General features: G+C 39.7%; 3 protein-coding genes and 1 long non-coding RNA gene across 4 annotated transcripts; 1 reads left to right on the forward strand and 3 right to left on the reverse strand.

Annotated features, from left to right (window-relative positions):
- The first annotated feature begins 26,039 nt into the window (after nt 1–26,039).
- On the forward strand, nt 26,040–33,075 carry LOC122640116 (shaggy-related protein kinase eta). Its single transcript, XM_043833251.1, has 12 exons — nt 26,040–26,227; nt 27,535–27,627; nt 27,923–27,982; nt 28,068–28,340; nt 28,420–28,494; nt 28,597–28,653; nt 29,280–29,420; nt 29,527–29,577; nt 29,666–29,761; nt 30,506–30,589; nt 31,761–31,862; nt 32,449–33,075. Exons 1-12 carry the CDS (start codon nt 26,141–26,143, stop codon nt 32,542–32,544), a joined length of 1,215 nt encoding a protein of 404 aa, XP_043689186.1. The 5' UTR covers nt 26,040–26,140; the 3' UTR covers nt 32,545–33,075.
- LOC122640117 lies at nt 26,356–48,743 on the reverse strand. The gene is made up of 3 exons (XR_006329629.1): nt 48,731–48,743; nt 41,892–41,896; nt 26,356–26,488 (listed from the first exon to the last, which is right to left on the reverse strand). It is a non-coding gene; the product is annotated as an uncharacterized LOC122640117 (long non-coding RNA).
- Nucleotides 48,744–54,250: 5,507 nt separating this feature from the next.
- LOC122638782 lies at nt 54,251–57,312 on the reverse strand. Its single transcript, XM_043831632.1, has 3 exons — nt 57,199–57,312; nt 56,738–56,817; nt 54,251–54,794 (listed from the first exon to the last, which is right to left on the reverse strand). The coding sequence occupies exons 1-3, from the start codon at nt 57,310–57,312 to the stop codon at nt 54,251–54,253; spliced, it is 738 nt and encodes a 245-aa protein (XP_043687567.1).
- Nucleotides 57,313–77,729: 20,417 nt separating this feature from the next.
- On the reverse strand, nt 77,730–107,024 carry LOC122641082 (probable E3 ubiquitin ligase SUD1). The gene is made up of 2 exons (XM_043834400.1): nt 105,786–107,024; nt 77,730–78,303 (listed from the first exon to the last, which is right to left on the reverse strand). The coding sequence occupies exons 1-2, from the start codon at nt 106,217–106,219 to the stop codon at nt 78,084–78,086; spliced, it is 654 nt and encodes a 217-aa protein (XP_043690335.1). The 5' UTR covers nt 106,220–107,024; the 3' UTR covers nt 77,730–78,083.
- Nucleotides 107,025–144,179: the final 37,155 nt, after the last annotated feature.

Raw genomic sequence — 144,179 nt, forward strand, 5'->3', positions numbered from 1 at the left:
CTTACCTCAGGGGAGTTACATGTAAATTTCCTTTTTTATGAAAAAAAAAAACCTAACATTAAATAATAGATAATAAGTTTTTTTTTTTAACGCTGAAGATATCCTCATCATGGAACCTTCGCATCACAACTATTGTACACAAGATACAAAAGATCTTCGTTCTTGAAAGATGGCTCATGATTATTTTTTGGGCAACATAGATGACTAATGTGTTCATTGTGGTTTTTTTTTTTTTTTTTTTTTTTTTTTTTTTTTTTTTTTTTTTGTGTCAATGGGTGAGAATTTTATTATGGTTTTGTTTGTTTTGACGTAAAATAGTGTTTGTTTTACCGTAAAATTAGATATTCCATCGTTTTGTTTTGTTATTTTGAAAAATTTTCTAGTGGTAAAATTTTACTTGTTTGTAAAATTTTATAGATGACTCGCGACCTTCATTTTCTTTTACGATAAGAAACGGAAAAAAAAAAATGCGCATATGTAGGGAGCTAGCTTGAGCTCCCATGGCGAAAAAGGAATTGAGGCCATCAGAAAGAAATTCATCATCGTTGCAAGATCCTTCACCTGGACCTGCAAAGGAACATCTTCCACCCGGTCACCTTCTTCTGACGATTTTTTTCTCTTCATTTGGGGTCAGATTCTTTCTTGCTACCTTGGAAGCCCTTCAGGTACCGGCAATTACAGCATAACAAGTCTTCTATATCTCCTAATGTTATGGAGTGCAACTTTGCATCTGATGAAGACATCCATATGGCTGATCTTACAACTATCTGTTCAATCTCTCTGATGAGAGCAACTCCTCTGGATCTCCACATCTCGTCCTGCTCAATGAGAACCCCACCACAACCGATATCCTCATGAACATTGGACGCACCGACGACTTGCTTTGTCTTGAAGACCCTCTGTAAGTGCATCATAAGCTCGACTCATTCATGGAAAGAACCCCAATCTCCGTCGAAAGTAGGGAGACTCCATGCCCTTGTCTCTACGCATCTTTAAAGGCAGAACTCCACCTCTCTGGTTCTTCGTGGAGGAAAATGAATCCCTACCCCTCTCCCCACACTACGACTGCCAAAGAAATCTGAAGCCTAACAAGCAAAAGAACGACCACCATTTCGAGGACTAAACGTATGGCTTGAAAACCTCCAGATTTAAATTGGTTACTCTGCAGAGCATATTTCAACCTGAAGGAAAGGCTCAACTGCGAACAGAGATTCTATGACATTATTGATAGCTTATGTGCTCGAGTCTCATGGAGGAGAACCGTGGGTTCCAGCCCTTCTTTTATAACTCGTATCGACTCAATAATACTGTCAAAGATTCGTCTGCTGCTCCACTACCTGTTGCAGAAGGGCCCTAGCCTGAGTTAGGCTCCAATGCACCTCCACCGCCACCTGATGTTGATTCCATTTTCTTTCTTCTGATTCTGACTTTTTTTCCCTCTACTTTGTATGTCTTAAACTTTTCTTCTTGTTGGACCACTTGATGTATGGGTAGCTCTCTCTCTCTCTCTCTCTCTCTCTCTCTCTCTCTCTCTCTCTCTCTCTCTCTCTCTCTCTCTCTCTCTCTGGGTTACTGGATTTGCAGTAGTTGGGATCTTGCTCTTAGCTCAAATGTTGGGATTTCAAAGGAAGGATTGGAGTTTTTGTGAGCTAGCATGGGTTTTGGGGGTAAGAAATGAATAGTGAATGTGAAACGAGAGGAGAAGTGGGAAGACGATAAGCATGAGCTTCTTTAAATTTCTCAAAAATTTGAAATGCTTATGTATTTAGACAATAGATTACGTATGACATTAAATAAATGTTTATTTTACCAAAAAATTAAACAAACATCAGAAAAAATTTGATCATGACAAATTTTACATGTAAAATGTATAAAATTTACTGTTACACCCAGACCCAAACCCTCACTAAGTAGCACTTGTGTGTAGGTTCGAAACTCAATTATATTTGTGAACTTTGGGCCATCACAGTAAAACCAACACACAAAGTCCTTCGTCAGGGAATGGGTCAACCAGTGGAGGAAAGGTTCCTTGATAGGATTTGAGGAAGGTTCATCAATAATTACAGACTAGTTGACCTCCCTCCATGCATTTGCCTAGGATGTGAAGAAGGCCGTAGGTTGTACCCAAAACCTCCTTAACCGGAAGTTTGACTAGGTGAGTACCAACCCTAGAAAACCCATAAATTACATGTTAATTAGTATGCCTAGTCAATCAAAACCTTGATGCATTATATGTATGAATTGAAGATGCATGCCATTTATGTCTATTAATATCCCCCACATATATATGGTCATCCTCGAGAAAACCCCACCCCATTTGGACTCCAAAATGTACAAGATTAGCTCCTACCAATCATGCCGGGCAAGCTTGCGGATCATGCAACAACATGAGCTATAGCGTGATCCACAAAGGCTAAATTGGCCCAAATCCGATTGGATTTGTCTTGGACCACTTGGGCTTGAGCCTAGGGCTCCACCCTCGGTTAACCCAAACTATTTAAGACCTAAAGGATCCAACTAAAGCCTGAGATCTAAACCCTAAGTTCTATTTGGGATTCCATGAGCTTAAAAACCCATTTTATGCCCAAAAATACCCCATCCAAACACACCCTAAGCCACCTAGCTAAACTAAGCCAAAACCTTATCGCTCTCCTCATTTCTCTCATTTCTCTCATTTCCAAACCCTAGAGAAGAAAGAAAACATGGAGAGCTGAGCTTGAAGGGAGAAAAAGAGAAAAGAAGGAGAAGGAAGGGAGGATCCCAACCTCCATTTGAGCTACCCTTGAGCTGACAATCACTCCCACAACTAGCTATACACTCACCTTGGACTTAGAGCTTGTGGAAGATGAGGATTGGAGCTCAAATCTTACTTAGTAGCTCACACTCTTGCTATCCTAGGCTGAACCCCATTGTAAGCCATCACTTCTACTTGATTTCTATGCAGATGCTTATAGATTCTAAGTAATAGTTATCTAATTCATGCCCAAACCCTAGGACTTCCTATTCTAAATGATTTATTCATCTAATTGGACTCTAGAAGCATCAATTGGTGACCTGAGATGATCCATTCATAGCCCAATGGCTTAGTTGCCATGAAACCCCATTGTAAAACCTCTAATTATAGGATTTTTGGTGTTTAAACACAAATCCCTTGGCTGAGACCCTAATTGAATTGAATCCACACTTTAAGTAACCTTTTGGGAGGGTGATCCTCTGCAGTCCCTATGGCCTTAGACCAATGTTGGGTTCGATCCAAGCCAAAACACAGCAGAAATGTGTTGTGCGGATCATGGATAAGGACAGTCCGCAGAGACCAATTCTTACTGTTAAATGAGATTTGACTTTGGGGATTAATCCCAGACCTTCTCTCACACGTTATACACCTATTTTGTGACTTTTTAGGGTGACCTACTTGGGTTGCAAGGGCGTACTCGTGGATGGAAACCGAAGACATACGTTACAACGATTGTGAGTAGATTAGACATTTGAACTATTTTATGGAATGTTTTGCATTAGGCATATGACTAGGCTATGCATGATGATGTGATACAATTACTATGCATGCTATGTTACTTTCTGATCCTTGTTTATTGTGGAATAATGTGAAGATGATGAAGTGTAACCATGTTGAATGCTAGATGTTCTAGGACTGAAATTCTATTTTGGAATTGATGCGAATGTTGGTATGTTAAAATAAATATGCGGGTATGTGTTGAGTACAAGTGACGGAATCCAAGTGTCATGAGTGGGCGCCAGGCTTATGATTGCCATGTGAGTGTTATGAGCATGATTATGTGGATAATGATTGATTATGATGAGTATATGATGGATTGAGATCGGGTTGTGACCGACCGACCGGTATTTTGGTATCACATCCACCGTACTACTTTATGCGTGTGTGTAAGCTAGGGGCGAGAGGATAGTCGGGCCACCGTTATTTGGCACTATGGACTCGACCTCTAGGCTACAGATGTGTGTATCCTTACATTTGCAGTAGTTGCTTGCTGGCTAGATTATGACTTACCCAATACAACAATCCTTACTGACAGGAATTTTGTTGGAAAACACATTCCTCCATAAAATGATTTTGATAATAACAAACATTAAGATTAATATTAATGCTCAAATCTTTAAGCAAGCCTCATAGTCAGACGTTGGAAGATATCAAGCACCTAGGAAGGACTTGATCAACGAAGCTCACAATAGAAGAGTTAAAGAAAAGAAGAAATTTGAAGATTGAAGAACATCTCTAAAAGGAAGCCAAGAATTCACACCCTCAAGAGGAAGAAGTTCTAAGAAGATTCAAGTGCACATAGAACACATTCTGTACACGTGCATATCACATTGCACACACATTGCATTCACATGTTAGAGACCCTAGGAGGAACTCATGCTCATGCCTTAGACTCAAGAAACATAGCCTTAAAAGTGTTGGACAAAAACCCATGAAGTCCCAAGCAGGCCAGACCAAAAACCCCTTTGATAGACAGTCAAAAATAGGACAGTTGTCTGTCGGTCGACCTACTGCATATGAAAAACACAAACCTATTTACAGTGGCCTTTCGGTTGCAACCGACAGAATTGCCGGTCAACCGACACCTGTAGGTCGATCCATCGGTCGATCGACAGCCCAAAAATGGGCCTTAATGGCTAGTTTTTGATGGTCGACCGACAGGTTTTATAGGTCGACCGACAGTCTAAAAATATTTATATCCGTTGGAGAACAAACAAACTCCAACTTTTGGCTTTATAAAAGTCATCCAAACAAGAAACAAAATACATCTTTTTTTTATAAAAAAAGTGCAAAGTACATTTGTGAAAGTGAAAAAGTGTAAATTTATCATTGAGTCAAGTTATTCAATTCAAGTTCTTCAAAGAGATCTTACCAAGCTCTCATCTCTCCACTCTCTCCAATTCATGCCATCAAGGAGAATCATTTAAGAGATTCAAGGTGCATCATTCTCATTCATATCATTGTGCACCATCACTTAAAGGGTAAAAGTGTCACTACTCTTTGATAGGTATTTATACCAAACTTTCTATTGTATTTGATTGTTTATACTTTTGAATTGATAAAGTATTGTTGTATTAATCTAGACCGTACTTAGATTAGTACAAGGACCCTCTCATCCTTAAGAGATTGAAGGATACTCTTGTCCTGGAACTAAGATTGTAAGGATCCTCTTATCCTGTTAAAAAGAGTTGTAAATGTGTCATTTTTCCACCTATTGTATTGAAAGGGAAATACTAGTCGAATTCTCTCAAGGTTGAGAGGAGTGGATGTAGGCTAAGTTAGTCGAACCACTATAAATCTTGTGCCTCATTTACTTTCATCTTTTATATTGCTATAATTAATCTAAGTGTGTAACTAATCGAAAAAGAGGTAAAAACCACTAGTGGTAACCCATTCACCCCCCTCTAGGTTACCCACCAATTGGTATTAGAGCGGGAGCTCAAAACTAAGACCATATTTGTCTTTACATTGTGCTAAAAATGATTCATGGCATCATCATCATCTACATACCAAATTGAGGGGCTCAACAATTCTAAGCCACCATACTTCGATGGTGAAGGATTTGCCCATTAGAAGTGTAGGTTTAAAAATTATATATGTGCTCATGATATTGATGTATGGACTGTAATTGAAGAAGGCCCCTTCCAAATCACAAAAGAAGTTGGAGGAAAAACTGTGCCTAAGGAGAAATCCGAATGGACACCGTCGGATAAAACACACATACAACAAAACTACAAAGCTATTGCATTCCTACAATGTGCTCTTAGTGAAAAGGAATTCAATAGAACTAGTATGTGTAGCACAACTAAAGAAATGTTTGATACTCTTGTGGTTACCTATGAAGAAACATCACAAGTTAAACAACTCAAAGTTGACAAGCTTATTCATGAATATGAATTATTTAAAATGCTTGATGATGAAAGTGTTTCTAACATGTTTATTAGATTCACTAACATTGTCAACAAGTTGAAAAACTTGGAAAAGGAATACACCAAAGCGAAGAATGTAAGGAAGATCTTGAGATTACTACCCTCCAAGTGGAGACCAATGGTGACCGCCATCAAATAAGCAAAAGATCTAGACACATGGATGAATTGATGAGTACTTTACAAACCCATGAAGTTGAACTCCTTGAAGATAAAAAAGTTGTGGAAGTCAAATAACCAAAGAGAAAGACCATCGCACTCAAGACCTCTTGTGAATCCGAAGAAGAAGAAAGCGATGAAGAGGATCTAGAGAAAGAAATTCCTCTAATCACAAGGAAATTCCAAAGATTCTTAAGGAAGAGAGGAGGAAGATTCAACAAAGAATAACCATCAAAAGAAAACAAAGGTAAAATATACTCAACGAAAAAACCTTTCAATACTAACAAGGATATTATGTGTTATGAATGTAGAATGCTTGGATACTTCAAAATCGAGTACCCCAAGCTAAAAGGAAACGAAGGAAAAGAAAGTAGAAAGAAAAAGTCTTGCACCATCAAGATATCATGGGATTCAAGTGATAGTGAAGAAGAAAATAATGAATCCGATGAAGAGACTGTCAACTTGGTACTAATGGTTCACAACAATGATGATGACAAGGTAAACTCTTCTTATCATAGCTCCTTATCGGTTTGCAATGATGATTTAGAATATGAAGAACTTCAAAAGGCCTTTGAAGGGCTTTATGATGTAAATCTCCAACAGGAAGCTTCTAAAAAGACTTTAGAAAAAGAAGTAGTCAATCTTCTATATAAAATTGATGAATTGACTTCACATGCACACAACTTAAAAGAAGAAAACAAGAACCTAACATCCACATTACATACCTTCACTAAAGGTTAAAAGACCTTAGATACATTGTTAGGAACCCCACAAAAGGAACCTCAAAATAAAGAAGGTCTAGGCTATGATGGTAAAAGACCACATCAAGCTAAGGGAAAAGGAAAGATGAGAACTTCAAAATGGAGAAAACCAAACCACGATCAAACCTCACATCCTATTGTATGTGAAAAATATCATCTACCCGGGTATGAAACTTGTATCGGTGCCTATGCTGATGGTAAAATAATATATAGAGAACCGGATACTAAAAGAAAGCATCATGTATTCTATTACAATTCTCAAAAGAGGACCAACAAACCTCAAAGAGAATTTGTGCCCCAAAGACCACAAAGGCAATACCCCAAGCCTAAGTCATATCAACCATATAGGCAAAATACTTCATATATGCCATATGCACCCCCAAAGACCTCAAAATCACTACAGGCCAAGAACACAACAAATGCTACAAATGATAAATAGGCAAAACACTTACACTAGGCCCTATGATCACACAAGGCCCTACATCAACAATAGGTTTTACACATCACAAAAATATTATGCTCCATATAGACACTATGAACTCCAAGGGACAAGAAGAACCCAAAGATATATATATATCAAAGATCTACATTTCACACACCTACAACATAAAATCATACTTCTAGAAGAATTTGGATTTCTAAGGGTATAATCGATCCTGTAATACCCTGATTTTGGATTAGGGGTAATTTGATCATTTTACCTAATACAGGATTAGGGCAAGCTAAAGTGTAGGAACTTGGACTAGCTGCAGGTGCACACATGCATGCATGATAAGTAATGTGCCCTAGTGTAACACCCTCATTTTGAGTTTATTCCTTGCTTAAGTGTAGAATTAAGATTTTACTTATAACATATATAATTTGATTTGAAAAATAATTCATAATTAGTATCCTAGAGTAGTGCTTAGACATTTAATTCAATTTATTTGAGGTCTAAGGTTCTATTCTTTAGATGAGCAATTAAATATTTTATTTTTTTTATAATTTTATAGGGCTTAAAATGGACTTCCACGATTCTAACTTGGGAGGTCATAGATTTTAGCTAGGAAAGTATAATGCATGATAGGAAAAGTGAGGTGACAATCTCCAATTGGTTGGAAACTCAAACTTAAAAAAAGAAAGTCTTCATAAAATAAAATTCCAACAAAAAAGAAATTTTAGCTAAAATTAAATTACCTAATCTAAAGTCTTAAATTAAAAATCTTAAATCAAGATTCCTTTTAAAATATTTTCATTGGAAGACAAGTAAATAGATGTAGTTAGAGACAAAATTGGATTCTTCCCACCTTCTTTCTTGTTAGGATTAAATCTCCATAACTAAATTCCAATCCTCATTCCTTTTATCATAAATTGGAGAGAGAGAGAGAGAGAGAGAGAGAGAGAGAGAGAGAGAGAAAGAGGGAGAGAGGAAAATCCGTGGACTATAGAGAGGAAGAGAAGAAGAAGAAGAGAGAAGAAGAAAGAAGGAGAAGAGATTTGGACTGTGCAGAACCATCAACTTGGAGTCCAATTTCAATCCTTTTTGGAGTCGAATTGAAAAACTCTTATTTCACAATAAAACGTAGCCTCATCTCTTATCTTCGCAACTCAACTTGAATCAACCCAAAAGGAGATCAGAGCAGAGAGATATTGCTGATTTACTAAAGGTAGGTCATTCTGTCAAAAATCTATGTTTTTCAAATCCGAGTTTATGCAATATATTGATGTTGATTTCATCATTACCTTAATCATAGGACTCCATTAAAGTGGTTCTGAATTAGGAAGACATATATCAACATTATTGAAGCATTAATTTGATATCACTTATAGAAACCCTAGTCGCTTCACACAATGTGAATAGATCTTCAACCATTATACTTGATATTTTTCTTACATAAAAAATTTATTTTGAAACATTATTTTTAAATCTGGAATTTAGTTTTAGATTGAGATTTATCATGTCAAAAACATATTTTATTCATGCTTTTACTCAATTAAATTGTTCACACATGATTGCTTGCAAGGAATGGTGATTTCCTTATAATTTGATTCACATATGTGTATGTAGAATTTTTAATAATGTCATGTTTTATAGAATAATGAATCCAATGCTTATTTGTTGATAGTATAATGAAGGTCTATGAATGATTCTTCATGATTATAACCTAATGCATGATGTTTTTGAATGATACATAAAAATCTGATTTTGTCTAGGGTTTACTTTTAATTTTCATTGATGTTATTGCTGGATAAGTGTTTGTAAAGATTTTGCCCAATCTTTCCTATTATTGTTCTTCACTTTATGTATTAATATGTTGATGAAAGTTACTGTTTTCACACGTTATTTTATTCTTTTCAATAGCATGTGTTTGGATGAAATTGGGGAGTTGCTAACCCTAAGTTTCGAACTTGGATGTATAACTTTAAATTATAAGCAAACCCTTGATTGTTATTTTGTTGTTTACCTTACTGACATTGGTGAATATGTTGGGGTAAAGATAAGTTGGCTAGTTTTTGAGCTATGAACTTATCCTTATTGGAGCTATATGGACTACTAGATAGAGGGGTGATGATCAAAAACTCTTTAGGAGGGCATTGCTGGTAAACCTTCGGGGGCTTTGACTCGATCTGGGGCAAGTTTGATCACTAGTTTCTCCATTAGTTTCTTGATATTGAGAGGGGATAGTGGTGTTGTAGTTGATCATAGCTGGAGTTCATATGCCGCTATCATGAGGGCCTTGACCAGTGTATGGTAACTGGTTCACACTAGTCCATTAGGGAGTGATGTGTTTGTTATTTTATGTTCTTTCAATATATCTTTCGTTGATTGTTGTCATATATACTTTTCATTACAATAGTAGTGATAAACAAATATGGTTATGATCATTTTGTTTTATTTTTTTTTTTCAGATTTTTATATACATATTATTATATGTCTTTACATTTTGTATTACTTATGCATGTTTTTACATCTGTATAGTTGTTGTGGATTTACTTGCTAAGCTTTTTTCGAAGCTTACCCTCACCACATTTCAAATGAATAATTTTATGAATACGAACCTAGATGTGAGGATATACTAGAGAAGGAGGTCCAAGAGGATGAAGCATTTGGAGTAGAAGATGACAACTACTATTAGAAACTTTACACTTTCTTTCAATTTTAAAAGAACTTATAATTTGTTTGAGTTTAATTAATTTTGGAGATTGTAACCTTTATTTCAAAATTTTAAGTTTAATTTGGAGTTTGCAATAGCTTAACTTAACTATCCTACTTTATTTGAAGTCTTAATCTATACATTTTACACATATATTTGTGTTTTGGTTCTACTCCGATTCATATCTCCTTAATATAAACGATCTTGTGGACCGTCAATGTCCCTAAACCTCTAAAGTGGTTTTGGAAACGTTACAGAGTGGTATCAGAGCACACTAGGTTTAACTTAGGATAGGATATAAACTAGAAACATGAATCTATGAAACTAAACTTGAACACATAAGAACTTAGAAACACTAAAACTTGGGATTCGAATACTAGTAGAAAAATTTTAGAATTCACTATGTAGGAATCTGAAATTGCATAACATTTTAGACACACTTTTAAATTTAAAAATTACACCTGAAATTTTTACTGTAAGTACCTAGACATGCCTAGGAAAACTTCACAAAATCTCAGATAAATTGTAGTTGTTGTTCTTGGTCAAATAAATTTTGTATTTCAGACCGTACAGTTGCTGACAAAACCTAGAAACTGAGAAAGATGGTGATAGCAGAGAGACTTAGAAATGGAATTTTAATTTAAAAATTTTACAGTAGTTTCTTTAATGAGTATACTTTCTACTATAAAAATATTGGAATCTCTTGGATTCAGGGAGAGTACTTTACACATTGTTTATCAAGATTGGTCAGAATTTGTCAGATTTGGAAATTTGATTTTGGAGACACTAGAAACCTAAGTTAGGAAAACATTCTTAAGGGAATTTTTAGATATGTTTTAAAACTCTAAGTTAGGTTTCTTAGAAATTTAGTTTCATCAGGTCTGAAATTTTGGAAGTATTATTTTCTTATTTTCTCATATGAATGGACAGAATTGGAGAAGACAGAAATTTTAATGAGTTGGAATTTTGGGTGTGAATTGTTGATCTTTTGTATTTGGCCATAATGCTTCTGTAAAGAGCAAGATAGAGTGATGAAAATCTTCCACCACGACCTACTGAGGATGAATATTGATTATGAAATCACATGAGAATTATTGGAGATGATTTTTAGTGAATCCTGAACTTAGAAACTGGTGGCATAGGATTTTGAGCATAGATACATTAAACATAGGCTGAAACTCTCTGATAGTTTTACAGTGGACTTGAGCTGTGGAGTGGGAGTGATATATTTTCTTTACCATTTAAGGAGACTTTTGTAGAGGACACTGTATATTTGTCTTGTCAAGTATAGATAGAAGGTGGAGTTATGCCGGCAGACTTGATCTTTTTTTTTAAGTGACTAATTTTGATGTCTTACTTGACATGAATTGATTATCCTCCTACTATGCTAGTGTTTATTATCTTTGAGCGAACAATTTTGTTTGGTACGAAGGACAAGTTAAGACCTAGACTTTTGGGACTCTCCAAGATTGAGGAACATATAATTTCGAGGATGAAATATTTTTAAAGGAGGAGATGATGTGATACGTTGAAAATTTTTAAAAATTTATCAGTGGAACATGCTAAGGTAAAAACAACTTGACTTATATTATGGGGTGTATGTATGCGGGATTAGGTGATTTATGATTCTGGTTGGTTTACACAAAAGAACTTGAATGGTTTGAGCTTGAATGATTTTATATGGATAAATGTCGAATGGTTGAGAACCAAGTCAATTATGGGTCAATTTATTGGTTAGTCCAACTCAAGTGTGAGTGGTTCAGTTATAGCAAAGTTTACTTTGGACCTCTGTTATAGGCTATGATTGAATAAATAAAGATATAGAGATAACATCCAAGAAGCTTAAAGTTTTATTTGGCCGGATTTACATATTACATCAGTGGTTCAAGAATAATAAGATTGATTTTGGTTCAGTTTAGTGATACAACGTTTTAACCAAGAACCAAGTTACCATGTTGGATATTTATTTATATTGGTCAATAGATTTAGTCTGATCAAAGTTGAATTTTTGGAGTCTGATTTAGTAAATTGGTTAAATTTCTAAACATAATGTCTTGACCAATAATTGATGGGCAGTCAGAGAGAGTGACTCAAATTATTTGCTTTGGATCACAAAGGGTAAGTCCTATATAACCATACTATTTCAATTGTGACGATTCTCTGGAGGAATCATGATATTTAAAGGGTTTTGGGAGAAAGAAAATGAAATGCGATGCAAGTATCCATAACTGTTTAGAGATCGAGATATTTAAATTTCAAGGACGAAATTTCTTTAAGGAGGGTGGATTGTAACATCCCGACATAATGGGGAGATCCAAATATGTAAATTTCGAGGACGAAATTTTGTTAAGGGGTGGAGAATCATAATACCCTGATTTTGGACTAGGGGTAATTTAGTCTTTTTACTTAATGCAGGATTAGGGCAAACTGAAGTGTAGGAACTTGGACTAGCTGGAGGTACACACATGCATGCATGGTAAGTAGTGTGCCCTAGTGTAACACCCTCATTTTGATTTTATTCCTTGCCTAAGTGTAGAATTAGGGTTTTACTTATAACATACATAATTTAATTTAGAAAATAATTCATAATTAGTATCCTAGCCTAATGCTTAGACATTTAATTCAATTTATTAGAGGTCTAAGGTTCTATTCTTTAGAGGAGCAATTAAATATTTTATTTTTTTTATAATTTTATAAGACTTAGAATGGACTTCCACGATTCTAACTTGGGAGGTCATAGATTTTAGCTAGGAAAGTATAATGCATAATAGGAAATGTGAAGTGGTAATCTCCAATTGGTTGAAAACTCAAACTTGAAAAAAAAAGTCTTCATAAAATAAAATTCCAACAAAAAAAAGAGTTTAACTAAAATTAAATTACCTAATCTAAAGTCTTAAATTAAAAATCTTAAGTCAAGATTCCTTTTAAAATATTTTCATTGGAGGACAAGCAAATAGATGTAATTAGAGAGAAAATTGGATTCTTTCCACCTTCTTTCTTGTTATGATTAAATCTTCATAACTAAATCCCAATCTTCATTCCTTTTATCATAAATTTGAGAGAGAGACAGAGAGAGGGAGAGGAAAATTCGTGGATTATAGAGAGGAAGAGAAGAAGAAGAGAGAAAGAGGAGGAGATTCGGACTGTGCAAAACTAGCAACTTGGAGTCCAATTTTGATCCTTTTTGGAATTGAATTGAAAAAATCTTATTTCACAATAAAACGTAGCATCATCTCTTATCTTCGCAACCCAACTTGAATCAACCTAAAAAGAGATTAGAGTAGAGAGATATTGTTGATTTACTGAAGGTAGGTCATTCTGTCAAAAATCTATATTTCTCAAATCCGAGTTTATGCAATATATTGATATTGAATTCATCATTACCTTAATCATAGGACTCCATTAAAGTGGTTCTGAATTAGAAAGACATATATCAACATTATTGAAGCATTGATTTGAGGTCACTTATAGAAACCCTAATTGCTTCACACAAGGTGCGTAGATCTTCAACCATTATACTTGATATTTTCCTTTCATAAAAAATTTATTTTGAAACATTGTTTTTAAATCTGAAATTTAATTTTAAATTGAGATTTATCATGTCAAAAATATATTTCATTCATGTTTTTACTCAATTAAATTGTTCACACATGATTGCTTGCAAGGAATGGTGATTTTCTTATGATTTGATTCACATATGTATGTGCCGAATTTTTAATAATGTCATGTTTATAGAATAATGAATCCAATGCTTATTTGTTGATAGTATGATGAAGGTCTATGAATGATTCTTCACGATTATAACCTAATGCATGATGTTTTTGGATGATGCTTAAAAATCTGATTTTGTCTAGGGTTTACTTTTAATTTTCATTGATGCTATTGTTGGACAAGTGATTGCGAAGATTTTGCCCAATCTTCCCTATTATTGTTCTTCACTTTATGTATTGATATGTTGATGAAAGTTACTGTTTTCACATGTTATTTTATTCTTTTCAATAGCATGTGTTAGGGTGGAATTGGGGAGTTGCTAACCCTAAATTCCGAACTTGGATGTATAACTTTAAATTATAAGCAAACCCTTAATTGTTATTTTGTTGTTTACCTTACCGACATTGGTGAATATGTTGGGGTAAGGATAAGTTGGCGAGTTTTTGAGCTACGGGTTTACCCTTATTAGAGCTATATGGACTACTAGATAGACGGGTGATGATAAAAAACTCTCCAGGAGGGCATTGCTGGTAAACCTTCGGGGGCTTTGACTCGATTTGGGGCAAGTTTGGTCACTAGTTTCTCCATTAGTTTTTTAATGTTAAGAGGGGACAGTGGTATTGTAATTGATCATAGCTGGAATTCATACGCCACTATCATGAGGGCCTTGACTAGTGTATGGTAACTAGTTCACACTAGTCTATTAGGGAGTGATGTGTTTGTTATTTTATGTTCTTTCGATATATCTTTCGTTGATTGTTATCATATATACTTTTCATTACAATAATGGTGATAAGCAAATATGGTTATGATCATTTTGTTTTATTTTTTTTTTCGGATTTATATATACATATTATTGTATGTCTTTACATTTTGTATTACTTATGCATGTTTTTACACCTGTATAGTCTTGTGGATTTACTTGCTAAGCTTTTCCCGAAGCTTATCCTCACCACTTTTTGGATGAACAACTTTATGAATACGAACCAGGATGTGAGGATGTACTAGAGGAGGAGGTCTAAGAGGACGAAGCATTTGGAGTAGAAGATGACAACTACTATTAGAAACTTTACACTTTCTTTCAAATTTAGAAGAACTTATAATTTGTTTGAGTTTAATTAATTTTGGAGATTGTAGCCTTTATTTTAAAATTTTAAGTTTAATTTGGAGTTTGTAATAGCTTAGCTTAACTACCCTACTTTATTTGAAGTCTTAATCTATACATTTTAGACATGTGTTTGTGTTTTGGTTCTACTCCGATTCATATCTCCTTGACATAAATGATCTTGTGGACTATCAATGTCCCTAAACTGTTAAGGTAGTTTTGGGGGCGTTACAGATCCTAATCTTAATGGACCCATAAGATTATGGGGACCAATATATAATTGATTCTTTTTATAGGTATACTTAAAGAGTAAGAAAACAATCGAATGGTATATTGATAGTAGATGCTCCAAGTATTTGATGGCTAACCCAAATCTATTTACCAAGCTAAATAGACACAATGGAGGAATGGTGACATTTGGGGACAATAGCAAAGAAAAAATCATTGGCATCGGTGAAATCACCATTAGAGGTACAATCATATCCAATGTATGCCTAGTTGACAATTTCAAGTATAACTTACTTAATGTAAATCAACTATGTAATATAGGAAACATCATGATTTTCAAAACCTCCTATTGCTTAGTGAAAAACTCGAATAATAAGATTATCTTGAAAGAAATTAGAAAAAAATAATATCTATATTTGTTTATTGGATGAAACTAATTCTAGCAATACATGTCTTATGTCAAATAATATTGATCCCTACCTATGGCATAGAAAACTAGGACATGTTAATATAAAAGTAATTAAGACCATTGCATCTAAGAACTTGGTTAGAAACTTATCCAAACTCAAATTTGAAAAATACCGTGTATGTGATGCTTGTCAAAGGGAAAAACAGGCCAAGGTTTCTCATAAGTCTAAAAAGGAAGTGTCTACCACTAGACCCCTAGAACTATTATACTTGGATTTATTTGGACCTATTATCACACCTAGTCTAGGCCGTTCAAGATACATTTTTGTAATAATTGATGATTTTTTTCGTTTCACATGAACTCTATTTTTAAAACATAAAGATGAAACCTTTGATGAATTTGCATCTATATGCAAGAAAATACAAAACCAAAAGAGATATCTCATAACAATCATTAGAAGTTATCATGGAGGAGAATTTGACAATCTTAACCAATTTGGGAGTTATTGCAATGAACAAGGCATAACTCATAACTTCTCCACTCTTAGAACAACTCAATCCAATAGGGTAGTTGAAAGAAAGAATAAATCACTCCAAGAGATCGCTAAAACAATGATAAATGAATATTCTCTTCCAAAATATTTTTGGGCCGAAGCGGTCAATACGGCTTGTTATGTGCTAAATCGTGTCTTAATTAGACCTATATTACACAAAACACCTTATGAATTTTATCATAATAAGTTACCTAAGGTTGATTACTTTAAAGTATTTGAGTGTACATGCTATGTATTGAACACTAAGGATAACTTAGGAAAATTTAATGCTAAAGTCGATGATGGTATTTTTCTTGGATACTCCTCAAATAGTCGAGCCTATAGAGTCTTCAACAAGAAAAGCTTGATTATTGAAGAATCTCTGAATATAAAATTTGATGAATTTCTTCCCAAAGAAAGACACAAGCCATTGGTTGATGATAATGATACCTTTATTGAATTTAGGGAAAGCATAGAAAATTTCTCTCTAAGAGAATCCGATGACCAACCAAAAGATCTACCCAAAGAGGTTAGACCTTGGAAAGAGCATCCTTTAGATCATGTCATCGGAGACTTAGACAAAGGAATCCAAACTAGATTTAAAACTCAAGAAATTTGCAATAATATTGCCTTCATATCTAAAATTGAACCTAAAAACATAAAAAAAGTCTTGGAAGATAGTGATTGGATTATAGCTATACAAAAAGAGCTCCACCAATTTGAAAGAAACAATGTTTGGGAGCTTGTCCCAAGACCCAAAAATCATTCTATTATAGGAGCCAAATGGGTGTTTAGGAACAAACTTGATGAGGATGGTTCAATCATTAGAAACAAAGCTAGATTGGTTGCCAAAGGGTATAATCAACGAGAAAGGATAGATTTTGATGAAACCTATGCACCGGTAGCAAGATTGGAATCCATTAGAATCCTACTTGCTTTTGCATGTCATAAAAATTTCAAACTATACCAAATGGATGTCAAAAATATCTTTTTAAATGGCTTTATCATGGAGGAAGTATATGTTGCACAACCTCCCGGATTTGAAGATACAAAACATCCGGATTATGTCTTCAAACTTAAAAAACCTTTATATGGACTCAAACAAGCTCCTAGAGCTTGGTATGAGAGATTGTGTGAATTTTTTATCTAAAGTGGATTTCAAATTTGTTTGTTAAACATAAAAGAAAAGACTCTATTATTGTGCAAATATATGTTGATGATATTATATTTGGATCTACCAATGAAAATCTTTGTGTTGAATTTAATAAATGCATGGGTGATGAATTTGAAATGAGCTTGATGGGTGAACTACATTTTTTCTTAGAACTTCAAATTAAGCAAACCAAAAATAGAATCTTTATATGCCAAATTAAATACACCAAAGAACTTCTCAAGAAGTTTGATTTTGATGGACAAAAGTCATCTAGTACCCCCATGAGTATCTCTCTATAGCTATCTAAAGATGAGGAAGGCACTCCCATAAATCCTACACGCTATAGAGGCATGATTAGTAGCCTTCTATATCTCACTACTAGTAGGCCAGACATCATGTTTAGCGTATGTGCTTGTGCTAGATTCCAAGCCAACCCAATGCAATCCCACTTTAGTGCCGTTAAAAGGATTTTTAAATATCTTAAAGGTACTACAAATGTAGGATTATGGTACCCAATGAACCAAAATTTTAATTTGATAAGTTTTTCGGATGCCGACATTGTCAGATGCCATCTTGCTCGCAAGAGTACAAGTGGTACATGCCACTTCTTAGGATCTTGCTTGGTTTCTTGATTTAGCAAGAAACAAAATTCTATTGCCCTTTCCACTACTAAAGCCGAGTACATTGTGGCTGGTAGATGTTGTGCCCAAGTCCTTTGGATGAGACAAACTCTCATGGACTATGGGATACATTTTGATTCTTCTCCAATTTATTGCGACAATATAAGTGTAATCAATTTGAGCAAAAATCCCATTCTCCACTCTAGAGCCAAACACATTGATATTAGGCGAACTGGTCGACTGTTCGACGCCTGGGGAAGGCCCTCGAGGGGGCCGTTCCCAATCCGTCCCCCTGCCGACACGTGGCTACCCTCTCTCGCCGCGAAAGCAGCTCGAGCAGTCTGCTGACAGCCGACAGGTTCAGGACTGGGACCCCCGTGCCCAGCCCTCAGAGCTAATCCTTTTCCCGAGGTTACGAATCCATTTTGTCGACTTCCCTTGCCCATCGACCAGAGGTTGTTCACCTTGGAGACCTGATGCGGTTATGAGTACGACCGGGCGTGGTCGGCACTCGGTCCTCTGGATTTTCAAGGGCCACCGGGGGCGCACCGGACACCACGCGACATGCGGTGCTCTTCCAGCTGTTGGACCCTACCTCTGGCTGAGTCGTTTCTAGGGTGGGCAGGCTGTTCAACAGAAAAGATAACTCTTCCCGAGGCCCCCTCCGACGTCTCTGGACTTCCTAACGTTGCCGTTAGCTGCCACATCCCGGTTCAAGAATTTTAACCCGATTCCCTTTCGGAGCACGTGTGCGTACACGCTCTCTGACGGGCTCTCTTAGAGACACAGTTCAAAAAGGAAAAATTGTTTTAAAATATATTGAAACTGATAAACAACTTGTAGACATCTTCACCAAGCCATTAAGTGAAGAAAGATTCTGCTATTTGAGGAGAGAACTTGGGATCTGCAACCCTTTTGAGTAGTTTGAAACACTCCAAAAGCCCAAAATCAGGCTGCTAGCAAATTCTGGGCTAAAATCCCATAAAACCCCTATTTTTGGCCTGTCGATCGACCGACAGACTCGTGTAGGTTGATCGACACGGAAAAATCTGTTTAAAGATCCAAAATTGAGACTCATTTTCTTATTACCCTTCTCTCCTGTCCGGATTCCATTCTCTCCAAAACACTCCCTCCTAGTGTTCTAAGACAAACCATAGCCAAATCTCTTGAGATTTCATCAAAACCAAACCCCAAATCACTCTTCCTACTCATTCTACCCACTTTCAACCTAAAAATCTCTATATTTCTCTAATCTCTAAAAACCTAGGTTCCAAATGGCTCCAAAGCAAAGCAAGGGCAAGCAACCAAAGAAGAAAGCCAAAGTTGGGGAGAGCTCTATTGCATATGATAAGTCTCTCTTCATCTCAGAGGAAGCATCCATTCTCTGGGGAAGGTTTGAGAAGAGAAAGGTGGATAAGGAAAGAACTGTAAAAGTTTCTCAATTCCTTGATTATGAGATTGAAGAATATTTCAAATATTTAGGTTGAAAAAATACCTTAGTCTATGCTGATCCTTGCTATCCTGACCTTGTCAGACACTTTTACTGTAATCTTAGAACCTAAATGGTGAATGATAGGCTTGCCATCACATCCCTAGTGACGGGTGTCCTAATTATGTTTACTTATGAAGACCTAGGAAAAATCATGGGAATTCCCACCTTAGGAGATATGAGATACCTTCCTCCCAAAGGGGATGCCAAGACCTTTATGAATGTAGATGAAGTTTATGGTGCCATCATGAAAGACTATGTTGGGTTTGAACTAACTGTTAAAGCTATTAAACTTCATGAACTACCTAGGATGATAAGCTTCATTGTAAGCTACAACACCTTGCCAAAAGGGGGTCATAGAGACCAAGTCAATCCCTTTCAAGCCTACATTACTTGGTGTCTTGTCACTACCAACCCTATCAATCTCCCATACTTGATCATGAAGACAATGGAGCATTGTACAATACCTCATTACAAGGGCAACCTTCCATATGGCAACTGCCATCCTTAAGTGCCATGAGGTGGATCTCTCTGGAAAATTCATTGACCCAAAGATGCTAGACATTGACTCATCCACCATCAAGGAGATGAAGTTGGGTTTTGTTGAAGCTCCTCCTTCACAACAAGCCTGAAGGAAGCGAGCCACCCAACATTTCACGAGTGATGAAGAAGATTCCCAAGAAGAGGCAGACAGTGAGGATGAAGACAATGTTGGTGAACCTTCAGGAGACTATGTCACCAGAGATGAATTTTTAAGCTTTCAGCAACAACTTGAGACTCGCTTGAAGGGCTTTGAGGATCATTTCACCTCCATCCACCAAGATCAAGAGGAGATTCTTCGCATCCAAAGGGAGAACCAAGTGATCCTGCAGCTTCTCAATCTGCATTTCTTTCCTCCTCCTCCACAGTAGAGATAGTTGCCATTACTGACTTTACATAAGAACTCTTAATATGTACTTTTGTGGCACACTTCTTAGAACCTCTAACTTGTGGCACATTTTTAAAACTTGGAACTTCTATTTTGAAGCATGTGACGCTTTTAGAATTAACATTTTATACTATTTGTTCTCTGTTCTTTTAACAATGCAGGAAGTCATTTCCTTAGGGGGAGCCACCCTAAAATTTTTTTTGCTTGCTAGCACTGCCTCAGGGGGAGCCAATCCTGTTCTACACCTCCTTTTTGTGTTGACAAAAGGGGGAGAAATTATTGTGATTCAAATTTCATATTATGTGGTAATATGATAATGCATATTTATCTTAAATTGTGATTCAAACATTCATATTATGTATGATAATGCATATTCATCTTGAATTACATGCCTACAATGAGTAATGCATATTTATCTTAAATCACATGTTTGTCATCATCAAAAAGGGGGAGATTGTTGAAAAACACATTCCTCCATAAAATGATTTTGATGATAACAAACATTAAGATTAATACTAATGCTCAAATCTTTAAGCAAGCCTCATAGTCAAACGTTGGAAGATATCAAGCACCTAGGAAGGACTTGATCAACGAAGCTCACAATAGAAGAGTTAAGAAAAGAAGAAGTTTAGAGATTAAAGAACATCTCTAAAAGGAAGCCAAGAACTCACACCCTCAAGAGGAAGAAGTTCTAAGAAGATTCAAGTGCACATAGAACACATTCTGTACACGTGCATATCACATTGCACACACATTGCATCACATGTTAGAGACCCTAGGAGGAACTCATTCCTATGCCCTAGACTCAAAAAACATAGCCTTAAAAGTGTTGGACAAAAACCCATGAAGTCCTAAGCAGGTTGGACCAAAAACCCCTTTGACAAGTAGTCAAAAACAGGACATCTGTCTGTCAGTCGACCTACAGATTCTGTCGGTCGACCTACAGCATATGAAAAACACAAACCTATTTACAGTGGTCTGTCGGTTGCAACCGATAGAATTGCCAGTCGACCGACACCTGTCGGTCAATTGTAGATCCATAGGTCGACTGATAGCCCAAAAATTGGCCTTAACGACTAGTTTTTTATGGTCGACCGACAAGTTTTATAGGTCGATCGATAGTCTAAAAATATGACTATTTTATATCCGTTGGAGAACAAACAAACTCCAACTTTTGGCTTTATAAAAGTCATCCAAACAAAAAACAAAATACATCTTTTTTTTATATAAAAAGTGCATAGTACATTTGTGAAAGTGAAAAAGTGCAAATTTGTCATTGAGCCAAGTTATTCAATTTAAACTCTTCAAAGAGATCTTACCAAGCTCTCATCTTTCCACTCTCTCCAATTCATGCCATCAAGGAGAATCATTTAAGAGATTCAAGGTGCATCATTCTCATTCATATCATTGTGCATCATCACTCAAAGGGTAAAAGTGTCATTACTCTTTGATAGGTATTTATACCAAAATTTCTATTGTATTTGATTGTTTATGCTTTTGAATTGATAAAGCATTGTTGTATTAATCTAGACTGTACTTAGATTAGTACAAGGACCCTCTCATCCTTATAAGATTGAAGGATATTCTTGTCCTGGAACTAAGATTGTAAGGATCCTCTTATCCTGTTAAAAAGAATTGTAAATGTGTCATTTCCCCACCTATTGTATTGAAAGGGAAATACTAGTGGAATTCTCTCAAGGTTGAGAGGAGTGGATGTAGGCTAAGTTAGCCGAACCACTATAAATCTTGTGCCTCATTTACTTTCATCTTTTATATTGCTATAATTAATCTAAGTGTGTAACTAATCGAAAAAGAGGCAAAATCCTCTAGTGGTAACCCATTCACCCCCCCTCTAGGTTACCCAACAGTTTTAATTTCGAGGTAGTCCACTATGAAGTCAAGGCACCGACTGTATTTTGGGCTGGATACCAAGACCAGGTTTGTATCGAGGGTTTGTAAACAACTCGGGGAGGAGTCCAATCTCGTAGGCTTCCATCATAGCACGGATTTGACATTGTCAAAATTGTCATCTGGTATATGGCACTAATTGTCGACGATGCTACCTTGTGTTATAGTAGTACTTGACTTGATTTAGAAATTATTGCTAGGGAGAAAATCAACAAAGGCATTCATGCATCATATGTGATGTGCATACTTTATCATGCATTGTTCTTGCTATTATTATTGTATGATTGTGTGTGGTTTAATCACTCACTGGACTAGTGGAAGCACATCCCTTAGGAACCCTCTCTTTTTAGATGTGGACACAGGAATGATGGACTCGGTCTAGGTTGATCCAGCGTGTTAGTATAGTGATGGTTATGAGGCTTGGGGTGTTCAACCCGAAGAGGAGCATGGACCCGACTGTACCTGCGAGGCGTGTGCCTACGGTGGACGATAGTGGGGAGGCCTTGCCTCCTTATACTTTTTTTTTTTATTGTGAATGACATTTGAGGATGACTGTAATTAACTTTAGTTCTAAATTTTGGATTTGATATACTTTTTATGTTTTATGAGTTTATAATCATTGACAGATATTGAAATGATGACATAAGGAGATACTTATACTTATAATATCATCTTCTTAGCTTCCCTTCGTTTCAGTTTACTTAGATAATTGTAGGCTTTCACCGATACTCTGAAATATGATCTTGTATTCGAGGTAGTGAACATGACACAGCAAAGTGTCGTTCCTTGGGATTTGGTGTGGAATACAGGGGTATTCCAGTCACAACACCCTATCTCAGGTTAGGGCTATGAGATTCACGTCGAAACATATGGAGCTAAAGAAAACCCACTTTGTAGAAACTTTGAACATCAGAAGGATAATGTACAAGAGTTGTAGCTTGTGGGAGTGGCAAAGCAGAAAAACAAAATCGGTAAATGAAAGAATGTCATCAATTATACATAGTCCTAGTCACCAAATTCATAGAAGAGTCAAGTCTTTGAAGTGCCAAGGTAACAAGGAGGTAATTAGAGGAAACCACCAATTGGGAGAGACGAAGGCTCCAAGCCAAAAAGACTGCATCCCAAGTAGCAACATCCTCAACCAAAGATACCGAGAAGCCGAAGCTTGTCTTACATTTTGCAATAAGAAAAGAGCCATAATAATCCATAAGGGCACCCCATCACACCTAGTGGTGGTTTGATGGATGGTGTGCCCTTTGAATTTGATTTGATCATATGTGAAATTTAGTAGATCTATTGTGTTGGCGCTCCAGGGTCTAAAGTCGTCTGTGGATTGGGCCTCGAAGGCCATTGTGGATTATGTCTTGTTGCTTTGTAAGTGTTTTTCGTTTATGTCCTTTGCATGCGTTTCTCGAGATTGTATTAGGGAGGCTCACCGTCTCGCTAAGGGAGCCTCTAAGTTCTCTTTGTCTTTGTCTTTGTCTTTGTCTTTGTCTTTGATGTTTTCAATCACCTCCTATCCTTACAAACTATTCTCTTGGCCAGAGTTGCTTTGTTGCCAATTTCGTCTAATAAAATTTGTTTTTGACAAAAGCAAATTGTTCATACATTAACTATATAAGCTACCACAAATTATACTATTTTCATGAATAATATGATCCGGAATTTTTGGTGCCAGTTGAATAGGAACATGGTGTATACAGGAGATAGTGAAAGTGGAGGAATGGTTTCCTTCACTGACAGCAAATACATTCATAAAGGGTGAAAATCAGTGAATATACTGCAGTCTACTAGGTGGGGCCTAGGTAAATGTTGGGCCTAGCTCTAGTATGGTCCTATATGTCTCCCAATAAGACTTCCCTTCGACTTGGGATCCGTCGAATAAGTTTTCCCAACAAAATAACGAACATGGCCTTACCCTATTTTATATTTTCCCTTATGATCTTCAACCTTCAAACTTCAATAATTATTACGTTTCAGTAAATTTTCTAACTTTAGCTAATAATGGATGTCTCCTTAACGTTATTGGCTTTTAAGCTATCATGAGGGTATTTTCGTCAGTTTGTATTAACTGGTCGACAAACTTTCCCACCTGTCGCGAGTTGGTAAAAGAACCGACCCACGTCACCGAACCAAAATCATTGATATGTTAAGCCACTTTCAAAACTACACCTAAAGTCGACTGTAAATCACAGTACTACCATCAATATCAACTGTGAAAGACAAGAAACAGCTACCATGTGATGATGGCTGCTCATTGGACCATGGTTCGTAATCTTAGATCGGTCAAAATCGTCTGGATCGGATCGATATCGGCCTAGATCAATTTCAAATAATGACCGATCTTGCTCGGTATTAGTGGATCAGTCAACTGTGAAAGACAAGAAACAGCTACCATGTGATGATGGCTGCTCATTGGACCATGGTTCGTAATCTAAGATCGGTCAAAATCGTCTGGATTAGATCGGTATCGGCCTAGATCGATTTTGAATAATGACTGATCTTGCCCGGTATTAGTGGATCAGTCAACTTGATTCACTTGAATCTCGGGATTGGATTGGTCTGTGTCGATCATTACGATTCTAAAATGGTTTGTAATTTTAGGATCAGATAGAACGATTCGCTTGAATCAAATCAGTATCACCTATGATTTTTCGATTTATTTTTTAAATTTCATATAACTGATAGTGACTGGAAGAGAATCTGGAAGTGTAACACCGTCCCTCAAAGTCTAGAATTTCTTAGGGAGAGCAAATTCGGATGGGCTGGCTTCAGGTGAAGGTCTACTCAAGAGAAATTGCAACAATGATCCTCAATGCTTTAGGTGCCGTGTAGCAGTTGAATCGATAGATCATTTTATCTTGCATTGTCCCTTTGCCAAAACAGCTTGGTTTGGGTGCCTTTTATCTGTTAGAGTTCCTGATGACCTCACTTTTACAACTTCTGATTGGATTAATTAGTGGGTACATCTATCAAAAAGTAGTAAGGGAGAGGGTGGCAAGCATGAATGTATGGCTAGCTTTGTGGCTTGGTATCTTTGGATTGCTAGAAATGATCAGTTTTTTGGGAAGAAAATCGGGACCCCTATCAATGTGATTGAGTCAGCCGTTCGAGCCAGCAACGATTTCTTAGATGGTCACATCCACAGCAAATCTTCACCGCCAATTGCTCTTTCGAAATCTGTCACAGATTGCAAATGGTTAGCCCCTTCAGCTCCCTTTCTTAAGATAAACATTGATGTGTCCTTGGATCCTAGTAAGGCAAAGCAAGATATTGGATTCATCATTCATAACCACTTAGAGATGCCCTGTGCAGCTAAATCGATCCCAACCATATTTTATGATATGGAATTTGAAGAGGCCTTGGCTATTAGAGAGGGCCTGTTAGAGGGCATCGCTTCGGTGGCTGACAACATTATCATGGAATCAATAACCAAAATGTTATTTCCTATTTGTAGAATCAGAATAAGGTGGTTCCTCTGTCGGTAGAGCCCATCATTGATGACATTCGTCATCTTAGCTCCTATGTTTTGGAACGCAAGTTTTCCTTTGTTTTTTTTAGGAAAGCCAATTGTGTGGCTGATCTCCTAGCCCGAAAGGCCCTGTCAATGCTGTGTATGACAATTTGGCCAAACTTCACTCTGTGGTTGATCGAAAACTCAGTTTCTATCACCATGTGTAACACACGTGTTGATGACTGATACGAAATCAATCAGGCAAAATTACTTATCGGAAAAAAAATATAAATAAATAAAATCATGCAAAATCCGATTTATGATCACTTTTTACCAATGTAGACCGATTTTGATCGATATCGGCCCAGACCGATTCCGGTATTACGAACGATGCATAGGAGGAAATGTATCCTCGAAGGTCATTGTGGTAATTCTAGTCTCTGTCGGGGAGATTTATAGAAGTGAATGATTATCTACTTGTCTAATTTATTACTGCATGCCGAAAGGGAAGGAGGAGAGAGAAAGAGGTCAAAGAAAATCGAGAGAGAGAGAGAGAGAGAGAGAGAGAGAGAGAGAGGACTAAGTAGCGGGTGTAGAGCTGTATTCCACATGGCCTCGTTGCCGCTGGGGCCTCATCCACCAGAGAATGAGGGAGTGAAGATTGCACCTCGTCGGCCGGAGATGGGAGACGATAAGGTATTTTTCCGTCTAGATTTCATGTTTTCCAACAAGATTTGCCGAATCGGACGCGTGAGATCGGTTCTGCATTTCAGAGACGATTCTTCATACGCTGCTTTTCTGTTCTTGTATTCTACCATTTGTTATGGTTACCTTTTTGGATTTTATCATATGTCCTCAAGTTCGTAGTTGGAGATCGAACGGAGATTTTCTTGAAATGGACTCTAGAAAGGTTTTACAGTGAGATTTTAGCAGTGGATGAACATTTTTGAATATTTGCTTGGAAATTTTCTGTTTTTCTACCTTTGATTTTAGGATTTCTTCATGTTTGAGGAATCCAAAGCTGTTTCTTTATCTGCTTTTGTCGTTTGATCTTGTGGTGGTCGGAGAAAGCGAACAGAAAATTTTAACAAATTGGTGTTATGTTTTCTTTTTCTTGTCTACATTGGGCTTCCCTCAGGCGTCTGTTCTCGTTCTTAGGGCTTTTTCATCAGTTCTCTCTGTTTTTTTCTTTATTTAAGCTTTTATTGCATGTAACTACTTGTTTGAGAAGAGTTTCGTTGAGATGTTGTTGAGCTTCGTTGTTGTGTGTTTCCTTGTTATTTTTGAAGTGCTTTACTTTTTTCAGGGTTGTCTACCTTTCGCTTTTCTCTCTCATTACCCGATCTGCGGTTCTTTCTGCCTCTTGACAATTCTATTTGGAGATCTTGTGTTTGATTGAGATTCTACTTGAACTGTTTTCGGTATTATTTGGAATTTTTATTAGATCTTGGATATTTTAAAAGGTTTTTAGTGTGATTTGGGTTTCGCTGGTACTTGGCTTTTGATTGTCCCGGGGTTTTGTGTACTTTGGTATCTTGTGACGAGGCTTGACTTTTTCCTCTTTCCAGTTTGATTTCTGATGGCCTTACTCCTTCCTTTTTCCTTTTCCTTTGGCTTGTCATGCAATCTGTTCTGGTTTGCTTCATACGGCCGTTGGCGTTTGATTCTTCCTTTGACTGTTTTTTTCCCCCCCTTCTTTCGACTGTTTCCTGTTTGATCTGCAAGCTTTCAGGCATTTGATACTTGCTTGAAAGGCATACGCTTCCAATCTGCTTCTATGTAACGGATCTTCCTGAGTTCTTTGTTTTTGGGATTCCTTTGATTTGTCTCTCTTTCTCACTCCGCATTCTCTCGGTGCATGATACCTGTTCACTTCAATTATGCTGGCTGGTTGGGTATGTGATATGATTTAAGACTATGTTGTTGATTACCCCTTTGTAAAACCTAAACCTATATTTTTTAATGGCTTAAATTTGAATCGTTTCATTTCATACGTGTAACAGGAAATGCCAGCTGCTGTTGTGGAGGGGAATGATCCGGTAACTGGTCACATCATTTCCACCACCATTGGAGGCAAAAATGGTGAACCCAAGCGGGTTAGAGCGAGAACTTACTAATAGTCTGTTATTGTGGCTATATTGTTTCTCTGATAATTGACGTGTTGGAATTTCTTTCAGTGTGTTGTAATTATTCTTGCTGAAGATTTTAAATATGTTCAGAATTAATTGATTCTTTCTAGAGAAATAGTAGTCAGCCAACATGGTGTTGTCTTTCTGTGTTTCTGTGACGCAAGAACTTTCTGCTTTAAAGGGTTGATTTTTAAGGAGTCATTTGCTAAACACTATCCTTCCATAGTTTAAATGCTAATACATTTCTTTTTGTACCTCACAGACTATCAGTTACATGGCAGAGCGTGTCGTGGGGACTGGGTCATTTGGAATTGTCTTTCAGGTATGAGAATGTTAATTCTTTATCAACTGTACTTGTCTTCCCATTTTATTTCTGATGTCATGCTCTACTTTTAATTTCTTTCCAGGCAAAATGCTTGGAGACTGGGGAGACAGTTGCCATAAAGAAGGTCTTGCAGGACAGGCGGTATAAGAATCGTGAGCTGCAGCTTATGCGCTCTATGGATCATCCAAATGTGATTTCTCTGAAGCACTGCTTTTTCTCTACAACCAGTAAAAATGAGCTTTTTCTCAACTTGGTCATGGAATATGTCCCCGAGACTCTGTATCGTGTTTTGAAACACTACAGCAATGTGAACCAGAGGATGCCACTTATCTATGTTAAACTCTACACCTACCAAGTATATATCAAGCTTGTCTTGTGGGTTTCACATACATTTATACTTCTCTAGCTGCTGTTAACTGGTGGATGGTTTCCAGATTTTTAGGGGGCTTGCTCATATTCACACTGTTCCTGGAGTTTGCCATAGGGACATAAAGCCTCAAAATCTTCTGGTATGTACTTTCTGACTGTTATTTGCCAGTGGTGCTCCTAATCAACATGATTCTTCAATCATTTCTGTCTTGGTTTTCTGAATCTAGTGGGACATTTTGCAGGTAGATCCCCTTACACATCAAACCAAGATTTGTGATTTTGGAAGTGCAAAGGTTCTGGTATGTTGCATCGAATTGTTTTCATCTTACCTTATAGTCTGCTTTCATTGTAATAACTAGAATGCCTTAAATGATTGAAGAATCACATTCTTTATAAGCACATTTCTGTTTGATATTGCTAGGATCCTTGCGTGTGTGTCTTAAATAGTTAAATGATTGAAGAATCACGTTGGTGTGTCTTAAATGATTGAAGAATCGCGTTGGTGTGTGTGTGTGTGTGTGTGTGTGTGCGTGTTTCCATTACTCAGAAGAAGATAATAGACCTTTGTTAAAGTCTTGACATAGACTTCAGTGAAGTACCTTCTGTCAGTATATGCTTCTTTTAGTTTCTTTTGTCTGCATCCATTCATTAGGTTATCCAATCATCTCTGAGGACAAACAAGGCTAGCATGGCTCCTGCTAACTAATACTTTCTCCTTCCTGGGGTATTTGATCGTGGAGTTGATTATCTTGTCTCCCATGACATGGTCTCCTAGTAATATGAATCTAGATTTGAAAATTTAACGTAGTTTAAGAATAAATACATTTTTAAGGCAATTTTCGTGTTGTCTACGATGGTCAGGGTTTTTTCTTGTATATTTTTTCCTATTCTTTTCTTGTTTCACCAAGTATTATACTGCTTTCAGGTCAAGGGCGAAGCAAACATATCGTACATTTGTTCTCGTTACTACCGAGCTCCAGAGCTCATTTTTGGTGCAACAGAATATACAACATCGATTGATATCTGGTCAGCTGGTTGTGTTCTTGCTGAGCTTCTTCTAGGCCAGGTTTGCAACTGAATTTTAAGCTTGTAACTTTCGAGCTATTATGCCCAGCCAGGTTGCTATGGTCATTTCTTGGTGATTTAATGACATCGAATTTGTAATTTCCTAGCCGTTGTTTCCGGGAGACAGTGCGGTGGATCAACTTGTAGAGATCATCAAGGTTCGGCTCTATAATCTATATGAAGTCAATAATGTAGTTTGTTCAAGTATACCAGTGGCTTGATCATCTATCAAATGCTTTTTTGCAGGTTCTTGGAACCCCAACTCGAGAAGAGATTCGCTGTATGAATCCAAACTATACTGAGTTTAGATTTCCTCAGATAAAGGCTCACCCATGGCACAAGGTATGTATTCCATCTTCTCTCTCTTTTGATAGAAGATAATTCTTTATGGTTTAAGATGACCTGGAGATCTGGCTATTTACGTTCAAGAGATAAAATGCTCTAGAACACCTTATTATGCATGTAAGTTTTGGTTTTTTTATTTTTTTTTGTTGTTTTGTTTTTAAAGAGGTTTATAAACCTAGTGGGGTTTAGTATTCCTGAATGCTGAAGATCATTGTTTTTGCTTCCATTATAGATTTATTGTATACATTTAAAGCAGCACGAATTGTCTGGCCAAATTGAATTTTAACATTGTGGGAATGTGGATGAACCTTTTGTTTTTCCTTTGTTCCATTTTGGGTTTCTGGCTTCCTTGCCTCCCACAGTGAGTTCCTTTAATTTTGTAATCTTGTATTAGATTCTTCTTCCCAAATGCAGTTCCTAAACCATATTTTCAGAAGTTGAAATGTCTAATTTGGGTAAGGGAGAGGGTTTGCTACATGGACAGTGTGCAGTTTCATGCCTTGGAAGAGGGGTATTATGGGAAAAATTAAAAACAGGGGGGCATATGAGACATTTCACAGGGGGTATGCTACAATAATCTGAGTCTTGTGAGGAGTGCCAGCATGCAATTTTAAAATTAAGCTGGCGTTGTCCAAATCTTTTACACTTTGGGTAATTAGTTAACTTCCATTGTGCATCCTAGAGTGGCAAATGGTGTAGTTTTCTACATATCCTTATTTGCCTTCAAATTCTTTTGCTCAGGTTTTTCACAAGAGGATGCCTCCAGAAGCGATTGATCTTGCCTCAAGGCTTCTACAGTATTCGCCTAGTCTTCGCTGCACTGCTGTGAGTAGGATTTTCCTTTTCTTCTATGTAGTGTTTGACCTGAGGGTCCAAAACATATTTGTGGTCCTTAGACATGTTCTGGTTCTGTATTCAATCAGCAACTGCATATGACATTCTTGTGGATGCTTGTTTTGGTATTCAGGTAGTGTGAATGTGTGATCCTTGGGATTTTTTTAAGGTTGTATCCCTTGGTGGATCCATCTAGGTGTAATGTTAACTGTGTTGAAGTTAATGGAGTTGAAGGAAGGGGAGTAGTGTTTATGTTTCATGGTTTAATTGTAGCCAGGATGGTCTTTGGCGGAGCTTCTTAGTTAAGGTGCAGGATTTGGAGATGGGAGACAAAAGGCATGTCTAAACGTGATCTTTGTGCCTCTCTGAATCTCAGCCTATCTATCTGGAAGCGTGAGGAAGTCCCCAAGATGCTATTGTTGTGGAGTCTTTGTTGACCAAATGTAATGCTTATAAGTTGATCAGATGGAACTAATCAGTAGTACTTCATAACTTTTTTTGGGCTTATGTCTTCCTATACGCATTCTGGAATCCTTAAAATGCTGGTATTTTTATTTTGGGTAAAAGATCTCTGTCCCGGAGTGTAGCCTACGCCAGCACTCCCATGAGTCTATCTCTCTCCTCCCTCATATGAAAAGACTCCTCTGCCCCTTTGTTTTATGGAGGGGAGAGATAGACACATGGGAGTGCTGGCGTAAGCCACATTCCCATACAGAAAATTGCTTCCCTTTTATTTTTGATACCATCATTTTTGTATCAAGTATTAGTTGCTGGGTTTGGAAGGAGCATAATTAATGGAACCTTTAATGCTGAATTGGACCATTGGACATCTTAATTTCAGTTAGAGCCCTTCTTTCACATCTAATTAGCATGCGTGGTAATTGTAATTTTTCCCAGTTTGAATCTTTATGCTTAGATTTATTTGGTGATTGAGAAGTTCTGTGCGGAAACCCAACCATATGGATTGTTCTACGTATGTGTATCCTTTTTTTGTTTTACATAGTGAATAAACCTCATCATTCTTCTGAGTATATGGTCATAATTGATGATCCAACTCACATGTAAACAAGATGAAAAGGATCTCAATCAATCTGATAAGCAAGAAAATTTATTTTCTTGAATGGATGAAATGCAGTACTGACATCCATTTTTGTCTTTGCAGCTAGAGGCATGTGCTCATCCATTTTTTGATGAACTTCGGGAGCCCAATGCCCGCCTGCCTAATGGTCGGCCTTTACCTCATCTCTTCAACTTCAAACAGGAAGTATGTCTTTGAAAATTCTGAAAGTTTTACATATGCATTCTTGAAACTTACGAAAATTTTAACCATGTTTTACATATCTGCCTGGAACTATGTTATGTGCTACAGAATTTCTTAACACAATAAAAGATATGTTTTCTGATCTAAATTGCAACTGAAGTTTTAATTTAACAGACGATAAGATGTTTTCTAATCCAAACAAGGAACTGTACGTTAAGCATGTACACGTGTCAGACACTGATATGGACATATTGGACTTGTAAGGATATGCTAAAAGATTTATTCTATACATGTTCTAAAATCATGGTGGTTTGACAAGTGAATACAGAATGAATGTAGCTGGCTTCAGATTTCAAAATCCCTTCATTATCAGATTTTGGAGTAGAAGGCATTTGCAATTGAGAACTTGATTTATTTATTTAATTTTGATTTTTTATGTGGATTTATTTGTTTAATATATGTATGAATCATATGTTGCTATTGCATGGGTTGGAAAAGGGGTTGGTTATGAAATTTACCTTTACTTATCACGAGTGTGCCTCACCTACTGATGGTTAACTCTGTTGCTTCTGTTTCTCTCTGGATACAGTTATCTGGAGCTCCACCAGAGCTCATTAACAGATTGATACCAGAGCATGTGAGACGGCAATCTGGTCTAAATCTCTTGCATCCAGCAGGCACGTAAACATAGGAACCTTGAACCAGATTTTTGGTACTTGATGGATGCGAAGCAAAGGGTACTAAGCTGTGGTTAAATCAGAATACATACAAGCCTGAGAGGCGGAATTTCTTTCTCCGCAATGTTGCGATACAAACGGCTGGATGGCTGGGCCTCTTGTAATTTGGTGCATTTTTCTACTACAGTTTTTGTTTTGCGCTCTTGCCCTCTTAAATGTTTCATGCTTTTGTATATTTGTCTCATGGTAAAGAATCCAAGTCGGACTGATTAAAGTAGCTTCGAGTAGAAGAAAGGTGATGGGAAGCGTTTCCTTATGCAGAGAGGCGCTAATGAATGGCAGGAGCAAGCACAGGTTGAGGGGTTGTTGGGTGGATCGGTGGTTGTCTAAAGTTTACTTGCGTGGTGTTGTTTCTACTTATATTTGTGGCGGCTTGTGGTCGCGGACTCTCGCAATTCAGAAGGCGAGTTCTTTTTACCCTTCTGGCGATGTTTTGAATAATTTTGTTTCTAGTTGTATATTATGGTTCTTAATCTGATTAAAAAATGAAAAGTTTTAAGTCGTCTTCTGTTCACAGTTTTTTAATCAACTCAGAACATGGTAGGCTGACTAAAGTGTTCCAAGGATTTTAAACCTAGCTGTAGCGTTGTCTGATTGAGTGGTAAATTAACTGGTTTATCACTTGGCAGTTAAAAATCAGCTGGGACACTGAGCAATGGCCAAACATTGTATCATACATTTATGTGTGATGTCTTATTGTCCGTGTTGACGAGTAAGATAAAAGAAATGGGAGGGTAAAACTTCGGATCTAAACTCTCCTTGTTAATTTGATGGGCAATGGGAGCCTTCTACTCTTTCTTACGTGGAGTGAAATTCCTTACCCTTAACCCTCACCGTCGAAACTAGAGATGCCTAAATAGGTAATTGTATGTTGCTATATCATCCAATTAGTTTCTTGGGCTTATAGTATTTAAAATTCGTAGTTAAGAAATGGGAAAGAGCAAACTTGAAACTCTAGAAAATGTAAACGAAGAGGGACCACTCAAGGTGTCAATGTGGAGCAATGAGATCACTAATTTTTTTCAAAGGATTATATATTAAAGAGAAGAAAAAATTTCGAAGGTTGGGTCCCACCTTTGGCAATGCTATCAACAGACCAAGTGACCAACCAACAAACCACTTTAATACAAAAATGAAATCTTGGTATTCCCAATTTGTTTCTACTAATTTTTTCTAGAATATGAGGAAGAAAGTCATTAATAATTGCTGAAGAACCTGATTTTGCTGCTTTTTTGGAAAGAAAATCTGCTATAGGGTTTGATTCCCTAAAGGGGTGATTTTCCATCTATTAGAGGAAAAATATGAGAGAAGAACACTCCAACTCTGCCAAGTGAACCAAGGAGAACAATTCGATTGGATCAAGGTAACCAGTGCAACTGAATTGCATTCTATTCAGAGATTAGGAATTTCCAAATCTTTAGCAACTTGAAGACCCTTGATAAGAGCTAAGAATTCAGCTTTAAAATTGGCAAATACCAAGGAATTCCTGGAAAGCCTAAATCATATTGCCATTTGTAATGTCTGAAAACTCCCCTGCCCCTGCTATACCGAGGTTATCAAGAGAATATCTGTCAATATGAGTTTCACCCAGTTCACTGGAGGACAGCACCAGAAGATTTCAGTAGGCTGATGGTAAGATTTTGCAAGGATTTTTAGGCCAATAATAAGAGTATGGACTCCTACTTGGTGAGTTTTTTGGTCTCAAAATTCTGAAGGATTTTGGAGTCTTAATTAAGGGATTGTCTTATTGATACCCTTCATGTTACCTTTTTGCTGTGTTAATATTCTTAAGGTGTTAAAATATTTATAATATGATACATAATTTTTACTTAATGAGAGTAATAGTGTCATTTTACATATATACTCGAAAAATGTGCATGATAGTGACCCTTTTTGATACCAACAATAAAAATGTCATTTTCAAAGTATTTTTAAAAATCCTTTTTATACCACTATCTTAAAGAACTGTTGGGAATGAGACATGGGACAATTAAAAGGTGACATGTTCTAAATACACCTATAGAGGTGTGTCATTCAGACATTCCTAGATAGTATAACACAACTTTTCCAAGGAGGGTAAATACACGTGTACTAAGAAATGTGCATGATAATGACAAACAATGACAAACTTTTGATGATGACATAAAGATAAGTAATTTTCAAATTATTTTTGAAAACTCTTTTATATCCCTAACATAAAGAACTTTTGGGAATAAGACTAGGTCAAAGGTTGTGCAAATAACCTTTAAATTGGTCTAATTTTTAGGATTATGTGATTTTTTCAATATTTTATTTGAAAATAGTTTGGGAAAATGGTTAAACATCCTACTACTAAATCTTCTGTGGATGAGTTTGTGTTGATTTATGTGGTAAATTTAAAGCTTGTTGATATCATTGATCATACGTTATACTGTTTTAGGGAAAATGCTTCCTATTTGAAAACAAGACAACTACCCGTAATTTGTGAATTGAATGATATTTAGGTACTTTAATTGAATTGATATCATTGATCACAAGTTGTACATATTGTCCTGTTTTAAAGGAAATGCTACTCGTTTTGAAAATAGGACAAATACCCGTAATTTGTGGATTGAATGATATATAGGTATTTTTAATTGTGATGATATCATTGACCACAAGTTGTACATATTTTTATTTTTTAGGAAATAATCGCAATAGGCTGTAGGAATAGTCATGGGATTATCTTAGGTTCACAAGTATGGGAAAATCTGGGTCACCCCATGGTTGCTCATGGGAACCCTAGTGTTACCCAATTAGGGTTTGGTATAATTTTTTTTTTCCCAACCCCACTATTTTCTTGTCCCATAAGAATTATGGGATCCACCAGAATAGAGAAAGTAATTTCTTTTCCATCCCATGGAAAAAGGGATCCATCCCATACCCAAATGCGCAACAGAAAACAGATCGATTCGAGTTTCTTTCACATCCCATGATTATCAAATAATTAAAAACACATAATACATATATTAAACATTAAGATCTACTAACTTGTAGAGTCTCAATTGTTGCTCCTCCTCAAGATAATGGTTTTTCCCTTAACAAGCTCTTCAAGAAAGTCCCAACTAGTTTGAATATCTTTGACGCAATAGAAGATCCTCAAGTCAAACTAGAATTTCTTCTCCAAAAACCACTAGATCCAATCCAAAAACCTAGGGTATGTTTCTAAAACCCTAATAGATCTCACAACTCAAGAGAGCAAGAGGGTGAGAGAGACAATCACCAGAGGGAGAGAAAACTCCCAAGCATGTTTGGTCGTCCCCCTTAGTGTGTTTAAATAGGTGAGGCTCTTATGAGCCTCCTCATTCCCAGTGAGAGTTTGACACTCTCTCTCCTGTTTGACTTAAAACTCTGATGGGTTTTCCTGTTGGACTTCTAATTAGTGTTAAAATTATTAAAAGTCTAATCTATAATGGGCCTATAATTAAATATTGCATCAAGTCCATTTAAGATTACATAAATTAATTATTAATTAGCAAATCCCAAAAATACCCCCGCATAACACTTATACACTAACCCTCCACTAAACAACATCATCATCATGGACTCTAGGGCATGTACACTAGTACTGTCAAACCCCATTCCATGGTACATGTCCGTATCTGTGCGTTTGTGTACGTGATCAGAATCCACTAAATATAATTAAACTCTTTAATCAAATACATAATTATAATTTATCATTTTATGTGAAAATATGTTTTGCAAAAACCATTTAACAAAAAATGGTATAGGATCGTGATTCTTATCCGACCATCCACAGACTAACTCCCCTTGATGTTCCTCAGTCGAGTAGTGGAGACCATGTTGAGTGACTCTTTCACTCACATAATATTTACGTATTCCCCGAACATCGACTTTAGTTTTCTTGAACCACAGTCATTGGTGAATCAAAGAATACGTTCACATCATGTAGTGACAAGGTCCTCTTAGGTACAGTGTTTTGATGATGCGTATTTATCCCAAACCTACATCTTGATGATGCATGTTTATCCCAAACCTACAGTGTTCGACAAAATAAGATTCTTCACTAATACACACTCGTGTGTGTACTCGCATTTGTACCCTGATATCAACATGTCTAGGTATAACCAATACGACGACCATATGATAAGGGTTGCCCAACCCAAACCCTAGTCGTGACTACCAATTTAAAGTGTAAACTTATGGACATGCATTGCTCGAAATTTATATCGCATGTGATCATATTAAACAAAAATATATGAAATGTTTAATATATAATAAACCAGGTTGAACCGGACTGAATGGGTTTGATGGACATATATATCCATCATAGGCTGCCTTGGGATCATATCAAGTCATGATGACTACAAAACAAACACTAACACAATGCGTAACAAAAGAAACCCATTCCATTGCTAATAGTAGTTCACAGTTTTTTACAATAAACGCTAAAACAACTACAACAAGAAAAATAAATACAACTTGACCAACACGTTCCCCCTACCCTAATCTAAGATCCACTTTGCTCTAATTTAAGTTTCACACTGCACAACTCTTCCATAAACTATTGGGACTCAGGAGGGATGAGGTTTGGTAGATTTCACATCTCTTCCTTTAAATCCCCCAAATCGGTTGTTCTTGGTTCATTGAAAGGATTACACTAGGAGAAATATTGGGAGTTATTCTTGGGATCCTCTATGGATAGCAATAATAGAGTTTGTTTGGATTCTTCTTAGACTTTGATATCCTTACATTTGGTCAACACCACATTTACAATTCACGTTAACGTACTTCAATCCTTGAAGATTGTTTTCATTCATACTAGATGTAGACATTGGATCTACATACAAGATACATCATTAGTTAGAACAAAACAAAACAAAATCAAAAGTTATACCTTCCCAGTGTGTATAGTATGCTAATGCTTACATATTAATGACACCAAGAGCTATACCATCCTAGTGTGAAGGAGAGGAACAAAACACTTCTATGAAATCCATAATGCTGAAGTAAATTCTTGCTCATCTTCTTCTTTCAGGCATGATGTATCACTAAAAGATAGCTCCACGGATGGATGACATGTGGAGAATCTTGAAGTCAGTTGATGAGGAAGCAAGACTTGATATTGATTCATAGAAGTCTTTGAAAACTGGAGTGGCCAGCCCACTATTCCATAGCATGTAAAGATTGCATCTGATACACACATCAAGACAGTGCAAGGCGTCAATCATTCGGTATTGGGAGACGGGAAACAGACCTCCATCATCCATGTCCCCGTTACATCCCGTCTCAACATATCAAGTCATGCTACAAATCGGCTGCATTTAATGAAGGCATGCTTAAAGAGATAAGCTGCCCACCAAAAGGGTTAACTATCCTCTAACAAGCTTCCTCTCATTTAATGTCTGGTTACATAAGCTGACTAATCTTGGGTCAAATACGGGTTCAAAGCCCCATTATGTCACATCATGGCATCTCCTTCCAATCGCATATAAAAACTAGATGAAGACACTTGGTAAGGTGGGACAAAAACTCAATCCCACATCTTAGAACCAGCTTTGGACACGATTTGACTAGGGTCAAAGAACCCTGGTTTGGTTCTATGTTTCTTCCCAAACCTGTCTCTCCCGTTTGACTAGTTGTGCTAGAAACTGACTTAAGCATCGGAGGATTACACTGTGGCCAGCCCCGGTTCACCTATTGTGATCTTTTTTCTTTTGTGCAGGTTGGTGTATCAGATGGCACACACTACCCTTTCAGTTTTTTACCGCATCAAGGCACATCACACATATGCCCACCACTAAAGTCATTTTTTTCAGCTAAGTTGGAAGCATGCTTTCTCATTGCAATTTAAAAAAAAAAATACAAGAGATTTGATGCAAAGAGAAGCTAAGAATCTGTCAGAAAGCGTGTTTGCCCAAACAATCTAACATTTGAAATGACATAAAAGAGGGTTTCTCAGCAAAATCATATCCACAGAGTTTCCTCAATTAAAAAAGGAGCTGAGAAATAGTCAAAAAACAAGTTTGCCCATACAATCTAACATTTGAAATGACATCGAAGAGAGTTTCTCAGCAAAATCATATTCACAAAGCTTTCAAGAACAAGACAACTAGCAAATTTGACTAGCATCAATGTAATCAACCATAAATCAGAGTTTTCAAGAACAGGGTTGATAGCAGAATGCAATGTAATTAACCCTAAATAATAATTTTTCAAACTTTTTTGAATGGATTTAGCCCTAATTTTACTTTGCGACTGTTAAGGCGAGTGTGAGTACCGCAGCCTCTGGATGCGGGGCATCCATTTTAGGGTTTTCGTGGTCCCCTTGGCGACAGGGAGTCTTCGGTTGATCATGGCATATCATTTTGATATATCAACATCGGGGGTTGGGATCATGGTTCATTAAAAAAAGAGTTGCCACCTAGGGTTAGGGCCTAGGACCCAATGAGTGTGATTCCATTTGAGTTAACGAACAGATTCATGTGATTCCATCTGATTTGGTCAGAGAATGGGTAAGGGGTCAGGTTACAAGTATGGAAAGGTATTAGCACCCCACCATGCCCGGTTAAGCCGGTCTTTCTATTGTAGATGCTAAGTGGCGAATGTTCTCTCCTTATGGCACGTTATAATGTTCATACATGACAACTAATTATATAGCATGCATCTCATTAATACATAAACAACAAAAAGAAAATATTTTAACTAGGGTAATGTTCCGCATCACGAAGAGGAGTGAAGTAGTTCACTTCACTATTGTAACGATCCGTACTTCCCGTGGGCGCTTGGAGGCGCACGGAGGGGGTTTTTAATATTGCTCTTCTATTTTGGAGGGAGAGAAGGAATGCATCTTCTCAACGGTATGGTTCAATTTATTCGGGGATGGGGGTCATACAATAAAATGAAATGGAGTCACCACCTAGGGTTAGGGCCTAGGACCCATTGGTGTAGCTCTAGAAGGGCTACGGGACTTCGGTTGGTTTGGTTAAAGATTCGGGATAGATGGTCAGGTTACAAGAGTGGGAAGATGTTAGGCACCCACCTCGCCCAGATAAACCGCTCTTTCTACTAGATGCTTGTTTTTAAATATTCTCCCTTAATGAATATCCTATTCCCACATGATTGGCTAAATAATGATGCATAAACCATTTAATTAAATTAAACTATGTTACACTAACTACTGTACACTACATGCGAGTACTTGAAAGGACTACATTGTATTGAAATTAAAAGTTAACGAAAGAAATGTATACCTGTACGCTTTAAATAAATGCAATTATAAAAAATGGACGACGTCCCCCTAGTGTAGGTGGAGGCAAAAGACTGACTTTGTCCCTTTGTCGGACAGAGTAATAGTTTGCGGGTGTCGAATCTTACGATCTCGGACAGAATAACGACATTCCAAGGCTTTGGAAACTAGGGGCTCAAAGGCTGAACAAAGTGGTGCCACGGGAGGTTTGCCAGATTTGGGTGAGAAAGGGTTGAGAAAGCCAGACTCGGATAATTTGGACTTTGGACAGAGGGACGATGCTCGTAGGCTCGAAATCGGATTGGGGAAGAGCTCGAAATGAAAAAACAAGGAAAAATTGGAGCTCTGGGGGTTCCCCCTCTTCCACAAACTTTGATTTGTTCAAATGAGGGGGGTGACCCCCTTTTTATAAGAAAATTTTGGGTTCAGTGGTGCCGTGGAAAACATGTAAGGCCACATGACGGGGCCACGACAGAGCAAAATGGAAAAAACTTGGATTTTAAGCCCCCGCAGGACCGCATGGCAGGACCGCAGCGTGTGCGCATGACACTACATGGCGCAATCGCGTAAGCTGCGGTGCCGTATTGCAAGGCCGTGCAGTGCAGGGCGCTGCCTTATGGGGCTACGACCATGACGCTACCTCGTGGGGGTTGCACAGGCTGTCTGGGGCTGTCTGGGCGTCGTGCACATGATTGTATGCTATATGAGATGAGTGGAGATGTTTTCTAATACAATGTCGGTTTAGGGGACATTGCCAGTCATCTGTGTTTGATCATTGTCATCGCTGGGGGGTGACAAAATCTAGCGTCTATAGTTTGCCCCTCTTTGGTCGAGGCCTGTGCCAACAGCTGAAGGGCGAAGACAAAAGATCGCTTGATTTTGTCACCAGGAGCATGCATCACTGCCACTTTGCTCAAAGGTGACGGAGTTGAATGATAAAACCACATTTTGGCAAAACCATTTGGTGAGCGAAAACTGTCGTCACTTTGCTCATGAGTGACGGATTTGTAAACAACACTTTGGCAATTCATTTGGTAAATCACTTTTTAAGGTTTCAAATGGCATTATCTGAGTGTGTACTTACCTGATGGGGCAACATTGTTCGGCTAGATCTCTCCCTTGCATTCGAACATTTGCTTGTAGGGATTCTGATCTTTGAAATTGCTCGGCTGGATTCCTCCTGGCATTCCAATATTGCTTGGTGGGAACCTGATCTTCGGGTGTTGCTCGATCGGATTTCCTCCTGGCATTCGAACATTGCTTGGCAGGAACCTAATCTTTGGGCTTTGCTCGGCCGAATTTCCTCCTGGCGTTCAAACATTGCTTGGCGGGAACCTGATCTTTGGGTGTTGCTCGGCCGGATTTCCTCCTAGCATTCGAACATTGCTTGGTGGGAACCTGATCTTTGGGCATTGCTCGGCCGGATTTCCTCCTGGCGTTCGAACATTGCTCGGTAGGAATCTGATCTTTGGGCATTGCTTGGCCGGATTTCCTCCTAGCATTTGAACATTGCCTTACCTGTACTCTTGGTGATGTGATAGTATTGTAACGATGAGATGGCATTGCGACCAAAAATTTTTGAAGTGTAACGATGAGACGGCATCACAATTGAATTTTTAAAAAGTGCAACAATGAGATGGCATCGCGATTGAGTGATGATCATGTACGATCAGGCGACATTGCGATCAAATTTTAAAAAATGTAACGATGAAACGGCATCGCGATCAAAAATTTTAAGGTGTAAAGATGAGATGACATCACAATCGAATTTTGAAATTGTAACAATGAGACGGCATCGTGACCAAAAATTTGAAACAATAACGATGAGACGGCATCATGACCGGATTTTTGAAAAGTGTAACGATGAGACGGCATCACGATTGAAAATTTGAAATTGTAATGATGAGATGACATCGCGACCAAAGTTTTGAAAGAGTAACGATGAGATGGCATCATGACTGGATTTTTGAAAGGTGTAACAATGAGACGTCATTGTGACCGAAAATTTTGAAAGTGTAACGATAAGATGGCATCGCGACCGAAGTTTTGAAGGTGTAACGATGAGACGACATCTCGACCAAATTTTTGAAGGTGTAACATGAGATGACATCGCGATCAAATTTTTGAAGGTGTAACAATGAGATAGCATCACGACCGAATTTTAAAATTGTAATGATGAGACGACATCGCGATAAAAAATTTTGAAATTGTAACGATGAGACGGCATCACGACTGACTTTTTGAAAGTGTAACGATAAGACGACATCGCGATTGAAAATTTTGAAATTATAATGATGAGACGACATTGCGATCAAATTTTTTTTGAAATTGAGGGTGTTCTCAAAAGAAAAGTCTAGGGAATGGTGACAAGGCCCAAGGGATCATTGCACGGAAGTCCTAAATTTTTTTTTTATGCACCGCCACCATTTAGGGCCATGGGCATGGGATGCTGCCGCACGGGGGCGTGGCCAGGCCATGGCACCGCCTGGCACGGCCCTTGGCCTTTGTCTATAAAGGGAGGGGGGTCTCTCCTTTCTCACTTCCCCTCCTCTCTTTTTTTTTGGGTTTTCTGGGTTTCTCTCCTTAGAGCTCTGCCCTCTCTCCTCCTTTTTCTCTTTTTTCTTTTGCATTTCCTTCTCCTTGTGTTTCTCTTACTTTCTTTCTTCATCATGTCTACGAAGAAAGCTTGGTCTGGGAGCCCTTCCTTAGGGATAGTGGGAGACAAGCGCGGAGTGGTACACCAGTTCGACGGTGAGGGGCACTGCCCATCACAAATGCTACATTATTTAGGGTCAAGGTCTCACATATGTAAGTGACTCTTGCCTTCTTTCTCTTTCATAGCATATGCTTGATTCGGTTTTTCATTTTGGCTATTCATTTGGTAGGATCTCTATGCCCCTCGTTATAAGAAGTACTGTCGTACGGACGATGTTCAGCCGTGGTATTGGTAGCTTCATCCCACTGTGAGGGAGAGGGTCGATCACACTGAGCTTGGTCAAGCGGCCCAAGTAGTTGCCCCAAAGGTTGATACCCCAATCGTTCGAGCTTTAGCTAATCATTGGTGGTCATCGACCCATACTTTCCATGTGCCTGTAGGGGAAGTAACCATTACTCCTCTTGATTTCTTTATGATTACTAGCCTTCCCTTCACTCGGAGGCCCATTGAGTTGGCTCCATCTGATCGGATGAGGACTTTGAGAGAGATTAGTGATCTTCTCGTGTTTGAGGTGACTGAGCGCGTGATGCTTATATCCTCCTTGAAAAAGAAATGGGATGAGCAGGAGATAGATGATAATTCTTCTGATGAGCTACTAGATCAGGCTGCTAGGAGCTTTCTCCTATACTTGATCTCCAATGTCCTTTTCTGTGATGGACGCTGTCATGTGGACACTTCCTTTGCTTGTTTCTTCACAGACTTTGATGAAGCCAAGACCTTCGACTGGGGTGGATCTGTTTATGCCCACTTCTTGGGGATGAAGGATAGGCTTCCGTTGGGGTCACCCAGTCTCACAGGTTACACCGATGTCCTTTTGGTACATTTTAGTTCCCTGTCTTCTCCATTTTTTTCTTTCTTTTTTGTCTGCCATTTCCTTATGTCATCCTTTATTAACAGGTGTGGTGCTATGAGGTTTTGGGGATTCATGTTCCCCTTTCTCTTGATGAGACTATCCCCTACATCCCTAGAGCAACACGCTGGGGGGCATCGAGGTGCGCCATCATTGATGAGTTGCAAGTGCGCCTCTAGCTCAATGACCTGACAGTCAACCGGGTAACATAAGAAACTTTCCCCAAATTATTGCTTTGATTATGATGACTGACTTTCTGATCATATCTGTCAGGTCTATTGGCATCCCTATAATGACTAGGAGATCGATGATGAGGGCGATCAGGAAGATTACAATTGCGCCCTTGCGCTCACCCATAGACGGATTATTTTTGAAGGGTCGGCTGGAGCCAAACTTTATCTGGGAGAGAGGGTCACTCTTTAGTGGTGTTTCGCTCAGCTAGTGCCTCATCCTCCTCCTTCCCATATGCATTATGTTCTTCTATCTCCCGACATTGGAGATTTGAGGATCGGAATCCCTGCCTTAGGATTGACTTTTGTTGACCAAAATTATTAAGAATTTATCTTCCGAGAGACAGTATGCGTTCGCCTAACTCGAGAGGGTCTTGTGGTATTCTTCTGATTTTTTCCCTTACTTTATGTCCTTCTCTTTTTTGTTCTGAGAAACTTACTTTATTCTTTTCGCAGTATCCAGGTCACCCCCTGGTTCCTGGTGCATATGGAGTGCTTCCCTCATACAGCTGCAGTGCGGATTTCCACCCTTCTCAGAGCTCTAAGGCTGGTCTTCGTATTGCTGGGATGAGCGACTTTATCTCAGGGTACCGAGGATCGACCACCTTCTCTCTCTCCAATACCAGTCTTCAAACTATTCTTCCTGCTTGTAAAGTTTTTGATCATGATCTGGGACTTCCTCTTCCCTTTGATGGGGGTAAGTCACCTTCTTCTTCTTCTCTCTTTTTTCTTTTTACTGGATTCTTTACCCTTGATGCTGACTCTACTCTTTTGTCATAACAGATTAACGCCGAGGGGTATGCTCATAAGCGCCGGATGCAGGCGAGCATGGACGCGATGCTTTTTCGAGCGGACATGTTAAGTCCAATAACTGGTGGGTGCTTTCTCTCTTTTATCTTTTCTATTCTCTCTTTTTTTTTTTTTTCTTTTGAGACCTTATCTTTTCAAAATGAGACCAACCCAGAGTGGCCAGCTTGGTGTATGAGGGACTTTTGGGATTACCATGAGAACTACAATCATAATCAAGCTGAGGAGAACAGACATCTCAAGAGGCAGTTGGCATTCGCGGGAATCTCCCATGTCCCATTTGTGTCGTATGATGATGAGAGCGGTGATGATGAGGGTTATGCCGATGATGATGAGGATGAGGTGGTGCTGAATGTTGAGACCTTGTCCTCCAGTGATGAGAACTAGTCTCAGCTTCTTCCCCTCTTACATATTACATATATTTTCCTTGAATTTTATGTTTTTTTTAAATGTGGGAATGTTGGTGGAATGATTGGACGCTGTCCTTTTTTTTATTATGCTTCATGGAATGGGAACAGTATTTTAATCTATTTAAGATACTTGCTTTTTTCCTTTGCAATGCACAATTCCAGATATTTTTATTTAATCCCTCATCATTACATGCATGAAAATGATAGAGGGATAAGGAAAAGAAAAAAAAAAAGGGTCGGGAATTGACACATAGACCACAATGTCACCCTGTAATTACATATTTCCACCACAATGTATCTAGTAGATTCACTGTTACACCCGCGCCCAAAATACACCCTAATATTCCGGGCCAAATTGAATTTTTGCTTACGGGTGTCATCATGATGCCAACGGTCAACACCTGTGACCTTGGACCGTAACAGTCAAAGGGAAAGCTCAGACGCAAGGATTGTATTCACACCTAGATGGGCAAGTGGACCACACAATGGGTAAGCTTTGAACCCTAAATGTTTGGTACTCCCTTCGAAGTCCTTGAAGTGTGGACCAAGGCCCGGACACTTTATAGTTGTTGTTTTGCCTTTTCAACAAGGAAGGACTCACGAACGGAACCACTGCTATGAGTCCGTCTGATAATCCTTCTGTGTTGTTTAATGCTTTATAGGTGTTTTTCCTATGTGGGACCCACATGCCCATATTTTGGACATTGTGGCTATGTTCCCGGACATGGTGGACCCCCACCCTTACTCTCTTTTCATTATTGGACCTTGTTTGTGGGCCCACAAGGCCCAATTTTGATTTTAATGAGTTTTAGTGTTAAAGGCCTAAACCAAACAAAACTTAAGACCTTAGCACTTGAGGTTTTAATGAAAAATCAAATGGACCTTAACACTTCGGGTCTTAAAGGAGAAACCAAATTGGCCCTAAGGCCCAACTTGAGTTAAAATGGATTTTGGGGTTTAAGGACCTAGGCAAATAGGCCCTAAGGCCCATTGTAGTTATATATGGGTATGAGCTCTTTAGCTCATTCCCATTTCTCCTAATTTCTGAAATCGTAGAAGAGAGAAAGGAAGTAGGAAGAAGAAGAAGAAGAAGGAGAAAGGGGGGAAAGGGAACTCCCTCACTCACACTCTCTCCCTACCCTCTTGCTGTCCGGACAAGGAAAGAAGGAAGAGAAGGAAGAAGGAGAAGAGGAAAAGGAAAGAAAGAAAGAGAAGAAGAAGGAGAAGTAGAAGGAAAGAGTAAAGAGGGCTCACCTAGCCTTGTCCTTGCTGCCTCCATTGAAGGTAAGTCATCTATCCTTCTCCATTTCTCTAATTTTAGCTTAGGGTGTTGGATCTTGAGTTTGGGTTTAGCTTTGAGTTCCACTTGGGACCCAATGCTCTTGTTGGGGAGGTGATTGTAGTCCCTTGGGATGCCTTTGCACACCCTTGCACCTCTCTTTGAAGTGCCTTTCAACCAACCCTTGCAAACCTAGGCTTTTCACCCAAAAACCCAAGTTTGGGTTGGGTAATTGGGTATGGAGCATAGATACCTTAATGCATTGTGCCATTAGGGTTAATAGGACCCTAATGAACTTTAGAAACCATCCCTACAAGCCTTTGAAGCCATTGAGGGCCTTAGGAATTGATTTGGAGGAGATTCGGAGTTGAAAATTCATTTTTGCTGTGAACGGACTCACTATCATGCCTCTGTCGGCCTCTGTTCATTACATCTGAGAGCGGAGCCACAGACGGATTCACATAAGTGCCTTCGTTTGTGAATTCGTCCACTGTTGACAGCTTGACTACTACTCAGTATTTTAGTAATAATTTTGTTTATTCATATTGTATCAATGTGATTCAAGTTGCATTGTAAAATAGACTCAAAAGGCTATATTTTCTATGAAGGAACCTTGGACTTAATATGAATGAAAGACCCTCAAAAATGGGTCCAAACCTAGCTGATATGTTTTGATAGCAATGTTAGAACATAACTTTAATTCGGTGACCTCGCCCACGTCGAGGCTGCTTGTGTAAGACTTGATAAATTTTAATAGAGGTTAATTACCACCTAAAGTGCCCCCCCTAAATGTACTAATTAAGTGACCTATTGTGGTGCCAAGGTCTACCCTTGATGCCATCAAAACCCCCTTGCTGTCCTAAAGGACTTATGACCTCAACCTAGAAATGAAAAACCCTAAGGTGAGACCAATCCATGGAATCTCTCAAGACCAAAGAATGAAATGAGACATTATGCTCTTAGGAAGGTTTAGGACACCCCCTAGCTCTTGAGGCTGTTGGACCTCAAGGAAGACGGTTGGGAATCAGACTGACTTAAGGATTTCATGTTTAGAATTACTTGTCTATAACACTTAATTGGAGCATCTAGTGAGATCCGTCCACACTTTCTAACTTTATGTTTCACATATCCCTAGGCTACCTAACCAATGTGAGAGAGCGTATATCAAGGCAATCCATACCAAACACATCGAACGATATCCGAATTATTGTGAATGGGTTTTAGGTGATTGTTTGGATTTGCTATTTATTAAATATTCATTATCATTCTATCTATATGATTAATGAGCATTTTTGCATAGTTGCATTATTTATCTAAATTGTGAATTGATTGAAAGTGGATATATGAACTGATTCATTATTGTATTGGGTTACGGTGCTGGGTGTACCGGTATCGGAACCCCAGGAGTGTTTATGAAACTCATTGACTGTCATCCTGCCCTGTATGTGCCGTGCTGTGCTGGTACCTGGGTACTAGATGGAATGGGACGTTGATGCACCTAGAATACCTCTCAGGATGATAGGACTCACATTTAATATATCTGTGGTTAGGATTTATGTTCCCTTATGCTACGACCCTTACCAACAGGGGTTTATGTGTTGGGTAGTCAGAGCATCTGTTGCCTGTGGGGGAGAGAGGCCAGGCCAGGGGTAGTAATAGCTATCGAGGTTTGCCACTGGGTGGTTTTGGTGGCTTCGACCGGCATAGGCTCCCTTATGATAACTGAGGTTTCATTGTGGCGATAAGTTAAATGACCCACAGTGTCTCCCAAGTTATCATAGTAGCATATATCTGACTTAGAATTGCACGCTAGGTGGAAAATGAATCTAACATATGCATGCAACGAACTGTTTGTAATTGTGTGTATGTGCATTCCCTTTTGGTCTCTCACTAGCTTGTGGAGCTAACCCCGTTATGCAACCTCTTTTTAGTTGTTATGCAGGTAATTCTCTTGATGTACTCCTTTGATGCGATTCGAGTGGAGCTAATGGCTTGGGCTTGGATGATGATGTACATTCAAGGACGGTGCCCTTCGGGCATAACCTTATTCCTTACTTTTATGCTTATTTTTTGTCATGTACAAACTCCATGTATACCTTGGAGTAATTACTTGATGGTTATAGGAAAATTATAACTACTGTATATATTATCATCAGCTAATGAACACCTTGTAACTATTTGATTTTAAATTGATTTACGATTCCATTGACTTCGATCTATCTTGAAATGTGTCATTCCATTGGTTTTTGTATTTTGATATTATTATGTTTTTAATATTGGTTATAGACTGTGGATTAGGACACTGTATCTGTGATCTTGGTAGTTTTTGGGATGACACTTGTCATCCTAGTCACCCCTCTTCTTGTATTTTATCCTTTATTGGAATGGGGGCGTGACATTCACAATCTTCGGTGTCAATTTTTCTGGTGGTTGAATAATCATCTTGAGCAGTGACTGGTACTGTGTTGGCACTAGTTGAGGCAAGTAGAAAGTAGTGTGAGTCAAACCCATTAACCTCACAACATTGTAGCCTGAAGTCTCGAGGACTGGGGCTTTCATGTCCCACCAATGGCAGTTCCATTGAACCTGTTTGTCTGTTCTTTCTTCCAAATACTTCTTCTAGTCCTTGATTGCACGAAATTCCCCCATTTCTCTTCGAATTTGGAACTACTTTGGCTGAAATTTGTCATCAGTTAGAGGTTTGACAAACCGCAGTCTCTCCATCAACCATATCTGCAAGATCGTGGGTGATCCTACGCAATAATCCATTCCATATCTTCGGGAAGCACTCATTTCATCTAGATCCCGACCCTTGAAAGTCTCCGCCAGTATGGTGGGGCCGATGTCGCACCCATCTAGAAGCTACCAAATGAGGTCCGCCATCATAGGGGGAACACCCTTTTTTGGAGTTCATAACAAGTATCTTCCAATCATGCAGAAGAGCTATTGTCAAACCCTGCTCCTGACTGGCTGGAGTTTTGATTGAAGGACAGGAACCCTTGACTAGGCAACCAGGAACATTGTGGAGTATCACTCCAGTGACTTGGATTAATGAGGCTCTGTGCATGTCTTCCTACATACCAGTCAGAAGATGGATAGCTGACCCTTGCAGCTGCACAACTCATAGCATTATGTATGGCCTGGACTCCAAGTAATCTCTCTCCTCCCCATAACTATGGGACCCATCTCTGGAAAAATGTGTAAAAAAAATCTCTAAATGGCATAAGGGGACAATGCCCTGACCAAGGGTCAAAACCCTGTGCAAGCCCCACCGAGATTCAGCCTTGCTGGAATCTCTAGGCGATAGCACTGGGCGATGTGTCTGCATCGCCCAGGGACATCGCCTAGTGTGCAAAACAGCTGATTAAATTAATTTTAAATTATGTGGACCACCCATAATGAATATGGGCACCCTCCATAGATAGAGGGGAGTCTGAGGGACCACCTCATACCCTTGGTTCACTGTGGACCCCACTAGTGTGCCCAAAATCACTGAGAAACAGTCCAAAAACACATTTTGAAAAAGGGCCTTAACAGCCAAATAGACCCTAAAGAGGGTTGGGCCTATAAATAGATGAGCTTTAGGCTCATTTTGAGCTTTAGACACTGCTCAAATCGTGGTAGAGAAAAGAAGAGAAAGAAAAGAGAAAGAAGAGAGGAAGAAGATGGAACGAAGGGGGGGAGCTGCTCTCACACCTGGGCCCTGATGTTCGTGGCTCCCAAGCTCTTCTCAGGTATACATCTCCATGCCTATAACTGCTGCCTCCTTCTTATCCCTGTATTTTGAATGGATTTATGCTCTTAGGCAGCCCAGAATGGCTGGAAAATGCTATGGATGGCTCTAGATATGCCATGCAAGCATAGAGCATGGGAGATCTGAGATTTTTAGTAAATTTTATAAGTCTGATATGCTATTCTTGGAGCCAAAATCTGGCTATGCACAGTTGCACTGCCAGATGCTCAGTTGCTTGGCTGTTTGGAACCCTAAATGTAAGCCCTGGCTGCATGGGACCAAGCCCTAGGTGGTAGCAACCTAAGATCATCATTTTACATCTGTTTACAGCCCTGCATGTGGCCTAAATTTAGATCTACTGCAGTGGAAAACCCTGTGATACTATTCATTGGGCTGTCTGAGCAGCCTCTGACAGCCAAGTGGTGGGCCCAATGGAAAATCCACATGGACCATGATGAAGATCACCCCAAGGGTCACCTTATGCCCTAACATGCATGGGGTGATGATTTGATCACTGCCCATGATCTGCAACCTAGGGATCTCAGCCCATTGTCAATTTGAAGACTCTGGGTGATGCACCCAATGCCCAGAGCCATCGCCCAGTGAGTGAAACACTGCTGTTTTGGCATTCTGACTTGGGGAACCTCACCCAATGGCAATGGTACTGTGTGGGAAGGTGGAAAATGACCTAAATGCCTCTCCCCACATCTGTCCTTATGAAGTTTTGGCTTAGGAACCCAAGTGGGTCCCGCAAGTGATGGAAACCCTACCTGTGCTTGGTCCTGCAGCACTGCCAAGCTGAGGACAGCACAGTAAGCCTATTATATCCTAGGGTCAGGTACAATTACTGAGAATGACCATTTTATCCCTAGACCACCATCTCTGGATGATGCACCGGGACATAGGCCTAAGGCCCAGTGCAAGGCCCAGAGGATTCCAAGTGAAAACCAACTGAACACCGGGTCAACCCAGTGAGCTTAGGTTAACCCTAGGACTACCAGAGACAGATTGGAAACTTACTATGAAAATTTTTGATTTACATCTAGGATTTGATCCCGTGCTCGAGCTCTACAATTAGACTGTTGTTGGAACTGAATTTACAACCGAGTTCCTAGAACCAGACCCAGGTGAGTGAAGTATTATCATATATGCATGTGTAACTATATGCTGATAAATAATTGTTAAATCTTAAATGTTATGTTATCTAATTTTGTTCAATTACTCAAATTACTGAACAATGATTGTCTGTTGATCAACACTGTGAATATTATCTGATGATTGTGAATGTTAGACTAGATGTCGTAGTCAGCTTGAAAATGAGGCTTGTGGTAGCCCGTAGTATAGGATGCGGTTGACACCACCTGACTCATACGATACCATATAGACATGGGGTTAGAGTTTCATCACCCGTGCTACGCACCCTTGCCAACAGGGGTTAAGGTGTTGGATGCCTATGAGGGTGACCATATGTGTATATGAGAAAAGAAATGAAATGAAAAGAAAGAAATGTGTTTGCACTGGAATGGTGATTATGGGCTATAAGCCAAAAATGAAAACAAAAGAGAAAAGTGATGGATTGCCCTACAGGTTAATCACAGAGGGCTGGTCGGGTTGATCATGGTGAACGAATACGGGAGCTAACGGGTCCTCTTCGACAACTCAATAGGTGTATCGTGGAAAGGGGTAACCAAGCCCACACCAAGGATATATGTATTGGGGATTGTAGTAGCACTGACCTGACTTAGTTGTATTGCTAGGTGGCTAATAATAAATCTGGACTTGCATATCATGTATGATCATGTGGAATGTGGTTGCATGTGCATGCATGATGATATGTTTTGCTCACGAGCTCAGTGGAGCTCACACTCTGTTATATATGTTTTCTTTAGATGATTTTGCAGATCGATGCCGCTATGGCATGGAGGCTCATTACGAGGAGGAGAGTCCTAGTTATTATGATGATATTGGTGTGGACCCCGACGGAGGTCATACCGATGATGCATGCATTCTCGGTGGTCATTGATGAAGACCGTTGAAGAGTGCACTTGATGCTTTTTGTCTTGGGGACTCCTTTTTGTTTTTGTTAGGAGTTTATCCCCGTCTTGCTTGTGGTTTAGCTGTACTTTTCTTACTTTCTTTTTGGGGTTGAGCCAGCTCACCCTGTATATATATATATGTATGTACTTTCTTTGGCTTTTGTTCTTGTTAGCTTTACTTTTCAGTTTATGGGTAGTTGGGAAATGTATCTGGACAAACATATGTATGTATATATTATCATCATTTCCCGTATCGCTACGCTTCTCTTTGTTATTGTAATTGTAGTTTATTTGTAGCACTCTAATCTTGCTTATGGTAAAGTGAGGAATGTGGATCCGTGAATGTAATAACTGCTTCTAGATCCGTGGTATTTAGCGGATTGTTGTTATGCAATTCGGGTCACCTACCTAATCCTCCCAGGGGGTGGTTTGAGGTGTGACAGATATGCTCTCCTTCTGTTCTTTTGTTGAGTTCCTCTGGTTCCTTTTTGCCTACAGAAAGTCCCTACTACCTTCAAAATATCCACCTTTTCGTAATTCATGATTTCTTTGACTTCCCTCTTGTTCCATCCAAAGAAACCTTGTAAAACTTTTTTGTAGTCGTTGCACAAGGGGGCAAAAGAGTCTCCCTGGTGGTAGTGAGAGCATGCAAGCTTGGAAATTTTCAACTGTGGGTGTTGTCCTTCTCCAAATCTGAAAAATATGTAGTTTTGGATCCCAAAATTGGTGCGCTTGTCAAAGCATGTCGTGATGAATCTCCATACACATAATCCTTCCTAGGACTAGTAATTGGACGTCTTCCAGAAGAGTTGAATTGTCAGAGTTCATATTCAGGGTCCACTTTCGCAAGATTTTGTCAAAGGAGGTTGCCTTCTATGGATGACGCATGTTACCTGCACTCAGTTAAAGAACTTCCTTAATAAACTAGACCAGGTCTCTTTTTTCTTCTTTTCTTTTTTAGACTCAGGCATTAATCAGCTCCTATCAGAGATACATGGGAGAGCACCAAATGGTGGATTTTTTTTTAACAAATAGAAGTGTCGAGTGGCAGAACTGGCAGAAGGGGTTCTTGAATGACAGAAATGTTGGGTGGCAGAATTAGAGGAATGTCCCTGGTTGGGACTAGCTATTGTGACCACACTTGAGCATGCCAAGTTGCCTACGTATCCTTTGGAAAGGAATCAGGTCAAACGTAGTTCATGTAGACCAAATGGCTACACGAAATATTTTTTAAGTTGGTCCATATTGACAAGGACCTTTAGGTCTTCTCCATCCAAGTCATTGAGACGAACTACTTGCCCAACCAAGATTTCCTTTACATAATAAGGTCCATTCCAATTAGGCCTGAATTTGCCCCTTGGGTCATGAACTGGTGCTCTTTGTTCTCGAAGTACCAAATCTCCTTCTTCGATGTTGCGTGGGCGGACTCCTTTATTGAATGCCCTTGCCATCCTGAGTTGGTATTTCTTATGGTGATCCATAGCTTTCATCCTCTTTTAATCAAGGAGGTTAAGCTCATCATGTGTTACTTGCATCCATTCTCCTTCAGGAAAATTATTTTCCATCAATACTCTGAGAGATGGCACCTAGATTTCTACGGCTAATACTACCTCCATCCCATAGACCAAGGAAAAAGGGGTTGCCCCAGTAGAGGTTCGATAGGCCCATAACACGTATGGGAGCTTTTCTGCCCAATCCTTATGGGTATCAACCATTTTCTATAATATGACTTTAACATTCTTATTGGTTGCTTCCACTGCCCCATTAGTTTGTGGCCTATAAGTCGTAGACCGATGCTTTGGATACCAAACTTGGTGTAGAACTTGTCTGCCTTTCCCCAGAAATGTGCCCCTTGATCGGATATGAGGGCATGTGGCACTTTATATTTGCATATGCGGTTCCCTTTGATAAACTTTGCTACCTTTGCAGCTGTCAAAATAGCATAGGACTGCGCCTCCACCCATTTGGTAAAATAGTCTATGGCCACAAGGATGAACTTATGTCCATTGGATGCCTTTGACGTGACTTTCCCAATTATATCAATGCCCCATGTTGAAAATGGCTAGGGAGTGTTTAACGAATGGAGCTCCATTGGAGGAATGTGAATGATATTGGCAAATATCTATCATTGGTGACATCTCCGCATGAATGATGCGCAGTCAACTTTCATGGTTGTCCAATAATATCCCATTCTGAGGATTTTCTTGACGAGCATCCTGGCATTCATGTGTGGCCCGTAGATTCCCTAGTGGATTTCTTCCATGATGACTTAGGCCTGTTCCTCGTCTACGCATAATAGTTGTATAACATCGTAGGACATTTTGTATAGTAGGTTGCCTTGAAGTACAAACTGCGTAGCGTGCTTTCACAACCTCTTCTGTTCATCGACTGTGGAATTCAGAGGATATTTCCTTTCTCTAATGAAGTCAATGATGGGTGCAGACCATGACCTCCCATCAGTTGTCAGAACATTTACTGACTCTTCATATGCTGGTCCATGCCTTCTATCTACCAAGAATGGGCGGACTTGAGTATCTAGAGTGCATTCAACCATTGAAGCCAAAGTAGCTAGGGCATCAGTGAATCTATTATTGTCCCTCGGCAAATATTCGAAGGTGATTTCATCGAAGCTTTTGATCAGGTTCTCCAAATGTTCTTGGTAAGGTTTCAGTTTTTCATCCTTTATCTTCCACTTCCCTAGAGTTTGATAAATCATGATCGACGAATCCGCATAAAGTCTCAGCTTCTTGATCTCTACTGCCATGGCGGCTTTGAGACCAATTGCACATGCTTCATACTCTACAATGTTGTTGGTGCAAGGGAAATCTAGCCAGAATGCAGATGGCAGATAGAGATCATCTGGTGTTATCAACAATATTCCTGCTCTATATCCTCTCCGATTGGCTGCACTATCAAATTACAATTGCCACCAGTCTTCACAGTCTTCTTCCTCCACATATGCCAAATCTTCATCTGAGAATGAGTTTTCTAGCCACTGTGAATCTTCCCCGATCGGGTATGCAACTAGATAGTCTGAGATTGCTCATCCTTTTATGGACTTTTGGTTGACATATGTTATGTCAAATTCTGACAACAACAACAACCATCTAGCAATCCTTCTTGTCAATGCTGGCTTCTCAAAGAGATACTTAATCAGGTCCATCCTTGAGATGAGCTAGATTTGATGTGCGATCATATAATGCCTCAGCCTCTTGGTTGCCCAAACCAAAGTATTGCACGACTTTTCTAATGGGGTATAACTAGTTTCATACTCCAACAGTTTCTTGCTTAAGTAGTAAACCGCGTGTTCTTCCCCACTCTTCTGATCTTGTTGCATCATCATGGACCCCATTGATGTTTCACCGATAGATAAGTACAATAGCAGTGGTTCACCCAATAGTGAAAGAACAAGAACGGGTGGATTCATCAAGTATTCTTTTATCCTTACGAATGCCTCTTTTCACTTATCATTCCATTGCTTGGTTCTTCTTTCTTTAGGAGCTTGAAGATGGGTTCACATACGGTGGTTAACCGGGCTATGAACCAACTTATGTACTGAATCCATCCTAGGAAACCCCGAATTTCTTTTTCTATTTTTGGTGCTAGGATTTCTGTTATGGCCTTTATCTTATCGGGATCTACTTCTATCCCTCTCTCGCAGATGAGAAATCCTAAGAGTTTCCCTACTGTTGGTCTGAATACGCACTTCTGAGGGTTTAACCTTAGCTTATACTCTTTAATTTGTTCGAAGAACTTTTTGAATGCTGTAAAATGCCCCTGTCGAGTGACTGACTTGACAATTATTTCATCCACGTACACCTCTACTTATTTGTGTATCATGTTATGGACAATAGCCATTGCCACCCTTTGATATGTTACCCCAGCATTCTTCAAACCAAAGGGCATTACCTTGTAACAGTAAGTACCCCATGGTGTGGTAAACGTTGTCTTTTCTCTATCCTTTGGACACATACTGATTTGGTTGTATCTGGGGAACCCATCCATGAATGATAACAAGGCGTGTTTTGCCATGTCGTTGACCAATATATCAATACGCGGCAAGGGAAAGTCATCTTTGAGACTGACTTTGTTGAGGTCTTGAAAATCCACACACATTCTCACCTTCCCATCTTTCTTGGGTATAAGGACAATATTGGATAACCACTGAGGATACTGCGTCACTTGTAGAAATCCTGCATTCCATTGCTTTATGACTTCTTCCCTGATCTTCTCACTCCATTCAGGTCACATCCTTCTGGGCTTTTGCTTGACTGGTCATGCATCTGGATAAGTAGGTAGTTTATGTTGCACTATCTTTGGATCGATGCCAGGCATATCTTCATAGGACCAAGCGAACACTTCTTGAAATTCCTTCAACAGGGCCGTCATCTGACCAACTTCCTCTTTGCTGAGCGAGGCACCAATTTTAACCATTCATGGGCAATGTTCAGTTCCCAAATTTATGGGGCATGCATCCTCTTGGACATGTTTGGCTTTTCTTTGTTTTAATTGCTTTATTAAATGATGATGTTCGAGGATATCCTCGTCATCGAAAGAAGAATCAAAAGAGGAATCAGATGGAGAGGAGCTATACTCAGAATGGTTGATTTTATTCATGATAAGAGCAGGAATACAAGTAGATTTGACAGACTGGAAGGTACTACCCTCCTTGATTACAATAGACTCATAAAAAAATAGGACTAACTCGGAGCTGACCACTCCCAAAGACTCTATCTTACTAAACCTTTTAAAGACACTAATTCAGTTCACAATTGGCTCTTGGATAGGGTGAATTAATAGATAAGGTTTTGGCCCTTCTTCCTCCCCCGCAGAGATCATAGCTATTTCAAACAGTCCTCCGATGTTCAGTTCTTCTTCAGTAGCTTCCAGTTTCATCTGTTCTACTTCAAGGTCGATCCAGTCGATGTCCTCCTAAAAGAATATTTCAGAACCTAGCTAGAGACTTCCACTGTCATAATCGAACCAATGCTCAATATTTCTGCAGTAAGGGAAGTTGTCGCCTTCTTTGACAAAATACCCATTCAAAGTCTTAAAGTACAAAGATGGTTTCCTGGCCTTCTGGCATTTTTGGCTCATGTGCTTAGGATAACTTCCTTTCTTTAGTGCTTTGTATCCTAGCCCTCGATGGTTGATGTAGATCTAAAAGTCAGGGAATTATGGAATCCCTTGTTGGTTCCTTCCTAATCCAAGTCCTAGAAAATATCCCATGTTGTTCATCATCCTCAGAATTGTTCTGCTCCATGCGGATGGGTAACTTGATGGAATTATCTCCTTCATTTCTGAGGTCATTACGCTGATTGCCCCAATCTCAAATCCTCCCATCTGGAAATCTGTAGGAGCTTCCGCACCTTCTTCGATGCTTGCTAAGGTGTGGACAATCTCTGGATCACCAAAGATAGTGATCATTTCCCTTCATAGATGAACTTCATTTTTTGATGCAGGCTTGAATCTATTACTCCTATAGAATGCAGCCAAGGCCATCCCAACAACATGTTGAATGATGCTTGGATGTCAATAACTTGACATTCCATAGTGACCAGAATAGTTCCGACTTGGATTTCTGTGGTAAGAAATCCCATCACTTTCATTTTTGTGTTATCATATGCTCGGATTGTCTGAGCAGAGGGCTTCATTTGGGTTAGATCCAACCCTATATAGCTTGCAGCCTTGAGGGGTATGACATTGAGAGCTGACCCATTGTTAATCAGAACTTGAGAGACTCAGTTGCCATTACATTCTATTGTAATGTGCAGAGCTCGTTATGATCCTTACCTCTAAACGAGGGATCACTTTCTATGAAAGAAAGAGACTGCATGGCGTAGGTAGCTCCTACAATATGTGAGAGTTATTTTGGACCCATTTCTATGGGTACTTGAACCTTGTTGAGTGCTTTCAAAACTGCTTCTCGATGCAACGGGGGGGCCATCAATAATCCCCAGATAGGATGTTAGCTTGTACTTTTTTCAGCTGGCTCAACACCTGATTTTTTTGCTTGTACTTGACTTGATTGAGAGCAGGCGCATAGGGATTTTCTACAATAATCCTTTGTCTTTGATGTTCTTTTCGCTTTGGGTTTTGAAACCTTAGGCTCTTTTCCTTTTATGATGAGTTCGACTGGGCACAACTCTTTATCTTCCAAGTCACTTTTAGTTATCACAAGGGTTCCCACCATAGGACTCCTCCTTCTTGGGCTAATTCGCATTCTGCTTTCAAGGCAACAATGGTCTTTTGGGCCTTCTGCAAGATTTTGGACAAGGGTTCTTGCTTTTTATAGAGGTGCTTGATGAGTTGGTCATGATCCGGCCTTCGCAGTCCTACTGGCATCATTTGTTGGATCATTTCAAAGACCTGGCTGCCTGATTTGTGGAATCTCACTGCTTCTGATAAAGATTCAAAATATTCTTCCTCTTTTGATGAGCCTTCTTCATCACTGGATATGACCGGATGAATACTTTCCATGGGATCTTTCATTGGCTCTTCCATATTGATGTTGTAGAGGTAGAACCTATCGTGTGCTCGTGCCCATTTGTGATACTCTTCACTTCCATGGTCTGGAGATTCTGGAGGACTTCCACACAAATTTTTTGTCAAAGAAAATACAAAGGTGATAGCATCTTCCAATTCCTTCATGATTTGAGGCAATGATTATTTTTCATTTACTGGTTGTTGTCGCTAGTTCTTCTTGGTACCTTTTGTTTGAAGGTACTACTTTAAAAAACATTTGATGAATTTTATCGACCATTCTGAGGATCCCTCTTGCTTTGAATGGAAGGGACCAAGCTCTTGGTCCACAAATTTCCTCATACTAGTTGATAGGAGGTTCGACCTCCATTTTAAAAGCTTCACCGGGTAATTGATCACCCATGTCTTCATCCATTACTTCCTCATTTAAATTTTCGCTAAATTCTTGTTCATTACTTGAATTATCCCCTTCTTCCCCTCTGCTGTTAACAGGATGAATTCCTTCTATGGAGTCAAAGTACTGATCTCCGGTATTGATATTACCTATCCAAGTTTTCCATTCTTCTGTCATCTTCAGGGGCCCAGAATATGGCTAGTTGTTTGAGTACAACATGGGATCTTGAGGAGGATTCCCAAAGAAATCTTTTGCCAGAGCAAGATTTAACCAGGTCATGTTCCTTAACTCATGTAATGTTCTCTGGAGAAAGTCTTCTTCCGTTGGCAACTCTATCTTCTCGTATTGCACCGCGAAGTGTTCACACACCATGTTTGGGAATTGGGAAGTAGCCTTATACAGGTTATCATGAGTTGTGGACATTAGCTTAAGGATGTCTTGCACTTGATAGAAGATGCTCATATTCCATTTTTTAAAGTCTTCCCCTTTGACGCACCACACCCTCCTTCGATTTACTGGAGACCCTACTTCTTCATTGCCGCTTCTTCCTTTGTCTTCTTGAGGGATAGGCTGAATGAAGTTTGCTTCATCATCATCAACTCCGATGCAATTTATCCACTGTTGGGTTTCAATGGATAACTCATCTTTAGATTGTAGCTCAAAGTCTTCTTCTTCACTATCGTCAGTCCCTCCTCCCATCTGGATAAGGAAAGTGTCTCCAAATACAGTTTCAGCAATGGCTAGTGTAGATACAACTTGGATTAGACTCGGTGTGACCTCTTCAATTGTTCTCATGTTGTCTTCAGACGACCCCTCCCCAATGGGTTGAATGTGAACTGTGAGATCTTCATTTTCCAAATTCTCCCCATAGGCCATGTGACTGATCTCATAGTCGATGAACCCGAGTGATCTCCGTTGTGCATTGGGTCCGAGGCCATTAAGTCCATTCTCTAGAAACTTGAGCTTAATCATCCAATGGTCCGAGGCTAGGCCTCTCCCTCGGTCACAACGCTGTCCGCCTCCTATGAACTTTCCATTGCAGTTTGTCCTTGCACAGTAAACACATACCTCTTCGCTCTCCTTTTTTAAGCTTGCATGATCCGACCAAGAAATGGCATTAGCTGTCTTTTGATCATCTCTTCTTTGTACATTTCCTTCAGGAAATTACTGATATTGGTCCTTACTTCTGCAGGGAGATCCATCTGCTACATAAGGCGGACTTTATCCCTCCATACTGTTCTCAATTCCCTAAAAGGTGCCTTCACTGGCCAAATTAGAGTGCTTAGGTCCAAACCCGTTGTCCCTTCTTCCAAAGCATTCACAGATCCCATGGACAATCTTGGAGAGTCAAGTTCATCTTCATCAAACGAACCATTCAGGGTGGCAAATGTTTCCAGTATCTCACACTGCTGAGGGTATAGATACTCATGATACACTCCATGTAGATTCTCTAGGATTTTCTATACTTGCTCTTCCTCTGTTGGAAGGGTGTGCATCCCTTCAGCTTCTTTACGGAACCTTTAGACGAAGTTGGAGAATCCTTCATTCGGCTCTTGCCTTAGCGTCTCCAACTCTCTTCTTTTCTTCTGACTCTCCTCAGTTTGGGCTGCTAGGATAGCCCTATAGATTCGAGCATCCATTAGCTTTTGCTCTTGTTTCACAGGTTGAATCAGGACCGTCGGGTCCTTAAAGAGAACATCCTCTTGTAACATGTTCACTCCATGATTTGGTAAAGGGTTGGTAGTCACATTGGGCTATTGACCTATCTTCAATTCAATTTTTCCCGCATCTATCAAGTCTTGGATTGCATACTTGAGGTGTATAAATCTATCTATCTGATGACCCTTCTGATTGTGGTAATAACAATAACACTTTGACTTATATCCTGGAGGTGGATTGGTGGTGTTCATGGGCCACGGTGGTACAACATCCAACATCCCTTCCCTCTTGAGTTTGAAGAAAAGGCGAGTCGGTGTCATACTGTCGAAAGTAAACTGTCTGGGAGGGGTTGACTTTCAGCCTAGATTACCAAAGGAGGAGTAACTGTTGGTGAAATTTGCTTCTCGGTGTATTGAACGGTAGTAACTGCATTCACTTCAGGGCCTTTCCCTCTTCGTCCTCTATTGTTCTTACCAGAATAAGATCTAGAAGCCTCTTTGGTTGAAGTCTGGGCTTGTTTCCCTTTGAAGAGCTTGTCCTCAATGCGCTTCCCAATGGCTATGAGTGCTTCGAAGGTCTTGATGTGTTGATAGTAGAGGCGATCATAGTACTCTCCAAGTAGGTTTTCCAATATGGTTTCAACCTATTCTGATTCATTTGGGCGATTCCACATCTTGGATGTCTTTTCACGGAACCTCATGATAAAGTTAGAAAATCACTCGTTGGCACCTTGCCTCAGGGTTTCTAACTCATGCCAGGTGATGTCCACTTCGGTGTTGTAAGAAACTGTTTGGTGAATGCCTTTACAATTGCCAACCAAGTTTGAGTCTGAGTTTAGTCCAATTGGGTTAGACACCTCAGAGTTGATCCTGCCAACGAGTAAAGGAATGCTTGTCCCATTTGATTTCCTGTGAGATATCACGACTTGGCTACTGTAATAAAAATCTTCAAGTGAGCTCGGGGATCTCCTGTCCCGTCGAATTTGTCAAGCTTCCATTTGAAATCTTTGGGTATTCTTTCTCCAATGAAGTAGACTATGTCTTCTTCTGGTTTCTCAACAGTCTTTCCTTACATTGTCACTTCGAGCTTCTAAACTTTCTCCCTCATCTGCTTCTCCCTTTTCGTTTCTGGTGGGTCCTGGTGAGCCTTGATGGTTGTATCTTCTTCTTCAATTATGATCTTGGGGTGTGCCCTAGACATCGTTGAGGTCACCCTTGGCTCGCCGGGGGTTGGTGCATTATCTGCTCAAGATTAACCTTGCATTGACTGAACCAACTGCGTAACTAGCTGTTTCATCTCTGTCATGTCCCTCCACATGCTAACCATTTCCTTACTTAGTACTTCTTCTGAAGAATTGGCCTCTGGCAGATCCATGGTGCTTGTAAGAGGGGATGACCTTGTTGGACTTTGTGTCGGGGGACTAGAAGTCAAGGGAGGTGAACCAGAATTTTCAACTAGCTTAGAAGGTGAGAACTGGTGGAGAATGGCCTGGTTCAATCGACCGCCACGACAGTTCAACACGGGTAACGAGGATTTTCTTTGTCGTGGAATCGTGCCTTACAAAGGTAAAAGGGGACCAATTTAGGACTCAAGTGATTCATTTTTATATCGTGTTTTAATATTTTATATTTTTTTAGGTCTACAAACAAATATATACATGCATGTATGTATATATATCAAAGTGACAATTCGCTTTCAGTCTCTTAATTCTATTTTACTCGGGTAGTCGATGGTAAGGTTTGCTTCTACGTTCAAGACTGCTTGGGAATAACCCTTGTGATCTTGTGACGTGAAGCAAGCTTGCCATAGATCCTTCATCATTTAATAGTTCTCGGAGATCAAATTTGAATTATCACAAGGAGGTCTAATCAAGGACTTCTCAACGACCTACCTTTTCCTAATACAGAGCACCTCTCATCAGAATTCTATCATTGTCGCATTATTTAGATAGTGTATCATTTTCTGAGGGACAACCGAGGCTACATTTTTTGATACACTAATCTAAATGGATATGCAATGTGCATTGAGGGACATTCGAGGGACATTCAAGGGACATTCGAGGGACAAATAGAATTCTTCCCCTAATCGTTATTCTGCATTAAAAAAGTATGCTGATGGGATTTCCACTTTCGACCTCGAGAAGCTACGTGGTTAGTTTGTGGTGTATCCTAGTCGTATATGGTCTAATTTCCTATAAGATGCATGCTATAGGTAGGCTGATAGGACAGAACAAGGTCACCCTTGATAGGACTGATATACCTATCGCTCGTGATAGCGAATTGCGGGTACATGATTTTTTTTATATGCCTGGGGAATAATCACACGATCTCAGAGTAATCCAACTAGTGCCCTTTTTTAGTAGCAGAGTACCCCACAACACATTACTGAATACCCTCATCGATAATTCTAGACCCGTACAGTAAATATCAAGGGCAATGGCTTCGACAGCGAATTATCCAAGACCACACATGGGGTTCAGCGACTAACCATGGGGCTGTGTGTTCCATGAAGTGTTGTGTGTGCAAGATAGTGGTGCAGGAAGCAAGCATCATCCGATCCCAGAGTACATAGTATGATGTACCCCACCTCCCCGGGGGTAGAGGCACAACATGGAGTATCTTCGTCATTTGATTTCACTTTGAACGCGATGCATGATGCAATTAATATAACAAAAGGGGTTAGCCAAACATGTTTCAATCAATCACTGCAGAAGGGAGAGAATTCTTGCGTTCAACGGTAGCATCTAGTATTGAAAGCTAGACCATCAATCCCCAGCGGAGTCACCACCGTGAGGATCCGTCCTTCCCGTGGGCGCTTGGAGATGCACGGAGGGGTTTTTAATATTGCTCCTCTATTTTGGAGGGAGATAAGGAACGCATCTTCTCAGAGCTATGGTTCAATTTATTCGGGGATGGGGGTCATACAATAAAATAAAACGGAGTCGCCACCTAGGGTTAGGCCTTAGGACCCATTGGTGTACCCCTAGAAGGGCTACGAGACTTCAGTTGGTATGGTCAAAGACTCGGGGTAAGTAGTCAGGTTACGAGAGTGGGAAGGTGTTAGGCACCCACCTCGCCCGGATAAACCGGTCTTTCTACTAGATTTTTGTTTTCGAATATTTTCCCTTAATGAATGTCCTATTCCCACATGAATGGCTAAATAATGAGGCACAAACTATTTAATTAAATTAAACTATGTTACACTAACTACTGTACACTACACGAGAGTACTTGAAAGGACTACATTGTACTGAAATTAAAAGTTAACGAAAGAAATGTATACTTGTACGCTTTAAATAAATGCAATTATGCAAAACGGACGGCATCCCCCAGCTCAGGTGGAGGCAAAAGTCTGATTTTGTCCCTTCGTCGGACAGAGTAACTGTTTGCGGGTGTCGAATCTTACGATCTCGGACAGAATAATGGCATTCCAAGGCTTCAGAAACTAGGGGCTCAAAGGCCGGACAAAGTGACTATGCCATGGGAGGTTTCCCAGATTTGGGCAAGAAAGGATCAAAAAAGCCAGGCTCGGATAGTCCAGACTTCGGACAGAGGAATAAGGCTTGAAGGCTCAAAATCGATTGGGGAAGAGCCCTGAAACGAGAAAACAAGGAAAAATTGGAATATTGGAGCTCTGGGGGTGCCTCCTCTCCCACAAACTTGATTTATTCAAATGAGTGGGGTGACCCCCTTTTTAAGGGCAATTTTTGGGTTCGGTGGCACCGCAAAAAACATGCGGGCCGCACGGTAGGGCCGTGGGCGAGCAGCACTGCATGGTAGGTCCTCACGCATGCGGAAGGGCAGCGTATGCCACGGTACCACACGATAAGGCCGCGCAGTGCTGGGCATTGCCTTACGGGGCTCCGACCATGACGCTGCCTTGTGGGGGTTGCACGGGCAGTCTGGGGCTATCTGGGGGGTCATGCACACGATTATACGCTTTATGGGACAAGTGAAGATGTTTTCCGATACAATGTCAATTTTGGGGACATTGCCAGTCATCTGCGTCCGATCGTCATCATCGCTGGTTCCATCTTGCCTTAATGTTGGGCTAAGCCCTTAGTTATTTTAGACCAATTGTGACCCATGAAGCCTAACTAAACTCTAAGCCCATAAACCTAAGACCTATTTAGTTAATAACATGTCTTAAGCCCATTTTGGACCTTGAAACCAATCCCAACAAAACAATCCCTTAGATCCTTAATTAAATAATATCAATACCCTTTCCTTCTCCTCATTTCTCTCATTCTAACACCTAAGAGAGGAGAGAAATCATGGGAGACTGAAATAGAAGGAAGAAGGAGGAAGAAGAAGAAGAAGAAAAGAAGGAGAAGAAGATGGTGGAGTGACTCCATTACTGTCCCAACTTCATTTCTAAGCCAACCTTGAGCTCTACTCTCATTCCAACACCTTAGGAGCTCACCCCAACCAAGGAGCTCATGGAGGAGAAGAAGATTGAGCCACTTCAAGCTCAAGAACACCTCCTTCAGCCACTTCCATCGATCTCCATTGTAAGCAACCCTTCCTCCCTTTGATTCCATTGATTCTTACTAGATTTCTCTTGGAGATTGCTTAATTAGATCCCAAACCATGGGGCTTCTTGCTCTAAGTGTTTTATCCCTTCTATTTGATGTTAAAGACATCAACTATTAACATAGGATCATACATCCACAGCCCTATGGCTTAATTACCATGGAACCCTCTTGAAGAACCTCCAATTTGAAGATTTTTTATGTTGGAATCTATCCAATCCTTAGCCAAATCATAGGGTTTCTTGTTCTAATGTACTTAAACCTTCTATTTAGTATTATTTATGTTAATTAGTGGCCCCAATTGAGGGATTCTCAACCCCATGGCCAAACCACCATGAAATCCCATTGTAAATAAGCTAAATCATGAGATTTCTAAGGTACTCCTACTTGAATCTGATTGGAATCCCTCCAATCCTTAGCCAAAGTATGGGGCTTCTTACCCTACTATATTTAGACCTCTAATTGGATGTTAGATGCATCAATCATTGGCTTAGACCATCTATTTCCAGCCCATTGCAGACCTCCATTTTGGGGATTTTGGTGTGAGGAATCAAATCCATGCCTTGTGGATCCCAATTGGAACAAATCCTATGAATTGGTAGCTTTCCTAGAGGCTAGGGACACTCCCCCATATACCCTTGAAGGCCCCATGGCCATTGACCAAAGATTAGAATCGAGCCAAGCCATTCCCTGCAATTTTTGGCCTGGGCGGATGATGCCATCATCTACCCTATTCCTTTGTGGCCACTGTCTGCATAGTCCGCCAACTGGTGGATGATGTAGCATGATTCGCCAGTGCATCATCTGCCTAGGCCGTTACTATTTTGGCTCTAGATCTTAAACCCTGACACTTTCTCACCTAATGTGCACTTATATGACGACATGCTAGGCTAGCGTATGTGTACGGGAGGAGCATACACTACACGAAAGCTAAAATTACTCATGCTTTAAATTTATGATTGGATTAGACACTTGACCTTATTTTATGAAATGTTTTTGTGGGGATTGCGTAGGATGCCATTCATGCATGTGAAATGCTAATTATTATTATGCTTATGAATATGCGGGAACATGTGGTTATGAGTTTGGATAAAACGATGAATGAGGTAATTGGATGAAGGTGGAATACATGTATCATGTTGAATGTTAGAGAATTAGGACATGTTATTGATTATGAAATATTACAAATTATGTGATATGGATTATGGTGATGTTGGTTATTGTGAATTAGTGAATGAAATGAATATGCGAATATATGGTGAATGTTACTGATGGGAGCCAAGTGTCATGACTGATGCCGGACTTAGAATCATCATGAGATGGAAATGTTAATGGTAAGTGAGAATGGTGTATTGGGAATGGTATGTGAGAATGTGATTGGTGATATGTGTTGGTGTCGTGGATTTGGATTGGGGTATGATCGATCGACCGTGTTCGGTATCACACCCAATCTACTCGTATGTGTACGTGTAAGCTAGAGGGGTCGAGAGGATAGGTGGGTCGATCGGTAATTTGGCACTATGGACTCGACCTCTAGCCTATATGTATGCATGTATTTTTATACATTTAGATGCATATGGTTAGGATCATACTACCTTGTGCTACACCCCTTACCAATAGGGGGAAAGGTGTTGGGTAATCGATGATAGCTTCTAAAGGACTGGGGTTCCATTCTCAACAGACCACCGATGTCACACCCCGGAACCACCCCCTAGGAGGATCCGATGGCTGACCCGAATACCCGAGGTATTCAGATACCTCCAAGATCTGGATGCAGTAAATACATGTCATAAGCAACCAAAAGATCAAAATATAAACAACTTACATTGTCAGAGTGCGCTCAAGGTTCACTATTTACAGAAAGTTCCAGTACTCTCGACTACTTACTAATCCCTATATTCGATTACATTTTACACACACTTCCCAAAAGGGGGTAAGTAACCTATCTAGTATCTACAATGGATTTTCATCCATCAAAAGAATGTAAGGAAAGAAAAAAGAAACAGAAGAGTCAGTCTACATCTTTAATCCCTACTCTCTCGAAATACCCTGATCATTCGGATAATAGGGGTCACACCCTTCTCTATCCAAATCAGCATGCATATCATCACCATAACTCTCTGGCTCGAAACAATCCTCCCCGTCATCATGATATCCACCTGCAGTATCATCTAAAAGAAAAAGAGAAATTCCACAGGGGTGAGCTCCACTGAGCCCAGCAAGTAAAGGATAGACCACACACACACAAGCATGAAACCTAAATGCATGAGTTCAATTTTAATCTTAATTTTCACCTAACAAGCAATGCCTAAGTCACTAGGTCAATGCCACGCCAACAATTTGGGAAACAACCTCGATTCCTTCCCATTTTCTCGAGACGTACCTCAATTATTGTATGGAGCCCACACAGGTCGTTGGTATTACATACCTCCCCGTGGGTAGACCCCAATAATCATAGCCTGGATCCCACCCCGGCATGTACTCCTCAAGACAAAGGACTATGATCACCCAACACCCAGATCCCTATTGGTAAGGGTTGTAGCATTAAGGAATGATATCCCTAGCCATATGCAATCTAAATGACATAGTACGAGGTGTACAGTGCTCCCGCATCCCATACTGTGGTATACCATACCTCTCGTTTTCAAGTCAACTACGACATCTATTCTAACACAAGCATTCATATAGCATATCATTCCACATCACATCGTTCACGTTCATAAGTCATAAATAATGAAATCAATAAATATCATAAATATGACAGGAATGTAAATATGCAAATGATTCCTAGCAATTATATCTACGAATGAGGTAAACATTCTTAAAAGAAATCAAAGCCTACCCCCACTTACCTTGTTATGTTTGCGTTCGCGAGATTGAAATAGTCCTCAAGACGATTGCCGATAGGTTTCGATGACCAAATGATTATTTCCTATAATTATTAAGTCAAACACAACTATTAAGATATGTTTGAGTGTTGGTGGGATCCTAGGGTAGCCTTAGGGTTAGGTTAGAATAGGTTTAGAATCACATTTAGGTTTAACAGTAATTACAAGAATTTAAAGGAAAAATGGAGGATTTTGTATGAAAATTTTGGATCACACAAGGATAGAATTGGGCAATGGTTTATTCTAGTAAAATGAAGCCCTATAAATCTAGTTTCTAACAAAATTAGAATTATAGTAAATGAAGTTAGGATGGTGGCGTTGTACCATTTTACTAAACAGAGATCAATCTCCCAGAATAGAAGATAGAACATGCTACCTAATTTGAAGTGGAATTTTAGCCCATTTATGTAGAGGCACAATCCTTGGGTCCAACTGGGGTAAAATGCCCCAAAAACCTGAACCGAACTCTTAAGTAGATTCTAGTCTGAGTCCACCTCCAGGTCCACCTGAAAACAGAATAGGTGTGGGTTCTTATTATGGATTTTGGCTTGAATCCACCACTGGGTCCACCTCTCTATTGAATCCAAATTTCTAAGGTTTGAGCTTCCCAACTTGATTTCACTTGGGTTTTAAGCCACAAGGGCTTAGGAAAAAAGGTCACTAAGTCACCTAGGATCATAATACCCTACTCTTATCAAGGGATTTGTTGAGTTCAATGACCAAATCATCCAAAAAGACCCAAATCTAAGGTTTGCCATTAAAATTCCTAGATTCAAGTGAGGGGTTAAATAGAAAGTCAATAGTGGTCTTAGAGGTGAGTATCCAGCTCCCCATAGAGGTGATTTAACTCAATTTCCATAGATTCCTAAAGGAACTATCAAGGATTAATATTGGGTAATAGTTACTATAAATTCTGAATTTGAAAAACAGTTAAATCTTAAGTTTTAGTGAGGCTTTACTTAGTTAGATTTCATTAATGAACTTAGGAATAGGGAGTACTGATTTTAAGCTTGATCCTAAGGAAATTGGGTAAGAGAATAGGTCTGACAAATCAGCCATAGTCTTTATAGAAAAAAAAAATAGAAGAGAGAGTGGAGTCCCTACCTTCAAAATAAAAAAATGGGTTCTCAAGTTCTTCCTCCACTTCTTCTTCTTCTTCTTCTTCTTCTTCTTCTTCTTCTTTTTCTTCTTCTTCTTTTCTTTTCAATAATGCAAAACTGATTTAACCGTTTGAGTCTCTCGATTAATTAGAAAACTATTGCTAAATCTCATTAAAGGACACCTCCACCTTGCAAGGGCAAGGTGGCTTTGTCCACCAAACCACTACTTCCATTCTTAACCACCTCCTACTTCACTATACACCAAGCCACCTCTTTTTTCCCTAGTCACCTCCTACTTCACTATTTATTTAAGTAATACAATATAACCCATGTGCTATTTAAATCATATATATACATATATATATAGATATAAACATAAACACCATATTATTATATTATATATAACTTATATTAAAATAATATTATATTACATCTTAATTTATGATAACATTATTATAATATAATCCATTTAAATACATATAATAATGTATTACACAAAATTCTTAAAATTTCATATCCGACCCCCATCGGATATAAGGCCGGATCCAAGCCTAGTTGTGAATTATTGCGTGAATCTGATGTACCATGTTGTTTAGCCCACACCGGACTCAAGGTCGGACCCAAGACTCTGCTTACATCCTTTCTTGCCTCCGATGCCTTATTCATGACTTTTTGCTCATGAAATCCTAGGGTTCTTCTTTGGGGATCTTCCCCACTTTCTCTAATACACTCTCGCCAAAGATATTTAAGTTTAAAATATCAAACACCGCTTATGCTTATCAGTTAGTGAAACTTACCACGATTTGTACATCTGTCGATGGGTCTTGCAACTTGATGAGGCAGGTATCCGACGTTTTATCGGTAGGTGACGTATTGACACAAGGGTTCTATCTTCTTCGTCCACTCACTCGAAAACCCAACCAATATTCCACAACATACATGATGCTATGACCTCAGGTTTCGGACCTATATATGGATTCGGGTTGGGGTTTGGGTCGAAAATATGCCAAGCTATAACAACCGGTATTTGGGTGAGAGCTAGGGTTATATCAGGAGCTTGCGGACAACCCAGTGAGGGGGTCCGGTATTGTGGGTTTTCAATTGCAACTCGGGTGTCATCGCCGTATAGTATCTCTGTGAACTCTGGAGGTAGGGGATGCCACCTAAGGGATGTTGCAGTAGCACTTTATCCCAAAGATTTAGGCATTCTGTTTGCTAGGTGGATGATAATAAAATGAATTCATTATACATTCCTTGCATATTGATGGATTTTGCATACATGATTATTTATGTTTTCTTGTATGGTTTAATCGCTCACTAGGCTTAGTTGGAAGCTCATCCCTCTAGGGACCGCTCTTTTTAGATGTGGATGCAGGTGCAGTTGAACCAATTGAGGTTGACCAGGAAAACCAAGGCGGCTAGGTGTGTGAAGCCTGGGGAGTTCCAAGCAAGGAGAACCACAGTACAGGTTGTGTATGCGAGGCTTGTGCCTACGGGCCACAGTAGTGCAGGCTTTAGGCCCACTGGACTAAAGTTTTACTTCATGGTTATCTCTGGTTGTTTTTTAGAACAATGTAATTGTGGACGAGGTCTAATTTTGGTACTTATATATATTTATATTTTATGGCTTTGGAAACATTTTTGGATGTTGAGATAATCTGAAACTTATACGTATGTTATCATCCTAGTTTTGATATTTATTACATATGGATTTCATTTATATAATTAATTATCTTCCGCTACAACTCTAAACATTTATTTGATTGTGGGATTAGTGATCATGTTACTGCAAAGTGTAGATCCTTGGGGTTAGTGTGGAATATCGGGGGTATTCTAGTCACACGTCCCTAGGTGTAGGGAGCAGAGTGCGACAATTTTAGGTTAAGATTGGTTCATCTAAACCCTTACATGTCTAATATGTCATGATAAGAACTCGATTCCATGCATGCATGAGAAATCCCAACTCAAATTGATTTTTGTGAAATTCTTCTATTCTGGCATTCTTGTTTTTTTAGAAAATAGACTCATAGGGCTTTCATTTGTATAGAAATAAAATATGTCCAATTTTTTCTCTAAGTGAACTAAAATTTTATTTCAAGTTGCTGTAAAAAATTGAATTCTTCTATTTTGGTAGGCTGACCTTTGTTTAGTTACAATAACATAACTTCATCATCCAAGTTTAAATTTCTTTGATTCTTGGTTTGTTAGAAACTAGACCCATAGATCTTCATTTTGTTAGAAGGAACCATTGTCCAATTCTGCCTCTAAGTGAGCTGAAGTTTCACTTCAAGTTGGGAATTCCCTTTAAATTTTCTGCAACTACTGACTTTGGTTAATCCGGACCAACCAGAGACATCAACCAGAGCTGCTGTCAACCCTATTTTGGGTTTGACTTCTATTTAAACCTAAACCTAAGTGCATCCTAGGACTCGACCCTCACTAAAACCCATTTCAAGCTTTGCATACTTATTTTGATGAGTTTGAAACCCAACCCACATGCATACCCCAATTCCCATCTTCAAATCATTAAACCCCCGCCATTTAGGGTTAATCATACCATAAATTATGCTATTTAGATTAATATATCATCATCCCATAACTTGTGAATGAATCCATGCAAAAGCCCTAATTTCTTCTTTGAAAATGTTAGCAACTATTAAGTCGGGTCGATGTCCCATCAACCACTCCCATCGAAATGAGTAGGATTTCTAGCCCATGACTCATGTGGATCCTTTGGTAACATCCCTAAGGACATTTGGATGTAAATCATGCCACAATCCCCTTGTTTCCCTTAAAAAACAAGCCACTATTGACTCGGGTTGATCACTCAGTTTGATCACCTATCAACCACTCCCATCAACTTGAGTTACTGTCAATCCTATTTTAGGTTTGTAACCTATTCCAACTTAAACCCATGAATACCCTAGGACCCCTCCTTCACTCGAACATAATTTAACACACATAAATGATTTGACCAACATAGGATAGAATCGCTTATACGGCGAAGCTTATCGAGGAGCGTCTCAAAAATCGATTCGATCAAGCAACCAAGTCTTTGCCAAGGTGAGTGGGATAAGCAATGGAATTTTGAAGTGTTTCTTTTATAGCATTTTGTATGCCATTCATGCATGGTTGTTTAATTCATTTTTATAATTATGCCTACTAACTCATTTTCATGTTTTGTTGCTTAGTGAAATATTTTTATATTTAATTGTCTTTCATTTTGGATGTGGAATTATTTTGAATTGCTAATTGAGTTATTGATAAGATTGAGAATGTATGATGATGCTTGATAGAATAGATGTCGTAGCCGGCTTGGAAATGAGGGGTATGGTGGCACGTAGAATGGGATGCGGAGGCATCATATACTTCATATTATGCCATGTTGTATGCGTGTGGCTAGGGATGATATACATGTATGATACGACCCTTACAAACAAGGGTCTACATGTTGGATAGTCCTCTCGAGGAACCAGCGATTCCGATTGAGGAACGAGAACGGCGATTTTGATTGAGGTACCAGAACCGTGGTAGTGGGACAAAAAGTTGGGGGTTTGCTGGGTAAACCAGCAATCCCGACTGAGGATTGGGACGGGCGATTCCGATTGAGGACCGGGACCTGCAGGCTCCCAGCGCAACTTAGGTTTGTCATCGCCAGTGAGGGGGACGCTACCTAGGGTGTTGCGGTAACATAAACCTGGTGACTTAAATATTAATGTTAGGTGGATTAAAAGATAGAACTGAATCTCATGCATATATGATTCATATTTTTTGTGTTTGCTTACATGGTCTATTTCACTCATTGGGCTCAGTGGAGCTCATCCCTCGAGAAAACCCTCTTTTTAGATGATTTTGTAGGTACTGGTTTACCAATGGGTGATAAAGCTGTTGATGAAATTGCAGATCTTCCTTATCTTGCTGTTCTGTAACAATCTTATGTTTATTTTAATTTTCTTTCTTTTAGAAGTGTTATTATAAAGTTATTATCCTTTTTTAGCATAAATGGATATGTATATATTATAACACAGGTATTTGGAAATTTACTATAAATGATGTACTATTCTTTTGGGTAGTTCAAGTCTTCCGTTGCACTCTATTATTCGTTTATTATTTATCTATCCTTTTGTGTGGTTTGTGACGTGTAAGTACTGCTTCTAGAACCTGGAGGATTGTCTGATATCGTAGGATATCCGGGTCACTAACCGGATCTATTACACACATACCCCAATTCATACTAATCTAACAACACCTTGATAAATTATGCATGTGATGTTTGTACACTAATGATACCCATTTATATCCCCCATGTGTGTATGAACCTCCTCAAGAAGACCCCACTACAATTGGAGTCAAATCTGCCCAAAGTGGCTTTCTATGGATCATGCAGGAGAAGCCAGTAGACGAAACACATCATCCGCAGGTACATCATCCACTAAGTGTAAAAATGCTCAGAACCATATGGTTTTACCTTGGACCATCATGGCTTGAGCCTAGGCTCTACCCTGAGTTAACCCAACCCACTTATGACCTAATATAGCTATCTAAACCCTAAGACAAGTACCCTACACCCCATTTGGGATCTCAAGTATCTAAAGCCCCATTTTTACCTTAAATCATTCCCCAACCAAAAACACCTTAGTCCCCTTAGCTAACTTGAGCCAAACCCAGCCTTTTCCTCATTTTCTCTCATTTTCCAACCTTAGAGAAGAGAGAAAACATTAAGAGCTAAGGAAGAGAGGAAGAAGAAGGAAGAAGAAGGAAGAAGAAGGAGAAGAGAAGAAAAAGGGAAGAAAGGGAAGATTCCATCCTCCATTTGAGCTTCCCTTGAGCTCACATCACTCCCCCAGAGGTGATTTGGAGCTCAAACCCAACTTAGGAACTCATTCTCTTGCTTCCCAGGGCTGAGTCCCATTGTAAGCCATCATTTCTACTTGATTTCTATGCAAATCCTTATAGGTTTCATGCAATAGTTGTCCAATCCATGTTTAAACTAAAGGGCTTTTCATTCTTAATGATCTAGCCATCTAATTGGATGCTAGAGGCATCAATTGATACCTTAGGAAGACCTATTCCCCAACCTTATGGCTTAGATGGCATGAAACCCCATTTTGAACCCCATTTGTGTGATTCTTGGTGTTAGGAACCAAACCCCTCATTGGAAATACCAATCGGATTGAATCCCCATGATTAGTAGCTTCCTTGGAGGCTAAAGACACTTCCCATAGAACCCTACAGGCCCCTTGGCTATTGGCCAAAGAATGGTTCGAGCTCAAGCCAAATTGCTACAAATTTGGCCTGAGCGGATGATACAGTAAGCGGACAATGCTTCATCCGCTCAAACACAGAGCATCGTCCGCACTAAAGATTGAAACTCATTGCCTGCACAGTTCGCTGGCCTACAGACGATGCAACATGATCCGTACTATGTATCATCTACTCGGGCTATTTCGATGCTGACTTTAAGTTTTGACTCTGGACTTGGGTAACCTGACCCTCTCTCACCTATTGTATGCTTGTGTATTGATATGTTAGGGTAACGTACACCTACGGCAGAGGGCACACACTACACGGAACCCGTGATTGCTTACGCTTCAACGATTATGAGTGGATTGAATATTTGAACTATTTTATGAAATGTTTTTCATTAGGCATGTGTTTAGGATATGCATAATGATATGGTATAGTTACTATGCATGCTGTGCCTTGTGGAATAATGCGAACATGATGAGATACAATTATGTTGGATGATTTTAGATTGAAACTCTATTTTGGAAATTATGTGAATGATGGTATGAATGGAATGGAACATGGATGTGTGTTAAGAATGAGTGGTGGAATCCAAGTATTGTGAGTGGCACCGGACTTGCGATTGCCATGTGAGTGTTGTGCATAAAGAATGATTGTGATGCATGTAAGATGGATTGGGTTAGGGTGTGACCGTCTGACCGGTGTTTAGGTATCACACCCGCCATATTATTATATTCTTGCATGTGTGTGTGTAAGCTAGAGGGGTCGGGAGGATAGCCGGGCCACCATGTTTGACACTATGGACTCGACCTCTAGGCTACACATGCACGCGTACCTTTGCATTTCAATAGTTGTTTGTTGGCTTTGATATAACTTACCCAGTACTACAACCCTTACCGACAGGGGTTTAGGTGTCGGGCAAGCCCATGGGTCCCGACTGTGTTTTCGGGGTAGCCCACCGTGAAGTTCAAGCGCCGACGGTAGTTCGGGCTGGACACCAGGACGGGGTTTGTATCAAAGGTTTGCGAACAACCCTTTGAGGGGGTCCGGTTTCGCAGGCTTCCATTTTAGCATGGGTTTGATATTGTCAGAATGTCATCCGGATTATGGCACTATTTTTCGATGATGTTACCTGTGTTATAGTAGTACTTGACCCGACTTAGAATCTTGTTGTTAGGGGGAAAATGAACAAACGTATTCATGCATGCATACTTTGCATTATTAATATATATATATTATTGTATGGGTGTGTATGCTTTAATCGCTCACTGGGCTCATGGAAGCTCATCTATCGGGAATCTTTGTTTTTAGATGCTGACATAGGTGATGCCACGGAGACTGTCGAAAAGCCTCGATGGCCGTACTTGGCTGGACTTGATATTTGGGGAGATCCTGGTTGAACACTTATACCCGAAGATGACATTTGTGGGAAACCTACCAAGGAGGGGTACGATGGAGATCGGACCTGTGAGATGGATGCTCAAGGAGCATAGTAGTTCAGGCTAGAGGCCCAGTGGTTATGAACATTAAACAGTCGGTTCCGATTCTGACAAACGGTTTCAGTTCCATTTTGACACCCTTAGAATGAGGTTCTCAATTGGTGGAAGTCTGGATTCTTCTACCAAAAAAACAAAGAAGTGTGGATTCAGATATTATGGCCTTGCATGATAATGAATCCTAATCATATATTTAAATGTCCAACTAATTTTGTAGAGTAAACAAAGAGATCAATTGAAGAATTGTAACGTATCAATTTTTCTATTCATAACCTCATATTCATTCATTTATAACTTCTTCTCTTACAACCAGAAATTTTCTCACTAATATTGAAATCAATTGATAATCAATTCACCTATTCATTTGGTTTAGTTTTTGTTTGGATATCAGTCGATTTGGTGCAGTCTGGTTTTCAGCCGATCCCATCATACCCCAGCCCAAAACCACTCCTATAAGGATCGGTTTGGTTCGGTTCGGTCTAGGGTTTTTCGATCGATTTTATTGGTTCGGGCTAGGTTTTCGACACCCTTAATTTCTAGTGAACTACCCTCCATTATGTGATAACTGAGTAACTACACCAACTTATCATAACTATACAGTACATGCGACATATAACGTCATAGTGCTCCCAACCACATAAGCAGTGCTTCCCTTACACGTACGTAGCACCCTAATAGAATCCCACTGTTGCGATGCCATAGTGACCTCGTATCTGTATACTGTTGTGCAAAGTACCCTTAGCTAAGGGGTGTTAAACAGTTCAGTTCGGTTTGATGCAAGTTTTTTAGGTAAAACCAAAACCGAACCATTTAGTAAACAGTTTCACATGTTGAAACCAAAACCATTTATAAACGGTTTCGGTTTAATAAGGCTTTTAACTTTTTTTTTATTTAAATGGCTGCTTTCCATTTCCTTCTAATTTTTTTATTATTGAAATGGAAGTATAAATCGAAATTCTTGAATGTTTTCTTTAAATAATTATTTATTTGTGCTATTACATAATTACTAATTATTTATTGTTACCAATAATGCTTAATTGCTGCCATTACATACCACTAATATTTGTTTCGGTTTAAATGGTTTTCTAAACGGTTTACCATTAAAACCAAAAACCGAACCATTTATAAATGGTTTCACGGTTTCGGTTAAACGATTTTGATTTGATTTTAACACCCTTACCCTTGGCACTATTTCTAAAGTTCCATTCAAGTGTTGGAACCTATAGGTGAAGAGATTCTCTTTTCACCAAGGTGAAGGAAAAATTGGTCCACCTCTTTCCTCCCCTGGAAAAGTATTGTGGCGTTTTGACGAATGATGCTATTAAGACTCATAGAGGACACCACTCTTGTCGTATGGCTAGATTATTTTCCTCACTTAACCATAGGCTCCGTTTGTTTCGACATAAAGAAAATTTTACATGTTGAAAAATTTTTCAATGTTTATTTCCGTCAAAAAACTTTGAAATACATTTACCACATAAAATTAGGAAAAAGAAAGAGCAAAGAAATCACAAAATTAGTATTATGAACAGAAAGTTAAATTTCCAAGAAATCTTTGTGTTGAAGCCAACAGAACTAAAGGACTAACCACTGGAGCCGAATTTTCTAAATAAGAATATGAATACTAGAGATCTCAACTTTTTTGCATGAATTTCCTCTGCAATGTATCCTCTCGCACTACCTACAATCTATCCTAGAAGTTTAAAGTTTCTACCCATACTCACTGGACTTAGATTCCCCATTTATGATCAAACAGGCAAAACCAAGTTCAGTAGAACTCAGTGAGGTTGAGGACCAAGTCCAGAAGATCCAAGGAGTAAGATAATGATCTGATAATTTCTATCCAATCCAAAGATATAGAATCTGAGACCACACAAAATTTGGCAGTCCTTGAAACCAAAAGAACAGCAAAAAATAATCATTGGTAGAGAGATATATTATATAAAATATAAGGTTGATTTCATATTTACAAAGGGAAATACTCCAACAAACAATGAATGACAAAAGTTGACCAAAAAAAGGGGGGGGTATCATTGTGTATTCAAAAATATATGTTATTACCTTAACAATATATTTAAAACATGACTGGGAAATTCATTGCAGCCTTGCAATAATCATACTGCATGACTTCCTGCTCAATTGCTACATCTGCCTTTTCTGGTGGCACTGATTATGAATCCATACCTTCAACTCTTATGGCTTGGAAAAATGGATGGCCAGAACCAACAAGGATCATTTTCATGCTAGATCATAATAAGAATCACAGCATTAAGATGTTTTGACTGGATGATATCATAACACACTAACATCCAGCAACAAAAGACACCTATTGTCACATGTGGCCATGCACAGAATGATGTCTGATGAACAACTTACGAGTGTATCTCATTCATGTCCCTGTCAAAAAATATTGACACGCAAAAACCATGGGAGCACAAAAGCTATTACTAGGCATGCCATCAGGAAGTTACAAAATGGCTGTCCTCGCCAGAATCCTCCACCCCTGCTTGAGGGGTTGTTACTGCTGGCAGCAAACCCGCTTTCGTTCCATTCCTCCATGAATCTGTTGTCCGCTACACCTGTGATATTTTTTGCAGTCTCTCCACAAATTTCGCAACATCTGCATGAATCAGAAACAAGAAATATTCTTAGGCAAGCTAAATCTAGGCTTTTGTTACCCTTGAAATTGATGCCGAAGAAAAGGCTACAATGAGTCAATGACCAAGCTACAGTGAGAAACCAGTTTGGTTGATAAAACATTTTGAATATGCATGAAGCTTGTGAAGGTGCTCGTAGAAACCATAGTTGTCACGCCGGTTAGGCGACCCAAGGCGTTGGAGAGGGTAAAAAAACAAGACGACACCAAGTAGGCGACCAAGGCGTCCAAGGTGCCCAAGTCGACCAAAGCGCCTGGACGCCTAGGTGACGCCTTGACAACTATACTAGAAATCAGACCCTGGTGCTGTGGACATGTGTAATAATATCTTGATTCATTGATTGATTCAAGTAATGAACAATTCCACTAATTTGACATTTTGTATGACGTAAGTGTTGGTCACCCTGGATTATATGACCATGATTTAAAGAAATAAAGGAAGCTACATTGAACTTATTGGGGGACGATACATGGACAGTTTGTCATCTCCTTATAGTCAACCAACAATAAGTCTTAAAAAAAAAAAATTTGAAAAAAAAAAAAGATGTATAGTACATATTTACGAAAGAACTAGTTTTGACAGATACTTATTGAAGCGACAAATTGTCACTCTTCAAAAAGCTAAACTCCCATGAATATAGTTTAGCATTCTGAAATTATCCTATGCTACAACATAGATTCAGCACTTGGTGGTCAGCTCCTTATTTGGAGGCCAAACTAACTAAATCTGGGTAGGATTTAGTTTGTACATTACAAATAAAAGTATGGCTTGCATAGAAATGTAATATCTATATATATTAACATCACCACCATGATCATCATCAACAACAGTATTTCCTACTCTAATATATCTGGTGTTGGAAACATGAATCCTATTCTACCATTCCAATCTACCTAGTGTTTCCAAACCAAGTACCATGGTTGAACTACAAGTTCTCTCTGAGCTCAAGATATCGCTAAGAGATGCACTCCAATGTGATAAAGAACATCATTGAGGAATGTGTTCTGCAGAAAGTAAACAGTAGCACGTTGAATAAATAAAAGTCAATACTTAAGTATGACAGCAGACAAAAAAACTACTTAAAAGTTTAAGGTAGTTGGTCTGACGTGTGTCTTTACTGAACTCTAGACATTATAATGAATACTTGATCAAAGTGTACAAGAGTGACAAGAATTTCTCATTGCTATCGATGAACTAAAGAAAGGCTGGTACGTCCTCCGAAGGTGGAATACATTGGTATTGGGAATTAAATTTAATATGTTAAACAATCCATTTAACTGGGGTATATGTTTATATTGTTCCCCTGATTAGGTACTTAGACAGGAGAAGTGGGTCAATACTGAAAAGAATACACTAGAGGATAACGGAGTTTGGTCTGAACTTCTAATAAGTTGCAGAACCAGCCCAAGATGACAGGATCACAGCACCCAAACTGAACAGATTTAAGAGAAACTTCAAATATCGAAATCCACCAATCTGATCAGGGCCAAACTCTAATCGTGTTCACCCTCCAGGGCAGTAATTAAAGGACATACCCAGTGCACGAGACTCCCGCCATTGCAGGATCTGGGAGGGTCATAATGTATGCAGCCTTACCCCTGCTTTCGCAGAGAGGCTGTAACTCTAAGGCAGTGATTATTCACCCCAAATCCTACCCCAATCTAATGGCTAGATGGGGTTCTGAAGGACTGTTCAAAAAAATAAAAAAAACTATGATTCCTAGAAACAGGATTAAGGGCTTCTACCAGTTCTAGCAACTCAGTGACTCCCATTCAGTAAGGGATATATCCTCCAGAGTGTTGATTGATTAAAGATTTTATTTTGGTAGATCCCTCCTGCACTACTAGCTGGTTTTCTTGATGTGCATATCTTCTTCTATTTCTGTGCTTGACCAACCCTCTTTATGTGCTTCTTTGATTTAGCTAACACTACTTTGCTCATTTCTGCTCCTTTTCTGTCGTGCTCCGGAGTGGAGTGGGTTACGATTCTCTATTGGGTTTGGAATCAAGTAGTCGACTACTGGTTTTGATTTCTGTAATCTGTTTCCCATCTGTTGATACTTCATATTAATTTATATTTATTCATTTCACAGTATTATTTTATTTTATTGCCGTAAAATTCTCTCCCTCTAAGTATCACTTTTAATAGTATATTCTATTGCTGCAAGATTGATGATTCAAGCAGATTCTCTGTTTGGATAGATATCATTCCATTGGATTACTTATTATTACTTTTGCAGATGATTCTCGTTTGTTGTCGAGTTATTTCATAAAACCCGCTACTATATATCTTTTTTTTTTATATGGTGGTGCGTCAGGTAGGCAGCCGGCACTTTATTTTTTCAGCCAATCACCTTTTTGCATGGATCCTATTGTTTTCTGATTTCTTGTTCTTTTTCTTGTTATCATGTCTTCTCGTCCTTAACTGGCTAGGGCGTTCCCTGTATGCGACGCGCCACATCGATGCCCGGATGTGGTGATAATTAGGCAAGGGCAAGTGAGGAATTGTACCAGCCCAAAAACGTAGGACTAGATTAGCTTCATTGAACATTGGATCCTTAACGGGTAAGAGCCTGGAGTTGATAGATGTTATTTAATATAGCTTGTATCCAAGAGACTAGATGGAAGGGTAACAAAGCTAAAGTGTTGGACGGCTTCAAACTTTGGTATTTAGAAGACCAAAGTAATAAAAACGGCGTGGGGATAATAGTGGATAAAGATCTAAAGAAACATGTACTGGATGTCAAAAGACTGGGTGAAAGGATTATATCCATCAAACTAGCGTTGGCGAAAGAGGCTGTCAATATTGTTTGAGCTTATGCACCCCAGATAAGATTGAATGAAAGTAGTAAGTGCAACGTTGGGACCACTTGGATGATTTAGTAATTAGTACAGGGTTTTGGCCAAGATGAATAGATTATTATTTGAGATGACCTGAACGGGCATGTTGGGAGCATAGTACAAAAACTCGTTAAAACTCGATCGAGATTTCGAGAATTTCAAGTATCTCGGTGATACCGAAACGAAACACACCTTCGAATTGAAAAATTACAATAACTCAACTGCAATTTCGGTACTTTGTAACATCTCACCAAAATATCGGCAAGATGTTACAAACCCAAGTTATAAAATGTCAAAATCTCGTGAGTCTCGATCGAAATTTCGACCGAGAGCTCACAAGGCTTACTTTTTTCATTTTCTTCCACTCATTTCTTCCTCCATTTCTCTTTGGTATTTTTGAACCGGCCTTCGAATCTTCACCGCACTTATGCCGGAAATACTTGGAGAACACAAGATTGAACCTTCTTAGCACATCTGTGAAGCTTTTCCACTATTTCACGTAAAACCATTCTCCAAAAATGCTTTTTTTTTTTTTATAAAAACATGATCAATACATATTAGTTTGTGATGAAATTAAAATATGTCAGTGGTTAGTCATGGTTCTTCACACTTTAGAGACCCATATCCTAGGATAGGTTAACTTCAACATGTTGATGATGCAATTTACATGGCAATGGTGGATGAATACACTCGTTTCTTCTCCCAAACTATGACGTGGCATTCATATGTCTTACAGTCGGAGAACAATGCACGTCGGCTCCATCGGACTATGAGTGGGGTCGATCGTGGGCAATGGAGTAATTATTAGTAGACATTCGAGTCACTTGATAACTACTTGACTTGTATAGGGAATTTGGGATATTGATGTTATTGACTTATTGTACTTAATATTATAACTTATGAGTCATTAAATTTATGTTTCCAAGTGAATTTACTTGTTTAAATTGCTTATTAGTTATTATGTCCTCTAGTACTTAAAGTCTTAAACAATGTGTATGTGTAAATGTGTAATTAACTAAGTTATACATTAGGATTCAATCCTATACTGCCAATCAATGATGCAACTCCAAAACACCACTTTGGGTGACTATTTTTGCAATTTGAACATTTACATGTGTTTATGTAGCCTAAAATAGGGTTTCCATGAAGTTTCAGGCCTTAACTTGGCCTAAAACCCACCGCCATAACCTACCGAAACCTTGCAGAAAAAATACAATATTTCGCCGATCGGTCAAACTGAAATACTGAAACGAAATGAGATTTTAAACCTTGGTTGGGAGCGATTGTAGAGGCTATGAAGGTGTCCATGGAGGCTTCAGGATTGGGGAGAGGAATGAGGAGGGGACCTCAATCATAGACTTTGTGGTAGCGTATGATCTATCCATTGTGAACACTTTCTTTGAAAAAAGAGAGGAACACTTAGTTACCTACAAAAGTGGGATTCATACCAGTCAAATAGATTTCTTCCTAACTAGAAGGGCGGATAGAATGTTGTGTAATGGTTGTAAGGTTATTCCTAGGGGGAGTCTAACCACCCAACGTAGACTGGTGGTCTTGGATATGTGCCTCAGTGCACAAAAGCGTAGGAAGAGAGAACCTATATACCCTAAGATAAGATGGTGGAGACTAAAAGGGGAGTCCCTAGGCACATTTACTGAAAATATGGTTAACCAAGGAAAGTGGGAATTTGAGGGAGACACTAATGTGATGTGGAACAAGATGATGACTTGTATTAAGAGGGTTGCCAAAGAAGTCCTAGGGGAAGCAAAGGGAAGGTGTCAGGCCTCTAGGGAGACTTAGTGGTGGGATGAGGAGGTCCAAAGCAACCATTAAGACCAAGAAAGAGAGGTTTAAGACTTAGCAACGGACTAAGGAAACAGAAGATAAAAAGAGGTATAATGAGGCCAAAAACGAGGATAAGAAGATGGTGGGGATGGCTAGGGAGAGGAAATATGAAGAGCTCTATAGCAATATAAGCATAAAGGAAGGGGGGGGGAAAGCTATTTATAAAATAGCTAAAACAAGAGAAAGGAAATGAGGACATTGTGAGGGAGGATGGAAGAGTGTTGGTAAGGGATGAGTATATTTGTGAACTACTAAACGGAGATAGTTTCGAGTATGACCGAACCGGTTAGCTGCATTATTCATCAAGACACTATACATCATAGATATGTACGAAAGGTTAGTGTGGCAGAAGTTTAAAAAGCCTTAAGAAAGATGAAAGTCCCGAATGAGATCCCTATAGAAGTATGGAAGGCCCTAGGAGTATGTGGGGTATATTGGTTTACCAAGTTATTTAACAAGATTACGATCACAAGGAAAATGCCATATGAATGGAGGAGAAGCATTGTAGTTCCGATCTACAAAAATAAGGGTGATGTCCAGAGCTGTAATAACTATAGAAGCATAAAACTAATAATGAGTCATACTATGAAGCTTTGGGAGAAGGTTATTGAAGCCCGTCTGAGAATAGAAACTCATATATCGAAGAATCAATTTGGTTTTATGCCAGGTAGATCCACGACAGAAGCTATCTACCTACTGAGGAGGCTTATGGAAAGATGTAGAGCTAGCAAGAAGGACCTCCATATGGTCTTTACTGACGTGGAGAAAGCCTATGACAAAGTCCCTAGAGATTCAATCCAGCATGTTCTTGCGAAGAAAGGGGCATCGAGTAAATATATAGATGTAATTAAAGATATGTATAAGGGCATGGTGACTAGTGTGAGATCTGTGGGAGGCCAAGGCAAGGAATTCCCAATTACGATTGGATTACATCAAGGATCAGCCCTAAGCCCTTATTTATTTGTGCTTATCATGGATGAATTAACCATGAGCATCTAAGATGAGGTACCATGGTGTATGCTCTTCGCCGATTGATGTAGATTCTGGCCAGAGGAAGAGGCAAAAGACCCATCCAACCAGGCCTCTTTTTGGGCCAGAGATGGACCAGCTCGAGCCAGCCAAGCAGGGATCTAAGATGCCCCACGATTGTGATAGGATCCCCCTTTTGACCAGTCAAAGATGCCCCACAATTTTGATAGGATTCTCCTTCGACCAGTTAACTAGCAGTGGTGCACTTAAGTAGTTTCTATAATTATTAGTTTCTAATTTGTTCCTTGCATGTGGCTGAATTATAAAGCCTAATAGTTTTGATTTAGTTACCTTCTATTTTAGTTAGGATTTAGTAGTTTTTATTTTGCTAAGTTTCTAGTTTAGATTAGCTTCTATTTTGAAAAGTTTCTATTCTAATGTAAGCTTGCCTAAGCTATTAATAGGCATCACATTATACTGAAGGAACAGAATTTGAGAAAAGAATTTTCTGGCCAAATTAGCCATCGAATTATGGGAGTTCCTCCTTGTTTCAACAGCTGAGATAGCTGTGGGTGAGAGAACCAATCCCCCTACCCCCTTCTTCTATCTTTTCTTCTCTATCTTCTCCTCTGTTATTACCCTGTTCGATCCCTGATTGAACTGCTGCTGTGAGTCTTCAACTGTTGCTATCCTGTGATTAACACAAGTGTTGAGAAGATCCATCGAAGACTGATGTCATTCTTCAAGCATATTCAAACTGTTGCTGCTGCTGCACCCATTCGAGTGAGACTGCTACTGTTCCTGGACTTGACTTCCTGCTGCAAGCTTCAAGACCCCACAACTCCATAATCCTTCATCAGATTCTGCAGAGTTTTGGAGCATAGAGTCCCCTCACCAGACCATACACTCGATCCTGGTTTGGAGATCAGACTCCCTCTGGTTTGCAAGTACCATCCAGACTTTCTATTTTGGTGTCACCCCTGCAACTCTCAACTCTGACATCAGAATTGCTCCAGGTTTACAGCATAGGTGCACCTCCATAGGACCTCCACTCAATCCAAGTATGGATCCAAGTTGCTGCTTGGTTTGGTTTCTACTTTCTATACCTAACTTCCTACCTTCTATTTTGGTGACTTTTCTCTCTTGCTTTCTCCAGCCATCTGAATTGGGGCTCAAATTTTGGAAGTCACTTGTGCATGCCCAGACTTGAATTCGACCCTAATATTAGGCCCTTCTACTGGCTGAAACCTGTGCTCCAGTATATACCTCTATTTTGAATCTGTGTTGGTCCATTTCTGTTAACTGATTATTGTGTGTTTACTTGGGACTAAATCTGCCCTAGTTTAGTCTTACATTATTTAGTATCAGAGCATGGGTGATGAGGAAAGTTCTAACCATCCTCTCCATGCTTCACTGAATTCTAATGAACTTGCTCTAGCTATTCAACAGTTGTCCAAAGATATGGCAACCTTGAAGAGAGAGATGCAGGAGATGAAGGAAAATTCTGGACAGCCTACTGTGAGAAGACCTCCACCGCGTCTTAATTATCCTCTTTGTCTGCCCCAAAGAGTTCTATGCAACCAACACCTTGATGATGATGAAGCTGTTGGTTATGGTGCTAGATGGCAAGACGACAAGCACAAGGTCAAGCTGGAACTTAGAGACTACAATGGGAAATCTGATCCCATTATTTTTTATGATTGGCTGTGCTCGTTTAACAATTACTTCGATTGATTTACTTTGATGGAGGAGCGTAAACTCAAGCTGGCCTGTACTAGGCTGATTGGACAAGCAAGAGAGAGGTGGAGAAATTATGAAGACAAACTGCGCCACCAACACCATAGTTGTCAAGGCGATAGGTGAATCAAAGCAGTCGAGGGGTGAAAAAACTTAAGGCGACACCAACCAAGATGGCATGATCCTTACGAGGAGATGAAGGACCACTTGAAGGAGAGATACTTACCTTCCACTTTCCGTAGAAGGTTGTATGACCAGCTTAACACCCTTCGCCAAGATACTTTGTCCATAGAGGAGTACATGGACAAATCCAACAATTTGGTTGCCCGTACTGGAGTCGATGAGGAAGATGATCAGCTTCTTTCCCATTTCAAATTGGGATTGAAAGCTGAAGTACGTGACAAAATGGGAGTGGTGCCCATAGACAGCCTAAACGACTGTTTTTGAGAAGGCTCTTGAGGTGGAAGATTTATTGAGGGTAGTTCCTAGACGCTACAATTACAAGCTGCTGAAGAAAAGAAGACTTCCTCTCCTAACCGAACTAGTGTTGCCCCTACCCAAGCTCCACAAATCACACCAAATAAGGGTAGGGCTCCTATGGAAGCGGCTGATACACGTTGTTACCATTGCCATAGACTTGGCCACATTGCTAGATTCTGTCCACAGCACGGCAAGGCCAACTCTATCATTACAGCCATTGAATGAAACCCGAAAATGCTTGTATTTGACCCACAGTTGAGTGGTGAATGGGCTGTTAATGCTGCCCTTGAGGGTGAGAATTAGGATGATACCGTAGACGATGATTTTGCTCAACATACTTATGAAGTTCATGTTGTCTCAGGAATTCTGCTTGCTGAATCTAAGGGAGAAGATTGGAGGCGTCACAACATTTTTAATACATTGATGAATAGTGGCAACTCTACAGTCCAAGTCATTGTAGACAGTGGGAGTTGCGCAAATGTGGTCTCACAAGCACTCGTCACTGATAGGCAACTGAAGCTTGAATGACACCCACAGCCCTACAAAGTGTCGTTTCTAAATGACAGCACTTTGGAGGTAAATCAAAGGTGTTCTATCCCACTTCAGATTTCCGGCTACGAAAAAGATGTGTGGTGCGATGTAGTCCCTTTAATTTTGACTAATGTGTTGCTCGGAAGGCCATGGATCTACGACAACAATGTCTTCGTGGGAGGTACCAAGAACCAATGTTTCTTTGATCTCAAAGGAAAACCATTGGTACTTAACCCACTCAACATACGGGCCATGAAAGTTAAATTGAAGACTGCCCAAGTGAAGTGCCAACAACTGTTGAAGCCTATTCTTGAAGTGCCACCAGCAAAGGAAGAGGGTAGACATCTTCAACAACAAACAGGAAAAGGAAAGCACATTGAAAGGCCATTACTAGTGCTGTCCCACATGGAGTCCATGGCAGCTAGTAATGAACCAGATGAAGCCCCTTTATAAGACAAGCCCAAGTCTGAATCAGAAATACTTGGCAACACATATCAGGATGATCTCATGGATACGTCTGAAGATTTTGAAGTTGAGCATGTGGAGTTTGTTATTCCACCCAAGTACACGGAACAACGACTACCACATCTCCTAGACTACATTCATATCCCAAAAGAACAGCCTGAATTTTTCTATACACTAAAGACGGATTTGCACAACATGAAGCTACGCTCCACTCAGTCCAAAATTCGTGATCGAATTTTTTTTTAAAGCGGGGGAGAGCTGATGTAGATTCTAGCCAGAGGAAGAGGCAAAAGACCCATCGGACCAGGCCTCATTTTGGGCCAGAGATGGACCAGCTCGAGCCAGCCCAGCAGGACCAACTCGAGCCAGCCAAGCAGGAATCTAAGATGCCCCATCATTGTGATAAGATCCCCCTTAAGATCAGTCAAAGATGCCCCATGATTTTGATAGGATTCTCCTTCGACCAGTCAACTAGCATTGGTGCACTTAAGTAGTTTCTATATTTATTAGTTTCTAATCTGTTCCTTGCATGTGGCTGAATTATAAAGCCTAGTCTATTTAATTACCTTTTATTTTAGTTAGGATTTAGTAGTTTCTATTTTGCTAAGATTCTATTTTAGATTAGCTTCTATTTTGGAAAGTTTCTATTCTATTGTAAGCTTGCCTAAGCTATTAATATACATCACATCATAATGAAGGAACAGAATTTTATAAAAGAATTTTCCCGCCAAATTAGCCATCGAATTATGGGAGCTCCTCCTTGTTTCGACAGCTGAGATAGCTGTGGGTGAGAGACCCAGTCTGAGAGAGCCATCCCCCTACCCCCTTCTTCTACCTTTTCTTCTCTATATTCTCCTTTGTTATTACCCTGCTCGATCTCTGATTGAACTGCTGCTCTCCTGTGATTAACACAAGTGTTGAGAAGATCCATCGAAGACTGATGTCATTCTTCAAGCATATTCAAACTGTTGCTGCTGCTGCACCCATTCGAGTGAGACTGCTACTGTTACTGGACTTGACTTCCAGCTGCAAGCTTCAAGACCCCACAACTCCATAATCCTTCATCAGATTCTGCAGAGTTTTGGAGCATAGAGTCCCCTCACCAGGCCCTATACTCGATCCTGGTTTGGAGATCACACTCCCTCTGGTTTGCAAGTACCATCCAGACTTTCTATTTTGGTGTCACCCCTGCAACTCTCAACTCTGACATCAGAATTGCTCCAGGTTTACAGCATACGTGCACCTCCATAGGACCTCCACTCGATCCAAGTGTGGATCCAAGTTGCTGCTTGGTTTAGTTTCTACTTTCTATACCTAACTTCTCTACCTTCTATTTTGGTGACTTTTCTCTCTCGCTTTCTCCAGCCATCCGAATTGGGGCTTAAATTTTGGGAGTCACTTGTGCATGCCCAGACTTGAATTCGACCCTAATATTAGGCCCTTCTACTGGCTGAAACCTGTGTTCCAGTATATACCTCTATTCTGATACTCTGTGTTGGTCCATACCCTTCTACTAGGGTTTGTTAACTGATTATTGTGTGTTTACATGGGACTGAATCTGCCCTAGTTTAGTCTTACTGTTATCAAAACCTGAATTCTGAGAATGCTTGAATGATTAATGAGATCAGTCAAGCTCTCTATTTATAATAATAAAAATAAAAGAGATTACAAAGGAAAACACTGTTCATGTGAACAGTATCACAGCCTAAATTACAACTCTACCCTTGTTCAAAAGTACATAAATAAAGCATAAATAAAATACCAAAAGTACCCTTATAATATTGGATAACACATCTCAACACTCCCCCTCAAGTTGGGGCATAGATATCACACATACCCAACTTGACTAGGCTAGGATAAAACAACTTTCCAGGCAGTCCCTTGGTGAAGACATTAGCAAGCTGATCAGAAGAAGTCACAAAGGGAATACAAATCTGTCCATCTTCTAATTTCTCATTGATGAAATGCCTATCCACTTCAACATGCTTGGTACGGTCATGCTGTACCGGGTTGTGTGCTATGCTAATTGCAGCCTTGTTATCACAATACAGCATCATAGGAATGCGAATAGGAATACTCAGATCTTGTAGCAGACCTTCAAGCCAAAGTAACTCACAAATCCCTTGTGCCATAGCTCAAAATTCAGCTTCGGCACTAGAACGAGCAACTACATTTTGCTTCTTGCTACGCCAAGTGACAAGATTTCCACCTACAAAGGAGCAATACCCAGAAATAGATTTTCGATTTGCAGAACCAGCCCAATCAGCATCGGTGTATGCTTCTATCCATAGGTGACCATGTGAAGACAAAAGAATGCATTTTCCAGGAGCTGACTTCAAATAGTGTAGAATGCGAAGAACAGCCTCCATATGTGAAGTGTAGGGATTATGCATAAATTGACTCACAGCACTCACAGCAACAGCAATGTCTAGACGAGTGTGTGAAAGGTAAATCAGCTTCCCTACAAGCCTTTGGTACCGGCCTTTATCTACAGGCTCACCCTCATTTTCCTTGAGACGAACAGTGGGATCCATAGGAGTATCCAAAGGGTGGCAGCCTAGCAAACCTATTTCAGCCAACAAGTCTAGGACATACTTTCTTTGGGAGAGAAATATGCCTTTTGAAGATCTCGCCACTTCAATCCCAAGAAAGTATCTTAACTTCCCTAGATCCTTGATCTCAAACTCCTGGCCGAAGAAGGTCTTCAACTGTTTGATCTCATCACCATCATTGCCAGTAACCACTATGTCATCCACGTAGACTATAAGAACAGTGAGTTTTTCACCAACCCTCTTAATAAAGAGTGTGTGATCAGCATTACTCTGCTTATAGCCCACAGAAATCATGGCCTTGTGGAATCGACCAAACCAAGCTCGGGGTGACTGTTTCAGCCCATACAGTGCATGCTTTAGCCGGCACACTTTTCCTTTATTTCTATCACAAGAGAACCCTGGTGGAATGTCTATATATACCTCCTCCTCCAGTGCTCCATTTAGGAAAGCATTTTTAACATCTTGTTGCTGCAAATCCCAACCAAGGTTGACAGCACATGATAACAACACACGAACTGTATTCAGCTTTGCAACAGGTGCAAAGGTCTCCTGGTAATCAATGTCGTATGTCTGAGTGAAACCCTTGGCCACGAGTCGTGCCTTATACCTATCCACAGTGCCATCCACCTTCTGTTTCACCACAAACACCCACCTACATCCAACGGTTTTCTTCCCAGGTGGAAGAACCACAAGCTCCCATGTGTTATTTTTTTTCAAAGCTTCCATTTCTTCCATCATGGCTGCCTTCCACTTTCCATCTGATAAAGCTTCCTCCCAATTGTTAGGAACACGAACAGAACAAAGAGAAGAAATAAAAGCACGAAATGATGGGGAAAGGGAGTCATAAGATACAACATGAGATATGGGATGCTGAGTGCAAGTCCTGACACCTTTGCGAAGGGCAATAGGCAACTCAGGAGAAGGAATATTACCTGGTGGAGAGGCAGGTTCTGGATCCAGGTTCGGCAACTGGATGGGTACGGGAGCAACAGTTGATTGAACCTGCTTATGTTTCCTTGCATAGGTCTTCATTTTGCTAGCATCAATCATACCCTGAAAGTCACTAATGGCCCTCTGGACAGGAGTTTGGGCTGGTGTGGTTTGCTCCCCCTGTGCAGGAACCTCTCCCCCTGACTCAGGGGGAGGAGGAGGAGGACTAGAAGGAGGCTAAACGGGAGAAGTAGGCTGAATAGATTTAGCCTCATCATGAACCAACTGGAGTAGAGGTGGAGAGTCTAAAGTCAACACATCTTCGCTAATACTCACCCCTTGAAGATATGGGGACACATAATAGGAGATACTCTCATGAAACATGACATCCATGCTGACAATAGTCCGGCGGGATGGAGGGTGATAGCACTTGTACCCCTTCTGTGTGGTAGAGTACCCTAAGAAAATACACCGAAGACTACGTGGGTCAAGTTTGCTCGGGGACCTTGTATCCCTGGCATAGCAAATGTAGCCAAAAACCTTAGGGGAAACAACAAAGGGGGAAGAGCCAAGTAATAGCTCAACAGGGGGTCTAGAGTTAAGGACTCGACTGGGTAGCCTATTAATTAAATAGGTTGCAGTAAGAACAGCATCCCCCCAATAAACGGAAGGGACATTACGGGCAAACAGAAGAGCACGAGCTACCTCCAAGAGGTGGCGATTCTTCCTCTCAGCTACACCATTTTGGGCCGGAGCATCCACACAACTGGTCTGATGGAGGATGCCATGAGCAGCCAAGTATTTTTGGAACTGACATTCCATATACTCTCTCCCATTATCACTCCTTAAAGTCTGAACAGTGGCATTAAATTGAGTTTGAACCAGCCTGTGAAAGTGTTGAAAACAAGAAAAAACCTCACTTTTATTGTGCATAAGATAGACCCAAGTGAACCTGGAATAGCAATCAATAAAGGTGACATACCACCGATGACCCGAAAGTGAAACTTTTTGACTAGGACCCCACACATCAGAATGAACAACATGAAATAAAGAAGATGATCTTTTATTAGAAGATGGATAATTTGAACGTGTCTATTTGGCCAAGACACAAGGCTCACAAAACAAATCTTCTTTATTACATAAAGTACTTAATGCTGGAACTAAAGTAGATAGGGTACCTAAAGGGGGATGTCCTAGTCTAGAGTGCCATATGTGTAATTCTGAAGAGAAGGATGCTGGGGAACAAAGCCTAGAAGGTAATGCCTGCGTAGATGTAGGATCTCCCTCAAGCAGGTACAATCCGCCATGTACTTTACCCGATCCAATCGTCTTCCCCGAGTCCAGTTCCTGAAAAACACAATGAGTAGGAAAGAAGGTCACTTTACAGTTCAAAGATTTGGTGATACTACTAATGGAGAGAAGGTTAGTGGTAAACTTGGGAATATGCAATACAAAAGATAATGTCAAAGAAGGGGAACAAATAATGGATCCTTTCCCTGATATGGAGGAGAGGGACCCATCAGCAATCTTAACTTTGTCCTTACCAGAAGTAGGAAAGTAAGCGTTAAAAATACTGGAAGAACCTATCATGTGATCAGTAGCTCCGGAGTCTATAATCCACGGAGTGGAAACTACTGATGCACAGTGACCAGCAAAGGAAATACCTGCACGGGCAAAGAAGGCACCTGAATTGGCAGCAGATGAAGTCAATAGACGCCGGAGAGCTTGAAGTTCTTCCTGGGAGAAGCCGATGTTAGTAGTGGGAGCTGGAGCTATACTTTCAGTGTGATTGGCTTTGTTTTTAGACTTAGCACGACCTCTTTTGCTCTCAAAATCAGCAGGCTTCCCATGAAGCTTCCAACACTGAGCCTTAGTGTGATAGGGTTTGTGGCAATGGTCACACTTCACAGGCTCTTTAGCAGTAGCATTAGCAGCAACAGTATCAGTAGAAGTATCAGTAGTAGAACCAGCAGTCTGTAAAGCTGATCTTTCAACCTTAGGAGTAATCATCATAGCAGGCCTCCTTGTCTCTTCACTGTGGACATAGGAAAAAGTTTCCTCCAAAGTGGGGAAAGGAACCCGTCCAAGAACCTGCACCCGAATAGGATCATACTCATCATTGAGTCCAGCCAGAAAGTCATAGACCCGAAACTGATCTACATATGTGTGGTAGGCAATAATATCTGCAGCAGTAGTAGGCTGAAACCTAGGATAGTGATCCAGCTGTTGCAAGCACTTGAGGGCAGCATAATACTTAGGGACTGTCATCTCCTTCTGAGTAGTGTTTTGAAGAGTTTTCCTGATCTCATAAACCTGAGCACCACTCCCTGGACGACCATAAGTATCCTTGACAGCAGTCTATATCTAAGTAGCAGTGTCAAGGAGAAGATACTGACTAGAGAGGTCAGTTGTCATGGAGTTCAGAACAAAGGACATCACCATTGCATCATTGGCAGCCCATTTAGTACGGGCAGCACCTTCTTCAGTGGGCTGTTTGATGGTACCAGTAAGATGGCCAGTGAGTCCCCTACCAGCCACAGTCAGGGATAATGATCTGGCCCAAATTAGGTAGTTGGTATCATGAAGCTTGATGGCTGCAGCATAAGGAAGGAAGTCATTCCTAGTCTGATCTCCTCCAGAAGTAGCCGAGGTTATCTCTAAGTCACCCATAGGACAGCTAGACAGATGTCGAACCTTGAGGTGAACAAAAAAAACTGATCTTCAAAAAAACCTTGCCAGGCTGAAATCGATTATGAATTCTAAAATTCTGATCTGCAGGAAAAAACTGCACTAATCGGTGTGAAACAGTGGTCGATTGCAACAGTATGAGTAGGGAATTAACCCACAAAAAACACTTCCCAAACAGCAGCCCAAAAAATCCAAATCGATAATGTGTCACCCTGACAGTTGAGATCGATAAGAAGGGAAAAAAGGGGCTGAAGCTTTAAGGTCTTCAATTGATAATAATCCAAGTATGATAGATGCTGTCTGAAGCCCTGCCAATGATGGTCCAAAAGAAGTAATCGATCTTCCAAGAGTTGTGAGATCGATTTCCAAAAAAGGTTGAAGCAGTCCAAATCGCAGAGAGATAATTGCTGCAGCTATCGATCAACTTTTAGGGCATTAAAATTGAGGTGGATTGGAGGGCAGCACTCGAACCATAATTGGATCACCTCATTAGTGCTGCCCTTGAAGGGTTGAGAGAACCAAGCAAAGAGAAAGGAGAGAGAGAGAGAGGAAGTCAATGAAAAGAAGGGAAGAGAAGGAATCGATGGAGAGGGGAGAGTTTTGAAAACCCTAGATCAGAGAAGCTGCTCTGATACCATGTTATCAAAACCTGAATTCTGAGAATGCTTGAATGATTAATGAGATCAGTTAAGCTCTCTATTTATAATAATAATAATAAAAGAGATTACAAAGGGAAACACTGTTCATGGCACTGTTCACGTAAACAGTATCACAGCCCAAATTACAACTCTACCCTTGTTCAAAAGTACATAAATAAAGCATAAATAAAATACCAAAAGTACCCTTATAATATTGGGTAACACATCTCAACACTTACATTATCAATGATATCGTTTTGGTGGATGAGACAAAAGCAGAGATTAATGCTATGTTAGAGATGTGGATGCCAACCTTGGAAACAAGAGGCTTTAAGATTAGTAGATTAAAGACAGAGTATATGATGTGTAACTTTAGTCATACTATGATGGAGATGACATGGTTAAAATTGAGAAGAGCGAGATACCGCCAAGTGACTGTTTTAGATATCTGGGGTCTATCATACACAAAGAAGGTGACATAGATGATGATGTTTCACAAAGAATTAAAGTGGGATTGATGAATTGGAGAGGTGCGGCCGACACATTACTTTAAAGCTTAAAGGAAAGTTCTACAGGACTGTTGTCCGACCAGCTATGATTGTATGGGATAAAATGTTGGGCAGTTAAGAAGTGTCATGTAGCGTAGCTATGTGTTGCAGAGATGAGGAAGTTAAGATGGATGTGAGGCAAAACTAGGAAGGATTAAGTGAGTAACGAACATGTTAGAGCAGATGAGAGAGTTGCTCCGAGAATGTCGTCTAAAGTGGTTTGGCCATGTGCAATGGAGGCCTGGTGATGCCCCAGTAAGGTGGAGTGATCTGATTCCAATTAAAGGAGTTAAAAGAGGTAGGGGCAGGCCTAAAGAGCTAGAGCCTATTGGAGGGCAAGGATCCCCGTTGTCTACACCATGTAGCTAAGATTTTCCTGATTTCCTGGGCTATCCTCTTTCCTCTTACTTTCATTTTTCTTTTTCCATTTCTCACTCTTCTTATCTCATTTCTTATTTTTATTCTTCATTCCTCTTACTTTCCTTTCCCTTTGTGAGGACCTCAATTTTCCCTAGTTTGTTTTGAAAGGATCCATGTAACCGACCCCATTTAGTTGGGATAAGGCTGAGTTGTTGTTGTTGTTGTTGTTGTAAGAACTCCCAATCAGGACCAAAATCTGGTAGATTTACTCCCTTAGGGCAGAGAACAAATCAACAAAGCTTCAGCTAGATATGATAGACAGATGCGGCTGATCAGAGAAGTCCAAAACAAAATAAAGTTATTGAAAACAAGGGTATCACAGGTCTGTTTTGACTACAGTAAATCAGTATTAACTCATGTTTTGTTATGCACTAATGATCAGTAATAAGATGTCCTCAGTAACCCAGAGGAACAACAGTAACTATATAGAAACAAACTGTAACAGAACTGAAAGTAAAAAATAATCTGCAGCAAGACAACTAGAAGAAGAACTGAGAGAAGAAGAGAGAGTAAAAACTGAGAGAGAAAAAGCTGCTCACGATTTAGTTGAATCACTAAATCGTGAGAGACAGATTTATTTATAAAGAACCTTAAGTGAATTACAATAGAAAGTACCCAAAATACCCTTGAGAAATAAAACTAATTAGAACTAACTAGAAAGAATAATAAAAGACATAAATAACCCCAAACCACTAAACACGATAATCTTAACACTCCCCCTCAAGCTGGAGCATAGACATCACCAAGATCCAGCTTGGAACAGTCACTTGCAAACTGTGGTCGAAACAAAGCTTTGGTAAACATATCTCCAAGCTGAAACTGGGGATCGAACAAAAGGAGTAGTAATCAACTTCTTCAGAACAGCATCACGAACAAAATGACAGTCAACTTCAATGTGCTTGGTTCGTTCATGAAACACAGGGTTGTTGGCAATATAGATAGCAGCCTGGTTATCACAATACATCTCCATGGGCTGGTCACTGAAATAACCAAGCTCGTGAGTAAAGGAACGAACCCACATCAATTCAGCAGCTATGTGAGCCATAGCTCTGTACTCAGCCTCTGCACTGGAACGAGCAACAATAATCTGTTTCTTGCTCTTTCAAGTAACCAAGTTACTACCAAAGAAAGTACAATAACCTGTAGTAGATCTACGATCACCATCAGAACCAGCCCAATCGGCATCAGAGAATCCAACAATGCTAGTGTGTCCATGACGGCGATAGACAAGCCCCTTGCCAAGAGCACCCTTAAGGTAACGTAAAATACGATAAGCAGCCTCCCAATGAACTTGCTTAGGCGTCTGCATGAACTGACTGATAACACCCATAGCAAAAGAAATATCAGGATGAGTAACTGTAAGATAGATAAGTCTACCGACCAGGCATCGATACTGGTGTGGATCACCAAAGTCTGTGTCATCAGAAGCACCAAACTTGACATGAGGATCCATAGGAGTATCAATAGGTTTACAACCCATCATACCTGTCTCATCAAGTAAATCAAGAAAATATTTTCTTTGGGACAAGCTTAGACCACGAGAACTGCAAACAACCTCAATGCCAAGAAAATACCTGATGTTACCCAAATCCTTAATCTGGAAATTGTCAAGTAGATATGTCTTCACCTGTGCAATCCCAGAAGCATCATTACCAGTAATGATAATATCATCAACATAAACGGCTAAGATGACCACATTAGATCCCTGTCGTCTAACAAAGATGGAGTGATCAGAGTAGCACTGAGAAAATCCACAACCAGCAACAACACTGCTAAATTTATCAAACAAAGCACGGGGAGACTGTTTTAGTCCATAAATGGCCTTATGAAGGCAACAAACTCGGACACTATCTTCCCCCTGAGCAACATAACCAGGAGGTTGCTCCATATACACCTCCTCCTACAGGTCACCATATAAGAAAGCATACTTCACATCCATTTGGAAAAGAGGCTAGTCAAGGTTAACAGCCAAAGAGAGCAAAATACAAACTATATTCAGCCTCGCAACAGGAGAGAAAGTTTCAAAATAATAGACCCCATAGGTCTGGGTAAACCCCTTGGCAACCAAACGGGCCTTGTGCCGCTCCACAGAACCATCGGGATTGTACTTCACCGTGTACACCCAACAACACTTAACAAGATCCTTACCAGGTGGGAGATCAACCAAAGACCAAGTCTTATGAGAGATGAGAGCCTCCATCTCCACATCCATAGCATTTTTCCACTCAGGGTGAGACATAGCAATGGTATAAGAAGTGGGAATAAAAGTAGAATGTAAGGCAGTAGCAAAAGCACGATAATGGAAGGGAAGATGAGAAACAGACACATAATTTGCCAGAGGATAAAGGGGACGGTTAGTGCAAGCACGAGTACCTTTTCTCTGAGCAATAGGGAGATCATCAACATCAACAGTAGGATCTGCAGGCAAAGACTCAGCTGGTGGCGGTAAAGGTGTGGCCATAATAGGTTGAATTGGGAGCAGCGGCTGCTGTTGGTTACGACGCACATAAACCTGTACAGGCGGGGCAGCTATCGGCAGAGGAAGAGGAGCAAGGGCCGCAACCCGATCAACAGCATCAAGAGTAGCATCAACGGAGGGACCAGCAAAATACGGGGAACTCTCGAAAAAGGTAACATCAGAAGAAATAAACTGTTGGCGAGTAATAGGGTCAAAACATCGATACCCCTTCTAGGTACGAGAATATCCAAGAAACAAACACTTAACAGCCCGAGGAGATAACTTATCAAGCCCTGGGCGAAGCACATGAACAAAACATTAATAACCAAAAACACAAGGAGGAAGAGAGAAAACAGCCCGATCAGGAAACACTATTTCGAAAGGAATTTGATTATTCAGGACAGATGAAGGCATACGATTAATCAGAAAACAGGCTGTCAACACCGCATCTGCCCAATAGAGTTTGGGAACATGCATATGAAACATCAAAGAACGAGTGACATCTAACAAATGGCGATTTTTGCGCTCTGCTACACCATTTTGTTGGGGTGTATAAGAGCAAGTAGTTTGGTGAAGAATGCCATTGTCAGAACAAAAATGAGAGATCTCATGCTGAATTAATTCAAGTGCATTGTCAGTTTAAGGTTTTTAAAGAAACACCAAAGTGAACTCGAATTCATTATAAAACTGTTTGAAGACAGATACAAATTCAGATCGATCCTTCAAGAGGTACAGCCAAGTCATCCGAGAATGATCATCAATAAAACTAACAAAATAAGAAAACCCTAACCGACTTTTGATCCTACAAGGGCCCCAAATATCCGAATGAACCAACTCAAATAAAGATGTATTCCTAGACTCTAGACTTAAAGGAAAAACAGTACGATGATGCTTGCCAAGCTCACAAGCTTCACACTCGATACGGGAGACAGACTTGCAACTGGGAACAAGGTGCTGCAACTTAGATAGAGAAGGATGTCCTAGCCGATAGTGCCAATGTAAAGGAGATACAGGAGAATAAGCAACCGCTGCAGTGGATGTAGTTCCCAAATCAAAGTAATAGAGGCCTCCCTTCTCATACCCACCACCAATCTTCGTCTTTGTTGCAAGATCCTGAAAGACACAATAAGAAGGCTGAAAGGTTATAGAACAATTCAAAGTTTTAGTTAATTGACTAACAGACAAAAGATTAAGAGGAAGCTTGGGAACATGCAGAACATTAGTTAAAGATATGTCAGAAGATGAGGAAACTTTCCCATGACCAGTGACTGGTATAGAGGATCCATTTGCAATAGAAATCCGAGATGACATAGAAGGCTGTGTGTAAGATGAAAACAAAGTAGACTTACCAGTCATGTGAGAGGAGGCTCCGGAGTCAATGACCCACGGAGAGGATGAGGATGCGAAACAAGCAGTAGTACCTGAGTAGGCAAGGACAGTTGTAGATGTAGAAGAAGAAGCCTCAAGTTGCTAGACTCGTTGTAAGAGTTGAGAGACTAAATCATTAGAAGAGGTACCACCATCAGTAGAGGATCTTGGGGCAGGGTCGAAAGAGTACACAGAATCAGCCCCTCCATCAGATACGGCAGAGTTAGCAAATTGCTCACGGGCCCACTGTGGTTTGCCATGTTTGAGCCAACACTTATCAACAGTATTATTAGACCGATCACAATGAGTGCACCATCGAGAACTAGCATCAACAGAACCAGAACCAGCAGTGTTAGACACAGCCCCACGACCTCCAGAACCAGCTCCACGACCACGCCCAAAAGTAGAACCACGACCGCGAGAAGAAGTACCACCACCACCACGGCCTCGCCCTCCAGTAGAAGTGAAAAGGGCAGAATTATCTTTGTTGGTAGGAGCTGAATCAGACTTCACCACTAAAGGGGATACAACTCTCTGGAGCCGACAATATGCTTCATTCATAGAGGGGATCTTCTCTCCAGTCAACAATTGACTTTTGACGGATTGAAGATCAGAATCTAGTCTAGAGAGAAATTTGGCAACCAAAAATTCAGATCGTTGGGACTTAATTACAGCAGCATCAGTGGAGATAGGTTGGTATACATTAAGTTCTTCCCACATCCCCTTCAATGAACTGTAATACTCACCAAGGGATTTTCCATCTTGTTTAAAAGAGAAGAATTTCTCATAGACATCATAAATTCGGGATAGATTTGTATCTTGAGAGTAGCTTTCTTTGAGTTCTCCCAAACACCCTTGGCAGTTTTATGAAACATAACATTGGAAGCAATGGAGGGTTCCATGCTATTCCAAAGCCAGCAAAGAAGGGTGGCATTCTCAGCCTTCCAATCATCATATTTGTCATTAGTGGAATTCAGAGGTTCCATGGTAAGGTATTTCATCTTACGGCGAGCAGTGACATCAACCTCAAAGGCTTGAGACCAAAGAAGATAATTAGAAGCACCATTCAGCTTCACACTGGTAATCTGAATGTTAAAGTTGTCGGTAGAAGACTTAGTATCAGCCATTAGGAAAATAAATAGATGCAAACACCAATGTCGATAATAGCCCAAAAGAAAGAAAACACTGATCAGGGTAAAACCGATAGCCTTGAAGAATAGGGCAGAACAGCCCAATACAGAAGTATAATCTTTGATAAAGATAACCAGCAATAATGATGTATAATCACTGTAAATCCAGCATCAAGAGTGAAGAACAGATCCCAGAAGAAACAAATCGATTTCCACAGAGTTTTGGAATATCGATTGTCAGGGTTTTAGGGGTAAGCAAATAACCAATCTTCAAGGGATTCGAACAGCAGCAGGAACATACACAATCAGTTGCAGCATAGCAGGGAACTCTAGTCCTTCACTAGAGTTCAGATCAATATAGGCAACATATGGTTGCTGTAAACCACGATAAATAAAAAGGGTGAAAAACCTTCAAAACAGCAGCAGCAAGGAGACTCTCGTGGATCAGAATTCAAAGCTCTGATACCATGTAACAGAACTGAAGGTAAAAAATAATCTGCAGCAAGACAACTAGAAGAAGAAAGCAAGAAGAAAGAAGAAGAGAGAGTCAAAACCAAGAGAGAAAAAGCTTCTCACGATTTAGTTGAATCACTAAATCGTGAGAGACAGATTTATTTATAAAGAACCTTAAGTGAATTACAATAGAATGTACCCAAAATACCCTTGAGACATAAAACTAATTAGAACTAACTAGAAAGAATAATAAAAGACATAAATAACCCCAAACCACTAAACACGATAATCTTAACACAAACTAAATATGCTCAATTAAAATTGCAGAGACAGAATAGATGAAATAGAATAGAGGAAGAAGAATATGAGTTGAAGAGTCTCACCCCAAGACTAGGCTAGTATCTCACCAACCACCCTAGCATCTCACCAGGAACAGCATCTCACTGCAGCTCTGTCCCTCACAAAAGAATGGTACAAACCAAATTTCATTCAAAATTCTGATTTCAAATGCTTACAGACAACTCTTTTTATAGAGAGGCTGGGAGGGTTCTAGACCCTCATTGGAACTTTCTCCTACACTTAATATCCTGTACATTTTTAAGGACTTACATTGGGACTTTTTCAAGATATTAATTGAACTTTACATTTTCAAGGTCTTTCACAACTAACAATGAAATTAACCTATTGACATCCCTAGGACTTCGCAACATTAGAGGACTAGATACAACTAACTAGTTACATATGAGCCACTTATCCCTCATATATGGGCTTTCTAAATAGACTCATTACAATAGAAAACATAAGACTTCCCAGCCCATGACCCATATAACCCATTAGGCTACTTTTAACACATATTAGACTAGGATTCATTAGGACTGGTTTTGAACTAGGGACCAATTCAATATTGAACCAACTCAAATTGCAGAAAATTATTCTTGTCCACTTCTTTGTAGCTGAATACTGCATCAGAGGGCCTCCCCTGGAGAAATCCAGAGGAAAATTTTATCAGCAGCAAGAGGGGGGCTTAAATTGTCAATAATCACATTATTTCTCTTTGATGGGTCTGTTACAGTCATTACCTCATAACTCAGCCAAGCACTACTTTAGCTACAATTGTTGATGAAGTCATATTCAGACAACAGCTTAGAGTAATGAGTTTACATTACATGCAATAAAATAATGGAACCCACTAGTAAGGTTATTCCTTTACCAAATAATGTTTTTTAATAGATCAAAAGATTGTAAGGTTAACAATATTCTAAGAACCAAAGAAGACATCCCTCAATAAGCAATGCATTTTGCTTTCATTGCATGTTCAACAGAAGCATAGCATACATAGAAAGGAAGAGGGGGATCAGGGAATTGAAATATTTTCCAACCAGATATGTTTCAAAGTAGAACTATAAAATTTCCAAATTAACTCCAAACCCCCTCAGGAAAAAAATGACATGTACACAGACTGATCTGAATGTTCATTAGATCTAGGTGCTTCATAGGGAAATTGGAAGTGCAAGAAAGTGAACTCTGAGACCAAAGCATCATGGCTCCACAATTTTACTCCTACACTAACTTGCTTGCACCAAAAGCAACTGGTTGACATAACTTCTACCCTTCCTCCCCACCCCCCCCCTAAAAAAAATCAGTTGACTCAATTTGTGCAAAACAGTATGAGAGTCTTGGACTTTTAGCAATAGAAAGGCTATAACAATAATATTTCCATCCATGCCATTACATGAGGTTACCTTTTCTTTTCCCCCAACATAGCTAAAGGGCTGAGAAATTGATGCAGATTTATCACCAAACTGGGCTTCTTTTATTAGGAATAAATCTAGGGTTGGGTTACATACATGTTGGGCTTTTGATCTCATGGGTTTCTAATGTAATAGGCCACTTTTATGGGCCTAAAATATGGGTAAATAGGTTGCATACGGGATTAGCTCCCATACTTAGTTTTATTTCCATACTTAACTTTTTATTTGGTGTTTTAAATTGAACCAGTTCAACCAATGGTTCAATTTAAGTGATTTTATTAGTTTTCTTTTAGTTGTTTAGTTGGGCTGGATTAGGACTCTATTTTGAGTCTATTTCAGTTTGCTAGTCAGTTTAAGTTAGCTAATAGGTTAGGGATAAGGTTAGGCCATTCCTTTTTAGTGTCTAAGTCCATTTTGAGTCTTCTATATAAGTTTGTAAGGGAGGCCATCACTGAATACGAATTTGATTAATAAAAATTAGCTTTATGCATGCTGCTGCTGCTCTTTGTGAGTGTATATCCTTATGGATTTCAAGGTGGAAGGGATTGGTGGAACTCCAATCGACTCCTTGCATCGTGAAGATCGGGAGGGCTGCTACTTATCTCCTTGCATCGTGAAGATCGGGAGACCCCATTATTCATCTTCAAAGCTGCTTCCATTGAAGACCTGCAACAAGTAAGAAATTCTGCAACTATTCTTCTTCCTTCTAGAAGGTCACATACAAGGTGATTTTCGTGAGAATTCTGCCCAGCCAAATCTAACCATTAGAACCTACTAAAAATTTGATCGAGTCTTCCTCAAACCCTAAGAGAGACTCTATTCAAATTTCAGCACCATCCACCCAGCCGATTGTCTGAAATTACAGTTTTACCCCTCTCTCCTACTTCTACTAGGAAACCTCCATAACTTCGAATCTGTCTATCGGTTTCAAACCAAACTTTCAGCATACATACCTTACATCATTGTTGACACTCGCTCCAAGTTTCAGCCCCAAACTCCCACTCTAATCCCTTCATCTCCTTGCTCCATTAAAACCCAAACCCAAAACCCTAAAATTCAATTCTGCCCAAAATTGCAGAATTTCAAAACTCATATAAACCCTAACCTTTTTATACCATATTGACCCCCTAGACCTGCCCATTAATACCCTATAAACCCCTTTTCCCAATATCTAACCCAAACCCTAGGAATTGACCTAAATCCTAGTGTTGTCCATTCGAACCAGCAGCCCCTTTTGTTATTTGATCCTGTTGTTTGGCTCCTAGTAGGTCTCCTACCTATCTAGGACTACATTAGAAATATATATGATTTTAATAACTGAGATGTGAAAGACCAAAGTAACTGCTTCAGAGTTGAGTCACTTGATGAAAATTATGCACAAGTCAGTGTCAATACTAGAGAGCTAGAAACACTAAGTGCTTGCACAACAATGATCAGGTCTTAACACCTAGCAATCTAGCTTTACTTGCCAAACACATTGAAATCAGCTTCCAAAGTTATAACTAACCTTACAAATTAAGAACTGTAGAAACATCTGTTTATATAGATGCCATATATCAACTCTTTGAATTCTTGATACTACTACACATGGCCAAACTCCTTTTTGCCTATACCAATAAACAATATGGACCTTGTCAACAGTCAACACTCCAATTTCTAGGAGTGCTGTCACAATGTAAATGTCTTGTATCTTTACATGGAAGCACCATTCCGCCTTACAGTTTCTGTTCTCCAGATGTCGATTATATTGATTTATACAATGCCTACGCAAAGAAAAATGAATTTATATTGACGAGATTCATATGCAATTCAAGGTGCAAATCTGTTACCCACTTCATAAGTTTTGCATCACAAAACTATTTTAGGTCCAGATAAATTCCTCCCTCCACAGCTTATAGTTACATTATAGCATATGTTCCTAGGTAGGAAGAAACATAACATGACTGGAATTCCTATGAATCAATGTTCCTATACCATAATCTGCATTTTGTGGCAACCATATTTCTACGCTGAAACCATCTCCAAGACTCCAACAATTAACCAGCGTTTGGTATAGATAACATTTCCACATCACTTTCTCAAATCTTTAAGGTAAGATATCATAATGATAGCACATTGATAAGGATTCAGAGTTCATCATCTGAGTCCTTCAAATCAAATGAATGCAGTAAAAATTAACTGCCAATTGCTTCTTTATCATTTCATTCTGATCCATAATGTAAGTCATAGAATGGTGCCTACACACACAGCATCTATTTGCCATGCATCGCACTTCTTATCATCAAAATCAACAAACTAATGTATCAGATCAACTCAATTCAGTGGAGCCATATTCCCTGTACTTGGATTAGCTACATTAATTGTATTCTGCAGTTCCACTTTTTAAACTACAATTCTTAAATTTAAAATTGATAGTCGTTCAAATTATATAACCACAAGCTACATTCTATATGTGTAAGTGAAGAAATTTACATCCTTTCATATATACTATATAGCACACAAATCAGCATTGTCAAAGAGATTTGCTTGGCTACAAGGAAAAATTTTGTATATTATGAACCCTCTATATAAACTTTCTCCGTTAATTGCTAATATATTTTATTTCTCTTACCACAAAACAAAAAAGGACATTTGCTTGGCTTTTAGGATGACTGACCACTCTTTTAACTGCATGCCTACCTAGTTTCATTTAATTTTGGAATGCATATATATGAGCCAGGGGATTTCCAACTGACAGCGACAATATTATTTGATAAACCATGTGTAACATTTTTTGTAAATATGAATACATGCTTCTGGTTTGGGGTTCTCTGGTGAAAAAATGTTCTCCTGAAAACAATAGAAACTCCACAGCAACTCTATGTTCAGTATTTTCTTTTAAGCATAAGGGGCATACTCAGTGCACAAGGCTCGCACCACTGCGGGGTCTGGGAAGTTTACACTTTCGCAGAGAGGCTGTTTCCGGACTCAAACACAATGGAGGAACTGCCACTGTATTTTTCCTTTTAGCATCACTAGTGAAAATGGCAAATCTTATGCAAGATGGTGCATGTTGAAACATCCTCTATGAGCCAATACAGTAATTTTTCAAGCATCAGCATAGGTCAAATCTGTAATTACAAATTTTTTTGTGCCTCTAGTCCGTTTGTGCTTAAGAGGTTAAATAGTCCTTCAACTGATTTTGGAAACAAAGGCACAAGCGGACAACTCAATTAAGCCTCATATCCACAAATAGGGGTAAATATAGGAGCATGTGGCAAAGACATTAAACAGCTCTACAACTATTCCAATAAAGAAGAAAAGGTTCGACAAGAAGAACAATCATTCAGTATATCAGGACTTAATGATCAATATCTTAGTTTAAGATAAAAGAGGTATTTTCTATTTTTTGTCTGTGGAAGTGAATTAAGATTTTCAGTGTAGACACTAAACAAATGCTACAGTATATTGCACGTATTTGTTATCATGTGGGAAGAGGCAAATTTAAGATAGAACCATAACTTCAAGCTGGGATAAAAAGCACAACTTTTTGACCTCTTGAAATCATGGGCTTATGAAGTACAAAATCATAATTCAGTATTTCCATCAGATTCGTAAAACAAGGTGGACATAAAGAATTGGTATGAGAAAATAAATAAATACCTGTTGCCTTTTAACCTAAACCAGGTTTCAGCACAGTGACGATGTGCAAAGCCAAGTTCATCTTTACAGGCACAACCAAGCAGGATAGTATCTGACCCATCAGACGACTGATCGGAACTTAAAAGACAGATCCTGCAAATTTTCTCGTCATCCCAATTTTCACTACTTAATGTTCCACCACTGCATTTAATATCAATGATGGAAGCATGTCCCTCTGATTTTGAAACACTGACTTTCCGTTCTTCCGCAGATTCCTTGCTTGTTTCCAATTCATTGATTTCAGCTTTTGAATCTCCTTCTTCTGCACTAACACTCGCAGACTCTTCAGATCTTACCACAATAACAGTCCTAGATGCAGCCGGACCAACCGGAGTCAATGAATTCTCAGTAGTTCCTTGCTGATCGTGTAATTGATGATGTGAAAGTCCATCCATTACTTTCTCATAGCACCATCCCTAAAATTCTATCTTCAGTTACAGTTTCCATTAAGCATCAAATACCAACAATAATACAATCAGATATTCAGATGGATTGATTTCAACTAATCAATCTGCTGCTATAAATTTCCAAACTCGAAACTCTCAATTCCTTTATACAGTTCTAAGAGATCAAGGTCAACATGATTAACCGAAATCTCAAATTAGATAACATCAGTTTTGCATACCAATGAATTCTTCAAATTCTACACAAACAAAAACCAAAAAGAAACAGCTCAGATCTTTCAAGGAAAATCCAACCTTTGCCTTTATGAAACCAGCCAAACCAGAGCTAAAACCTACTCCATTTGATTTTTTATTATTTTTGGGTTCCAGATTCCACTAACGGAAGCTGAAGTCACAATGAATGAATAACGAATTCAATATCTTCGTGGACTGATCTGACTTGACACGCATCTGTATAGACTACATTATCGATAGAGATTTGTGAAGTGAAAGTTTTTCTCCAGGGTTTGGTGACCTCGAAGCTTGTCTCTGACCCCTAAATTCCGCCATTTACATACAGGTTAGGAGAAGAAGCACGGAACTTAATAGTAAAAACAAAAACCGAATAAGATTAATGATTAAAAGACAAGAAAGGATTGCTTCGAAAATACATGAAATCTTGGCTTGTAGGCGTTTTTTTCAGTTATTTTCTCTGGATTATAAGCTAGAAAGATCTTCCCTGGAGAAGACAACTTAGGGAGTTGGTGGTTCTGCTAGTAGGTAGTAGCAGGGGTTAAAGAAGATATCGGATCGATTCTTCCCCTCCACCGGGGAGAGGTCCGGTTTGGTAAGATGAGATTCCAGTCATTAAATTTAGGGAGAGGGGCACCAATAAGACGTGGTAATTTGGTATCATAAATTGGAGGATAAAAGGGTCATTTCACGTGAAAAAGAAAAGATAAAGGGAAATTATCAATGCCATCCCCTCACATTTGGCTATACTTTAAGAATTTTTAACCTCTCAATTTGCCTGTCCGTACTTGAAAGATCCATAATTTAGACACACCCATAAACTAGCATAATATCAATGATTACCCATTTTTTAACCATGTTAACCTGTAAAATTATTTTGACCAAAATACCCTTCACACTAAAACATTAAAAAAACAAAGGCAAATATTATCCCCTCCCCTCTAAGTATCCATAATATCAATTCAATCCCCAAGTTTTGAATAATGATAATGTCCTCCCCTACTTTTCTAAGATTCTAACAACCGTATCCTAATCGTTAAAAAATGTCATTAAGTGATGCTGTGGCATGTATAAAATTTCTAAAACCCTAAAATACCCTTAACCCAACCCAACACAATCCTAACCTAACATTCTCTCTCCTCTCTCACTCCTCCCCATCCCTCGTCTCTCTTTCTTTCTTCCCCCTTGATATTCTCTCTTTGTTCTAAAACGAATAGAATTTGAGTGCTTCCAATTCAAAAAATGGCTCATAAATTTTGTAGGGATTCCTTAGAAGTAATAATATGTGTCATTAGAGTTGCAACAGAGAACTTAAAATCCAGTCAAGGAGCAGTAGAGAGACGAACTGAGAAGGGAGAGAAGATAAAGCTTTGGGTCGCTTTAGTTGCAGTGATACTGAGACTCCAGAGTTAAAAATTGGAGTCAAAAGCGCGAAGGAATCACGAATCCACTAAAATTATTTTTGGAAATTTCCCCTCTTTCCTTCCAGTTCCACCCAACAGAAACCTGATCCTACTTTAATCGCGTGTATATTGTGTATTGTCCCCACACTTTCATTGTCGTTAAACCAATAACTACAGTCCTTTCTTCCAAGTTCCAATCACCACACAACAGAGAAACGGAGAGAGAGAGGAAATTTCTCTGGTTTTTTTGTTTTCTCTTGATCGTCTCCAACTGTGGCAGAATTTTAGTTAGAAGAATAATAATAATGAGGAAGATCGAATCGAGCGGCTTTAGAGGATTCAGAGCGTTGATTCATCTATTGGTGCCGCTGTGGTTGCATTTCATCGCGGAAGAGAGAGGAGTTGCTGTGAATCGATTTGGGATGGTCTGGTGAGAGAGGAGAGGGGAGGTGAGGGTGCGTTGGCAGTGAGAGAGGGAGGGGTGAGAAAGGATACCGTCGCTGGCCGTTGCCTGGAATACCAAGGGTTACACAGATGAGTTGAAAGAGGGAAGCCAGAGAAGGGAGGCTTGAGAGAGTACTGAGTTGGTTCCCTTTCTTCTTTTTATCTCTTGCACCAAACCAATCTACGGCTTGAGGTTTCGCCGGAGAAGAAGAGTTGCAGGTGTGACGGTGGCAGGTGTGACGGTGGTGGTGTTCACCGGAAAAGAAAGAAAGAGAAACGAGGGATGGGGAGGAGTGAGAGAGGAGAGAGAGTGTTAGGTTACGTTAGGCTAGGGTTGGGTTGGGTTAAGGGTATTTTGGGGTTTTAGAAATTTTGTACATGCCACATCAGCATTTAATAGCGTTTTTTTAACGGTTAGGGTGATTGATAGAATCTTGGGAAAGTGGGGGAGGGCATTATCATTATTCAAAACTTGAGGATTGGGTTGATATTATGGGTACTTAGAGGGGAGGGGGATGATATTTTCCCTTAAAAAAACCTTACCTAAATCATTTCTTAAACACACATTATACTCCCTAAGAAGAAGAATAAGCCCCCTCTTCCTTCACTTCCCAAGCCCCTAAAACAATGCCGCCAGAACAAGCGCCACCGAAAACAATCACCACAACACCATTAACAACGGTAGAAACGACGACGGCGACGGCGACGGCGACGACCACGAAGAAAAACATTGTTTTTTAGTGAAAAACAATACCCAGTCATTTCTTCCACCCTGAAGCTGTCGTAGGCATAACTACGGTCCAGGGATCATACCATGGTTCCCTAGGAAAATCAATTAACTGAAAATTAGGGTTTTGCACACCTTGGGTTATCTCATAGTGTCCCAAGGGTACCTCATTTTAATTTTAGGGTTTCCCATGGTTGCCCATGGGAACCTTGGTGCATCCCTATCAGTGTTTCTCCTTCTCTCATGTGTCCCATGCAATTTTAGAACATATTAGGGACAGAGAAAAATACATCTCTAGTCATCACATGGCAAGAGGGATCCATCCCATACTCGAACGCGCAGCAGAAATAAATCAAATCCAGTTTCTTTCGCATCCCATAAATATTAATAATCAATAAACTGAACGAATTAATAAAGAACTACTAACCTGGTGAGCCTCAAGTGTTGCTCCAATAGACAATGGTTCTTCCTCCAGTGAGCGCTCCAAGCAAACAGATCTGAACCTCCAATGGTTCTACCAAGGTTCTTCAAGCCAATCCCAGATGCTCTCGAACTCTTCAGCACAGATCTAGGGTTTCTCAAACCCTAACTCTCAAACACAAATGAGAGAAACAAGAAGAAGAAGAGAGATCACAAGAGGGAGAGAGAGAGAGAGAGACCAAAAATGTAGGAGAGAGGGTGTCTGCCAAAAACGTTGAGAGCTGCCCTCCCTTCTACATTTTGGTCCCCTATATATAATAATATGGTTAAATTAAATCCTAGATAGAGTTAATAAAGCCCTAGTGAGAGTCAGACTCTCTCTCTCTTTTGTTTGGCAGTTCTGTTTAAACTCAAAGTGCTCCGCAGGTGAAGAAGCAGAATCTAATAGGGAAAGTATTAATTAATTACTTTATTTAATTATTAATGGATAATTTCAATTAGCACCATATACATTAATTAAATAAAGTACTAATTAAAATAGTAAATTCCAAATAACTCCCTATATGATAACAATTTATCATATACAACCCCCCCACTAATCAACACCATCATTATGGAATCTAGGGCATGTACGCATGTACTGCCAAATCCCAATCCATAGTACATGTCCAAATACGAGCGTTTGTGCATCTGATCGGGTCTCGTAAAACTCGATAAAACACTTTGTTCAAATAATTATAAATAATGTATCATTTTATGTAAAATAGATTTTGCAAAACCATTTCCAAAACGGCACTGGATCCAGATTTCGATCCGACCATACACAGACAGTCTCAATCTTGGTGTTCCTCAATCGGGCAGTGGTGATCATGTTGGATAACTCCTTCACTCACAAAGTGTTCACGCATTCCCAGAACACCGGCTTTGACTCGCTTGAGTCTGAATCATTGATGAACCAAAGAATGCGATCACACTTTGCAGTGATAGGGTTCCCTCAGGCATAGGGTGTCGGTGACACATGTCTATCCCTTCCTACATCTGGCAATAATACATGAGGGAATCGACACAGTAGATTCTTCGCCAATGCACACATTAAACATGTGAGCACTCGCATTCGTACCCTGACATCACATGTCTAGGCATACCCAATGAGACGACCATATGATAAGGGTGCCCAACCCAAATCCTAGTCGTGACTACCATTTTAAGTAAAACTTACGGACACGTAATGCTCAAAAAGTTTATATTGCATGTGATAATATTAAACTAAAATGTATAAATGTTCAAAACAAAGGTGGACCGGGTTGAACCGGACCGAATTGGGTATGATGGAGCGTACACTTGTCCAACAGCTGTGGCAACCTTCAAATATTGGCAATGGGGGTCGGTCCTCTCTGATCCGGGTATGTGCTTACGAAGCAGGTCGGTGGCAGAAGATCGATGAAGGTCAGTCATAGGCAGAATGGTACGACGAACAAAATAAAAAATAAGGGTGGGAATTCATATTACAGACCGACACAAACAAATAAAATTAAACAGAAACCATAGGAATTGCAACGGCAGAAACATTGAGGTTCAACCGTGGTTAATCCGATGGAGGTGGAGCAGCAACAATGAAGAAGGTAGAGGGTTTCCCTGAGCTCCCCATGTTGGTACCGTGATGAAGAATTAATGTTACCCCTCTCACGGTCGCCAAAATCGAATGGTTCGAATCACTTCTTCCCTAGGATGAACTGAGCTACCATGGATCCTGAAATTATTTTCTTCGATTGTATCTTGGCTGCTTGAGGGAGGACGACTATGGCTGTTTCTTCCTACAGTTGGGGTCACAAGGATACATCGAAGGTGAGGAAATCGAATAGAAGAAAGACGGGGGGAAGAATGGGTTATAGGTTCATATGGTCACAGAAACACCATGCTAATAGTGTAATAGTTCGAAAATATAGAAGAGAATAGAAAGTGAAGAATGGAAATGCGATTTTGGCACAATAGAATGTAAATGGTAGGTTAGTAATGGGTTCAATCATAATGGGTAGGCCCCTCTGTATCCATAATATCAACCCAATCCCTGCTGGATAATCTCTCTGATGAGGTGATACTTCCGCTGCACGTGTTTGTTCCTCTGATGAGCCCTAGGCTCCTTTGCTTGTGCAATGGCCCCTCTGTTGTCACATAACAGGGGAATAGGGCCTTTGACAAGGTCAGGGACAACCTTTAAATCTGATAGGAATTTCCTCAGCCAAACACCTTCTTTTACTGCATCACAAGCTGCAAGGTATTCTGCTTCGGTAGTAGAATCGGCTGTAGACTTTTGTTTCGCACTCCACCATACAATGGCACCCCCACCCATTAAATATACCATCCCGGATGTGGATTTTCTATCATCCTTGTCAGTTTGGAAATCCGAATCTGTGTACCCCAGTACTAACAACTGATCAGATCCAAAAACCAAGAAATATTCCTTAGTCCTTCTCAGGTACTTAAGGATATTCTTGACAGCACTCCAATGCTCGCGTCCAGGGTTAGATTGATAATGACTTACCATACCTACTGCATAGCAAATGTCCAGCCTCATACATAACATAGCGTACATAAGACTCCCTACTGCTGAGGCATAGGGAATCCTCTTCATCTCTTCAATGTCTGTCTGAGACTGAGGACATTGAGATTTGGAAAGACTGGCTCCATGTCTGAAGGGAACACTTCCCCTCTTGGAGTTCTTCATGCTAAATCTGGCCAGGACTTTGTCTATATAGGTAGCCTGTGACAAGCCTAGCATCCTTTTCTGACGATCTCTTACGAGTTTGATCCCAAGGATATAGCTAGCTTCACCAAGGTCTTTCATCGAAAACGTTGTGGATAACCACTATTTTACTGATGAAAGAAAACCTACATCGTTACCAATCAGCAATATGTCATCTTCGTACAAACACAAGAAAACATACTGCCCTCCCACTAATCTTCTTGTAAACGTATGGTTCATCCATGTTTTGATCAAAACCAAACAATTTGATTGATTGATCAAACTTGATGTTCCAGCTCCTGGAAGCCTGCTTCAGCCCATAAATGGACCTCTGTAATTTGCACACCTTTCTTTCTTCCTCCAAGGAAGAGAACCCCTCTGGCTATTCCATGTAGATTTCCTCTTGAAGGAATCCATTTAAAAATGTAGTCTGCACATCCATCTGCTAGATTTCATAATCAAAGTATGCAACGATACCCAATAAAATCCTGATGGATTTCATCATCGCCACTGGTGAAAAGGTTTTCTCATAGTCTATACCCTCTTTCTAGGTATAGCCCTTCGCCACCAGTCTCGCTTTGAATCTTTCGACCTTTTCATCTGTGCCCTTCTTCCTCTTGAAGATCCATTTACATCCAATTGGCTTGACGCCAAGTGGTGGATCGACTAGAGTCCAGACCTTGTTGGAATGCATCGAATCAATTTCAGAGCGCATTGCCTCCAGCCACCTAGTGGCATCAACATCCTTTAGAGCCTCAAAGTATTTCATCGGATCATCATCCGATTCAACTGATACCATGTAGAACTCTTCCATAGTTTCCTCTTCGGTTAGAAGAGTAAGCTTGGTGGGTGGTCTAATAGTCCTCCCACTGCGTTGAGGTTCTTCAGGTGTTGGTATTTTAGCGGGTATGCCAATTGGTCTCGCTTTAGGAAGTGACGTTTCTGAGCTATTTAATAGCTCTTTAATGACTGCTGGTTCGGACCTCTGGGTCATCATTTCTTCCTCCAGAAATATGACATGTTTACTTATAATGACCTTCTGGTAAACTGGGTCATAGAAATAATAGCATATCGTGCCTTTGGGGTAGCCTATGAAATGGCATCTTGAAGTCCTGGATTCCAACTTGTCTATCTGTTACTTTCGCACATGTGCTATGCAACCCCATACCTTAAGGTGTTGAATACTGGGCTTACGTCCTTTCCATAACTCAAAGGGTGTCTTGGCTACAGACTTGGATGGAACCCTATTCAAGATGTAAATTGTCGTTTCTAAAGCATACCCCCAGAAAGAGAGAGGCAGCTCACTATAAGTGAGCATCGTCCAGACCATATCCAATAGGGTCCTATTTCGTCATTTGGATACACCATTTTGTTGTGGTGTGCCTGGATTAGTTAGCTGACTAACTATCCCTTGGGATATGAGATGATCTTTAAACTCATCCGATAGATACTCCCCTCCACAATCTGATCGTAAGGACTTGACGCGTTTATCGAGCTGTCTTTCGACCTCGGCCTGGTATTCTTTGAATTTATCAAAGGTTTCCGATTTCCTACTCATCAAGTATGTGTAACCATATATAGAGTAATCATCGGTGAATGTGATAAAGTACTCATACCCATATCTCGCTTGTATGTTTATGGGTCCGCACACATCAGTGTGTATTAACTTTAACAGATTTGTGGCTCTAGTACCTTTATTGCTAAAGGGTTTCTTGGTCATTTTGCCCTGAAGGCATGACTCATAGGTTGGGAATGGTTCCACCCTTAGACTCTCTAAGGGTCCATCCCTCACCAATCTACTGATTCGGTCCACATTAATGTGACCTAATCTTAGATGTCATAGATATGTTGAGTTCACTGGAGCTGCTTTCCGTTTCAACTCAACATTTGAAACAACATTCGCTCTAATAGGGAAATCTAGAAAATACAAATCACTTTGCATATATCCGAATGCCACAAAGGAATTATTAAAATGAATAATTAACTTGGAATTAAAGGAAAAATAATATCCGTCCAAAACAAGTTTTGAAACTGAAATTATCTTCCTCTTGAAAGAGGGCACATAATAGCAATCCTTTAAAACTAAACAAGTAGAACTAAAATTTAAAATAAAATTTCCCACAGCCATCGCCATGGTCTCAGCTCCAGTGCCCATCCGAAGACGCACCTCATTTCTTTCCAGGTTCCTTGTCTCCTTGAACCCTTGTAAATCATTGCAAATGTGAACAGTGGAACCACTATCCCCCAACCAACAATTGATCGGTTCAAAAGACAAATTAGACTCATAAAGAACGTAAACATCACATGTACCTTCTTTAGCAGCCTCTGTTTTATCCGACTTCTTGTCTTTCACAGTAGCCAGGTAAGCACGACAATTTCTTTTCCAGTGACCCTCCTTCTTGCAATAGAAGCACTTGCCTTTGCCTTTATTGCCAGACTTCCCACCCTTGGGTATCAGGGTCTTACCCTTACTTCCCTTTTTCTTCTTCCCACTTGAAGAAGGCTTTGCCTCAATTGCATTGACCTCAGCCTTGTCCTTTTTCAAGGACACTTCAGCCTCTACCAGTGCATTAGCAAGCTCGATGAGCTCCATCTCCTTATCGGACATCTTGTAGGGCATCTTAAAGGGTGCACAGGCAGAAGTGAGTGACGCTAAGATCACATCGATCTTGTATCGCAGGCTGAAATCAGTCCCCATGGATTCTAGTTTTTTAAACAGATTGATCATTTTCATTACATGATCCATCACTGGAGTCCCCTGGGACATCTTGGTGTTGTGGATTTGACTCACCACATCAAAATGGGCGTGTGTCAACTGCCTATTGAACAATTCAGTAAGCTTATCCATCTTACCCCCAGTAGTGCATATATCCTTGACCGAGTCCAGAACTGACTTTTCCAACGATCCTAGGATATAAAGTGACGCCTTGGAATCCCTCATGAGGAACTCCTGCATCTCTTCATTTGCCTTAAAATCGTTCGGGTCGGGTTGAGGAGGAACTTGTTCATCTAAAACTGTATACAGTCCTTCAGCAGTCAGGAGCAACTTAATGCTCCGGTACCAATCGACATAGTTTGTACCATTAAGTTTGTATTCGCTAATGAGTGTCAAAAGGTTGGAATTAACGGTAGTCATTGTATAATTATCTACACATGCACTTGTGAATAACCACATGCTAATTAATAACCATTGAAAATAATAAATTGAACATACACACATCAATGGTCTTTCATTATTTGGGTTTCCCTCATAACCCAAAAGATGAATTGGATACCTACAACCCTTGCATGCATAACTTACCCTATCGGGAGTCATTATACACACCGTGGTAGTGTGGACTAGGTTGTCCGCCTCATGGGCTTCCAATATTTTTGGTCACCTGGGTGCCATGTCCAGATCCTATCAGTTGACATACACCTAAGTCATGTACTTACCTATTGCATTAGTTAGAATCATGGAATCATGAAAAATGGCCCACTGTCGCAGTGCCCTCTCACTATCCATACCCTAACGTATCTAAATAGAGGTAAATATAGATAAGTATGTGACAGTGGTCCTGGCAATGTCCTGTCGGTGTATGCGGGGCATATCACACAATCTCTACATTTATCTTCAATAGGAGGCCATGGTCATGTCTACCGATTAAGACTAGTCCATATCATACATGTATTATGATTAAAGAGGGATTAAACAACTCTCACATACATGGATAGATTTAAACAACATAATTAATCAACATTAATTAAAAGTGATTATGGGATGGCAGCATTTTTATCAGAAGCAATTAAAGAACCCTCCCAATAAAAATAAAACTAATAACTTTGGGTGCATTTATCATGCCATGGATGCCACGCCTCAATCATCTCCTCCGCCCGATCACGTCTTCAAAGTAGGTGACTTGCATCTCCATAAGCTTTGAGCGCCACATGTGGATCACCATCTACATGCCCTGGGAGTCCTAACTCTTCTAAAATTACAATGGAAACCTAGAAAAAATTCTATACACTATCATTTTCATAATAATAAAGAAACCCCGCATGGAGAAACCAACCCACCATTTGGGCTGCCCATGGGGTGGAGTACATTTGTTTATAAAAAAGATAGGGGGAGAGAGAGAAAGAGAGAGAAGCATCACATCCACCCATAACCCCATGTATCACATACATAAATAATCCATCCATTTATTAGAATGTCATTCCCATAATCACATCATAATATAATTTCATGCATGGGCATTAAAGCAAGTAAACCAATAAAAATTACATGGATTCCTTCAATCATTGGCCCACCACATCACATGTGCTAACATGTATCCAAACTAAAAAATTAAAATCATATTTTAATTGCAAGTGAGTGGAGGGAGGGATCCCTTCACCCATCTTCATCCTTTAATATCAAAAATTCTGTTTTTCCCGTAGGCAGTACCCACTGGCACCGTAGGCAGAATTGACTAGCACCGTAGGCAGCAGCCCAAAAAAAAACGTAAATGGGCAAGGAAAAAGGGAGAGGGGCGTGCACAGAGGCTTGGTAGCGTGCGCTCCCCCCCCCCCCCCACATACAATCATGATTAAAAAAAAAATTTAATTAAAAATTTAATAATCACAATACACATGGATACATGTTTCAATAATTGGAAATAACAAATTGCAACCAAATCCATCATCACATGGGTAGGTTGTTATACTAACAACCTTGTAACTACCCATGTGCACATGGGAAGGTTGTTACAACAACCATAATTTTAACCTCCCATGTGCAACTTGCATCCCACTCATGACAATCATATTAAACATTAATTATCTAATATTCATGGGTGGAAAAGGAGGCTTTGATACCACACTGTATGCATAACTACGGTCCAGGGATCATACCATGGTTCCCTAGGGAAACCAATTAACTGAAAATTAGGGTTTTGCATACCCTGGGTTATCCCATGGTGTCTCATGGGTACCCCATTTTAATTTTAGGGTTTCCCATGGTTGCCCATGGGAACCCTGGTGCATCCCTATCAGTGTTTCTCCTTCCCTCATGTGTCCCATGCAATTTTAGAACATATTAGGGACAGAGAAAAATACATCTTTAGTCATCACATGGCAAGAGGGATCCATCCAATACTCGAATGCATAGAGGAAATAAATCGATTCGAGTTTCTTTCGCATCCCATAAATATTAATCAATAAACTGAATGAATTAATAAAGAACTGCTAACCTGGTGAGCCTCAAGTGTTGCTCCTCCAATAGACAATGGTTCTTCCTCCAGTGAGCACTCCAAGCAAATAGATCTGAACCTCTAATGGTGCTACCAAGGTTCTTCAAGCCAATCCCAGACGCTCTTGAACTCTTCAGCACAGATCTAGGGTTTCTCAAACCCTAACTCTCAAACACAGATAAGAGAAGCAAGAAGAAGAAGAGAGATCACAAGAGGGAAAGAGAGAGACCAAAAATGTAGGAGAGAGAGTGTCTGCCAAAAACGTGGAGAGCTACCCTCCCTTCTGCGTTTTGGTCCCCTATATATAATAATAGGGTTAAATTAAATCCTAGATAGATTTAATAAAGCCCTAGTGAGAGTTAGACTCTCTCTCTCTTTTGTTTGGCAGTTCTGTTTAAAATCAAAGTGCTCCGCAGGTGAAGAAGCAGAATCTAATAGGGAAAGTATTAATTAATTACTTTATTTAATTATTAATAGATAATTATAATTAGCACCATATCCATTAATTAAATAAAATACTAATTAAATTAGCAAATTCTAAATAACTCCCTATATGATAACAATTTATCATATACAACCCCCCACTAATCAACACCATCATTATGGAATCTAGGGCATGTACGCATGTACTGCCAAACCCCAATCCATAGTACATGTCCATATACGAGCGTTTGTGCATCTGATCGGGTCCCGTAAAACTCGATTTAACACTTTGTTCAAATAATTTTAAATAATGTATGATTTTATGTAAAATAGATTTTGCAAAACCATTTCCAAAACGGCACTGGATCCAGATTCCAATCCGACCATACACAGACAGTCTCAATCTTGGTGTTCCTCAATTGGGCAGTGGTGACCATGTTGGATAACTCCTTCACTCACAAAGTGTTCACGCATTCCCAAAACACCGGCTTTGACTCACTTGAGTCTCAGTCATTGATGAACCAAAGAATGCGATTACACTTTGCAGTGACAGGGTTCCCTCAGGCATAGGATGTCAGTGACACATGTCTATCCCTTCCTACATCTGGTAGTAATACATGAGGGAATCGACACAGTAGACTCTTCGCCAATGCACACATCAAACATGTGAGCACTCGCATTCGTGCCCTGACATCACATGTCTAGGCATACCCAATGCGACGACCATATGATAAGGGTGCTCGGCCCAAACCCTAGTCGTGACTACCATTTTAAGTAAAACTTATGGACACATAATGCTCAAAAAGTTTATATCGCATGTGATAATATTAAACTAAAATTTCTAAATGTTCAAAACAAAGGTGGACCGGGTTGAATCGGACCGAACCGGGTTTGATGGACATACACTTGTCCAACAGCTGTGGCAAACTTCAAATATTGGCAATGGGGGTCGGTCCTCTCTGATCCAGGTATGCGCTGGCGAAGCAGGTCGGTGGCAGAAGATCGACGAAGGTCAGTCATAGGCAGAATGGTTCGACAAACAAAATAAAAAAATAAGGGTGGGAATTCATATTACAGACCAGCACAGACAAATAAAATTAAACAGAAACCATAGGAATTTCAACGGCAGAAACATTGAGGTTCAACCGTGGTTAATCCGTTGGAGGTGGAGCAGCAACAATGAAGAAGGTAGAGGGTTTCCCTGAGCTCCCCACGTTGGTACCGTGATGAAGAATTAATGTTACCCCTCTCACGGTTGCCAAAATCGAATGGTTCGAATCACTTCTTCCCTAGGATGAACTGAGCTGCCATGGATCCTAAAATTATTTTCATTGATTGTATCATGGCTGCTTGAGGGAGGACGGCTATGGCTGTTTCTTCCTACAGTTGGGGTCACAAGGACACATCGAAGGTGAGGAAATCGAATAGAAGAAAGACGGGGGGAAGAATGGGTTATAGGTTCATATGGTCACAGAAACACCATGCTAATAGTGTAATAGTTGGAAAATATAGAAGAGAATAGAAAGTGAAGAATGGAAATGCGATTTTAGCAACAGTAGAATGTAAATGGTAGGTTAGTAATGGGTTCAGTCATAATGGGTAGGGGTTTTGATCGGTGGGTTTTGGAAGACCAATGGAGGATGAGAGAAATAAGTTTTTGGTTGGGAGAAAATAAAGAAGAAAATGTTTGGCAGTGGATTAGTAGGTGGAGATGATGGAACGACTAGGTTAGGTTTTCTTTTGGAAAGGCAGAAGGTAGAGGTGGAATGGTTCAGTGATGATGGAATAAGAGTTTCAGTATGAAAATCGGAAAAATGAAAGATGATAGAGATGCAGACGATAGGTTGCAGTGGATGTTCTCCAATGTTGTCAACTGAGTGTGAGGAAGAAGAAGGGTTTGTGGGTGTTTTAACTGAAAGGGTAGATTAGGTACTTCACCCACTAGGAAGGGCCGAATTGTCTTTTAAAAAATATTATATAGTTGACATCACCACTTAACACCTCTTAACTAACGGTAGGGGGTCTGTGTGGAATTAGTTTGGTAAAACAGGAGGTGGCGCTGATAATATGGTAGTTAGTGGGTGTGTCTTAAAATATAGGCAAATGTCAGGGGGTGGCACTGATGATTTCCCATAGATAAACACCGAGGTTCTAACTTATCCTAATCCCTTCCTGCTCGACGGCTCAGTTAACTTTTTAAAAAATTACTTGTACATCACTACACCTCCGATAGTATTCCCCGATAGCTAACCGAGTAATTGTTTGAAAAGCTAGGGTATCAAGCACTCGCTCATAATACCGGAGGTGTACAAGCAATTTTTCCAAAAAAAAATTGGTTTTGATTAAGCCTGAAGCATTTCCTTAAAAGAAATTAAGAAAAGTATGAATATTCTCTTTTTCAAATTTTTTGATCGTTAATAGAAAATAAAAGAAAAGAATGACTTTCAAATTTAAACATGGATAAATTTGTTTGTAACTGAGATGGTTACAACTTAAGTTATAACATCTCTTTATTGCCCCAAGTCAGCTATTATTGCTTCTGTTATATGAGGGCTAAAAGCATTATTTCACTTGACTTACATGACAAGCAAAAAGACAAAAAAAAAAGTCAGAATCTCAATAGACTTCGAGGGTATTAAAGTAATTTAGTTAGAGGTGTGTGATTGTTGAAGGAAACATAAAAACTGGACTACGAGCCTTTGGAAGGGTCCTCCAATAGGTTTCGCCGTCGGAAGACCCGAGTGGAGTTGGCTTCTTCTTCAGAAGACTCCGTTGGGCCAAACAACCACCGGCATCGGAGAAGATTCTGGAGGATCAAGGTGATGCCCAAGGTGCGGTTTTTCACGGGTATGAGCTCACCAAAGAAAATATTCAAGCGGCTTAAGGAGGTTTGCTAACTCCAGGGTCTTCATCTCCGGCTACGGTGGTGGCGGATGCAAGACATCCTATGGGATGGGAAATCCCACACTGAAGGAGTACGACCAATAGGCCACCGGACTTCAGTACGGTGGTCGGAAAATCTAATAGGCCTTATATATTTTAAATTCACTACTCTACTTAATTAGTGACTCATCTCTTTTTCATTTTCTTGATATTTTACTGGTTCTATTCTACCGTATATTCCCAACCTTTGAAGTAATAATCTTGAGAGAGAGAGAGAGAGAGAGAGAGAGAGAGAGAGAGTTTGGGTGCCAAGAACGGAAGTAGTGTGTAATAGCCTAACATAATGTAATGGGTAAATCAATTGAGATTGTTGTGTTTGAAAACCTCTGCCACCTGGTTTGCCCACGGATGAGCCTGCAAAAAACTGAGTTAGCGCAAGAGAGCCGGTGTGACTCCGGTCAAAGGCTCTCCGACGCTCAAGTCAGATCTCCAAAACAACAAAGATTCAGCTTAGTGAAAAGTGATACATACCTGAGTATTTATAGACCAAGAATAGGGCGACGAAGGAGAGTCCTTGAATGATAAGAGTTTTATTTTTGGTAGGAGTCTATCTGGCAGAGTCGCAATTGGACGTGGACTCTTTACTTGGTAAGAATCCTCATCTGAACATCATACGATTCCACTTTTGGAGGGTGATCTGATCCGGCTGAGTTGGCATATCCCGCGAATGTCGGATGTTTGACGTGGCTTCGTGATCCAATTAATCGGAGCTTGGCTCGAGGCTCGAGCTCGTGCGTCGGCTCCTACTCGATCGGTCTGAGCAAATGGGGACGTTGACCTCGTTGCCCTACTGCGTGGGGCTCCAACCCACTATCGACCCGGGAGGGCTCAGCCAGGTTGTCGGCCCTGGGGGACTTGACTATGTCGCCGACCTTGTGGGGCTCGGCCAAGTTGTCGGCCTCAACAACCTCAACTATGGCGCCGAGCTCGTGGTACTCGGTCTCGTCCTCAGTTGCTGAGGACTCGCGGTTTCTGTGACCACCTTTTCCCAGGACCCAAAGGTTCGGTTTGGATAGGTTCGGCCTCGGTCACGCCACGTGTCAGCTGCTGGTTGGTCACCATTTTGTGACTCATCAGAGATAAAAAAAGGGTGGCCATGCAACTTGGTGGTGGGATTAGTAGTGTAGTTGGAAAATCGGGTTTTGACTGGGACAAGTCACTCGAATGAAGTTAAAATTTTGGAAAACTTGGGCAAGAGTCGTGTCGACTAGGCTAGGGTAAAAGATGGCGAGACTGGGTCATAAATCATCTGAGTCAAATAAGACTCAATATTTTTACCCGAGGCATGACAAACTTGGCGAGTTTAATCTTTTTCTTTTAAACCATAAAGCCAATTCACTTAGAATCCGAGTTGAGTAAAATAATAAATTCATGTTCTAAAACAATAAGAAACCCTCAGCTCCTCAACTCCCATCTCATGTTCAATGGTATAAACTCAAAATGCATTGATATGTGATTCCTTGATTTTTTTTTTCTTTTTTCTAGTTTTCCATTTTTTCTGTATTTTTCTAATTTTTTACTAATTTATATATATCTATTGCATTAAAAAATTAAAAGGCATGATTAACCTAGACCGGGTTTGACAAGGCCGAATCATCAGGTTTTTCTGAAAGACGAATCGAGTCAAGTCAGAAACCTGATTTTCCAACTACCTTGAAAGTGGTGTGGAGAAACAAAGCACCAAACGTCCCTTAGTTGCAACTTCAAACTTGAAAATTAGACCACCATCCGTCCTCAAAATTCGGCAGGACTCGGTGCATTAGGCTTCTCCTTGACGCTTTATTCACCCATACTCGATGGAGTAAAATATGGAGAAAGATTTGGCGATTGTCGATGTTAACGGAATTAAGACTCCTAGTATGGAAGGAAATCCTCTATATAAAGGAAACAAATCTTCTAATATGACAAGAGATCCTCCCAACATAGTAGGAAGCTTGGCTCTCTTGCGTGATGGCTGTAAATGCAATCTGTATGGCTGTCATTGTTTATCCTCAAGGTTGTATGATCCATTATTTAAGGATAATAAACTCTCCCCAAGAAGCTAAGAGAGATTGGGGATTTCTCCCGTGGACGCAGTGCTTCTGTGAAGCATGAACCACGTTATTTCTTGTGTTAATTCCTCTATCTCTTTGTCTCTCCTTCCTTCTTCTTCTCCTTCTTCTGTGTATTTACATATAATCTAGAACATGGTATCAGAGTATTGTCGATCCAGGGAATCGGCTTGAGTTTTCTCCTTCTGCTGGAACTGGAGTTCTCTTTCTCGAATCTTCAGATCACCTGCTGCTCTTTGTTATGGCTGCTCACAACCCTGCATCAGAGGGAAATTGTCTTACTTCTATTTTGCTTACTGGACGCAATTATTTGCCATGGTCCAGGGCTGTTACCATTGCTCTTGGAGGTCGCTCTAAGTTGGGACATGTCAATGGCCAACTCATGGCTCCAGATCCTGCAGATTTCAAATTCGGTGAGTGGCAATCTAATGCTCATCTTGTTATGACATGGCTTTTCAATTCCATGGACCATTTCCATGGACAATCAAGTATATGAAATCTTTGCCTATTCTGATTCTGCCAAGTCTTTATGGGATTCCTTGAAATCGATGTATGGGAATGTTGATAATGCTTCTAGAATTTTTGAGCTCCAACAGGAAAATTTTCATACCACACAAGGATCCGATCAGTCATTTACTGAACATCTGGGAACTTTAAAAAAATGATGGGATGAACTCCGTCAATATCGTCCTACCAGTCAGACGGTGGGCACCTATGTGCAACTGGAAGAACAAGATCGTATCTTTCACTTACTAGCCAGTCTCCGACCTGAGTATGAGGATCTTAGAAGACAGATTCTTATGACCCCTGTCCTTCCCTCATTTACTGCTATATGTGCGATCATTCAACAAGAGGAAACCCACTGGAGGATGATGAGTTCATCTTCTAAATCTGTTGGTGACCAGATTGAAAATTCTACTAATGCTGCCCATTCTAGTGGGGGGAGGAAGAGGAAAATGACGTAGTTCCAAATATCACTGTGATCATTGTGATAGAGATGGTCACACAAAGGATCGGTGTTGGGTGTTAAATCCCCATCTGCGGACTAGCAAGGAGTCTAATACCAAAGATTCAACCATCAAGGATTCCAACACCAAGGTTGCTGCTCAAGCTACTTCGTCCTCTGATCTGTAACAATCTCTTGATCAGCTTTCTCTCCAACTTAAGCAACTTATGAACAGCAGCTCGTCAACTTCTGGCTCTGAATCTGCAAATATGGCCACCGCCTCTGGTAATAATCTTGCTCTTTCAGTTGTTTCTAAGAGTTAGAGTTTCTTTATAATTGACTCGGGAGCGTCAGATCACATGTGTTATGATTCTTCATATTTATCTAATTATTATGATTCTAGTGGACGCTCTCCTATAACTGTTGCTAATGGTGTGCAAGTGCCTGTTCAAGGGATTGGCACAATTGATGTTTTTTTCAACAACTTTGGATGTCTTATTTGTGCCTTCTCAGTCTTCCAACTTATTAACTGTGAGCAAGATTACTAAAGATTTGGATTGTGATGTTCTTTTCTCCAAAACAAAGGCAATATTTCAGGATAGGGTCATTGGGAGGAAGATTGGTGAAGGCCGGTCCCACCAAGGTCTTTATATTCTGGATTTTCCTAGTACTGCCTTAGTTGTTTGTTGAAGCCATGATGATGACGCTGAACTGTGGCATAGACGTATGGGGCACCCATCTGATCGAGTGCTCAAGTCTCTAAATTCCTCTTTTTTACTTAATTCAAAGCATTGTGAGATCTGCCATTTTTCTAAACAGCATAAACTGCCTTACTCCAACAGCACACACACTTCCACCACTTTATTTGAATTGGTTCACTCTGATGTGTGAGGTGCGGTTCCTATAGACTCTCGTGATGGTTTTAAATACTTTGTGACATTTATTGATGATAGATCACAAGCTACTTGGTTATATTTGTTGACATCCAAAAATGAGGTTTTGCAAATCTTTCAAAATTTTTGTCAAATGGTTGAAAATCAATTTGCTACAAGGGTCAAAATTCTACGTAGCGACAATGGCATGGAGTAAACTAATATAATAAGCCTTTTGAGGCGTTTCTTGCAAAGCTTGGAATTATTCATCAAACTTCTTGTGTCGGGACCCCCCAACAAAATGGGGTTGCCAAATGAAAAACATGCATCTTCTTGAAGTGACTCGTTCGCTGTTGTTTCAGGGCCATCTTCCCAAGACATATTGGTCAGAAGCTATTCTTACAAGTTGTTATCTGATCAATCGGTTACCTAGCAAGGTGATACAAAATAAATCACCAATGGAGGTTTATACTGGGCCGTTCAATCAATTTCAGCCATCTGCGTGTTTTTGGTTGTACTTGATATGTGCACATCCAAAATGGAAGCAAGCTTGACCCAAGAGCACAGAAATGTGTTTTCTTAGGCTACTCCACTCTTAAAAAGGGATACAAATGCTATAATCCCTCCACTCAGAAAGTTTACATTTCTCGTGATGTTACTTTCGATGAGCCTCACATGTTTTTTGGTGACAAGAATCACATTTAGGGGGAGAACTATAGTGGCCTAAGCATTGAATGTGTTCCCTTACCTCTTGTTACGTCCACACAAAGTGAGCAGGTCAATGGGCAGGACAATAATATGCCTTGTGAACCAGATGATGATATTGGTAGTGGCGGCGAAAGCGATGGGATTCTCATGTAATCATAAAATTTTATGAGCATGCAAGCATCTCAATAAACACATTAATGTACTAACCTCAAGGGGAGAGCAAGGTCACCTAGAACACTCAAATGGTGTGTTCCTCCAAAAGAATGCAATAATTGAAGAAGATCTCCCAAGCTTGCTTCACCTCCAATGGCCAATAGTGCTTGAGGAAGAAGAAGACTCTCTTTTTCTCTCTCTAAGCTCTCTCATAATTTTGTGCAAATTGTTCTAATGATTTTTTCTCAATCATCATCAATCATCGTTGATCTTAGGGCTTTATATATATATAGAGAGACCTAATTGAGGAAGTGGCAAACCTACGGTCCAGATCTAACCAAATGGTGTGATCCTAAAGAGGTGTCCATAAGATTATCCTAAATTGCACATAAGAACAAAATTTATCCAAAATTGGAGTAGAGGACGATCCTACCAGGGTGTAACCTGAAAAACCCCTTGCGATAGGTAATTTTATTACATTTTCTCCTCACACTACTAACACCTATAATGGGCCATTGCAACCATGGAATAAATGTCACCGCTACAATTCCAGTCTATTATAATTTATCACGAGAGTATGAAGGACTTTGATTGGCCATAAAACTCTTTGAAAACTTTTTTCCAAAATACATTTAATTTAATATTAATAAAATAAAATACTCTTTGTAAACACTTTATAAAATACCAAGGCCTTGCATTTGGCACAATCAAATCCGTTCACTCTTTTTTTGGTGTTCTCCCTTTACAGGCAGTGGAAACTTTATTGAGCATCACATCCATAACTATTTACATTGTGCATGCCGAGCAGCCGATATATAGTCATTTCTTTCTGTAGACATCAACCATTGACACACCACAAATGTACAGAACATAAATAAAATGGCAAGTGTCTCTTAAGTACAGAGAAAATAACTACTGGAGATTCCAGCTGCAACTACAACTTGACGGTGAATAGTTTGGGAATCTCCGTGAATGATATTCAACACGAAATGTGCCTATATTTATATTTTGGTCCAATCACTATTGTACGCATGTAAAATATAGCAACCATAGAGCAGATTGCCCAAATCTATCTGTAGTTGTGAACAAAACGATTTGAATTGGGTAGATACAATATACAATTATGACAAGTACATAATTAAATAAAACTAAATTAATTAATTTAATTAAATTAAATTGGGTTTGATGGACACATAAACGTTACATCCAACAGATATGCCCCATGACCAAGCTAATGATAATGAGTAAATTGATGTTCTACCAAATGAGGTAGTGCTGGCTGAACCTACTCGGAAATCTACTTGGGTTACACAACCCTCGGTCAGGTTCAATGACTATGTCACTTATTACTCAACTATGTTTCCCATTCAGGCTTATATCTGCTATGATTAAATGTCACCCGATTTTTCAGCTTTCCTAGCAACTATTGATGCTCATAAAGAGCCAGTTAATTTCTCTGAAGCAAGTAAATCTCCTGTGTGGGTAAAAGCAATAGAAGATGAACTCCAGGCTCTCACCAAAAATCACACCTGGGACATTGTCTCACTACCCAAAGGAAAACATCCAGTAGGTTGTCGATGGGTCTACAACATCAAATACAAGAGTGATGGATCTATTGAAAGATATAAGGCTCGTTTAGTTGCCAAAGGGTACACTCAAACCTACGGGGTTGATTACAAGGAGACTTTTACTCCTGTAGTTAAAATGAACACAATCAAAGTCCTAATGTCTGTTGTAGTCAATTGTGGATGGTCTCTATTCCAAAGGGATGTTAAAAATGTGTTCCTTCAAGAAGACCTCGAAGAAGAAGTGTACATGGAAGTTCCTCCAAGTCTCTCTCATGGTACTCAAAAAGGGAATTTGTGTAAACTGAAAAGGGCAATATATGGGTTGAAGCAATCTCCCCGTGCCTGGTATGGAAAACTAAGCTCGGTCCTCACAAGCTTTGGGTTCAAAAAGAGTGAGGCTAACACTTCTTTGATTATTAGAAGAAATACCAATAGTATTGTGTGGTTCTAATCTATGTTGATATCATCATCACAGGTGATAATTCTCATGAAATAGAGGCTTTGAAACAACATTTGAAAGAGAAATTTGATATTAAGGATGTAGGAAGGCTTCGATATTTTCTTGGAATTGAGGTAGCAAACTCCAAGAAAGGTATTTTATCTCTCAATGAAAATATGCTCTAGACCTATTAAAAGAAACAGGAAAACTTGGAGCCAAACCTGCAGATTCTCCAATGGATTATGGTAGTAAGTTCATCGACAACATTATCCCATTACAAGATGTAGGTTGTTTTCAAAGATTAGTGGGGCGTTTGATCTACTTAACCATTACTAGACCCGACATCGCATATGTTGTTAGCTATGTGAGTCAATTCAGGCATGCTCCTACTGAAGGTCATATGGGATTGGTTGATCGAATACTTCAATACTTAAAATAATGTCCAGGAAGAGGCATTCTGATGAAGAAACATTGGCACACTGAAGTTATTGGGTATACCGATGCTGATTGGGTTGGAAATCCAATGGATAGAAGATCCACCACTGGTTTTTGCACCTTTGTGGGAGGAAATCTTGTTACTTGGAAAAGTAAAAAACAAAGTGTTGTGGCTCACTCCAGTGCTGAAGCAGAATATCGAGCAATGGCATCAGCTACCAGTGAATTAGTTTGGCTCAAGCTCTTATTGAAAGAATTGGGCATGGGAAGTTCTCTAAAACCTATGAAATTATTTTGTGACAATCAAGCTGTAATTCATATTGCTTCAAACCCTGTGTTTCATGAAAGAACCAAGCATATAGAGGTCGACTATCACTTTGCTCGAGAGAAGGTTCAAGATAAAACAATCGAGACTCCATATATCAGGAGCAAGGATCAACTTGCTGACGTGTTTACTAAAGCTCTATCTAAGGGAAAATTCCAAAGTTTGTTGACTAAGTTGACCTCAGAAGACATCTTCGCCCAACTTGGAGGGGGAGTGTTAACGGAATTAAGACTTCTAGTATGGAAGGAGATCCTCTAGATAAAGGAAACAAATCTTCTAATATAACAAGAGATCCTCCCAACATAGTAGGAAGCTCGGCTCTCTTGCGTGATGGCTGTAAATGCAATCTGTATGGCTGTCATTATTTATCCTCAAGATTGTATGATCCATTATTTAAGGATAATAAACTCTCCCCAAGAAGCTAAGAGAGATTGGGGATTTCTCCTATGGACGTAGTGCTTCTGTGAAGCATGAACCACGTTATTTCTTGTGTCAATTCCTTTATCTCTTTGTGTCATGCCCCCATCCCAACAAAGGGTATTTTACAAGAAAAGGGGTGACTGGGATGACAGATGTCATCCCAATACTACCAGGATCACAAATACAGTGTCCCGAGCCATAGTCTACCCAATTATCAATGCATGATAATGTTAGGGAATGTAACCAAATGGAATAAATTGTTCCAAATACAGAGATTGAGGTTAGCGAAAGCGTAAATCATTTTAAGTTATATAAAGACAGAGTATTAGTTCTCTAATGATAACATATAATACAGTTACAATATCCCGTATCCATTTAGAAATTTCTGTACAATTACACATAGAACTCACACATGAATGAAGATGAATACAATAATAAATATTTAAATCACGCCATAAGGGCACCATTCTTGGGTGTACACTGACATTCAAGTCCAAGCCATCGGCTCCACTCGATTCGCAATCATAAGTGCGCATCAAGAGATTACTTGCATATCAACTACAAAGAGGTTGCGCAATGGGGTTAGCACCACAAGCTAGTGAGAGAGCAAAGGGGAATGCACATACACACAAACATACAATTTCAAACAGTTCATAATGCATGAAAATGTTAAATTCATTTTTCACCTAGCACACAAATTCTAAGTCAAGTGTATACTACTGTGATAACTCGGGAGACACTGTGGGTCACTTAACTTATAGCCACAATGAAACCTCAGTTATCATGAGGTAGCCTACGCCGGTAGAAGCAATCAGACCATCCAGTGGTAGACCCCGATAGCCATCACTACCCCTGACCTGGCCTTTCTCCCCCATAGACAATAGGTGCTTAGACTATCCAACACATAAATCCCTGTTGGTAAGGGTTGTAGCATAAGGGAGCAAGAATCCTAACCACAAATATACTACATGCAAATCCTATCGTCCCGAAAGGTATTCCGGGTGCATCAACGTCCCATTCCATCTAGTACCTGGGTACCAGCACGGCACGATGCATACTGGTTAGGATGAAAATAAATAAGTTATAGAATTTAATTCTGGGGTTCCGATTCTGATACACCCGGCACCGTAACCTGATACAATAGTGAGAACATTATCACATCACATTCATAGCAGTTCACATTTAAGATAAATAATGCAATGCACAAGATGCTTATATTTCATATAATAGTATGATAATGATTGTTTAATAGGTATTCAAGCCCAAACAAATCACCCAAAACCCACTCACCAAACTCAGGTATCACCCGGCGTGGTTGACATGAATCTCACCGATACACCTTCTATCCATCGAGTTGGGTAGCCTAAGAATGCAAGAGAAAACATTAAAAAATGTATAGAGGGGTCCCATATCATACCCCCAAAGTTAAAGTTGAGTTTCAACCAAGATAGCATGGACGAAAGAAACAGGGTGAGTCTGTCCTTGACTCTGTTCAGGCCAATAGGTCAAAACACGAGGGACGGATCCATGGACGGATCTTCCACCTGAATCCATTCCTGCATCCGTTCGAACCTTGAGACCTTCCCAAGAGGGAACGGAACCATGGATGGAACTTCCACCTGAATCCGTTCCTGCATCCGTTTGGTCCCTGAGACATTCCCGAGAGGGAACAGAACCACAGACGGTGGAAACAGAGTAAATCCATTCCTGCATCCGTTCAAACCAGCTACCAGAATACACTAGACGGATCTAAGGATGGAACCACGACAGTGACTCCGTTCGTGCATCCGTCAGAGTTCTTTCTGAGATTTCTTATGGTTTTCTCCTCCACCTTGGAACTTGGAGTTCACATGGCCCTCAGGGTCATGGAGGGGTGTTATAGGTCTCCCTAGGGTCACTAGAACCTAGGCCTAATTCATGGATCCAAGATCACATAAGGATCTAAATCCTGTTTTGGTCCAACATAGGGTTTGGGGTTTGAAACCAAGGGATTAGCAACTAAGGCTCTCAAGGTAACTGATAGAAGCCTTTAATAGAGCTTGCTCTTCACTATTAAAGCCCCATTCAAGGGCTAATCCTCACCTAGAGTCCCAAATGGAACCCTAGGTTAGCTCAAACTCAAGAAACGTACTCAACTCAAGAGTGTAAATGGAGAAGAGGGAGGTACCAAGAGATAGAACATACCTTGGTGAGTGGAGCTCCAATCCCAGCCCTAGCCAGCCTTGAAGATCCACCTCCTCCTTTCTCCTTCTTTCTTCTTTTCTTCAATCCTTGTCCAAACAGCAAGAGGAGGGAAGGTAGGGCAGCCAAACCCCTTTGGCATGCCTTCCATCTTCTTCCTTTCCCCTCCCATTCCTCTTCCTTACTTCTTCTTCTTCTTCCTTTCCTCCTCTCCTCTCCTCCACGGTTTTGGCTTGGAGGGGGGAGAGATGGGAGAATATGGGCCCAAGCCTTATCTTTTAAAGACCAAAAGAGGCCTTAGGGCTTGTTTGTCTAGGTGCCCTTAAGACTACGAATGGTCCTTTAGGTCTAAATTGGCTTCAAGACTTGTTTAGCTAAGTTCACATTCCTATTAAGTCTACTTGGTTAGGACACATTTGGCTTAGCCTAAGGTCCTATAAGGGCATATTAGTTTTAGGGCTTGTTTGGCTTAACCCAATTAAAGGAACCCATTATTCATTTAAGTTAAGTCTTATGGGCCTACTTTCATGGCCCAACTAATCAAAAGAAAATAAGGGTGGGAGTCCACCTTGTCCGAGGACCTAGTTAGGGTGTGTGGGACACGGGGGTGTGGGTCCCACAAGAAAATACAACAGAAGGGCAAGAAATAGTATAGACGGTTGCACAAATGAAACCAGTATAGTGAGTCCGTTCGTGACTCCGTTGCTGCTGTCATGGCCCAAACCTCAAGGAAAGTTACAGGGCTTTAACCCGTACTTTTAGGACTTAGAGGAGATTCCTGTAATAGGATTTAGGGTCCAAGGTCACAGGTGTTGACCATTGCCATCGTGGCATTACCCGTTACGTGAAAGTCCAATTTAACCCAGGTATTATGATGCATTTCGGGTGCGGGTGTAACATTCCCCCAACCTTATAAAAATTTCATCCTGATGCATCTATAGGTCTCAATGGGCGAGGATTGTTAAATAACAACACCTCATGTCAACCACTACATAGACTAAGTCAGGGGTCCGGTCAAAGGGATGGGCAGTGCCTACATGGCACAGCAAGTCAGGACTTAAAATTTCTCTTTTTTCACAGAGTCGCATTACCACAGGGGTGTGGTTCATTGTAACCCGAGCTCACTTTGGGTTAAGGGTCGATGATTAAAATATATCAGGAAAATAGGGCCTCAATTACTAAGTTAAGCCACAAGGAATAGAAGGTCCCTTGATCTTCTTGATCGAGTCAGCATTATATGCCATCCACCCTTAAGTTACAGGGTTTGACTTTATTTAGCCCTTGACACAGGGTTCAAATTCTGAATGCTTACACTTTGGGTTATTTCATTACCTAACCCAACTTTAGAATGACTTGGAATATTGATGGAATCTCCTATTGTTCACTCCCAGTACAGAGGGAACGCATTTGGTGACCCATTACCCCATTCATATCTGTTGTTGGAGAAGGTCTTGTTACATCCTTTAGTTTCAGCCTTCACCACCTCATAATTTACCACTCGCTCAACCCGTCAGAAGGAAAGTCCACATTAGTCCTCTTTCAAGAATTAATCAATCTTTTATCAGTCTCGGTCTAAGCCAGCTTTCCCTTAAATGATGCCCCTGGTCAAGTAGACCCTGATAATCAACCTACCCATGGCTTTCTTGGTCAACATCAATCTTTTATTGGTTACTAACCCATGCTTAACTTGATTAAGGTCAGGACTCAACTTGCTCTAATCATAATAAGATCGAGGCAAGGCCACATTAGTCATGAAGGAAAACCATCTTAGCCCAACATCTAAGTATTAAGGATGGTACATTTTGGGTTTCACACATATATATGTAAGTACAAGATGGATCCAATAATTACATTCACATCCCGAGGAATGTTCCCGCCAATGTGATTAATTCACATGGGTAGGCAAATTTTAAGTACTACATACTAGGTCACTTGGGAGTTCTAAATATAATGTGGAACTCCATTTATGGATCTAAAAAGTTTGGATGCACTAAGCAAAATTCTAACTAGGGTTGTCACTAGCCTGTGAGGTTTCATGAATGGCTTTCACTTATATAAGGTCTCCATTGTTCACTTAAACTAAGCTATGTAAAACAAGCCTATTATCTCTTCTTTCTTGTTTGACTACGAGTTTGGATTCTATACATCCCATTAAAGGTTCCTACACTGTGCAGGTTTAGGTAAGTGAGTTGCATGACACTCATCCTTACATAGCCCTCTATCCTACACCTTGTACTTGGAATGGGGAAAAGATCCCACCCTATTCTAAGTTCTTACAGATATTGTTGGATTCAAGTGTAGTGAATGGGGTTCGGGCCTCTTAATTAACTTAAGTTTTTCCCCGTCCTCAAGCTTACAATTAGGATCAAACAACATCCACGAATAGGTAAAACAACATAGGTATATATTTAGGGTATAGAAATAAAATCATCACATATAAGCGTGGCCATAAGGTCTCCAAGGTTTGGGATCAAATTCCCAAAAGAAAGTGGATGGATTCACAAACGGAATCATTGTTGTGAGTCCGTTCATGGCTCCATCACAAAATGGGCAGGACGGATTATGTAACATGAATCCATTCGTTCGTCAGTTCTCAAAAAGCTTAGCTTGGTAAAAATACCGAGACGAACGGAACTACCGAAGGAATCACGATGGTAGATCCATTCGATGTTCCGTGTAATCCTAGGAACGAAAAATTACAATATTGTGCTGGACGGATTCACGGACGGAATCATGATGATGGATCTGTTTGTGCGTCCGTTCGCTAAATTTTATAAAAACAGAGCCACGAGTTTTTCAAACTCATTTTGGCTCCAAAAGGGAAAAACGAAACTACAACGTGAAGGATCTCCAAGAAGCCTCCATTTGTGCCTCCCTCGCCCCTCTCTCGGTGATTTTGGTGAGCCAAGACCTCAAGGTTGATCTCCCTTGACTCTAGGTAAGGTTATCTCCCTGTTTCTGCCTTCCTTTCCCTGATTTCCTCTCCCTGTTTCTCCCCTAGGGTTTTCGGTTGTGCCCCCTCTTTGTTCATTCTTCTTCCTTTGTTCAAAGGACAAAATCATTAGGGGTTAGTATGTACATTTAACTTGTTGTTTGTTTTTCCAATCCATGTGATTACAGAAACTATGCCAAGACTCCATTGTGGCTAGGGTTTTCGATTGATTCCAACCCTAATCGATCAATGCTACTATTTTAGTAAATTTTTGCATGCATATTGTGTTTTTGATTAAATTTAAAATTCTTTTCAAGGAATTCTAGAGATTAATTATCAAGTTTACCATATTTAGTTGAATTACTTCAATTGTTTCTTGAAAATGGTTGGGATAGAACTCTCAAATTCTCACTATTTTGGAAAAACTTCCAAGACATGACCAATCCCAGTGTATGCCCTAAAATTTCATGGAAATAATTTTCGTTGTCATATCCTTAAGCATGTTTACTTGTTTGTGTGATTGTAAATATAGAATTTGAAATTCATTCCTTCCCTATTTACTCTATCACACTCGATCTTTGCCTCTTGTTGGGTTCTCTCTTAATTAAGTCATTTGTTTGACATTTGATTGGGGATATAGGGTAGCCAAGAGCATAGGTTGTTTCCATCAATCTCATCCCTTCATGTCTATACCCTAGGGATTTGTATATCTTATTGCCTTCCCTGAGTTGATCATACTTCCCAATGGTAATCATGTCTTGCCTAATTGTTGTGTAATCTTTCTCATCCAAGAATTTCTCACATGACACATGTATTTGCATCTATAATTATACTCGCTAATCATATCTCATTTATTTAAGTTTGACTCAATTGTTGTTGTTTTTTGGTGGTTTCTTGTGTGTAGGAAGTATCTATGGCTTCACGTAGGCGAAATGATTTAACCGTTGTGCCAGCTCCCCTTCTCACCTTCAATGTGGGATAGTTTATATCAACAGAGACCGAGGAAATTTACAGAGAGCATCTCTATGACAGAAAGATTTTGGTGGAGAGAGATAGTATAGAGGAGAAGTTGATCGCCTTCAAGGTGGGCATCAGATTTGGTAAGCTGAAGTGGAGCAGTATGCTAACCCATCTAGACTTCTATTACCCCATATTAGTCAAGGAGTTCTACTCAAATTTGGTGCTAGTCAAGGAGGATGAGAAAGGCGTTAGGTTAACCTCTTTCGTGAAGGGGGTAACCATTGCCTTTAATGAGGTGGAGCTGGGGATTCTTTTGAGCATTTCAGTAGAGGGAGATAGGGTTTATTATTATCTAGGCAGCGACCCTAGCCATTGCCTATCCTCTGCAAACCGTCAGAAGTTGTATAAGACACTTAGAAATGACAAGACAGATGAAAAAGATGACCTTTCTAGGTTCGGCCCCTCTCAGCGAGTTCTCATTTTCATCGCCAAGACCAACTTGGCTCCCTCCAAAGGACACAGCACCCAGCCTCCTTTGATGGTAGCAGCACTGGCATACTCCCTCTATACTGGCCAGCAGACCTGTCTTCCTTATGTGATCATCAAGCACATGGCTCATGCGGTAACAAATCCTCACCGCAAGAACATATTGCCATATGGTAGGCTGCTCACCCGCATTTTCTTCCACTTTGGGATAGACCTCGACCACGAACACAAGGGAACCAGCCTAGAAGGACCTTTTGGGTTTGATGCATTACAGAGGATGGGGTTGCACTGTGACTATTACAGCTACGGGGAGCCAGTCAAATATGGGGAGGGTGGAGGGCCCTGAGAGATTGATGATGAGGATGATGATATAGAGTTCACAGGATCCAGACCACATGCTGCAGAGACTTCCAGTGCCAGGGAGGGAGGTGGAGGTGATGTTCTTTTGGCTATCAGGCGGATGAATCTGAAAATGATGGAGGGGTTCAAAGAAATTAAGGGGCAGTTCTCTTCGCACAGTTAGCGGCTTGAGAGGATGGAGAAGGAATTGAACGACATCAATACTTTCCTCTATTATGGTGGCAGCGAGAGGACTGACGATTGTGACGGCATGGAGGACTAGCCCACTTCTCTTTCAGAATCAAAAGTTGTTTTATTCAGGCTTTTCTTTACTTATCTTGGGTTGGATGTTGTTGGAACTCTTTTACCTTTAGCTTTCCATTATTTTCTTGCTTTCTTCTCTCTTTTTTTTTTTTTTTGATCAGTTTGGTTTGAGAAGTTTGGTGGTGATGAAAATGTGTATTTTGAGTTGGGAAGGATACAATTACCTCCAAGGGGGGATCTGAACAATTTGGCAGTTGAATAATGACTTTATATATCTATGTTTATATATATTCGCCTAAAAAGTCAAAAATTCATAGTAATTGGTTCCCTTATATCTTCATTCGCATTCGGATTTATATTTATAGAATCCGCTGCCATGAAAATAGAATTTCTTGTCAACAATAAGAAAAGACTCCACTATTTCTCTTAAGTTCTGGGAATTGCTTGAATTATTATTGATTACTGTGAGTTGTTTAATGTGATTGCCCATCTATCACTCACTCAAAACCTAACAAAGCAACATTGCAGTCATCACTCAAACAATATGTACTTCAAGTTCTAGATTCCATAATTTGCCTATTATCTTCTAAGATTTTCAGTTGCACCACAATCAGTCTTCTTCTATGTCTGCATACACTTAATTATGATCTTGAAAATTTTAATTTAGAACCCTAATTGTGAGGAGTAAATCAAATGGTCACGCCAAACTGTGGTCGGTGCAGAGTATCACGTTCTGATACCAATTTGTCACGCCTCCATCCTAATAAAGGATATTTTACAAGAAAAGAGGTGACTGGGACGATAGGTGTCATCCCAATACTACCAGGATCACAGATACAGTGTCCCGAGCCATAGTCTACCTAATTATCAATGCATGATAATGTCAGAAAATGTAACCAAATGGAATAAATCGTTCCAAATACAGAGATTGAGGTTAGCGGAAACGTAAATCATTTTAAATCATATAAATATAGAGCATCGGTTCTCTAATGATAACATATAATACAGTTACAATATCCCGTATCCATCTAAAAAATTTTGTACAATTACACATGGAGTTCATACATGAATGAAGATGAATACAGTAATAAATATTTAAATTACGCCACAAGGGCACCGTTCTTGGGTATACACCGACATCCAAGTCCAAGTTATCGACTCCACTCAATTCGCAATCATAAGTACTCATCAAGAGATTGTCTGCATATCAACTAAAAAGAGGTTGCACAACGGGGTTAGCTCCACAAGCTAGTGAGAGAACAAAGGAGAATGCACATGCACACAAACATACAATTTCAAACAGTTCATGATGCATGCAAATGTTAAATTCATTTTTCACCCAGCACACAAATTCTAAGTCAAGTGTATGCTACTGTGATAACTTGGGAGACACTGTGGGTCACTTAACTTATCGTCATAATGAAACCTCAGTTATCACGAGGGCGCCTATGCCGGTAGAAGCCATCAGACCACCCAGTAGCAGACCCCGATAGCCATCACTACCCCTGACCTCGCCTCTCTCCCCCACAGGTAACAGGTGCTCAGACTATCCAACATAAACCCATGTTGGTAAGGGTCATAGCATAAGGGAGCAAGAATCCTAACCACAGATATACTACATGCAAGTCCTATCGTCCCGAGAGATATTTCAAGTGCATCAACGTCCCATTTCATCTAGTACCTGGGTACCAGTATGACACGGCGCATACAGGTCAGGATGGAAATAAACAAGTTATATAATTTAACTCTGGGGTTCTGGTTCTGATACACTCGGCACCGTAACCCGATACAATAGTGAGAACATTATCACATCACATTCATAGCAGTTCACATTTAAGATAAATAATGCAATACACAAGATGCTTATAATTCATATAATAGCATGATGATAATTATTTAATAGGTCTTCAAACCCAAACAAATCACCCAAAACCCACTCACCGAGCTCGGGTATCACCCGGCGTAGTTGACATGAATCTCACCGGTGCACCTTCTATCCATCGAGTTGGGTAGCCTAAGAATGCAAGAGCAAACGTTAAAAGATGTATAGAGGGATCCCATGGCATACCCCCAAAGTTAAAGTTGAGTTTCAACTAAGACAGCACGGATGGAAGAAATAGGGTGAGTCCATGTCACGCCCCCATCCCAAGCTTAGGATCAAGCACAGTCAAGAGGGTGACTGGGATGACACGCGTCATCCCATTTCCTATTAGGATCAATGACACAATGTCCCAATCCATAGTCAATAGCCAAGGACCAACATAAATAATTAAAATTGATAGGAAGGAAGGAATATTCCATTCAAAACAGAGTAAATACAAGCGAAAGTGATATAAATAGCAGTTACTATATGTTCAGCTAGCTAGGTGATACAATAATAGTCTAACATTGTTTGCCAACTGACCATGACGTAACTACTCAAAAGAATATAAGGTAATTACAGACAAATGTTCATAATGGGCACAAAACCCCAAAAGAATCAAAAGAGGGGACAATCCCCAGTAATATCATGGCCCGTAGGCACAATCATCACAGGGATAGCCGTCGCCGTGTTCTTCCGACACAGCCTCAGGTTCCTCCATGCCAATACCATCATAATCTACTGGCTGGGCCTCTAGACCAGCCAGATATCCACCATCTGCATCAAAATCTAAAAAGGTGTTTACACAGGGGGTTAGCTCCACTGAGCCAGTGAGGGGAAGGGGAATGCACAAACACACAATCACACATAGTCGATGATGCATGAAATGTTAAATAGATTTTCCACCTAACAAACAATCTAAGTCAGGATATATACTACTATGATAACTCGGGAGACACTGTGGGTCACTTGACTTATCGCCACAATGAAACCTCAGTTATCACTAGGGAACCTATGCCGGTAGAAGCCATCTAGCCACCCAGTAGCAGACCCCGATCATCGGTGGTCATCCCTAACCTGGCCTCTCTCCCCCATAGGCAACAAGGAGCCCCGATCACCCAACACCTAAACCCCTGGGTAAGGGTCATAGCATGGGAAGGTAAATCCTAGCCGTAGATATACTACATGCAAGTCCTATCATCCCGAGAGGTATTCCGGGTGCATCAACGTCCCATTTCATCTAATACCCGAGTACCAGCATGGTACGACGCATACAGATCAGGATGGCAAACAATAAATCTCATAAGCATTTATGGGATTCCGGCACCGTAACCCGATACAATAATGTAAAGTAAACATAATCACATTTCATCAATTCATAGCCAACATGGTTATATGCAAGGATGCAACATGTTAAGAATGAATGCAAGCATAAGCACAATTATATGATCTAAATAATTATATGTATATATATAACAAGCCCAAACATCACCCAAACCTAAGGGTGTGAATTTGGGACCAGAACCAGGAACAGTCCCAATACTGTCCCGCTAAAACTCAATAACGGACCGTCCCATTAGTAAATGGGATGGTACTGGTATCTGATTTTGATACCGAATGATAAATGGAACGGGACGGGACGGGATTCCCAACGGTACTAGTACTGAAATACCAATTATCTATCGGATGGTACTGGACCTACTAGTACCATTTAAAAAGAAAGAATATATAAGATCTTTTTTTTTTTTTTTTTTGGAAAAAATAGGGTATAAGAATTATGATGCATTAGGGTTTCATTAATTACCTTTTGAATATGAAGAGAAACAAGTGAACAATATCCGCAGCTTGAAGCCTTGAAGTCTCTCCTCACAAAACCTGGTACAGTGCTACTCTCTCTTCCCTCAAGCAACTACGTGTACTAGGTTCTTCCTTTTTGCACTTAGTACTTTGTACCATAGTACCATGTGACAGTGACATGTGTGATAATAAAGTTTTGTTTGGGAAATCAAAGTGGAAAACATAATCGGATTCTTCCATTGCTATTGTTTTACTTTTGTCTTATCTATCTTCCATTATTTGATTAGATTAAAGAATTCCATTATTTGATTAGAATAAAGAAATGGGAAGGGAAAAGCTACCATGATCTTGCTTCCGGTTTTGTTTTGGGAAAATCAAAGAGGAAAGACAACAAGTACACAGTGACACAATGACACATTGACACCCAATTCCTATTCTTAATGTTTTTTACTTTTATCCTATCTATCCTCTATTATTTGATTAGAATAAAAAAAAGGGAAGAGGAAAGCTGTCATGATTGTGACTTTTCTAGTAATAACAAGTACACAGTGACACCCCAATGCCTTTTTCTTTTACTTTCTATTGAGATGTCACTTGGCATCTATAAAGCATGAGAGTGATCATTTAATGGGGCCCATATACATAGAATTGGTTTTAAACTTTTAATAATAAAGGATTGGATATTTGGGTTAGACTTTTTTTCAAACAATGGATTAATTTGATTTTATGAAACTAATCGTTTGATTTGCGGAACTCTATACCTCATGGTATAATTTTATTGTTATTATGATTTGATGCATTATTGTGTTACATAACTGATCTGTTTAGTTGTGTTCTAAAAAGTTTCTCTCTTTCTTTTCATACGTTATATTACAGTGAAGTGGTGAACTGTAGTTTTCTTTGGAGAAGTCATACACATGGTTTCTTTAAGTAATGTTAATATTTATTTATTAAAGTTTGAGTTTAAAACATACTTTTATACTGTGCTTGATTTTAACTTAATATTAATTTTCTTTTAGGTGCCTATTTAGGGTGATTATTATTTTCATTGTGCAAAATGGTGGATGTTGAAATTACTTCGGCACCCGAACCATCTAACAAAGGTGGTGACACTGTCAAGTCTTCTTCCCCTAAAGCAAAGAAGACTAGGAAGAGAACTTCGGCCTGTTGGAATCCTAATTGGTTCAAGGAATTGGACAAAAAAAATTTAATGATAACAGGCCTAGGGTAGAATGCATGAAGTGTGCGACTATTTTACTTGCTGATACTACAAAAAATGGAACCTCTGATCTTAATAAGCACATGAGATGTTGCCCTAAGTGTGATAATAAAGATGTAGCCCAAATGCTTATGACAACATCGGGAGGGAAGGTGACCATGAGGGATAGGCATATTGATCCAACAGTTGTACGGGAGATGGTAATGACATTGATAGTGAAGAATGAATTACCTCTAAAATTTATAGAGTATGAGGATTTTAGAAAATTGATGTTGTATATTTGGCCGGAGTACAAATCTATATCTAGGAACACTCAAATGTTAGATATTCATAAATTATGAAAAAGGGAGAAGGAAAAGACCAAGGAGTTAATCCTAAGTTCTCCAGGAAGGGTTTCTTTGACTACTGATCTATGGACTTCTATCACTAATGATCGTTACATTGTCCTCACAGCTCATTATATTGATAGATTAAGGGTTCTGCAAAAGAAGATGCTCAGATTTACTATCTTGCCAGCTCCGCATACTGGTGCTCACATTAGTGAAGCAATTGGGAAGATGTTGATGGAATGGGGGATCGAAATGAAACTATTTTCTTTTACAGTAGATAATACTAGTTCTAATGATGTGTTTGTGAATTTTTTGAAGAGTAAATTAAATGCAAAAAATGCTCTTTTGTGCAAAGGTGACTTTTTCCATGTTAGATGTTGCGCACATGTCTTGAATCTAATTGTACAAGATAGAATCAAGTTAACAGATAGTTCTGTACAAAAGGTTCAAGATAGTGTAAAATTTGTGAAAAGTTCTCAATCAAGAAAGATAAGGTTTATGGACAGTTGCAAGCAATTGGGAATCACATGTAACAAACCCTTGAATGCAGATGTGACTACCCGATGGAATTCCACCTACCATATGCTTGAGGGTGCAATCTCTATCGTGTAGCCTTTGAAAATTTAGGTGAGTTGGACAATTACATGAGTTGTCCTGATGCTGATGAATGGATGAAAATTCTAAAGATCATCACATTTTTGAAGCCATTCGATGATGTCACAAATTTGCTCTCTGGTACAAAATACCCCACTTCCAATTTGTATTTTCCTAGTGTGGTGAAAATTCATATTACCTTGCAAGAAGAGATTGTAAATGATGGAAACTTTATGAGAGAGATGGTGGATGCAATGAAGAAGAAATTTAACAAATATTGGAGTGAATATGCTCTGATTTTATCAATTGCAGTGGTTCTTGATCCCAGATACAAGTTGACTATAGTGGAATGGGCATATTCTAGGATTTATGGGAGTAAAGTGGTAGCTGAAGAGGTTGTTTCATGTCTCAAGGCAGCATAGTACCAAATTTTTGAAGCATACAAGAGCATGCCAAATGTTGAAGATCCTATAAGTAATGTTGCTGAGGAGGAAGATGACTATATGGAGATACATATAAATTCTATTTTTTATTAAATCACTCTTGTAATTATGTTCTATTAATCTTTGTAGATTTTATGTTGCATATTCATTTCTTGATTGGATTTTACCATTTTGTAGGACTTCTCTAAATTTAAAAAAATGAAGGTAATTACAGGTTCAGACAAGTCTGACCTGGATCAGTATTTAGAGGAGCCACCAAAGGCTAATTCTAAGGAATTTGATGTTTTAACATATTGGAAGGGATGTGAGCAGCAATTTCCTATTCTTGCTTGGATGGCACGTGATATTCTCACAATTCCTGTTTCCACTGTTGCATCCGAGTCGGCTTTTAGCACAGGGGGTAGGGTGATTGATAAATACCAAAGTAAACTACTACCCAAAAATGTTGAAGCCTTGATTTACGTGCGGGATTGGTTGTTTAATGTGGATTTTGGAGGTAATCTTTATTTTTTTTCTTTTAACTTACAATAATTTATTTTGTACTAATACGGTATTCATTTATTTGTAGATAGTCGATCCCTATACTGATGTCGATGATTTGGCTGATGCATTGAGCAATGTACTTATAATTGCTACTCCAACTGAACAATGTACTACCTCCCAGGTTGATGTGTGAATGTGTGATGGATAATATGTAGGTATGATATTCAACTTGAGGTTACTATTTATTCAACTTCTAGTTCAATTGGATTTAGAGTCGTGTATTATACATATGTCTCTCATTAGATGAGTTAGCATATTTGCATTTAGTTACTGTAGCAACAAATTAAAGTTCCTAATTGTTTTTTTTAATTTTTTGCAGGCTGCATTGATAGTGCTCACTTTATTATTATTTATGTCATGGTTGCAGCCTACATGGCCATCCTGCCTAAGGAGAAAAGGTGTTGACTGACCTTTGATAGTAGTTTCGTGAAGATATCATTTTTAATGTTCTTGTGTTTAAGTTTTATGATAGTAATTTAATTTATTTAGGAGTCTTTTCTCTTATGGAGGTTTCAAGTGATTGATCTTTAGTTCTGTTTTTATAAACTTGTTTGGTGATGACATTAAAACTATATATGGGTTTGTTTATTTGATTATCATTAACTCTTAATTGAAACCTTCAGAAGCTTATTACATGTGATCTTAGTGAGTTTGAAGAAGTAAAACTATGATTTCATAATTTAAGTTGCTTTATAAAAAGCAGTAGACAACTTAGATTTCACGATAGTGAAAAAAATTCCACAACACTAATAAACCCACCTCGTTAGGAACAGTTAAACTTCTTCTCCCTTTTTCTACAGTACCTAGAACCTTTTAGGAACTAGTACCGTCCCGTCCCGCTAGTAATCGAGACTGGGATCTAGGTTTGGTCCCATTAACTAAATGGGATAGTACTGGGATTGGCACTTTTGGTACCGGTACTAATACCATCCCGTCCCAAGTACCGCAAACCGTCCCAATTGACACCCTTACCCAAATCCACTCACAGTTTGCTTGCTTGTTGTTCGGTGTATTTGGTAAGATTTGTCTTAGTGCACGCACTCCCGTACAAGTTACGAAGTCTGAGAATGCGTGAGAATAAAGTTAGAAGTGTATAGGTGGGGCCCATGAGGGGTCCCAACAATTAGTTTGATGTTTAAGTCAAGATAGCATGGACGGACGCAGGGACGGAGGCAACCAGGTGAGTCCGTTCCTGGCTCCGTCTAGGCATATGGTGAAAATAGATGGGACGGATTCACGGACGGAACTTTCAAGTGAATCCGTTCGTGCATCCGTCAAAACCCTGAGACATTCCCGAGAGCGAACAGATCAATGGACGAAGCTTCAAAGTGAATCCGTTCATGGCTTCGTCCCAAGCATTTAGCTAGGATATACCGGATGGATCAATGGATGGAATCACGACAGTGGATTCGTTCGTGGATCTGTCGAATCTTTTTTAGAGATTTGAAAAGATTTCCATCTCCAGCCTTCCATCTTAAGACCATAGGGTCCCTAGGGTTAGGGAGGTGAGTCCATTCCTTCGTTGGGGTCCAAAACACCTAG

This window comes from Telopea speciosissima, chromosome 9, assembly GCF_018873765.1.
Source record: "Telopea speciosissima isolate NSW1024214 ecotype Mountain lineage chromosome 9, Tspe_v1, whole genome shotgun sequence".
Taxonomy (NCBI): Eukaryota; Viridiplantae; Streptophyta; class Magnoliopsida; order Proteales; family Proteaceae; genus Telopea; species Telopea speciosissima.

What these genes read in the sequence shown, in the direction of transcription:
- LOC122640116 (XM_043833251.1), top strand. Translation starts at nt 26,141, where the DNA reads ATGGCCTCGTTGCCGCTGGGGCCTCATCCACCAGAGAATGAGGGAGTG. An exon ending in TAAAGCCTCAAAATCTTCTG is followed by an intron (nt 28,495 to 28,596) that starts GTATGTACTTTC and finishes GACATTTTGCAG; the next exon opens with GTAGATCCCCTTACACATCA. An exon ending in TTGGAAGTGCAAAGGTTCTG is followed by an intron (nt 28,654 to 29,279) that starts GTATGTTGCATC and finishes TACTGCTTTCAG; the next exon opens with GTCAAGGGCGAAGCAAACAT.
- LOC122638782 (XM_043831632.1), bottom strand. Translation starts at nt 57,312, where the DNA reads ATGATCACTATCTTTGGTGATCCAGAGATTGTCCACACCTTAGCAAGC. An exon ending in TTGAGATTGGGGCAATCAGC is followed by an intron (nt 56,818 to 57,198) that starts GTAATGACCTCA and finishes ATATTCTTTTAG; the next exon opens with GAGGACATCGACTGGATCGA. An exon ending in GAACTGAACATCGGAGGACT is followed by an intron (nt 54,795 to 56,737) that starts GTTTGAAATAGC and finishes GTAATTTGATAG; the next exon opens with TGCAGCCAATCGGAGAGGAT.
- LOC122641082 (XM_043834400.1), bottom strand. Translation starts at nt 106,219, where the DNA reads ATGGATGGACTTTCACATCATCAATTACACGATCAGCAAGGAACTACT. An exon ending in TTTAGGTTAAAAGGCAACAG is followed by an intron (nt 78,304 to 105,785) that starts GTATTTATTTAT and finishes TGATTCATGCAG; the next exon opens with ATGTTGCGAAATTTGTGGAG.